This window comes from Trichosurus vulpecula, chromosome 3, assembly GCF_011100635.1.
Source record: "Trichosurus vulpecula isolate mTriVul1 chromosome 3, mTriVul1.pri, whole genome shotgun sequence".
Taxonomy (NCBI): domain Eukaryota; kingdom Metazoa; phylum Chordata; class Mammalia; order Diprotodontia; family Phalangeridae; genus Trichosurus; species Trichosurus vulpecula.
Window position 1 is genome coordinate 133,007,788 of NC_050575.1, and position 131,454 is coordinate 133,139,241.

Consider the following 131,454-nt stretch of genomic DNA (forward strand, 5'->3'; position numbering starts at 1 on the left):
AGTAACATTAAATGCAATTTTATTGACCAAAATCCAATAAAAATTATATTAAATAATGAGTCATTGAAGAAAACATTAAAAATCAGCTGGAACTAAACAATTTAATCCTAAATAATTAGTGGGTCAAAACTTAAATTTCATTAAAGATAACTACATCAATGAGACAACATACCAAAATTTTGGGGATATACCCAAATTATTAATTAACAATCTTGATTATTAATTAACATAGTTCTTAGGGGGAAATTATACTTCTAAACACTTTCATCAACAAAAGAGGGAAAGAACAGATCAATGAACTGGGCATTCAACTTTAAAAAAAAAAACCCTAGGAAACAAACAATTTACAAAACCACAATTAAACACCAAAATAGAAATCCTGAAAATCAAGGGAGAGTTCAACAAAAATTGAAAATAAAACAACCATTTAAATACATAAAATTAGGAGCTGTAAAAAAAATTAACAAACCATTAGCTAATTTGATTGAAAAGAAGAGAAAAATAATATTATCAGCATCAAAAATGAAAAAAGGAGAATTCTCAAATGGAGAAGAAATCAAGGATATTTATTATTAGAAACTATTTTGTCCAACTATTTACCAATAAAGCCAAAACCTTAAATAAAAAAAATGAATATTTGCAAAGATACAAAATATTGAGATTAATAGAATAAGAAATAGAGAACTAAACAACCCAATCTCAGAAAAAGAAATTAAAGAAGCCATAAATGAACTCCCAAAAGAAAAATAAAACAACTTCAGGACCAGATGGATTCACAAGTGGATTCTGTGAAACATTCAAAGAAAATTAATTCTAAAATACACAAATTGTTTATAAAAATAGCAAAAGAAAGGATCCTACTAAATTCCTTCTATGACACACAAAAAAATGGTCTCGATGGCTAAACCAGGAAGTCAAAACAAAGAAATAAAAGTATAGACCAGAGTCTCAAACATTTTGGTCTCAGGACTCTTTTATACTCTCAAAAATTACTGAGGATCATAAAAAGGTTTTTTTTCTTTTTTAATGTGGGCTATATCTATATTTACCATGTTATAAATTAAAGCTGATAATTTCTTTTAAAATATTTATTTATTATCAAAACTATCTGGTACTGCCTAAGGCAGAGAGTGGTGGATCAATGGAATAGATTAGGTACAAAGTACATTAAAGTAAATGACCATAGTGATCTAGTTACTATATGATAAACCCAAGTATCCAAGTTTTTGGAACAAAAACTCATTATTTGATTAAAAAAAAACCTGCTGGGAAAACTGGAAAACTGTATGGCAGAAACTAGATATAGATCAACATTTCACACCATATACCAAGATAAGGTCAAAATGGGTACATGATTTACATATAAAGGATGATACCATAAGCAAATTAAGATAGCATGGAATAGTTTATCTGTCAGGTTTATAAAGGAAGAATTTAGGAGCAAAGAAGATACAGAGAGCATTACAAAATATTAAATCGATAATTTTTATTATATGAAATTAAAAAGGTTTTGCACAAACAAAACCAATGCAGCCAAAATTACAAGGAAAGTAGAAAAGTGGAGGAAAATTTTTGCAACAAGAATCTCTGATAAAGGCTTCATTTTTCAAATATATAGAGAACTGAGCCACATTTCTAAAAATACAAGTCATTCTACAATTGATAAATGGTCTAAGGATATAAACGGGCAGTTTTCAGGAAAAGAAATAGCTATTTATAGACATATGAAAAAATGCTCTAAATAACTATTAATCAGAGAAATGCAAATTAAAACAACTCTGAGGTACCACTTCACACCTATCAGATTGACTAATATGACAAAAAAGGAAAAATGTTGGATTTGAAGGGGGTGTGGGAAAACTGGGACACTAATGCACCATTGATAGAGTTTTGAGCTGATCCAACCATTCTGGAGAACAATTGGGAACCATTCCTAAAGGACTATAAAACTGCATACCCTTTGATCCAGCAATACCACTGCTCTATGTCCCAAAGACATCCAAAAAAAAGGGGAAAGAACCTATTTGTACAAAAATATTTATAGCAGCTTTTTTTGTGGTGGCTAGGAATTGGAAATCAAAGGGATCTTCATCAATTGAGAAATGGCTAAACAAGCTGTGGTATATGATTATAATGGAATATTATTGTGCTATTATAAATGACAAGCAGGATGATTTCAGAAAAAAAAAACCTGGAAAGACTTACATGAACTGATGCATAGCAAAGTGAACAGAACCAGAACACTGTACACAGTAACAGCAATATTGTTTGACGAAGAACTACGAATGACTTAGCTATTCTCAGCAATACAATAATCTAAGACAATCCCAGAGGACTAACAATGAAGCATACTATCTGCTTCCAGAGAAAGAACTGATACTGTTTGAATACAGACTGAAACATGCTATTTTTCCACTTTCTTTCTTTCATTTTTGCTTACTGTGTCAGGGAGGGGGGTGAACAGGAAGGGAGAGATAAAATTTGGAACTCTCATTTTTAAATAAAAAAATTTTTGGAGGGGGGAAGGCAGGGCATTTGGGGTTAAGTGACTTGCCCAATGTCACACAACTAGTAAGTGTCAAGGCTGGATTTGAACTCAGGTCCTCCTGACTCCAGGGCTGGTACTCTACTCACTGCACCACCTAGCTGCTCCTAAATAAAAATATTTTTTAAAAAAGAAAAGAATTTAAGCTCCTTGAAGGCAGAGACACTCTCACTCTGGTCTCTGTATTTTTAGTGCCTAGCATGGGATCAGACATATAGCAGGTATTTAAATCCTTTTTCTTTGTTCATTTATTCATAAACTAAAAGATGGCTCAGGAGATTAGGGAAAAGACAATAATACTTCACCTTGGATTATCAATTCCTAAGTGTAGGGAACAATTTCTATATTTCTCACTGAATCACAGTATGTTGGTGTTTTGTTTTTAACTGTTAATACATGGTCAGCTTTTGTAAAAATTCTATGTAGTGCTGAGAAACATGTATATTCCTTTGCTGTCTCATTTAGAAGATGCAATAAGTCTTATAACTCTAGTTTCTCCTATGTAAATAATTATTCATTTTTTTAAAAACAAAAAATAAGGAGATTAGCACTATTTTGCATACTTGTGCAAATCTCTTCATTGTCTAGCTTATTAAAAGGAAGCAGGATTCTCATATTTGCTTTTGTATTCAGTCTATTGTGACATGTTATTTTAGTTGAAGTTCATAAAGAAAATCTGGCCGCACGGATGTGTAGTTAGAAAACAAAGGAATATTTTAAAAGGCAAATTATGTCTTAGCATTATTATAAAAAATAATTTTGACTCTGCAGACCCCTAAAATGTGAGAACCACTGCTATTCCTAATATTCCTAATGAACATTCATGCAAAAATTTTAAATGAAATATTAATAAAGAGCCTACAGAAACATTTCACAAAGATTATACAATATCACTAGGTTGGATTTCTGCCAGGATTGCCAGGTTAATTTACTATCAGAAAAACTATTAACATAATTGACCATGTTGATAACAAGAACAATAAAAATCATACGGTTATATCAAGTTATGGAAAAAGCTTTAAACAAAAAACAACACTCAATTATTTTGAAAACACTAGAAAACAAAGGAATAAGTAGACTTTTCCTCAACATAGTAAATAGTATGTATCTAAAACCAAGAGACACAAATATGTGTATTAAGGATAAACTATATTCTTTTCCAATAAGATCAGGAGTGAAGCAAGGATGACCATTGTCCCCACTTCTATTTGACACAGTGCTAGAAAAGCTAACTCTAGCAATAAGACAAGAAAAAGTAAATAAGGGAATAAGCATAGGTATAAGGAAGAAACAAAAATTTCTTTCTTTTTTTTCAGATGACATAATGGTGTACTTTAGAAAACCTAGAAAGTTGATTAAAAATTAATTGAAAGAACTTCATCAAAGTTGCAGGATAAAAAATAAATCTAAGCAAATCACCAGCCTTTCTGTATAATACCAATAAAACCCAACACAAAGAAATAGAGATATTCCATTTAAAATAACTATATAATGTATAAGATACTTGGAAGTCTATCTATCAAGATAAACAAAAAAAGCTATACGCATACAACTACAAAATGCCTTATAGAAATAAAGACACACCTAAGTAACTAGAGAAATATTATCTGTTCTTGGATTAACTGAGTCAATATAATGACAGTACTACCAAAATTAATTTACTTATTCAGTACCATTTTAATCAAACTATCAAAGGATTACTTTGAAGAATTAGGAAAAAATAATAACCAAATTCATCTGGAGGCATTAAAATCCAGAATTCAAGGGAAATTTCAGAAAGTGAGAATGAAAGGGACCTTGCAGTACCAGATCTCAAAGCAAAGCAGTAATTCTTGAATCAATTTGGTAAAGGTTAAAAAATAGATCAATTAGTGACCAGATTAAGAAGAGGATAGAATTCACTTCACAGAAATTTCTTTCAGCTCTTTTCTATTCTTTCTCATTCATTTTTCATATCACAAGTCTGATTTTGAAAACTGTCATGTACTCTGAGTATACATTCATCTACATTTAGTTATTGTTTTCCCACCAAAGCAATTTCCTTTCTCCTATAAGGTTATTGCTCCACACTTTTGGGGAAGCAGCATAGCATGGTGGATAGAATACTGAACTTGGAGGAAAGAAAACCTGAGTGCAAATCCTGCCTCTAGCTGTATTTTTGTTGTGTCTGATTCTTTGTGCCCCATTTGGGGTTTTCTTGGCAGAGATGCTGGAGTGGTTTGCCAGTTCCTTCTACAATATGCATTTTACAGGTGAAGAAACTGAGGCAAACAGGATTAAGTGATTTGCCCAGGCTCACACTGCCACTAAATGTCAGAGGGCAAATTTGAACTCAGGAAGATGAGTCTTCCTGACTCCAGGCCCAGTTCTATTCACTGCGCCACCTTTAGGCAAGTCACAGAACGTCTCTGAGTTTCCACTTTTTAAAAATGGAGATAATAATATCTGTGTACCTACGTGACAAGATAGTTCTGAAGAGAGTGCTTTGCAAATCTAGAGCACCACATAAGTGTCAGTTATTATTATTTTTATCCCAGAATAGAGAACAGATGACATTTACATTTTTAATTTTTTAGTCTTCTACACTTGGACTAAAATCAAGTATTCATCTTCGATTTGGGATATTTCCAGAAAGGCAGACTTACTTGAATCAATAACAGAAAGACTCACAAATGTAATCAATTTAGGACAAGTTTTAGTCTGCATCCAAACCTTATTATACAATAGTTCCTTCTGGAGAAAGATGAAACATTTGATACCTATAAAGAAAGTCCTATCCAGTATTTAGACCTAATTAAACATGAGAACCTTCATACAAAACAAACGGAAACCCTTTAGGTGTGCTGAATGTGGAAAAGTCTTGGAATTGCTTGTCCCTCATTTACCATCAAGGAACCTATACTGGAGAGAAACTCTATGAATTCAGTAAGTGGGGGAAAGCCTTTAACAGATGCACAAATGTTAAGCAACATCAGAGAATTCATAGTGGACAGAAGCATTGTGAGTGGATGATTGTGAGACAAAAAAATAAATCATTTATCCAAAGTTCAAATTTTAGGCAACACCAAAGAATTCATCCTGGCAAGAAACACCATTATTACAAGGAGTATAGCAAAGCCATTACTTGGAGTTTATCCCTTATTTGACATCAACAACTTCACAAAGTAAAGGAAGTAGTCTTTGAAATGCAGCAAATGAAGTGAGAGCTTAAATACCTAATAGTTATGGTGGGATGAGATCCCACAAATATTGAATTTACAACCCCCCAAAACCGCTCTGTACTCTCCTTTACTTTTTCACTTGTAGTTCTGCTATCTACGTTCCCATCTTTGCCAGTTCACCACACCTGCTTCCCCATTTCACCCTTTTGTCCTACCTCCCTTTGATAGCCTTCTTTTCTTACATTCTTCCTTGAGAAATTACTACCTCTCATAATGTTACCAGTCGCTGATCTTTGCTCCCTTGATATTTTTTCCCCTAAGATTCTCCAAGCTTTGAGTTTAGGGGAGAAAGACCCTTCTTACAGGGCCACTGCTGCCTCCAGGACATGGTAATATATGTGTAACCACTCCCACATCAAACTGGCTTACAGAAATCTGCCTCAAAATAATTACCATAATTGATCCCCCTCACCCCACCCCCCCAATCTCCCTAATGCACTCCTGAATCAATGATGTTCAACAGGTGTTCATTATCTACTACTCGATAGGTATAGTGGAAGATAACAAAGAAGTGTGTGAGACCTCTTTGCAAAGTATAAAGCACACTGCAGATACACTGTAATCTGAAATTACAGTCTAATCTTCAAGGCTTACACACACATCCAATGGGACAAACATTTTACTAAAATGTGCAAGGCACTATGCTGAGGCCTCGAGATAAAAAAAATGAGGCGGTCCCTGGCCTCACAGGGTTAACATTGGACATGTGTAGATAAGTAAATACAAGTTAAGATCAGAAAACTATCAAAGAGAAGCTGAGGAGGCTTCGTGGAAAAGGTATGGAGCTGAGGGATGGATTGGAGAAGGGAGATCAGAAGCAGTTTGACCAATGAGAAAGTTGTTTTCTGAGTAACTCTCAAAGGCACATAAAGATTCAGAGAGGTAGGAATGAAGAAGAGGCACATTCTAAGTAGGAGAAATAGCTTGGACAGATGAATGGAATTATGAGTTCTTGAAGTGTGAAGTAATAAGAGCCAAGTCTGGAAACATAAATTGGAGCCAGGAGGGCTGCAAGCACAGTTCACTCTTGATCCGGTCAGACAGAAAAGACAGCTTTGAAGGGGTTAATAATCTTACACAAGGGTTGCTGATAATGGGAGCACAACTCCTATAGCATTCCCTAATCAGCGAGAAGGGGATGGGGGACAACTGCCCCTACTTCTCGAAGGTGTCAATCGAGACAAGTACAACTTGTGCACTCCTCCAAATCCCCTCAAGCCTCAATGGAGGCCAGTTGACACAAACACAGATTCCCTCCAAGCCTTGATGGGGGCCAGTCAAGGCACACACAGCATTCCAGTTGGTGCAGTCAACCCTAAGGATTCCCCACTCTTTGACCAGTGCCCACCTGCTTTATAGGGCAGCTGACAAAGAAGGCATATTGTCAGCCAACAGCCTCACAAGTTTACATTACCTCATCCCTATATCTCACTGCGCAGTTGCAGTGGATGTTTACAATTTAAGCATAAATATTTCTATTATTTATCATTATATAATGCGCAAGTGTGGTGGAGATGTTTTGAACCATAATCATGAAAACTCATATCTAATAGCTGGGGACAAGAGATTGTTATGGCTATGGATCCTGGGAAACTGAACTCTAAGAAATAATAACAAAGATCCACCTTACACTAAAATCCACCTTACTTGCATAGATCATGGCAATGTTTAAATGCCAGGCTGAGGGATTTTTATCCTAGAGGCAGTAGTGAACCACTTACGGTTTTCAGAGTAAGATGAGATATGGGGGATGGGTAGTGACGTGGTCAGATCTGTGCATCAGGAAAAGTGGAGAACTGTTCGGAGTATCATTTGGAGAGAGGAAGAAATTAGACCAGGAAACTAATTAGGAGGCTATTACAGTAGTTCTGCTGAGAGTGGATATAAGCCTGAACTAAGATGGAAGACAAAGTGAGAAAGAGGACAGAACTGACAGACATTATAGTGGTACACTGATTAGATGGGGGGCAGGGAGGAGTGTGGTGAGAGAGAGAAGAATCAAAGATAACTCCAAGGTTATGGACTTGGGAGCTATGGTGACTCAGAAATAGGGATGTTTAGAGAAGTGGGTCTAGAGTGGAAGATAATAAATTCCACATGAGGCAGAAAACAATGTGTGATGGTGATAGAATCCAGAACTATTGTGGAAGCACATTTTAAAACCTCCTCTTTCATAAAACTGAAAATATTGAGAAATAATATTTTCCTTTAAAGCTCTTTCTAGACTCCTGGGGAAAGCCCCTTGGAAAGGTGGGTTATAAGCTCAAACAAACAAACAAAAAGGCTTTGATGGAAATGGATTGAGTGGTTCCCAGAGTTTTTACTGGAGAACTTCATGGGAAAAGTGGGATTTGAGCTAGGTTTTGAAGAATGGATAGGATTAATACAAGCTCAAGAAGCTTTTATATACATCCATCATGATATTCATCTAATGCGACTAGCAGGAATCCCATGCCTTGACCTCCAAGGGCTGATGCTTCTCCTGGGGAACCATTTAAATATGATTCTACAAAAGAGATCTGTCTGATCCTTTTGCCTTAACTGTGTCTCCCAAGCTCCCTCATTCTGTGAACCATGTGGCCAACCTGCCCCAGTTTACTTAAAGTTTGCTCCTGTGGGACTTCTTGTCAGTAGGCACCCCACAGAACCAACTCCTCAATACTCAGAGAAAGATCAATTGTCATTACCCCATGCAGGTCATCTAGTCCAATCTCTTCATCTCTTAGATGTGGAAACTGATGCTCAGAAAGATTAAACAAGAAAAAAGTGACAGAACCATCATTTGAACCCAGATTCTCTGATCAAATCCAGCATTTTCCCCCATTGCACCACCCTAAGAGATGGTGTTTTGAGAATGACAGGTGTCAGTCAACAGTGTGACTAGTGGAGGAAGGAAAGAGGAGGACATATTTGGTGTGGGGAGGTACTAAAGGCTTTCAGGGGAATGAGAGAAGCATCACAGGTGAATGGGTAGGTATAGATAACTTCCAGATTCCATCAACCACAAACTCAAGGGGTGGGAGTTTTATCATGGAGGAAGTAAGTCCTGATCAGAAATTAGCAAGTTTGCCAGGGGCAGAGTCAATCTTTGGCAGGTCCCTGGGACCCCAGACTGGGCTAGAAATTCGATTCAGGCCCCAAATGTATATCTGCTCTAAAGAAGACTCGGAACTACAACTTCCAAAAGCCTCAGCTATTGGGGAAAGCAGCATTTCAAAGTTGCCAAGTGAAAGGAACAACAGGATTCTGGGAGATGAAGTCTGGACAGAGGCATTCTGGTGAATGAAATGCACCCAGGAGCAGATCCTAGGCTGCTTGCAAGAGTGAGCTTAGTAACTAGATGGAAAGGCTTGATAAACTTGGAATATACTACCCCACCCCCCCCCACCTCCTCCCTCAGCTTCTTAGAATGCCTGGTTTTTCTTCAAAGAAAGCCTGGCTCCAAGTCACCTCCCACATGGAATCTTTCTTGATTCCTTCTCTCCCACTCCCCCAGCAGCTATACAGCCCCTCCTTGTATTTTCTGTCAATATGTATATATACATGTGCAAATTATATATGCATATTATACCTAACGCACACTATGTTGTACATATGTGTATTGTGCATGTGTATGCATATATGTATGCATGTGTATACGGTGGGTATGTATTGTGAATATTATATAAATAAACACATGTATATATATATAAATTGTATGCATGTGTATGTGTGCAAATACATATATACATGAACATACATATTGTGTATATATAAATGTATATTAATGTATGTGTCCATGCATGTGTGTGTTGTATATATGCACATGTGTATAGATTCTACTTTTGCATGTGTGTATTGTGTATATATGCATATATTGTATAAATATGTGCATGTATCTATGCATGTGTATGTACCAATCTCAGATATGCAAATGATAACATTCTGATGGTAGAAAGTGAAGAGGAATTAAGAAGTCTTTTGATGAGAGTGAAAGAGGAGAGTGTAAAAGCTGGCTTGAAACTTCATATAAAAAAAAAAAAAACAAGATCTTGGCAATGGGTCCCATCACTTCCTGGCAAACCAGTAGGAGAAGAAATGGAAGCAGTGTCAGATTTTATATTCTTGGGCTCCAAGATCACGACAGACAGTGACTACAGCCATGAAATTAAAAGACCCTTGCTCCTTGGAAGGAAAGCTGTAGCACATCCAGACAGCACACTAAAAAAGCAGAGACATCGCCTTGCTGACATAGATTCATGTAGTCAAAGCTATGGTTTTTTCAGTAGCAATGTGTGACTGTGGGAGTTTCCACTTTTGGTACCAGAGAAGAGTTTTGGGAGTCTCTTGGACAGCAAGATCAAATCAGTCAATACTTAAACTGAAGCTGTTTGGAAGGTCAAATACTGAAGCTGAAGCTTAAACACTTTGACCACATAATGAGAAGACAGGACTCCACTGGAAAAGGCCCTGATGTTGGGAAAGACTGAAGGCAAAAAGAGGAAGGGCTTACAGAGGATGAGATAGATAGTGTCATGGAAGCAACAAACATGAGCTTGGACGGACTTCAAGAAATAGTGAAGGATAGAGGGCCAGGAGGTGCTATGGTCCGTGGGGTCCTGAAGAGTTGGACATGACTGAACATGTGTAGACATATGTATAAATGTACATATTACGCATGTGCATATTGTGTGTATATGTATACAGGTATACAGGTATATATGTATGTATGTGTGTGCATACAAGCATGCGGCTAGATGGCACAGTGGATACAGTGCTGGGCCTGGATTGTTCCTGAGTTCAAATCTGGCTTCAGACACTTACCAGCTGTGTGATCCTAGGCAAGTCACTTAACCCTGTCTGCCTCAGTTCTTCATCTGTAAAATGAGCTGGAGAAGGAAGTGGCAAACCACTGCAGTATCTTTGCTAAGAAAATCCTAAATGGGGTCAAGAAGAGTCAGACACTACTGAAAACAACAAAATATGCACATACGTGTGTATATGAATACGTGTGTATATGTATAGCTGTGTGTATGTATGCATGTATGGACGAATACATATCTATTGATCGACTGATGGACCGACTTGTACTGATTTGGGAGACAGAGCAAGCTGGCTGGGACGCCTGGAAAGCCGGCTGGGACGCCTGTAAAGCCAGCGGGAAAAGGGGGGCGGGCGAGGGGTTCTGCGCATGACCGGAAGTGCCCCCAGCGGGGTCCCGGTTCGGCTGCTGCTCTGGTCTCTCGCCCGCCTGCCCCGTGTTGGTGGGGGGCGTGCGGGCCGTGGGGGGAGCAGCGGCCTCACCGGGCTGGGCGGGGCGTCCCGGCCCCTCAGCACCCGGCGCCAGCTCGGCCCGCCCTCCCGCAGCCGTGGGCCGTGGGGTCTGCAGGGCCAAGGCCGGTGGGGGCCTCCCGCTCCCCGGAGCAGCCCCGCGGACACCCCGGAACCTGCATCCCCATGGGCCGGTGGAGGGGCAGAAGCAAAGCGCGCTACGTTTGCAAACTCAACTGACCCGGATTCTAGTCCTGTCCCTTCCCCCTTCTAGCCGTGTGACCTTGGGCTGGTCACTGGCCTAGTTTTGGCCCTCGGGTGACCCCGGGCATCCTTCGGGCGTCGGTATCCTTTGATCTCAGGGAGCTGACCAGAGCTCTCCCCACGGTTATTCGAGACCGAGGTGGGAGAATCACAGAAAAGGCCGTTTTCTGGCTTAGCTGCTAAACTCCTGTCCCGAGAAGTCAGGGCTTGAGGGAAGCCACCCAACTCCCCTCCGTCCCCGGGCGGTCCAGGAGGCAGCGACCCAGAGCATCCTACCCCAATGCTGGAAGAAGAAGGTGAGAGTTACCGGAGGGTTGGGTGTAGGGGGTCAGTGCCCAGGAGGGATGTGTTCCTGCCCCGCTGTGGCATTTGGGAAAACGGACCCCACCCCCGCCCCCCTCAGGTAAGGGGAAGAAGAAATCACATCCTTTTCTCTGATTTTTCTTGCCTTGGGGTGTGGTGGACTCTGGGAATGAGTGTCTGGGGCATAACTTGGGGCTACCTGGCATTACGTTCTTTCCTCTTGGCTTTGCTGTGTGCCGTGATGCAGCAAAGTTATGCAGAGACCATTCTTCCTTTGACTTACATGCAGCTGTGTGGTGATTTGCTGATAACACTGGATATTGTCAGTCTGATCTTTAGACTGTTTAAGGAACAAAGTTGTAAAATTCTCAGTTCCCCTGTCAGCTGTGTGCCCCTGGAATCATATGATCTCCCTGTGATCTTAACAGATCGGGCCATTTGCTAGCTGGCAAAATCTGTGACCTTTTATCTAGCCCTGAGAGACCCTGGCCACTTCTGTTTCTTGAATTCTTTCTTCGCAGTAAAAACATGAGAATTTCTAATCTGGTGAGACTGGGAACTGCAGCACTGGCCTCCTTCATGATTCCTTTCTGTTCTAGCTCTGTATTCTCAGGACTCTGACCATTCTGAAGAAGAGAGACTAGGAGATGAGGGTATGGTTGGTGTGCTCAGGTCCCAGGTATGTTGGAATATGTTTTCTCGTTTTGGACAGATTTCCTTCTCTGATCCTAGAGATTCTTTGCCTAGCTAAGTTTCACTTAGGTATCTGAGCTTGAAGCCCTCTCCTTCCAGGAGATTGAGTCAGTCCTGATAGGCAGTGAATTCCATAAGGAATATTACCATTTGCCCAGCATTCCTCTTCTCTCCACATAACATTCTTATTCTTCACATATTTATTCAGACTGACTTTATTTAGACTATGTTTAGATGACTTCTGTGAGGAATATAAGATTTATAAAATAATTTTTACCTCAAGCTTAAATAGAGGAATCAAGATATACATGAATAAAGCATTTAATAGGTGTGATGGAATTAAAAGATGTGAAATTGAATCCTAATTTTGTTTCTGAGTTAACACCCAAAACTCCACTCTCTTCATTTCCAAAACTGGGTGGTTAGACTCCATGCTCCTTCCGTTGCTATAGATCATATGAGCCTAAATGTTTAGATCATTGTGGAAGAGGCGTAGACCTGGTAGTCAGGAGACTTGGGTTTGAGTCCTGGCTTTATTACATCCATACCATGTGATCTTAGGCAAGTGATTTCACCTCTTAGGGCCTCTAGTTACTCATCTGTAAAAATGAAGGGATTGGATTAGGTGACCTCTAAGGTCCTACTCAAATCTTTTTTACTATAATTTATAATTCCAGTTAATATCATTGAGAGGCTTCATGGAAGAGAAGGGATTTGAGCCATGCCTTGAGAAGTGGGTAGGATTTTTTTTTTAATAAGGAGGTGAAAAGTGGTTAGGAATAGCCCAAGCAAAGACTTAGAGGCAAAAGAAAGTGTGTAGTCTCTGGAAAGCAGAGTATGCTTGACTGGAGCTGGTTTCCTTTTAGAGAATGCATGAGAAATAAGGTTGAGTGTTTGGAACACTGTAGAGTCTTCTGGAAGAGATCTGTAACCCCCTTGAAAGCATTGTCCAGACCATCCACATAAGAAGGACCAAATGGATAAAGAATGTCTTGTCCAGATTATGATACGCAGTTACTTTTTGTGTCAAAAACCTAAATAGTCCACAAGTATAATTAACAGTCAACATGAACTAGAAATATTAATGCATGGAGGTAAATTTGATCTCATAGATAATCACTGAGACTTGGTGGAATGAGACCCATGAATACAATATGGTTCTGAAAGATTTTGTCATATGTAAGAGAGCCAGGGAGCTGGCACAGTGCATGGAGAACTTGAACTGGAGTCAGGAAGACCCAAGTTCAAATCCATCCTCAAACACTTACTAGCTATGTGACCTGAGGCACGTAACTTACCTTCTCTCTGCCTCAGTTTTCTCCTCTGTAAAGTGAGGATAATAATAGCACCTACCTTCCAGGTTTGTTTTGAGAATAAAATGATAGTCAATAAACATTATGTGCCTGTTATATGCCTGGCACTATATTAAGTGCAGAAAGAGAGTGCCTGCCTTCAAGGAGCTTACAATCTAATGGTGAAAGACAACACACAAAAGGCTAAAAAGTGGTGGGGGAAGAGGAGGAAGGGACCCAAAACAGGGGTATGGTGGAGAGGTCAGAAGAGTCCCAGAATAGTGTAGCCAGGTAAGAAATGAGGAGATATCTGAGTTAAACTCCCACTTTAAATGGAAGTTTTGGAATTCATGGACCCACCCTCCAATCAGTGGGACAGGGTGAGTGATGAGAGGGTACCATGGCTAATGGGATCTTACAGGCTGTTGAGGTTATCCAGTAACGAGCTTCCTGGGGCATGGTGGAGTCAGAGAAGTTCCAAAGTAGTGTGGCCAGGTGAGAAATGAGGACATTTGTAAAATCGCCTTGCAAACCTTAAAGCACTATAAATGCTAGCTCTTAGTAAGATTATTTATTAATAATAAACTGTGTTACCCCAAACTGAATACAACACTCCAGGTGTTCGATTAAATAAAACCATTTACTCTTACTTCCCTCATTTTGGGTACTTTGCCTCTATTAATGTCACCTAAGATAAGATTGAAAGGAATCATGGTGTACAAACGGTTCTTGAATTGTGCAAATTTGCATTTTGAAATCATGTTGTTACTGTTGTTTAGTTGTTTTTAACAGTGTTCAACTCTAAAGGTACTGGAGTGATTTGCTGTTTCCTTCTCCAGCTTATTTTACAGATGAGAAAACTGAGGGAAATGGTTAAGTGACTCGCCCAGGGTCACGTAGCTAGTAAGTGTCATGAAGATGAGTCTAGTGCTGATTCCAAGTCTAGTGCTCTAGCCACTGCACCACCTAACTGAATTTTAAAGGAAATCTGTATTCCAAAAAAACAGCTATGTTAATTTTACTATACACTACTGTGCTCTCTACTCCTGCCTCTTGGCTCAGTGCTTGTGGCCTCCCACCCTCCACTCCCACCAAAAAACCCCCTAAAAAACCCAAAAACTCTCCAAGTGAAACAAAAGAAAGGACACACCCACTCACCTACATGTTGGGCCCAGCATGTCTGTCTTCTCTCTGTCGCCCTCAACTGCCACTTGTCTGTCACTGGCCCCTAAGTGCCACCTATCCTCTCCTTTCCTGTCTGTGTCCTGCCCACATGTCTGCCCCCTGCATATTCTTGCTCTTGTTTCTGGCCAGGCCCACATGTGGCTGGCCCTGGCACCCCAAATGTTCTTCCTCTTTCTCTCTCTTCTCTGTCCCATGCCCCCACATGTCACTGAACTGTGTGCCAGTCCCTCCTACCACAGGCACGAGGCCCCCTTCCTGCTTTTCTTCCTCTCTCTCTTCCCAACATCTGCAGGCAAATTCACATTACATAAAAATCTTTTTATGTAGAGCTCTGTGAAATGGTCCATTTAAGTAAAGCAGGAATTATCTGTATTTGATAGAGCTTAGAGACAGGAAAACCAGGATTCAAGTCCTGCTTCTGGCACGTAATATTTGTGTGATCATGGGCAAGTCATTTAACTTCCCATTATCCAGACAGTGCTCTAAGACTATAACTTAAAAATTAGTTGCTGATATTTTTTATTTGCTGTCTTTCATGCCTGGAATGCAATCCTACCTTACCTCAGCCTCTTAGGATCTATTTCCTTTAAACTCTGCTCAGACAGAATCTTTTCCATATCTACATGAAGCCGTTCCTGATCTCCTCAGTGTCCCCCTCTTCTCATCCCAAATTACCTTGCATTTATTTTAAATATTTTATATATACTTCCACATATATTATTTCCTCTGAAAGAATCTAAGCTCCTTGAGGGTAGGGACTGTTTCATTTCTGTTTTGTAGCTCTAGTACCTAGCACGATGTCTGGCAGATAATAGATGTTTAATTAGTGCTTGTTGATTGATTGGTAGAGGAAGCTTCCATACTGGATGTTCCCTACGCTGATCAAATTACAAGTATGGACCTCCTCCCCTCAAAAAAAGAAATTTTCTACCTTCAGTCAGGAGTAGAGATGAAAATACTACCAGTGCTTCCAAAGTATTTAGTTTTTTGCTCAGGTCTACGTAATCCTTAGCCATACTTTCTCAGTTCCTTTTGGTGTTGTAATTTGTTCCTGTGTTAATCGCCAGAAGTGTGTACTGCCCATCAAGTTGGAAATTTCTTGGGAGGCACATCCACATATCCTGGGAAGACAGCAGACCTCTCTATTATATCAGCTTGACAAATAGCTTACTTGATACCTTTCAACAGGGAGTCACCACCCATCACAAATTCTTCTCTACTTCCTCTGACCAGTATTAATCAACTTCTTATCTGATGTACTTGCAGATCTGTGCCATCATTTCTTGGAACACATGAAGCTCTTTCCTCCAGCAGTGGTCCAACTCTTCCTTAACTCTCATGCAATTCCAGATGTTCATGGGTTCTTCTTTCCTTTCTCTCTGTTGCATTCTTTCACCCTCTAACCTCCTAACAGCTCACCTCCTCTCCCTCTTTATATCCCGTTTCTTCTGTTTCTTTGAAGTACTTATTCTTTCAAGAAAAACTTCATTCTCCTTGATAACGAAGACGATAGAAATGCATTCCTCCAGCCCCTTTTCATTTCCTCATGTTGCCACATTGCATACCTTATTCCCTGTATTACTTTCAGATCTTTGTCCAGTTATTTTCTGATCTTATTTTTATTTTACTTTGAATACCTTTTCTTCTATTTTTTTTTGTTCCACTTCATCAGTACTGTTCATTGCTACTTTTTTTTTTTGAGGAGGGAAGGCAAGGCAATTGGGGTTAAGTGACTTGCCCAAGGTCACACAACTAGTATGTGTCAAGTGTCTGAGCCCGGAGTTGAACTCAGGTCCTCCTGACTCCAGGGCCGGTGCTCTATTCACTGCGCCACTCAGCTACCCCCATTGCTACTTTTAATTGGATTCCCCGATGAGGATGAGAAAAGAGGTGATGGAGAATTAGTTGAGCAGACACTGAAAGTAAGAGATCACCCACTAGTCCTAGAGAGACTGAGCCTAGATAGTACTGAGAAGCACTGAAGACCCAATTAGTGTTAGACACCATAAGTTTAAAATCAGTTAAAGCAGTTTGATTTCAAGACAGTGCAGAAGTTTAAAATCTAGCATGGGTTTACTAAGAACAACAATTGATGCCAAAGTTGCCTCTCATTTGCTCTTAACGTATATTTTGTATATATTTTTTGTATATATTTGAATGTATATTTTGTATAATAGGCATGGGCCTTTTACTTCATTAGCATAGGGCAGAGGAGTCTGTGGATAGATTTCAGGGGGCCTGTGCAGGATAAAAAAGTCTTTATTGGGGAAGAGAAAAAAATGGGAGAAAAAAATTTTTATTTTCACTAATTTCTAATTGAAATTTGGTATTTTCTTCAATTATGAACATTGGTAATAATATGTAGGGGTCTTCAGGCTTTACCATACTATCCAAGCCTTCTATGGCACACAAAAGATTAGGTAAGTTGTTGATGAAGTTGTCTGTTTTTCTATCAGCTGTCAGGTATGTTTGTGTACCTCAAACTTAACATGTCCAAGGATGAGCTTTTCATCTTTCCCTCAAAAATCTGCTTGTCCTCCAGACTTTATGATTTTTTTCAATGGTACCACCATTCTCCTGGGTCCATATCTTGGGGTTGTCTTTGACTCTTGCTCCTGCTTTATTTACTTCATCTCAGTGATGGCGGCACTTTGATCTTCCCTCTCCCTCCTTTCCTTAGAGTATTCCCACCCTCATGTAGGCCCGAACTCATGTCTTCCTGAATATTGTAGCTTCTCCTTGTTCTTCCTATTCCTGTTCATTTTTTCCCCCAACCATACTTCACACTGGTGTCCTCCATGTGTCAGTTTGGCTGTATTTCTTATTTTGTTGTCAAGTGTTTCCCGAATGAGGCTTAGGTTCCTCTACCTGGCACTCCAGGCCTTCTGCTTGGGACAAGGTGCTCCTTGTCTCTAGGGGAGTATCGCAAATGATTCCCTTCCATGTGCCCTGTGCTCAGCAAGACTATTCTCATTTTGTGTCCTTTGCCTTTCCTGCCCCTGTACCTTTGCTTACACTGTTCCTTCTGCCTGAAGCTCCTAAACTACCTATACTTTGGAGCCCAATTCGCATGTAAGAGCCTCTTGTTAAAATTTCTATCATCTCCCCTTTTCCCATTAGCAATGACCTTTCCCTCCTCTAGCTTCACACCTTTCTTATGTGCTATAGTTATATGTATGTGTGTTATAACCTCCTACTCAATAGTAAACCCCCTTTGACCCTCTTCTACCACCTAGCATAGTGTCCTACACACAATGGTTCCATAGCAGATATTTGTCAAATTGAGGATAGAGACCTTGCTTTAATTATCTCTTTCAGGGCCTAGCCCAGTGCTTTGTACATATTTCCTAGAACATGAAACATATGATTTCAGGCCTGGAAAGAACCTCAGAAGTCATCCAGTTCAACCCATGGCTGAATAGGAAATTCCTTTCTATAATCCCCCCCAAAATTAGTCTCTGCTAGAAGACCTCTAATGATAGGGAACTTGCTACTTTTTAAAGTCCTTATTCAACTCTTGGATAGCTCTAATTATTAAGAAGTTTTTTTCTATATCTAGCTAAAATCTGCATCTCTATAACATCAGTACATTGTGGAAGTTACAGAAATCATACAGACCATAAAATCTAGCAAGGTCTTTAGAATAATCTCATCATAGATGCCAACTGTTCAGTGGTTTCATTTTACAGAAGAAGAAGCTGAGATCTAGAGTGGTTACTGCCCAGATCCATACGGATCTCCAAGTATTCACTGCCCTTATTTCACAGGAATCTGAGGACAAGAGAGCTTAGTGATTGGCTAAAGGTGGCATCACTACTGAAAGAGGAAATGTAAGAGCCAGGCCTTGGACCCAGTTTGTATGAGTCCTGATGCAGTGCTCCCAACTAGTTCTGTCTTTGGCTAAATGAATGAACAAATGTAATGCGCTTTGTGAAACTTAAAGTGCTATATAAATGCTAACTACTCTTATTATTTTCTTCTTAGAAAAACTGTTAGCTCAAGAAGAGAGAAAATTGTTTCATAATTCTTTTTTATCACAGAGAAAGCCTAGCCGTCATAGGTAGATATAGTGCTCAATAAATGCTTGACCTTGAACACCCAAGACATAAACATCATTGGATACTATTTCTATAGTATATGATTTACCTCACTTAATTCTACCCACTTTAGCCCTTTTTCTAGGGCCATGTGGGAGTGGGGGAGCCTTGAGTGAATAGAAATACTTGGTGTTTCAGGAACCTGTGGCATTTAAAGATGTGGTTATGGACTTCACTCAGGAGGAGTGGGGGCAGCTAGACCTTCCTCAGAAAGACCTGTACAAGGACCTGATGTTGGAGAAGTACAGGAACCTGGTTTTGCTGGGTAAGAACGACTGCCTCTTAGTGCATCTTTGGCTCTCCAGTTCTTAAAACCTGAAGTATCATCTGAAGTGTATAATTAATTTTTGGCTTAGGGTTCATAGGTCGTAAATACCTAAACTTTCTGGGACCTGGGGGCAAATTGTTTCTATTCCCTGTTCCCAGGGAAACATCACTGTGATGGACTTGAGACCTGTACTTTTCCCTATCCATTGTCTTTCTATTCTTTTCTGTCACTCACCCCACCCCCACCCAAACACACACACACACACACACACACACACACACACACATTTTCCTTCTAGGCTTAATTCTCTTAAGATCCCAGGTAGGCAAATTGGATAATTTTCTTTGTAAACTAAGAATAATTTCCTGAATTGTCTCTTCCTCACAGCATGTTTCTAAGATCCTTCATATTCCATCCTCTTTCAAATATTCAAGTCCCATCTCTTCCCCTATGAGCAGGGCTTCCAGTTTCTAAACCTGATGTGAATTCTGAGTTGGAACAAGGAGAAGACTCATGGATACCCAGGAAAGAAGATCCAGGAAGCACCTGTTCAGGTGAGTAAGAGAATAAGGGAATCACTGAAAATGAACAGAGCCTATGTTTAGCTTGATTTCACATGTATAATTGACATCATATTGCTTGCCTTCTCAGTGGGTGGGGGAAAGGTGGGAGGGAGGGAAATAATTTGGAACTCAAAATTTAAAAAGAAAAGAATGTTTAAAATAAACAATTAAAAAGAAAGAGAATTAACAGAGCACTGAGTTTGATGTCAAAGAACTTGGCTTCTGTCCCCAGATCCAGCATTGGTTGATGTTGAGTAAGTGACTTAATGTTATATTACCTAACTTACCACAGGGTTGTTGTGAGGAAAGCATTTTTAAAGACACTATAAATCACTATATAAATGTGAGAGCTATTATTAATAGCAAAGTTTGCAGATGAAAGTGTAACACTTTTGAATTGAAGGGTATCTTGACATCTTTCCTCTTACACTTCCTTCCGCAATCAGAGGTGGTCTTCCATCTGTAGGTCAAATAGCAGCTCTTTCTACCTTCTCACATGTCTCACTCCCATATAACAACTCACTTTTATACAGTATTTTTTTGTTTCTCTCTTTAGCATCTTCATTTTCACCTTATTCATGGACTCTTGCAAGGGTTTCATCTATCTAATAAGAACTTTTCATAGCTCTTGTTGCCCCTTCTAGCTCTTGTCCACTGGCATTGCTTCATCCTGTTATCTGTATGATCTGAGGTCTTGAATCCATTTCCTTGCTCTCCGTTCCATTCATACCCTCTTGAACTGCTCATGGTGGAAGAAATGGGATTTGAATGTTTACTTTTTCCTAGCCAAATCCAATGGCAGTTTCTCAATCTCTGTTCCCCTTGAGCTTTTCATTGAAGTTGATGTCTGCCTCTGTGTCTTGAACTTGTATCTTCCTTGGTTCGTTTGACATCATACTGCATTGGTTCTTTTCATAGCTCTGTGACCACTGCTTTCTGTTTTCCTATACTTCCTTCTTAATCCTTCTGCTTTTTAACTGTAGGAGTCATTCAAGGCTGATTTTGTTTCTCTTCTTTTTCTCTTTCTAAATTCATTCCTTCAAAGAGTTTGTTCATTCTTAATTCAAGTCATTTGCACTTAAGTGTCTAATGTGTGCAAGATACCATGTTAGGTGTTGAGAATACAATGAAAAACAAAAGAGCCCCTGCCTTCAAAGAGCTTACTTTCCACAGGGAGAATCTGTCTCTACAGAAAAGTAAATGCAAAGTAATTTCAGGAAGGGGAGAGCGCTGAGAACTCATTGGGGGTGTGGGGCAGGAGATGAGATCAGGAAAGATAGCACCTGAGCTAAACCCTAAAGGAAACTAGGAATTCCAAGAGGCAAAGGTAAGAAGAAAGTGCCTTCTGGGCATGGGAGATGTCTTGTGTTAAGTTAGAGATTTGACAGGGAGTGTTTGTGGGACAGAGAACAGCAAGTGGGCCAGGTAGGCTGGAATAGACTGAGGGGAGAGTAATGTGAAATGATTCTGGAGAGGTAGGCTGGAGCCAGACTGTGAAGGACTTTAAATGTCAAACAAGTGTCTATTTTATTCTACAGAAACTCCCCTGCTTCTTAAGCAGGGGAGTGACATGGTCAGTCCTTTACTTTAGGAAGATTTATTTTGACAACTATGTGAAGATAGATTGGAGAGGGGAGAGACTGGAAGTAGGGAGGCCAATAGGAAACTATTAGAATATTTCAGGTAACAGATGATGAGAATCTTAACTAGAGGACTGCCATTTCAGCGGAGAAATGAGAACAAATTCAAGAGGCGCTAGCACAGCTGGAATTGGCAAGACTTGGCAGCTGCTTAGATGTGAAAAGTGAGAGAATGAAGTCAAGGCTGACTCCTAGGTTGCAAACTGGAATCGCTGGAAGGTTGGTGGTACCCTCAATCCAAACAGGGAAGTTAGGAGGAGGCACAAATTTAGGGGGAAAGAGAATGTGTTTCATTTTAGACTTGTTGATTTTTAGATGCAACATTGTGTCTCCTACATGTTTCCCCGGGGCTGGAATCCTCTCCCTCCTCATCTCTGCTTCTTGGAATCTCCAGATTCCTTAAAGGCTTAGTTTAACCACCACTTCTTCCCTAGAACCTTTGCTCTTACCTCAAGTTGTTAGTGCTTACCCTTACTTGAAGCTACTTTGTGTTTATTTTGTCCATACTTTATATTTGCTTATCAGTGTATATGCTGTATCCTGCCAATAAAATATAAACTTCTAGAAGTCAGAGACTGGTTTTGTATTTGTATCCTTAGTGCCTAGCATATTGTCTCGTATATAGTGGGTGCTTAATAAATGCTTGCTGAATTGAGTTGAATAGCTAATGTCAAAGGTCTCTTCCAGCTCTGGTTATCTATGGTCTATATTCTATGTTAAGATTCTTTCTGATTCTGCTTTAATGAACACCAAGAAAATTTCCATGCACAGTACAAAGTAAAACAAAAAGATTATATTTGAAAACACTGATCTCTATTATGTACAGCTTGCTTTTTTGAAACGTATATCATAAATTCAGTGTTAGTTTCAAACCTGTCTTGCTTATCTGTGTTTCCTTCTAAATTTCCTCTTTTCTCTTCTGTGCATTCAAAAATTCTTTCATGACTCTCCTTTCTTTTTTTCAAAATATTTTTTCTTAGTTTAATGAACAAAATAAAAAAAATTCTATTTTTGATACTTTTTCAGTTTGTTCCTTTTACAGATAGGGAAGCTAAAGCTCAGAACAGTAATGTGAATTGCTTAAAAGTAATCTCAATAGTACAGAGTCAGGAGAAGGACTACTGACTTTTCTTACTGCCAGTATGGTTTGACTAGTTTTGGCAGAAGTATCCAGGATGTATTGGAAAGTCAGGGGCAGCATTAGGGTCTCAAATGCCTGAGGAGCATTGCAAGGTAGAATAAGGGTGTAGAATGCTAAATAGGAGTGTACCAACAGCAGATTTCATTTATTTTGTGATTTTGCAATGGATCCTAGTAGTAACACCAATGTGTGCAACTGAGAATCATCTCAGTGCCTTTTTTGACATTGTGGCATAGGTTGCTAGCTTCTAGTGTACCCTGAGAAATTTTAAATTGTGTACTGTGAGCTGAAATATTGTTCACACTATTTAAAGTATGTATATAAAGCTTTATTAATTGTAGGGGTATGATATTACTGCCAATCAGCATTCCTATTGCCATAGTCTACTCTCTCCCAAGAGATATTTTTATTTTTTGTTTGTTTCTTTCAGACTGGGAGACTGTACCTAAGTCCAAAGAATCACCTCCAAATCCTGACTTTTTTGAAGATAACTTAACTGCATCCAAAGAAGCAATAATGGAAACACTACCAAGAGTTGGTCCAGAGGACCCCACATTTCAAGAGACCTGGGAATGTGATGGCAGACTAGAGAGGCAGCAGGAAAACCAAGAGAGAGATTTAAGGCAAGTAAAAATCACTCACAAGAAACCTTCCCCTGGAGAGAGAGGTCATGAAGGTAGTGAACTTGGGAGGAACTTTGGCCTGAGGTCAGTCCTTGTTACACAACAGAGAGTTCCTATAGGCAAAAGCCTCCTTAAATGTAACACACACAGAAAGAATTCAAACCTACTTAAACATCATAAAATACATACTGGAGAAAAACCCTATACTTGTAATGATTGTGGAAAAGGCTTCAGCTACTGTTCATCCCTTTCTCAGCATCAGAAAAGTCATACCGGAGAGAAACCATATGAATGTAACGAATGTGGGAAAGCCTTCAGCCAGAGCTCATCCCTTGTTCAGCATCAGAGAATTCATACTGGAGAGAAACCCTATAAATGTAATGAATGTGGAAAAGCTTTCAGTCAGAATGCAAATCTCACAAAACATCAGAGAACTCATACTGGAGAGAAACCCTATAAATGTAATGAATGTGAGAGAGCCTTCGGTGACTGCTCAGCCCTTATTCAACATCAGAGAATTCATACTGGAGAGAAACCTTATGAATGTAATGAATGTGGAAAAGCCTTCCGCCACAGTGCAAATCTCACAAACCATCAAAGAACTCACACTGGAGAAAAACCCTACAAATGTATTCAGTGTGGAAAATCCTTTGGTTATTGTGCAGCTTTTATTCAGCATCAGAGAATTCATACTGGAGAGAAACCCTATAAATGTAATGAATGTGGGAAAGCCTTCAGTCAGAGTGCAAATCTCACAAACCATCAGAGAATTCATACTGGAGAAAAACCCTATAAATGTAATGAATGTGGGAAAGACTTCAGCCAGAGTACAAACCTCATAATCCATCAGAAAATTCATACTGGAGAGAAACCTTATGAATGTAACGAATGTGGGAAAGCCTTCAGTGATAGCTCAGCCCTTATTAGACACCATGTCATTCATACTGGAGAGAAACCCTATGAATGTAATGAATGTGGAAAAGCTTTCAATCAGAGCTCATCACTTACTCAACATCAGAGAACTCATACTGGAGAGAAACCTTATAAATGTAAGGAGTGTGGAAAAGCTTTTAGGTGTAGTTCAGCCTTCATCAGACATCAAAGACTCCATACAGGAGAGTAAACACATAGAACTATAATGAATGGGAATTTCTTGGTCACTTTTTTTTTTTAAAGTGGTCAGTTGTTAAGACGAAGAGACTCCATAAGGGATTGAGGTCAGGCAGCTGTTGCAGATTTTTTTCCTTTTATAACACCTAGGCCAGGTCCACATACAGAGGCCTTTAATAAATGCTCATTGATTTAATAAGTGCTTGTTGATTCACTGATTGAGATGATTAATGTAAATCTTCCAAATTTAAGACCTTGCCTTATTTTTCTTAGAAAATTCTAATTGATTTGACAGCTAGTAATGTAAGAAGTGGAAATGGAACTTCATTTTGTTGTCAGAAGATTATTTTTTTTAGGCAGAGCAGCTCAAACTGCAGGCCTCATCCTGGAAGTCTGAGAATCCAGGCCGCTTCCATTTAGGTCTGTCTCAGAATGACAGGGACACGTTTTTCTTTTATTTTTTTTTAAACTGCTCATGCCAATGTAATTAATTGTTGAGAGCAGTTAAGTGGGAAAGAGATTCTAGGACTTCTTATTAAATGTCAGTGTCATATGTAAGCTTCTTAATCATTGATTATATTGATTATTCTTGAGTATTCATTTCATAAGGAAAGAGTCCAGACAGGAGGGAATAGAAGGGCATGCAAAAGCCAAATCTCAGAACCAGGTTTAGGCACAAGTTTTTTTTTGGTTTGGGATTTTTTTGGTAATCATTATTGATTCCCTTTAGCTATTTGGGGGTTTTTATTGGTTTTACCTGTATTTAAAAACTAAACTTACATAAAATTGAGCTTAATCCAATAATTTCATTCAGCAAAATAGGGGCTTACCACGTGTGAGCTGGGTAAACATTTTTAATCTTGCCATACTGTCTCATGCAAAATGGTCATCACTTTTTTGCATCTGATATCAGAACTAACGGTACTAAATAGTCTCCCTTTTTCTATGTTCTCAAAGTACTCTTTATACCTCAGGCTTTGCTAAACAGAAAAGGGGAGAGAGGGTCCAAGCCTTAGTCTCCTAAACCAATCAAATATCAAACACAGTTTCAATGTCCTAAGGAAAAACTATCTTGACTTGCATGAGAAGTGAGGGGTGGGAATATGAGAGGGGGCTTTAGGATATTGTTGCCTCTGCAACACCTACTCTTGGGGAAAATTTAGCATAAAAACAAGACTATGAATTCAGTAAATATCATGTAAACTAATATGCATTTCTTTGTGAGCCTCCCATACATGATGATATCTACCCCCAAAACTAGTTAGGGATACTTAAGTTGGCCAGACTGAGAGGAGACTCTTCCTGAATTTGTGTTTTGGTGAAGATGGTTCTTGGTTAGGCATGCCCATGGAGAGCTTCATTGTCCTCAGTCATCCGTGATTTCATTAGTCCTGGCTTATGACAAGCCCCCATAAGAAAGAGTAACCTTATGCCACTCTCATACTGGGCATCTCTGGGAACTTACAATACCTTCCTCTTCCCTCATTTTTGTAATTTTCCCAGAAGGGTAATCTCTCATTTTAAAGATCTGTCCTTGGCTCTGCTCTGCGCAACATACTTATCAGTGACTTGAATGAAAATACAGATTCATTCCATAAGCATTTATTAGTGCCAATATATGCTAGGAACTATAATAAATGCTGAGGATAGAAAAAGAAAAATGAAACTGCTCGCTTCAAGTGTACATTCTGTTATGTTCAACTAATGGTCTATATGGAAACTGCTTAGAGGAAGGGACTCACTCATACAGGGTGTTCTAGAAGTCTTAGTGCAGTTTAAACTGTTAGAGCTTAAGCTACACTAAGACTTGGGACACCCTGTATAGTATTCATATACCGAGCACAGTGCCCAGTACATAGTATGTGTTTTTAAAATGCTTGTAAATTTAGCACTTGGTCAACATTCATTCCATACTGAGGCATCGGAGTAGGAATTTTTTAAAAATGGGTGAAATTCACATTTAGGCTGCGTCAGTAATAATAATATCTGAAATGTTTGTAGCACTTTTAATATTTGCACAGTGCTTTATAAATATACAGTATTTCATTAGAAGTATGGTGTCCAGGTCTAGGGTACATCATTTGATTTCTCTATGTCTTTGCTCATCATCAGTGTGACTTCACTCTTCCCTAGCCACCTCTTCCCAATGCTGTGTTATTTTTCTCTACTAGAATGTAAACTGCTTGAGGGCAGGGGCTATCACTTGTATTTGCAATTCCAGCACTTTGCACTGTGCCTGGCACATAAATACTTTTTCATTCATTCCAGTTTACTCTGCTCTTAGACTGCATCAGGCGTGTTGTGTTCCAAACTGGGGTCCATTTTTAGGCAAAACATTGACAAATTGAAGTGCTTCCAGAACAGGGTGACCAGGATGGTAAAAAGACTAGAGATTATGCATAAGAAGATTGGCTAAAGGAATTAGGGTCTTCTTTTTTTTTAATAATATTTTCTTTTGGAACTGAGGTCTTCAGCCTACAGCTGAATATCTTAAAGGCTATCTTCAAGTATTTGAAGGCCTATAACCTTGAAGAAGTATTGAACTTGCTTTGATTGTCCCCAGAGGACAAAGATGGGTACAATAGGTAGAATTTCCAAGTTGACAAATTTTGTCTTGATAGGGCTTCCTAATCCTTAGAGTTGTCCCAAAGAGGAAGGGCCTGCTGAATGAAGTAGTTAGTGTGGAAATCTTCAAGCAGAAATTGGCTGACCATGTCGAGTATATGAGAAGAGATTGCCACACCAATTCTAGACAATCTCTGAGGTCCCTTCAGGCTCTGCATTCCTCACCTCTATCTCAAAGACTTCTGGATTATAATTTTTAGAGCTAGAAAGGATCTTACAACTCATTCAGTCCAGGCCTGTCATTTTACACATGTGGAAACTTGTGCTCAGATTTGCGATTTGCGCAAAGGTCATACAGAGAGTGAGTAGGTGAAGCCAAGATTTTGAAACACGGATTTTTTGACTCCAAAGATTACTTTTTGAGCTATGTTGCCTTTCTGTAGGGTTGACTTTTTAAAGTTCCATTGAAATAGGCATTGTGCTCCTGAATCATCTTAGATCAGTATTTACAGGGAGAGACTGTCCTGTTTCATTTTGTTTCTCCCCATAGGGTGTTTGATTTCCTCCTCATAATGTTGTTACTGAACAGGGTAGGAACTTCATTACATTTACATGAATTTCAGTAATTGGAGACTTTACAAAGTTTCCCATGGGTCTTCAGTCTAGTTTTATTCATCCGAGTTACATAAAGTTGGTCCTAGAATAGAACTCAGCCTATGGCATATGCACCAAAATTGACCTGGAAGAAAATTTTTGTTGTTGCCATCAGGGTAAAGGCAGAATTGCAAGAGGTGAAACTTGGGTCAATCCCTGTCCCACATCCCCTTCTTAACATCCAATATGGCAAATAGGTGAGAAGGAAGTGATTTTCAGTATTCTGGTCAGCAGTTTTGTACTTGCTAGTTTCATGACTGTTGTTTACTCAAAGGCACACCAAAGCCCTAGGATTTGGCTTACAGGCATCACCTACGTTTTTCATTGTTATTACCACTTCCTCTTCTCTGAACTGGATTCCCTACGGGTCCAGAGTAGGATTTGAGAGAGGTGGTCACTTTTTTTCCCTTTCTCCTTTGCCCTGTTTCTGGAAATAGCACCCAAACCTTCTGAAATACATTTTAAAAAAGGATGTCTTGTTACTACACCTAGGTACTGAAGACACACAATAATAAAAGGGAGGTTTACAGAAGTCTTAGAAACAAATAGCATTTTTATATGCCATCTGTAGAGACCTAGGCAATATTCTTGTTTTTTCTTTCTAGTAAGGCTTTCTTCTTCTAGGTCTTTTATTCATTTTGTGTTTCACTTCCTGTTCTATGTGGACCGAGAAAAACTGGCTTCAGACTCTGCCACTTAGTAGCTTTGTGATGTTGGATACCTCTCTGGCTCTTGGTTTCTTTTGTAAAGTTATAAAGTTGCATTAGATAATTTTTGAAGTTACTTCTAACCCTTGAATCTTGTGATCCTATAATTTTGTTTCCCAAAACTGTTGCTTAGGTTTCACCCTACTAAAATCTGCCCCTACCTCTCAGGTCTGTGTGTGTGGGAACCTAGTGCCTAGGACTGGCCCTTCTCTCATATAGTTTGCTATATGAAACTTGTTAAGTCTCTCTTTGTGGGCTCATGACTTCCTTACTCTAGACACACTGTCTAGGAACTTGGAGACATTTCTCCTTTACTCTTTCTTAGGTCCTAAAGGGAAAACTGACTTCCCTCTTACTGGGACTGGAGAGGATGGGAGGTTGGAGGGGTGATGTCAAGATCCTTGCTACATCTCCTTATCCCCAGAATAAGGACTATTTGGAATGTAGCTTCGTGGAATGGATGTTCCCGAGAAGGCCCTCATTTATTAATAAGCATGCTCTTCTTTCCCTCTAAATACATGTTTCCGTACCAGTCACAGGGTACATAGGCCTTTCTTAAGTTTAAGTTTTGGTCTCATTGGTCCTGGACCTTCACTGTGGGGATGGGGATAAAATAACAAACGTAGTTATCTCTAAATAATCTATGGGCTTTCATACCTAGCAGTTGTGAAGAACAGAGGTAAAAGCACAAGACAACTAAATGTTCCCCTTCTCTCAAGAGAAGTATCAGGCTGGAATTAGAGCCATCTACTACTCATCAAATATTTGCAGTCTAGGGAAATGATAGGTTCAAGATACTTTCCCTGATCATGAATAGCTAGTAAACTTCAACAAAGTAAGCAGTAAATAGAATAGACAGTAAGTCAAATTGTCATTCAGTAGTTTTTCAGTCACATCTGATTCTTCTTGACCCCATTTAGGTTTTTTGGGTTTTTTTTGGCAAGGGTATTAGAATGGTTTGCCTTTTCCTTCTCCTGCCCGTTTTATGGGTGAGGAAACTGAGGCAAACAAGTTAAGTGACTTACCCAGGGTCTCAACAGCTAGGAAGTATCTGAGGCCAGATTTGAACTCAGGAAAATGAGTCTTTTCTGACTCCAGGTTGGGCACTCTATCCACTGCTCCACCTACCTACCTGTTTGGCTGGGATTAAGATCAGATCTCTACTCGCCCCAAGAAAAGAGAATTATCTCACCAAAGAAGTCCACTCAGGAATTCTCTAGGGTTGCAGATACTGAGAATTTAAGGACATAGTAAGAATAGTTTACCCCAAGCTGATGGCTCAGGGGAGATTGGTCTGCATTTCAAAAGTCTGTGCTTGCCTCTCCTTCCTATCTGTTGAACTGCTTCCCTAAAATGTCTGCCACCCCATCCCCTCACAATCAGGCTCTTTGGTCTCAGCCATTCAATAGTCATACCACCTTTCTCCATACTCAGTGTCACTAGGCTGTCACTCAGGAAAACTGTACAGGCTTTCAAAAAAAGAGAGAGAAGATTGGAGTCTGCAAAGTATAGGCCAGTGAGTTTTGCATCAATTCTTAGCACGATTCTAGGAGCTGTTATTAAAGGATAGTTAGTGAAATCATAAAAAGGAATTTGTGATCAAAGAAAGCCAGGCAACAGATTATGTTGTTAGTAATCTTATTTCCTTTTTGGGGGGTGGGAGGGGTGGGGGAGGGTCAGGGTTTCTCAATTTTGGATCAAAGGAATGCTGTGGATATAGTTTAACTAGATTTAAGTAAAACATTTGACAGATTCTTATGCTATTTTTGTGGAAATAATCTGGACTAAAGAATAGCACAGTTAGGTTGATTTGGAACTAGTTAAATGTCCAGATGCAGAGAATAGTCTTTAATGCTTTGTTGTCATCTTGGAAGGCTGTCTCATGAGGAGTACCTCAGGGAATGCACTTATTTTTGTTTTCTTTAGTATTTTTATCAGTGATTTGGAGAAAAGTGACTAGATTACATGCTTATCAAATTCGCAGGTGACACAAAGCTGGGAGAGATAGTTAACAGACTGGATGGCAGAGTCAGGATCCAAAAATCTTTTTGACAGGCTAGAATATTAGGCTGAATCTAATAAGATGAAATTTAATATGACTAAATATAAAATTTATATTTCTTTCAAAAAAATCAGCTTTACACATAGAGGAAGCATGACTGTACAGCAGTTTGGCTTCTAGCGAGACCTCACTTTTCACTTACCCTGTTGAGAGGCCTCCCACACCTCATCTTGGGGTAGGTAGAGGACTAGTACCCAGCAAGGCCTGCTGCCCTCAGTCTCAACCCCAGAGCCCACCCCAACCTACCTGCCAGTGACTTCTTCCCCTTTTCCCCTCCTGATCATACATGAATCCCCATCCACATCCCTGTCAGATAGAACCCAGAATCCCTTCTCTAACCTGTAGGCTTCGTTTTCCCTTTCCCAAAGATGGTAGGCTGCTCCTGGAGGCCAAACACATCAGTTCATCTGGGTCCTCTGGGCCTTCCCAAAAGCCCTACAGCTACACATTTGGGACCTCCAGGTCTGAAGCTGCACTCTCATACAGGTGTTGTTTCCCAAATTAGAATGTGAGCTTCTTGAGGGAAAGGAATGTGTTGTTTTTCTGTTTATCTCCCCAGTACTTAATAGAGCCCTTGACGCATAGCTCTTAATAAATGCTTGTTCGGTCATTCATTCAAGTGAAGACCAGCTGGTTACTTGTCAGGTGTGTTGTAGAGTGGATTCTCTTTTAGATACAAGTTGTACCTGAGGTCTTTTCCAGTTCTGAGATTCAGTGATTCCCTAAGTATGGAAGCTCTCCACTGGGAGGTTAGTTACGTGAAAAACTTTTTTGACTACCATAACAGGAAGGTCATTTACTAAGGCACTGAATGAGTTGTGAAAGTATTATGTGTCCATGGAGAGAACATCTATACTGATGAAATCATCAGTCCTCGAAGTAAGCAGCTGGGTAGCATAGTAGATAGAGCTCTAGGCTGAGAATTAGGAGAACCTAAGTTTAAATTGAGTCTCAAACACCTAGTAGCTGTGTGACCCAGAGGAAGTCACAACCCCTATCAGCCTCAGTTTCTGCAGAATATACATGAGCATATGAAAGGCAATGAGCTCATCAAGTAAGAAAGTATAGAGGGAAAAGAGAAGGCAGCCCAGGAAAGAGCCTTAGGTATGCCCAAATTAGCGCTTGTGACATAGATGAGGATGAAGCAAAGGACACTTTGAAGGGGAGTGGGAGGAGAAAAGATAAGTTTCTAAGAATGCAAAGATTATCATACTGGAAAAGACGCTCTTTGAGCTCTTTGTTTCATTCCTGATGGGTAGGTAGGTCTAAAGCACAGCGTTTACAGGATAATAATAAAAGCAACAAATTAGATTTGTATATTGCTTCACAAAAACACTATGTGATATAGAGGATAGAGATTACTTCCTCCATTTGAGAGATGAAGAAAAGCCGTGTGGCCCAAGGGGAAAGCACAGCATCCTAAACCAAAGAGTAGCCAGTCACTCTGAACACGGAGAGCCTCCCAGAAAGCCAGTAGTGGCTGAGTCTAGCAGCAGTTTATTGAAACTCCCAAATAGAAACAAGCTGATAGACCAAAACCTGGGTCAGGAATTTGCATAACTCAGAACAGGAGAGGAGTGATCAGACCTTCCTCCAAATCACAGCACTTTGGGAGCACTGAAAACTTATAGGACCCCAGCCAGAGCTATGAAAGCAGCAGAAGGATGAAAGAGGACAGAAACTCAGACCAGACATCCCTCTTTCCCAGAAGCATGCAGAACCTAGCACTACCATAAAGTCCAAAGTTAAGAAATAGCAGAATGAGCAAACCATAAAGAATTATTATGGTAATGGGGAAATTCAAGACACAAACACAGAAAAAGAGAATAACCAAAAAAACTATGAGCAAAGCCTTAAAGATAAATGCAGCTCAGACCCAAATCCAATAAGAATTTCTAGAAGAGTTAAAGTAAGAGTTAAAGAAGCAGCTAAAAATCATTCTAAAAACCAAATGAGAGCAGTAAAAGAAAGGATGGGAAAGGATTCAAGACAACCATAAAAAGGCAAATACGAGTAAGAAATCATGAGGGACCAAACAGTTTAAATTCATATACAGGGAGATGACACATGCAAAAGCCCTCAGAATTTTATCATTACCATGGGTCACGAAGAGACTAATTAGAAAGCTCAAGTATGATTCTATTGTATTGGTTGATCTTAAGAATGGAATGAGTGGGAATAGGAATGCACTGGGAGAGGGAAGAAAGGAGAAAAAGAATGGGGGAAATTAGCTCACGTAAATGGGGTGTGTAAAGAGAAATTTATACAACAAGAAGGGGATAGTGTGGTTGAGAGTAAATGACACTTAAACTTCACTCTCATCTGATCTGGTTAAGAATGCACATAGAGTTGGGTACAGAAACACATTTTAACAAACAAAGAAACAGGGAAAGAGGTTAAGGGAAAAAGGTCAGTCAGAAGCAAAACAGACCCTTAAAGAGGGGACAGGGTTAAAAAGAGAAGGATAAGTATAAGAGAATAAGATGGAGGGAAATACACAATTAACAATCATGACTGAATGAACTCACCCAGTAAAATGGAAATGGGTAGCAAACATTAGAAACCAGAATGCAATAATATGTTGTTCATAAGAAATACACTTGAAACAGAAAGATACACACAGTTAAAATAAAGGGCTGGAGCAGAATCTATTGTGTTTCAGCTGAAGTAGGAAAAAAAGACAGGTAGTAATTATGATCTCAGATAAACTTAAAGCAAAAAACAGACCTAATCAAAGGAGATAAGCAGAGAAACTACATTGTACCATTAACAATGACAGTATCAATTCTGAACACATCTGTACCAAATGTAATAGCATCTAAATTCCTAAGAGAAAAGTTAAATGAGTTATAGGAAAACATGAAAACTATAATAGTGAGGGATTTCAATTTACCCCTCTCAGACCTAGTTAAATAGAACAACAATCACAAAAAAAAAAAAAGCTCTTCAATTAGAGCTCTTCAATTCCTTCCTTGAACATTCCCCTCAAGGACTGAGAGTCTCAGCTCTATGCTTAATATCCCTGAAATCCTTTTTGAATAAAATAAGGGGGCTTCTAAATGGAAAAGATGATATTTCTCTTGGGTGCTTGGTTTATAGGCCAATTACTTCAGGGGATGGAGAAAGCAAAGATTTAAAAAGACAAGAGCTGTTCTTTGTTCAAAGTTTGGTCTCCCTCCTTAATCCATTTCCTGGAACCTTAGTCTTGTTCTTGGCTTTTTACATACTTTGCTGAAAGGGAAAAAAAAAACCTGGAAAGGGTTTTTAAACTAGAGAAATATTTGTTTCTTAATATTTTCAGTTGAACTAAAAAGAAAAATGACCACTTCCACTTAGAATTTGTTATACAGAAGGATCGGAAATTCTAGCATAATCTGAAATGCTTTCATATTCAACCACCTTCTTTGTCTTCTGAGAATCTGTAGATTCTTTCAAAGATCAATCTGTATGTTTCCTCATATATAATATTTTTCCTGATCTTCCTAGCTGCTGATGCCCCACTCCAAATTGCTTTGTATTTTCTTTGTATGTAGTTTGTATTGCTTACATGTGTACATGTTACTTCCTCAACATAAACTCCTTGAAGGAAGGGATTGTTCCATTTTCATCTCTGTATTCTTAGAAATTAGTATGATGCCTGATACATAATAGGAACTTAATCAATGCTTGTTGATTGATTGTGACTGATACACTCTAAATTTTGGGAGAAGGAATTTCAAAAAGTAATGGTAGTTAGGATTTCCTACACTAAAATTCTTCAGGAGAAGTCATCAAAGGAGGGATGTGAAACTCTCAAGAATGTGTAACCTGTCACCATAGTGCTTATCTTCTTTAATTATTATTTTCCTTTGGCCCCAAAATGATGATGATACAAGCAGAGAGATAGAGGGAGTAGGAGAGACAGGAGGAGAGAGAGACAGAGACAGAGAGGAACAAATTCAGTTTTTCCCCTCTCTAGCACAGTCACTTCCTACCCCTCCTCCCAAGTTAACCCTCCCTTGACACAAACAAAAACAATCATGCAAAAACATCTGATATAGGCTATAGCTACCAATGTATACAATATTTAGTTCTTACAGCTCCCTCACTTCTGAGCAATGAGAGAGAAGGTATGTTTTGCTATCTCTTTTCTATCACCTTTCCTGGTTTTTTCTTTACTCAGTTACATTTTCTTTTAGTAGTGATCTTTTTATTTTTTTTTATTTTTTACTCCATAAAACATTAATAACATATTTTAATGAAAAAATCTTAGCCTTACGTTTCTATCCAAAGACACTCAAAGCTAGTGTTTCCCTGCCCTTTTTGCCCAACTGAACCTCAATTTTGGACCTCAATAAGGACCAGTTTGGAGAAATTTTTTTCTTTTTGTATTTCAAAGCTTTTTTTTAAAAAGATTAAACAACCAGGCTAGCAAAAAAGCAATCAATACATAACTCTCCTTATATCAAACAAGTTAGTCTTTTGGTACAATGGTACTATACAGAATATATACAGCACACAGAGGATCACAAAGCAAACACTACAGGCTCAGAACAGATTTGAAAAACATGATATTTACATTGATTACAATAACTCTGAAAATGACTGTAACGTTCAAACGGCACTTAGTGTGATCTTTTTATTTACATTACAATTGCTGCATATATCCTCCTCTTGGATCTGCTTTTTTCACTCTGAATCAGTTCATGCAACTTTTTTTCCACATGTGTCTGAATTCCTTGGCGTCTCAAATAGTTAAGGTATCCTCCCTTACATTGAGTTGAAATTTGCCTCCTTGGATCATTGAGTTAATTGGTCCTAAATTTGGAAAAAATAAGTTCCGATGATCTTGGCATAAATGAGAAGACAATTGCCCTTTTCCCCTCACTGAGAGTCTTAGAGAATACATGCTTACAGTGGGCATAAAGCCACATGATGGGATTGAAGGGCACAAGATCTGTAAGATCCAAGATTGGCTACCACTTCTTTCTTTAGCTATCCTTAAAAGACAGACTGGTTGTTTTTTGAAGCAGTCTGGGTTGCCAGAGTTGCACAGCTACTAAGTGTCTAAGGCTGGATTTGGACTCTGGTCCTCTTGACTCCAGAGCCAGTGCTGCTATATAACCATTGGGTCACCTAGTTGCCCCTAAGACTTCTTAATCCCTGAGTGGATGATGGGGCTCAAGCAGCCACTACCTGGACTTCTATGAAATAGGAGGACCCAGAATGTGGCTGTTTGAGATCAGCACTGTGAAGGTGATCTAATATTGGAACAAAGTTAGAGATCAGTGAGGAAATGGGATCTTTAGTCCTGAGACTAGCAGGCATTGGTGATTCCCATCTGGCTTATGGGCTGCAAGGGAAAACTGATTTTTCTGACTTTTTCCTGTTATAATCCATAATCTGGAGATGGGATTCTGAACACACTCTCTTCTGTTATTCATTTTCCATGAGTTGTGGGTGCATATGGTTCAGGGATTTCCCCTCCTCACCCAAACTTTAATATCTAGGAGAGCAAATGGGAGTCAGTTTAGGGGATGGCTATAGGCAAATGGCTCCATATTTGACCTTTTCCTTTCCATTGTTTATATAGAACATATAAATCTGTTTATGGATAACATATCTCTTTACCTGTATATATGTGTGTGTGTATATACATACATACATACATACACACACACATACATATATATGTTCTCTGTGATCATTGTTCAGTTGCATCTGACTCTGTGACCCCACTTGGGGATTTTCTTAGCAAAGATACTGGAGTGTTTGTCATTTCCTTCTCCAGCTCATTTTATAGATGAGAAGACTGAGGCAAGCAGGGTTAAGTGACTTGCCCAGGGTCATACAGCTAATAAGTGTCTGAGGCTGGATTTGATCTCTTGAAGATGAGTCTTCCTGATTCCAAGCCTAGTGCCATATTCACTGTGCCGCCTAGTTGCTTTTTCTGTGATCATAGTATGTTTAAAATCTGAGTCCTATGTTGTAGAAAATGGGAAGAGTTACAACCAGAAATAATAGAGCCCAAACACAAAGTGGGGACTTAGAACTGTGCATGTATTGTAAATTTTATTTTTAATAATATTTTGTTTCATCCACTGGATTAATTCCAGACCCAGGAAGAAGTCTGAATCTATGGCCTGGGAGTAAGGTAGCACTTTAGACTTCTGTGGGTTGAGCATCCTCTGGTGGCCAGTAAAGATACTGCATCCATTAACAAACTTAATTCTAAAATAATATTAATTTTTCTGCTACATCACATTCTAAAAAATTTCTAAAAAATTCCTTTCCCCTACCTAATAATCCATCCCTCCTAATAAATACTTAAAGAGATAGCAGAAGAAAAGTTAAGCAAAACAAACCAACACATGTGACAGTTTTATGCAGTATCTTATCCGTGGTCACCTCCCACATCTTTTATAAAGGAAGGGAATGCATTTTCTAGAGCCAAAATTGGTCATTATAATTATAATGGCATTGTTTCAGATTTTTAAAATTTGGTTGACATTGTGAAAACCACTTTGTGTATTATATTCCTGGTTCTGTTTACTTCGCATTGTATCAGTTTTTGTATATGTGTGTATATGTATACAGATATATATATATATATTGTACATATATATACGTACATACACAAATACATGTATACATACACATATACGCTTATATATGTGTATACATACACATATCCCCTGAATTCATATTTACAATTTCTTAAAGCATAGGAACAACGTTCAATTGTGTTTATGTATCACAATTTGTATAGCCATTCCCCAGTCAATGAACAAAACCTGTATTTCCTGTTCTCCGCTTCTACAAAAAGTATTGATGTGAATCCTTTGGTGTTTAACGAATCTTTTTTTCTATCTTTGACTTCCTTGGGATTTGTGCCTAACAGTAGGATCTGCATGCCAAAGGATACGGGCATTTAGTCACTTTTTAAAAATAGCGTAATTCTACATTGCTTTCAGAATGAATGGACCAATTCGTAGTTGTACTGATAGGGTATTAGTGTGCCCATCTTCTTCTACTATTGGCTATTTACATTTTTTCTGACATCTTTGTCAATTTGGTAGGTATGAGGTAAAACCTGATAGGTGTTTTGATTTATTTTTTGTTTTAGTGATTTAGTATAATTTTTCATAGTATTGTTAATGATTTGTAATTCTCTTGAGAACTGTTCTCTTTTGACCAATTATCCCCTGGGGAGTGGCTCCTTTGCTTTAATAAATGATAATTATGGTGATTCCAGAGAAGCATAGCAACATTAATATGATTTGAAAATGAAGTAAATAAAACTGGGAAAGTAATATACACAATGATTGCAACAACTTAAATTGAACAAATTTGATTTAAACAACAATAAAAAATAACAAACTGAAAATTGTTTACTTATAATGGCCAAGCTTAGTTCTAAGGGAAAGATAAGAAAATGAACCCCCTTCCTTACTTGGCAAGGCTGAGGGACTATGGGCATGAAACATTAGTTCAGGCTACATTGATATGTTGGTTAGTTTTGCTTAACTGCTTTTTTCTCTGTGTTTCATTCTTTGTTGCAAAGGATGGCTCTTTGGATAGGGAAGGGGAGAATAAAGGGGAAGGGCAAAGGAGACAAGCATTTATTAAGCATGTACTATGTGCCAGGTACTGTGCTGAGTAATTTTTACAAATATTATCTCATTCGTTGTCACAGCAACCCTAGGAGATAGGTGCTATTATTATCCCCATTTTGCAATTGAGAAAACTAAGGAAGATAGAGGGTAGTTAAGTGACTTGCCCAGCGTCAAGTCTGATACCAGACTTGAACACAGGTCTTCCTTACCCTGTGCCCAGCACTCTATTCACTGCACCACCTAGTTGCTCTTAGGGTGATTATATATACATATACCTGTATACACATATACGCATGTATTCATATATACATTATATGTATGTGTATGTTGTATATGTCTATATATACATATCCATATATGTACATATCTTAATACAACTTATGCCTTAAGAAATCTCTATTTCATGTTTTATTCATTTCAGTATTTTATATTTCTTTAGGTCATCCTCTATATATTTAAATTTTCAGTTTTGCTAGTGCCTAATTGTGTATAATATGCTACATCCTATAATAGGTTCCTAATGCTCTTTATTTTTGTTGATTTTTTTCTGTTTGTTGATATTTCACTGTGTTCAGTTTTTATTTTGGCAATTTAATATTCTTTCCTTTTTAACTGGTTAGCTAAAATTTTTACCAATTTTGTAAATCTTTTCAAAGAACTAGCTTTTAGATTTGCTTATCATTTTATAGTCCTTTGCTTTCTATTTTTGTCTCTGGTTTCCCTCCCTTTTTTCCATCTTCTCCTTCCACTGCTGCTTAGACCTTCATCCAGGGCAGGGCATTCTTCACCTCCTTGACTTGGATAGGGATTGTGGAAGCCTAGCTCCTGTTCTTGGCCAGAGTAAACTTTGGAGGACAAGAAATGTTCCCATCTGGGATCCCAGCTCCCTTTCTTTCCAGCATAGTGACTCTATTTTCTCTAGCTGGCTCTGCTTCCTAGCTAGCTGATTCTACCACAGTGTTGTACTATCCATGTCTACTGCTTTACCTTCCTGTTGCTTTCTCTTTACTGGATAGAAACGTCTGCTACTTCTTTTGGGGTGGAGGAGGTCAGGCTTATTCATTGCATAGGAGACCTGGCTGGTACACCTAATGCCAGACCCTGAAGCCCAAGCTTTTGAAGTTAGTTGTACCTACTAAGCTGAGCACATGGAAAGGTTTGAAGAGTGTGATAGGAACTTGAAATATTTAAATTCTTCCGTGTTATTTCACCTTGTGTAACATTTCAGTCTTCATATTCCATGAATTCAGCTTTGATTATTCTATGTCTGGCACATAATTCTTTTTTCTGAGGTTTTTTAGGTTTGAGAAGTTTATGGAAAACAACCACTCTACCATCTGACTAATAATATATCTTTTGTTTTTTAAAATATTTCATGGACAACACTTTAGTGCTTGGACCATCCATCTATAGTACTTCATTTTCACTACTTGACTGACCCACATGTTTTCCCAATCATTTATATCCTTCGTAGTATCTTTCATATTACTCCTGACATGCAAGTTATCAGTTAATATTCTGCCATTCATTTTCACCCATTATATCTCCATTGCTCTTTGGGTCACCTGCAATTTTGGTTTTTCTAAGATAGTAGTATGCCGTGATTCATAGCCATATGCTAGCATCACTAGTAAAATACTTCAATGATCTGGGATTTTGTTACTGTGTATTGTCTTTTAATCAGTTCATTTGTTCATTCATTTGTTTGAAAAGTTTTAATTAAGTGCCTATTGAGTATGAGGCGCTAAGGATATAAAATAAAACTTTCCCTGCCCTCAAGGAGCTTATATTCTATTGGTGGGAGATGACATGCACATGGCTAAATACATATATACAAAGTAATTTCTGGACTTCATTTTCCTCATCTATAAATAGTAGGGTTGGGTCACATGAGTTCTAAGGTTCCTTCCATCAGAAAGTATGGTCCTATGATCCTTTGGATATATAGAAAAAACGAAAGCACCACATATGAAGTTGAAGGGTAGGTCATTACTTACACGGGGGTCAGGAAACCTTCTTAGAGAAGGTAGTAGTTAAGTTGGGCTTTAAAGGATGTATTAGAATCTGCCACATGAAGAAGCAGAAATCTGAGTGAATTCTAGATACAGGAAATAACTTGAGCAAAGGCAAGGATGTGTGAGAGTTCACAGAGGGTTTAGGAACACAAAGTTGTCTGATTTGGCTGGACTGCAGTGTGCATAGAACTGAGTAGTGTAAGAAAAGCTTGGAAAGGTAATGCAGAACCAGATTGTGGAGCACAGTGCCTAGCACATAGTAGGCACTTAATAAAGGTTTGCTGATTGATTGAAGTACTTGAATGGCAAGCACATGAATTTAAAGTTTACTCAGTACTCGATATGGAAGCACTGAAAGGTTTTGAGCAGAGGAGTGCCATGACCAGATCTGTGGAACATTATTCAGGTACCATGAGAAGTAGGAATGGTAGGCATCGTTATCCTACTTTGAATATTTGCAAATTGAAGGTCAGAGAGGGGAGGGACAAGTTCAAAATCCCATGGGCAGTAACTGACAGACTTTGGAAACACACCCAGTGTTTTTTCTTCAGGTCCCAAGATGACAACCACCACCATTTATCAAGCATCTATGTGTAAAGCACTGTGCTAGGTACTAGGGGTGGGGGAGTGGGGGTGGGAATATAAAACCAAAAATAAAACAATCCCTGCTCCCTAAGAGCTGGCATTTTAAGACAAAACAACATGCACATAGATGAGTAAAAGACAAGGTAATTTGAATAAAGAATGACTCACCTAGACAGTTATGTCAAACTCAAATAGAAACAGATCCCTGGAGGCAGCACTTTGACTTAGAAAACCATAAATTAAGATTATGTTGTATTGTTGTTGTTGAGTTGTTGAGTTGTGACCCTATTTGGGATTTTCTTGGCAAGGGTAATGGACTAGTTTGCTATTTCCTTCTCCAGCTTATTTTACAGATGAGGGAGGCAAACAAAGTTAAGTGACTTGCCCAGGGTCACACAGCTAGTAAGTATCTGAAGCTGTGAATCTGTGAAGACTCATGAAGTCTTTCTGATTCCAAGCCCAGTGGTCTATCTACTTCACTGCCCCATGTTGTATTGTATTTTTGTTTATTTTGTTAAACATTTCCCAGTTACATTTTAATCTGGTTTAGGTTGCACTGGGAGTTTTGTAGGCCCCTGACAAGCACAGTTTGATACTTCTGATGTAGATGACACTTGAATGAACTTTCAAGGACACTAGGATTTCCAAAAGGCAGAGGTGAGTAGGGAAAGCATCCTATGTATGGAGGACAGTGTGTAAAGGCACAGACATGCAGAGAGACTAATGAGGAAGTTCTTAAGTGAGGACAGGTGTATCTGAGTGGAGAGAAAACGAAGGAGACATGGAGGAAGAAATGAGAAGACAACTAATTAGACTGATAGATAAAATCACTTACTACGTGCCAGGAACTATGCTAAGTGCTAGGGATTCAAATATAAGCAAATAAGACAGTCCCTCACCTTTAGAGGCTTGCATCCAAAGGGGGAAAGATAACACAAACAGAGGTTAGATTACATGGCTTTTATTGTATTTATACCCCTGCATTAAGCTCTTCCTCATACCCTGAACTACCAGTGTCTTTCCTTTCAAACTACTTTGTATTTAATTACTTTATATTTACTCTCTTTATATAGGGTGTCCCAAAAGTCTTAATGTAGTTTAAAGCTTCACTAATTTCAGAAGCTTAAATACTGCAAACTTGTAAAAACATCATTTTTGAAACTCACTTGTTTAAACTTATTTTACACTTATTTAGTTTTATGAATTTGGGATAATGTTTAAAATTGTCAATTTTAAGAAGTTGGGATACCCTGTCATCATGCATTGCCTGTGAAACAGTTTCCAGGTAGTACTGGTCTCAGAACCGTGGATCCATAGAAGAGGTCTTTTTGCTTGGCCCTTTCAGTCACTTGATTTATCCATTAGAAATCGATCTAATACTTTTCTTGTAGGGTCATATCAAAACTTGATCTTTGGGTGTATGCACTTGTTCTTTGGGTGACCCTATGTCTAGAGTTACAAATGAAACCCTTTTAGTCACAGAGCAGCAACTGCTAAAAGTTTTTTTTTTTATGAAATTCAAACCATCTTGAGTGATTGTATAGCACGTGACAGTGGCAATGTGGAATTTTGATAAGAAACATTAATATTTTGAATTGTACATAATCTTTCAAATGACTTTTTGCAAATTTGTAGCACTGATATTTCTTTTTTAATTCAATTTTTTTTAATTTATAGAATACAACAAGCATTTCCATAACATAGTACAATAAAAAAAGATGATCATACATGAAACTGCAAATTCACTATGCGGTATAGTGAGTAGAGCACCAGCCCTGGAGTCAGGAGGACCTGAATTCAAATCTGGCCTCAGACACTTGACACACTTACTAGCTATGTGACCTTGGGCAAGTCACTTAACCCCAATTGCCCTGCCCTCCTCCCTTAAAAAAATGCACATACAACAAAGTTATTATGTAAATTTCCTTCGCTGGCCCCTTCTACCCCCGCTTTTTTTCTTCCCTCCTACTCCTTGGAGATGACTACCATGAGACCGATTAGGTACATATGTAAAATTATTCTATATATACTTCTATTTATCAGTTTTCTCTGGTTGTAGATTTTATAGTTAATTGAGTATTTATAATAGTCAAAATGACTTATTTGCTCAAAGTCATTTTTAAAACAATATTGCTGTTACTACATACAATGTTCTCTTGGCCCTGCTTATTTCACTCTTCATTATTTAGTGCAAGTCTTTCCATGTTTTTCTAAGATCATTGATATTTCTAAATTTTCTAGAGGAAGCCTTTCCCAAATCCTTTCAATTCCAATGTTAAAATAATTAGCTACCCTCTAAGTATTTTCTATTTATCCTGTATATAGCTTATTTGTATATATTTATTTGTTTATTGTATCCTTCATTAGATTGTAAGCACCTTGATGGCAGTGACTGTCTGGCGTCTTTTTCTACCCCAGAGCTTAGCACAGTATCTGGTAGATAGTAGGCACTTAAATGTTTACAAATTGATTGACTGACTGAAGTTATTAAAGCTTAAAGCTAGACTGACTTTTGAGACACCTTTACATTTATTCTATATATACTATATATACACATACATATCCCTGCTCCCTTCGAATAGGGCCTGTTTCATTCATTATATTGTACCTCCTTACGGAGCCTGGCACACAGTAGGCATTTAATACCTGTAGACCGATTGTGACATTCTATGTCCTAGTAGGCACTTGGTAAACGTTTACTGAAGTCTCTTCCAGACCTAATATTGAATGCTTTGTTCTAAAGCTCCTTCCAGCTCTAACATTCTAATAGTTTAAAAAAAAAAAAGCCCCTTTTAGCTCCGTCTTTCCGTGACTCGGTGAAGGATTTGGCGGATCCCCAAGGATGATTCTGGCAGGTAGCTCGAGGCTGGGATTGCGTCTGCGCAGGCGCAGTTCCTGTCTGACTGGGAATGCGCGCGCAGCCTCGATGCGGTTTGTAGAGAGTTCTGTTCGGAGGCGCCTCCTTTGTCTGTGGTGAGTTTGTCCCCGGGGACCCCATACACCAGGTATTTAGTGGTCCAGGCATCTGACCGGCTTCTCCGCGGCCCCATCAGTCAGATCAGGACAGCTCTTCACCCTGAGGGCGGGGCCAGAGCCCAGGGGTGCAAGCAAAGCAGTGCATTAAAGGGACCTTGGGGGCGTCTGACAAGCTTTCCCTTCTGCGCATGTGCTGACGGCTGACCCCCGCCCACTCCCCGCCCCTCCTCTCTTTTCCCTTCCTCTCGAGTGAGTTTGACCCCGCCCACCTGTCACTGCCTTAGCCTCATTATCCAAGGGTGAGGATAACAGTCCCTGTGGACAGGCTGGGAGGAGAGATGGGTTGGGGAAGGCAGAAGCAAAAGGGGTCTTAGAGGCTTTTTTAAAGTCCTGTGTTTTGTTCCAGCCATTCTACAGCATTCAGAACTGGAGGTCATCAAGTGTAACTGGCCTTCAATTTTGTTGCCTCCCTGTTAGAGTGTAAGCTCCTTGAGGGCAAGGACTGTCTTTTGCCTCCTTTTTTATATCCCCAGTGCTTAGCACAGTGCCTGGCACATAGCAGGTGCCTAATAAATATTTATTGATTGATGGAAGAAATTAAAACACAGAGAAAGTGATTTAAGCTAAGTCACATGGTAAATCAGTGTTAGAGTTAAGATTTATTCATTCAACAAATATTTATTAAACCTCTGCCATGTTCCCAGATATTATGCTAGGCACTGGGGAATCCCAAGGTAAAAAAGAAAGAGTCCCTGACCTGTATTTTACATATATCTTTAGGTGCAAAGATGAGTAAATCAAAAATAATGGGGCAGGGAGGGTGGTGGTGGGGGCAGGACACTAAAAACTGGGAAGAAGCAGATCAGGAAAATTCTTTTGTAAGGGGTAACATTTGAACTAAACCTTGAAGGAAGTTAGAGTCTGAGGTGAGGAAATATGATCCAATTAACCAATGAACATTTATTAAGCACCTAGGATGTGCCAGGCCCTGTGCTAGGTGCTGGGGTACAAAGACAAAAGTGAATCTGTCTTTTTCTGCTTGGAAGAAAGCCTTTGCAAAAATAAAGTGATAGGAATTGAAATGGCAGTGATGGTTATGGGGAACTGAGGAAGTAGATTGGCTGGAATGTAGTCTGTAAATATGAACAATGTGTAATAAACTTGGAAAGTTGTGGTCAGATTGTAAATGGCAACAAGTGCCGAACAGAGTGGTTCATATTTTATCCTAGAGGCAAAAGAAATAGCTAGAGATTCCTGAGCTGGAAAGTGATAGTATTTGAACCCCAAAGCCTGATGACTATATCACAGCTTGGAATAACTAGATTCAGCAACTAATATGCTACAATTATTGGTCTCCTAGAGATCTCATTTTTTTTCTGTGCTTGTTTTACCCTGGGTAACTTTAAGATTCAGAGTATAAAATGCAGTTGTGTGGCTTTAAAAAAAGCTATTAAATAACTTTCTAGGAAAAAACCCACTCTTAGTTATTCGCATTCCTGCGTGACCTCAATTATACATTTGTACACAGTTAAAATTGATCCTACAGATATTAATATACTACAATGATTATTATTATTACCCATTGTTATTAGTGGTAGCATGGGAGTAGTCAATAGAAAGGCAGCCTTGGAGTCGGGAAGATGGGTTCAGGTCCTGCTTCTGGCTCACATTGGCTAAGTCAGCCTGGAAAAGCCAGTTAACTTCTCAGAGTGGTAGACTCTGAGTATAAGCATTGACAAACTTCCAAGTTAGAAAGGCTAGCTGAGGACTGACCCAACTAATGTAGAAACTCATTACCACCATGTAATTAATTTTTCTGTATGTAGCAAATACAAAATACTACAACTTTGGAGTCACGGATTCCAGAATGGCAATAGCACATATTTATATAGCAACGACCCTTTCAGGTAGGTAGGTATTATTGCTCCTATTTTACAGATACAGAAACTAAGTCCCTAAAAGGTAAAGTTACTTACCCAGGATTACACAGGTAGTAAATAGCACAACCAGAATTTAAACCCAGGTCTGTTCATTACAGAGCCAGTGCTCTTAATACTGTGCTGTGAGTTGGCTGATGTCTGTTAGCTAGAGGCATAGCCAGGACTCAAACCCAGGTCTTCAGACTCAAAGTCTAGTGCCCTCTTCTTTATTTCACATTGCTTATGTATTGATATAATGCATATGTTTGTCATTTTTCATAGCCATGAAATAAAATGCAGTTAGCTTGGTTATTCCCATCCTGTTGCTAGTTTTTTCATTTTTTTATCATTATAAAAATAGCTTCTCTGTGACTATTCTTGTATAAGTTGTTTCTAGCATAAAGACTTACACAATCTTACAATTCTTTGTAAATCGTTTTTCTCTTGATATATCAACTATCATTAGGAAATGTTGGTAAAGACTCTATTTTTAGCAAGGGAAGCAAATTCCCTTAGACCATGTGCCTATTGACTTAGGAATTAAAAATGTTTGTAGTTTGTCTCGGCTAAAGGAGAATTGTTTCAGAAACGGTGACTTTATTAATTGTAATTAAGAAAAATTTCACACACCTACAGCCTCTATAACACACAGTTTCTTAGTGAGGACACACACACACACACACACACACACACACACACACACACACACACACACATACATCCATATGTTTAAATAAAATGCATATCTATTTAGCCAGGTTCAAGGCTGGGGCAGGGAGGGAGAGCAGGAGAAAATTCAGTGTAACACTGAGAGTCCTATGCTGGAAACTGTACCAGATAACTTTATGAATTAGAAAAATGGCCCCTGCCTTCACTGAACCTACAGTCCAGTAGGGGGGTACAACTCATAATGAAGGGAATATGATAGTGCATAAGAGAAGTTGAAACTAATTACTATGATTGGATATGACTTCCTATGCAGTCCATTTGGCTGAGGAACCTATATTTGGTAGAAGTAATAATAATGACAACTGACATTTCTATGCCACTTTCCTCCAAAAACTGTATGTTAGATAAAGAAAATATCATTATCTTAACTTTGCAGATGAAGAAAATGAGGCTTCAAGAAGATGTCATACAACTAATAAGTGTCAGAGTTGGGATTTGAACCAATGTCTCCTGACTCCAGATCTGGTGTGATTGCCAGTGCATCATGTTGCCTTTCAGGTATTTATTGAACAAATTATCCAACTTTCGTTCTCTGTAGACCTCTTGGTCTGATAAGGGCAGTGACCTAATGGCTTAGAGAGGAGCCAGAGCCTCCTTTGTGTGGCTGGGGCTGTTACTGTTACGTGTTAATTTGGGAGGTAGAGTGGTGCTAGATTTTAAAGGGCCTTGAATGTCAAGATATTAGGAATTTGGACTTTCGCCTTTAAATAGTATAGAGCAGAGGAGTGACTCTACATGAATAAGGATAATCTGGCAGTGGTGGGGAAAGTGTGGAAATGGCAAAATTTGTTAGGCTGTTTCAGTAAAGCAGGTAGGTGGATAATGGTAAGGACCTATATGAGAGTGATAGAAGTAGGAATAGAGAGGATAGAATACAGAAAAGGGAATATGATGATGAAATTGACAGAATTTGGTAACTGATTAGATATGGGTGGTGACGACGAAGTTGAGGTTATATGTCTGAGGCAATTGAGTTCTTCCCATTGTCTCCAATTGATATCTTTGACCCACAGGGTTCCTCAATAGAATGTTCAAGCTTGCAGTCTGAGTGATTGAGACCAGCTTTCTGCTAGGGGTGCAGATTTGAATTGCAAAGTGAAGGTCTCATCTGGAGAGGATGCCCCTGAACAAGGTAATGAGAATGCCCCTGAGCTTAATGTGTAAGATGCAAAAATAGATACCAACATCCTCTTAGAAAGAGAATAGGGAAAATAAAGGATATTTAAATCCTCAGCATGTTCCTTGTGTATTACATTGTTATTATAATAACTACTAATAGTGGTAACAGTAATTATAGTTAAAAAGCAAAATTACAAAGTTCAAAGGGACTTTGGAAACAATCTAATCCACCCTGTGCTTGAATAGAACTACCTCTAGGCCATCCCCTATGAATAGTCATCCATCTTGTTCTTGAAAGACCTCTAGTGAAGAGCCATCCATTAATTCTCAAGGCTTCCTATTCCACTTTTGGACACTACTGGGTGTTAGGAAGTCCTTCATTACGTTGACCTAAAGTTGTCTCTTCTTTCAACTTCCACCCCTTCCTTCTAGTTCTCTTTTTGGGGCTAAACATAACAAGTCAAATCTGTCTTCCCCATAACAACTCTTCACGTATTTGAAGATACTTTTCATGTCCTCCAAGTATTCTCTCGTTTAGATTATACTGGTCTTCATATGGCATGATGTCTGGTCTCCTTATCATGAGCATTCTTTTTTGGATACTCCACCTTGTCAATGTGGTCACATTGTTAAAAGCCAAATGTTAAATAGTGGTAGGACCAAGAATAGATATCTGGGAAAACTTTACTAGAGATCTTCACCTAAGTTGATAGGGAGCCATTAATGACTACTCCATTTCGGTGATTCTGAATCCACTTAACTATAGTATCATGTAGCCCATATCTATCCGTCTTGTCTTCAAGGATAGCATGAGAAATTTTGTGAAATACTTTGCTGAAATCTGTAACTGTGGTATTTCCATGATCTACCAGTTTAATAACCCTGTTAAAAAAGAAAGTAAGGTCCGTATGTCTTGATATATTTTTTTAAAGTCATGATGCCTCTTGTTTATCACTGCTTTTATTTTAAAATGCTCAGAAACAATCCCTTTAATAATAGATATATTATTTTATATATCTCTTCACTGGCTACTCTTTGCTCCCTTCCCTTCTAAAGTCTTTGGTGAGTCAACTCAACTCTGCACTAGCTTCCATTCTGGAATCCCTTATCCCCTTGTCCTAACATTAATCATGCCTTGAGAAACCCAACTCTAGATTAAAAAATATATTTTTTTTGTTTTAATGAGCCAAAAATATCCTCTTTCTCAATCTCTCTTCTCTCCCTACCTCCAACTGAAAGCACAAGAAAAGCAAAACCCAATACAAATATGTATAGCCACTCAAAACCATGTCTACACTAGTCATGTCCTAAAAATATTTGTCTCATTCTACATTCTGAGTCTTTAACCTCTCTATCAGGAGATAGATGGCATGTTTCATTGTTAGTCCTCTGGACTCCTGGTTGGTCATTATGCTGATAAGAGTTCAACACGATAGTATCACATTTATATACCATAACTTGTTCATCCGTTCTGCATTTTATAGACACGCTCTCAGATTCCCATCCTTTGCCACTTCAGAAAGAGTTAGAAGTATTTTACATCTTTAGAATTTGTTTTGCTTCAGACTAATCCTTTTCTTTATCTATACTCCTTCTAATTTAACCATCTTTCCTTCTCCCCTTTTCCTCCTGCTTTCTTGTTGAGTGAAATATATTTCTGAACCCAATTTTGTGTGTGTGTGTGTGTGTGTGTGTGTGTATTCTTCCATTTTTTGACCAATTCAGATGGGAGCGTCAGCTGATTCTCTTCATCATGTGCAGCATGATTATGTGAGATAATTATCCTTTCCCTTCCCCATACCCCATTCCTAGTGTAGTCATCTTCCCCTCCCTTTCCATTCTTTTCTTAAGATCTTCCAGACATAATAGAACCATTCCCAGGCCTGGCCTAATTAGACTCTCTCTATGGATCTTGAGGATGATAAATTTAAAAGGATACACATGTGTCATTTCCCCATATTTAAATGTAAACAGTTCATCCTTGCTTAGTCTTTTATCATTGTTCATCCAGGTTTGCCTTTTTATGTTTCTCTTCTCTCCTATGTTTGAACCTCAAAGTTTCTCTGCAGCTCTGGTCTTTTTATCATGAATATTTGGAAGTCCTCTATTTCACTAAAAGTCCACTTTTCCCCCTCTAACATTATGCTCAGTTTTTCTGTACAAGTTCTTGGTTGTGAGACCATATTTTCGCTTTATGGAATATCATATTCTGAGTTCTCTCCTCCTGCTAAATTGTGTATAATCCTGATCCTTACTTGATCAGGATACTTGAATTCTTTCTTTCTGGGTGCTTTCTTCTTGTTGTTGTTTTTTTTAATTTGGAGGCAATTGGGGTCAAGTGACTTGCCCAGGGTCACACAGCTAGTAAGTGGCTTAGGCCCAATTTGAACTCAGGTCTTCCTAACTCCAGGGCCAGTGCTCTATCCACTGTGCCACCTAGCTGCCTCTTGATTGATTTTTGTTGTTGTTTTTTCCCTTTTCTGGCTGCTTTCAGTATTTTTCATTTATTTAGAAGCTTTGAATTTTGGCTATGATGTTCCAGGGAGTTTTCATTTTGAAGTTTCTTTCAAGGGGTGACTGGTGGATTCTTTTTATTTCTATTTTGCCTCTGGTCCTAAGAGATCTGGGTAGTTTTCTTTTAAGATTTCTTGAAATAGGTCCTCTTACTAGGATGTCTGAGCTCTTTTTTTTGGTCATGATGTTCAGGTAGTCCAGTGTTTCTTAAATTTTTTCTCCTAGATCTGTTTTCCAGGTTGGTTGTTTTTGCTATGAAATAACTTATATTTTCTTCTATTTTTTTAACCTTTTGATTCTGTTTTAATATTGCTTGTTGTCTGTGTTTAACCTGTATCAAATTTCCTGCCTTCTCAATGAGGGGGAAAGGGAGGGAGAAAGAGAATTTGGAACTCAAAATTTTAAAAAGTGAGAATGTTAAAAATAGTTTTTACATGTGATTGGAGAAAAACAAAATACTAAATAAATATAAATACATTGTTTGTTGTTTAATGGAATCATTGGCTTCTATTTAGTCCATCCTAATTTTCAGGGAATTTCTTGGGCCCTTGTACCTCTTATACCTTTCATGACAAGCTGATGATTCCCTTTCCATTCTTTCTTCCATAGTTCCCATTTTTCTTCTAATTTTTTCTCAGATCCTCTGATTTCATTTATAAAAACAGTTTTTAACTCTTGCTTCATCTATTCCAGGAATTCTGGTTGAATATATGCTTCAGCTGTGTTTTTCTTTGAGAATTTATTTGTAGATGTTTTGGCATTGTTTTCTTATTCTGTGTTTGTGTCTTGTGCTTCCCAGCCAACATAATAACTTGCTAGAGTGGAGTTCTTTTTTGTTTGCCCATTTATTCAGCCTAATTCCTGACTTCAGACTTGATATTAGGGCTGGGCTCTATGGCACTTCTGGAAAAAGCTCTGTTGTGTTGTTCAACAATCTGAGGGAGAGGTTGGTGATATGCAAGCTTTCAGTGCTCCCAGAATAATCTAATCCAGGGCAAAGTGTAACTGGTGCTTCTCTGATTTGAGCTCTGCAAATTTCTGACCTTGGTTTGGGTTTGTGTAAGAGTAGATTGCTTCTGGATTTCCCCCTATTAACCATCTGGAAAGCTCTGTTGGTTCAAAGTGGCAGAATTGTAGGTTTTGTTTTGTCTAGTCCTGCCCTGATTATTTCTCTGCAGTCTGGGCTAGATGCTGAAAGTGCTCTGAGCCTGGGGTCTGAGCAACACCGCTGCTGCTGCTGTTGGCTTCCTCCTTTCTTGGTACACTGTCCAGGGATTCCTTAATGAGGAATGCCAGTGTACAGGTCCCTTTCTCAGTCTGCCCTGGAGCTTGGTACACTGCCCAGCGATTCCTTAATGAGGAATGCCAGTATATAGGTCCTTTTCTCAGTCTGTCCTGGATCTGTGACCCGGAACTAGGTAGTAGGAGACAAAATTGCCAATTTGTACCTGTTCCCCATTGAATTACCCTGTTACAAGTCTGGTGGTGTCCTGGTATGAGTTTGAGACTTCCTCTTGCCCTAGTACATAGGCTCTTTCTGGCTACTGGAGTGTTTTGTATATAGCATGCTCCTGGCCAACCTGGTCTCCAGTGTCCAGAGAACTCTCTTTCTATCTCCCTATGCTAAGCTGGGCTGTACAAACGACTCACTGTGACTTTTCCTTACTTTCCCCATCAGGATTTTGTCTGATGCATTTCTTAGATATGTTTGGAAAACTTTGAGGTGGAGCTCACAACACTGTCCCCTACCACTGCACTATTTTGGGTCCCTCTCTTCCCAGTCCTTCCATTTGGGAGCAGAATAACCATACTGTGACTTCTCTTTGACTTGGCTAGATTTGACCTGGAGTAGCTGTATTTATTATTATGTTATTCTGAATTTAACAGATAACATTCTGTCATATCAGTCTTGATCTCAGGCAAAAGTAAAAATGGAAGAGATTAAGAGAGACAAGAAAGGAAACTATCATATGCTTAAAGGTATCAGAAATAATGAAATGATATCATTACGAACTACATATCTTCTAAATGGTATAGAACCTAAGTACTTAAAGGAAAAACTAACTGAAATTATACAAAGACCTAGGTAGTAAGACAGTAATTATATGGGACTTCAATGTGCCTTTCTTCAATGTAAAAAATATAATAAAAAAAAGTTAAGACTCAGAAAAATTAGATATAACTTATGACAATTATTGAATGCAATCTCAAGGAGTAAACCTAATTTTTTTTAGCATTGTACAACAGTTTAACAAAAAGAACTCATAAATAAATGTAGACAGAAAAAGTTAATATATTTTTACATACTACTATTCAATAAAATTGACTTTGAGATTTCAGGAATCCTTGACATTCAAAGATGTGGCAGTGGACTTCACCCAGGAGGAGTGGGGACAACTGGATACTGCTCAGAGGAACCTGTATAGGGAGGTGATGCTGGAGAACTATAGGAACCTGGTTTTTCTAGGTAAGGGCAGTTTCTTACCATGACATTGAACTTTCCTATTTGGATTTCTTTGATTTCTCCATTGTTAATAATTGTGGAGCCTCTGAATTGATTAGCTGAGGTTTGTTTTTTCTTTTGGTCCAGGAACTAAAGACTTGTGATCAATCTGCAATTAAGAGTCTAGAAGTTTCTGCTCCCTGTTCATAGGTCAAAGGATTTTGTTTTATGGGACTGGATGTGATTGATTCATTGTGTTGTACATAAACACTTTTACTGTACATATACATTTTTCCAGTCACCTACTTCCCTAGGTGAAGAATTCTCCCCAAAAGTCCCACTGAAAACATCTACAGCTGGGGGAGGCTTCCGTTCTTTTAACAAGGAGAGAGATTTATGAGCCAAATTATATTTCTGAGTTAAAATCATTTCTTCCCCTCTCTTTCTAGCAATACAATGGTGAGTCCTTTTGAAGAGTCTTTTGCATTACTCTGGGGCTTCCTAATATCATTACTTTTCTTTCCTGAAGAGGAAAGGGCCAGAATTGAATTCTGAGATGATTTTATCCCTTCACAAATAACTGTTTTCCATTTCTTTTCCCTTTCAGGGTATCCCTTTTCCAAACCCAATATGATCTCCCAGTTGGAACAAGGGGAGGAGCCATGGATCCTGGAAAGAGAAATCTCAAGGTACACCTGGGCAGGTGAGTAAGTAAAAACCAGCTCAGAGAGTCACCTGGGGGAAATGTATATTAGGAAACCTTCTTCAGAATACCCTCACCTACCCCCAAATCTCGGAAGCCAGTGGAAAAGGGCGGCTATCCAAACATCTGTCCTCTCTGGATCCCATCCTTTTCTACCTCTTTGGGGACTTTGATCCTATGAATATCTTTTCTTCTTTATATCCTATTCTCTTCCTCTTCACTGGCCCCTTCTATTCTCTCTTCAAATTTGGATAAATCTGCCCTATATCTTAAAAGAAAAGAAAACAAAAAAACTCTCTCTTTGCCCCGTTGCCCCTTACCTCCCTTTAGATTTCTCATTTTTACTCAGATTTCTCAAATGTATTGCCTACATCCACTGCTTCTGCCTGCCTTTACTAAAATCCTAAAACCCATCCCCACTGCTGTGTGAAGTCTGTTCTGGAAGGTTAACACTGACTGTCTTTTTTCAATCTTAATGATTCTTAATATCAGTGCCTCATTTGAAGGTATATTCTTACTGAAAGTACATCCTTCTTTGATTTTTTAAACCTTGTCCAGTCCAGATTTTCTCTTCTTACTGTTTTCAGGTCCCCAGTCGTGAGGTTCCTTAGTGCTCTGTCCCCTGCTCCATGCTCTTATCTTCCTAGAGCTAGTCACCTCTCAAGACTTTAACTATCCCTTCTATGCTGATGGTCCACAAAGCCATATCACATCATCTCTGATAAGTTACCTTTACTTCAGTTCCACATTTATGTCTGCCTACAGGTTTCCAATTGGATTACTTGTTGTAGTATCAAACATAGTCTCTCTCAAACCAGCCTATTATTTCTGTCTCCAGACTAGCCCTTCTTCTCAACTTGTCCTTTTCTGTTGGTGGGAACATTATTCTGTCTGTCTAGAAACTAGCTTGATACCCTATATCCAGTCAATCAATGAGTCATCTGTTCTTTCTGTGAAATACTTCTTGACTCCCCTCAACCTTATTTTCCATTCTCACTGCTACCATCCAGGATAGATCCTCATTTCTTTATACCTGAATTATTTCAAATCTCTTGGTTTTCTTGATTGTCGTCACTCATCTCTCCAAACCAATTTGTCAGTCAGTAATGCCTATTCCTTTCCTCATTTAATTTCTTTGCTTAAGAACTCCTGTTAGAGTTTTAAACTCTTCTGACCACCTTTTAAGTCCCTCTGTAATTTGCCTCACTCTCTCTAACCAAACCAAGTTGCTTGTACTCCCCGGAAAGTACCCTCTCTCTGTGCCAGTCCAGACAGTTTCTTTTATGTTCCCTACTTAGTGTCTTCCATGCACATGTGCCATTGATTATGTTGTCCCCCTACTTGGCTTCCATCTGTCCTCCTCTCTTCAAACACTACCCGTCTTTGAGAGCCCAGTTCTCTGTTCCCCTGCATCCTTGAAACATTTTTCGATTTATCCACCCTATATAATCCTCTCTCAGCTTTCCACCACTTAGAGTCCATATATCTTATTCTGTAATTGTTTATATTTATTCATCTCGTTTTGCCACCAAGATTCAAAGCTCACGAGGAAAGGCATTTTCTTTTTGACCCTTAAAAAATTGCCTGCACTGAAACATAGTTGGCACTGCGCCTCCCACTGATTGACTAATGTATTGCTTTTGAGTTAGGCTGGGGGTGGGGGGGTTGGGGGGGAAGAGCTATCTCTTTCATTATTGTTTGGGAGTCACTTTTTCCTTAGCTGTCATTTTCCTGCCTCATCTTCCATGCCCCGTTGATAAGTATGTGTCATTGTAGTAGTTCTTGAGGGAAACACTGTGCAAGAACAGTAAAAGACTTTCTCACTGAACTCTGGAACTTCAAAGTTTAGTTGGGAGAAACAATACCTAGAGAGCCTCCCATTTTTACTGCTTGTCCCCCATGCTTGAAACTCTCTCCCTCTTTACTTCCACTTCCTGGATTCCCTCATTTGCCTCACGTCTCAGCTAAAATCCCATCTTGTGCAAGAAGACTTTCCTAGTCCTCTTTAATGTTATGGCCTTCCATCCCCTGAGATTATATCCAATTTATCCTGTATATAGCTTGCTTGTACATAGCTGTTTGCATGTTTTCTACCCCCATTAGTTTGTGAGTGCCTTGACTTCAGGGACTGTTTTAGTATTATCTCTATTTTACAGATGAGGAAACTTAGGCAAGCAGGGGTTAAGTGACTTGCCCAAGGTCACACAGCTAGTAAATATCTGAGGCCACATTTGAACTCAGGTATTCCTGACTCCAGGCCTGTCGTTCTATTTCACTGCGCCACCTGGCTGCCCCAACATTGAACAATGAAGTAACATGACCACATTTATGTATGTAGAAGATCAATCTGGAAAGAGTATGAAGGATAGCTTGGAGGAGAGAAAAGACGAAAGTGGGAGGATCTAGAAGATTTTGTAATAGTCCAAGTTGTGGTCAGACAGGCCTGTACTAGAATGGTGGCAATGGAAATAGATAGAAGAGGATGAATATGGGAGCTATTCTACAGATGGGATTTACAAGACTTGTTAACAAATTGAAATTATAATTAAGGGAGAGGGGAAAGCAAAGTTCTATCTAGCATAGGGCCCCTGGGGATTTGTCTTATGATGTTGACATTGAGGGGGGGGGCACTTCCTCTCTGTTGCACCAGGTCACAGAGGGCAGGTATAGGACTGTGAAGTAGGAAGAACCACATTATGGAGGAAGCATCCTCCTCTGGAGATCTTTGCCCTGGGAAAGTGAAGCCTGTTATTCTACCCCCCAAGTTCTCATCCCAGACCAGGCCACCAACCCCCAAGGGTTCTGTTGCCATTGTGCCCCTTTACCATTATGCCTTCTCTCACCATTAACCAGCATAGCTGCACCTCACCAGACAATCTATGTGCTTCTTGAGCTGAGGACCTCACACCAGATAGGTCAGCCCCACAGTGGAGCACACACAAATGCTCCAGGATACCCAAAGGTGAAACTTTACCTCCCCAGTGCCCTGTAGACTTAACTTGGATCTAGTCTTCTCTCTAATAATAAGCCCATTTTCCCTAAAGGCAGCAGGGCTACAGGCAATAGTTATTATACTTCTCCTTAAATATTCCCAGCAAAACATGTCTGCAGACTGGAAAGGTGGCACAGTTACTCATAAATGCAGTTCTTCTAATCCCTTTGTTTTCCTGGTTTCCCTTAGTTACGTGCATTAATATCTGTGGGGAGGTGTACATGATTCAACCAGATCTGGTCTCTAAGTTCTAATAAGTAGAACTTTTATAAATTGTCACTCCTTTTTCCTGCGCCTGTCTCAGTGGTTGCAAAATGTCTCAGATTCCCATCTGCGGGTATTGTTACCAGTTCACCAAGATTGCTTTATTTACTGGGCAAATTTTTTGGAAGAAACAATTAATTCGATTCAACGAATGTTATTAAGCACCTATTTTAAGGCATTGTGCTAAGCTGGGTGTCATACAAAGACAAATATGACACAGTTCTTGCCCGCATGAAACTTCCATTTTGCAGGATGGTGCAATGTATGCACAGATAAGTAAATACAAAGTAACCACAAAGTAATTTGGGGGGTAGGGAAGCACTAACAACTGGGGTATCAGGAAAAGCCTTAAATGAGAGGTGGCATCTGCGTTGCACTGCAGAGCAAGTTGGGATTCCAGAAAGACAAAAGTGAAGCAGTGAGCCTTTGAAAGAGGGGATTAGAAAATGAAGTAGCATGTATGGAGTGCGGCAAGAAGGCCAGTTTTGCTGGAATATAATGAGGCTGGAATTTACGTGGTAGAATGATGTGAAATCAATCTGGAAATAGAGATTGGAGCCACACTGTAAAAGGCTTTAAATGCCGTAGGAGTGTGTGTTTTATCATTTGGCAGCTGGGACCCGCTGAAGGTTCTTGAGCAGAGGTGTGACATGATTACACCTTTGCCATAATAATATCAACTATGCGAACTGTGGAGGATAAATTGGAAAGGGGAGAGACTAGAAATAGAGAAATATAGTAATAATAATAGCTGATATAAACACACATACATACTGCTTTTAGGTCTGTAATTTTATTGTTGTTGCTGTGTCATTTCAGTCGCTGGGGGTAGTTTGCCTTTCCTTCTCCAGTTCATTTTATAGATGAGGAACTAAGGCAAGCAGGGTTAAGTGACTTGTCCTGGGTCCCACGGCTAGGAAGTGTCTGAGGCCAGATTTGAACTCTTGAAGAGGAGTCTTCCTGACTCCACGCCCAGTGCTCTATCCACTGCGCCACCTAGCTATAATTACCGTCATCTGTTTTGATCTTCACAACCTAATTAAAGGCTATTGCAATAGTCCAGGTTAAAAAACCAGAACAATCCATGTGAGATGTCATAAGGGCATGAACGAGAGCCGTGACCATGTGAGTAGGCTGGAAAGGACAGATGTGACAGATGATGTGGTGGTCTCCTTAATTTTTTCCTTCTGTAATGCATCCTCCACAGCCGTCAAAGCTATTTCTCTAAAGGGCATCTCTGGCCACATCACTGTCTTACTCAGTAAATTCCCCTGTCTCTCCGTTAACTCTGGGAGCAAATATAAACTCCTCTGTTTGGCATTTAAAACCCTTTAAAACTTGGACCTAACCTTCCTTTCTGGCCTTATTACACACCATACTCCTTTAATTTACTCTTTGATCTAGTCAAACTGGCTTCACATACCCATTTTCTATCCCTGTGCCTTCATGCAGACTGTATGTGTGGAATGCCCTTCGTTCTCACTTCCACCTCCCAGAATCCCTAGTTCCCTTCAAGACTTACCTCAAGCACTGTCTTTGGTGTGAGGCTTTTCCTGATTTCCTTAGTTGCTCCCGCCATTAACTTGTGTCTATATTTTGAATAAACATTAATGTTCACACGCCTGTCTCTCAACCCAGCTAGAATGTAAGCTTCTTGAGGGCAGGGACTAATTTGCTTTTGCCTTGTTATCCCCAGCATCAAGCATAGTGCCCAGTTCATAGTAGGCATTTGATAAATACTTATTGATTTATTGATTCAGCTGATACGAGTAATAAAGTCCCAGCAAGCCAACTGGGTTCTTGCTAATCTTCCTTTTCTGACAAGTTTTGTGTCCTCATTTCCCTTATAAAGCCACCTGAAAGGAGTCTGTCCCCACTCACATAAAAAAAGGATAGCTAGGTTTCCCATTTTACAGCAAAAACACAATAATGAATTTTCTCTTTAAGGCTAAAAATTCTCCCTTCCGTCTGAACTCCTCATTTATTCAGCGTCCTATTCCTCAACACTAGTAAGAGGTTTCTGTCAGTTTTGAGTAGCCTAGAATGAATTCACTATAGAAATTTCCCATTTCCAGAAAAATCTGCAAGGGCTTGAATCTGGCTCATAGAACTTGGCTTTGCACAGTGTGTACATTTGTTGTATCCTTTTGTAGTCTGTCTGGACCTAGCACAAATCCCAAGTCACTTGATTCTGATTAAAAATGAACTTCTTGGTTTTGCAACAGAAACCCTAGCAAAGGGCTTGGGTGAGTAAGTCACAGAGCAAATGACACGTGCCTGGACAGGCTGAGAGAAATCAGGGTGTTACTTAAATATGCCATGACATATTGGTTCAGTGGATTCTAATGATCAATTTCTTGAATGTTGCAGGTACATTGTATAACCCAAAGAACATGACCAGGTATACATATTGTATAGACTAGATCGGTAAGGCCTTCTTCCACTTATCCTCAAGCCTAATTCTAAGAAGGTTATGGGGAGAGAGCTTCAAGACATGTACCATTATACCCCTGCTATGCCTCCCTTCCTATTTGGTCCCTCTTGTATTCACTCTTTTCTCATTTCAACATTTCTTATAACAAAAGAATTTCCTACGATGTTACACTGCTCCTAGGCTGACTTCATATCCAACACCTTTTCATATATGCCAGTATTCTATCTACTCTCTTTCCTAGATAATTTGTATGGGTAAGTTGACAAGTATATATCTTGTTCACAATCTATTTCTCATTTGCTAGTACCCCCTGTTCCTCCTCACACCTAAACACATACAACATATACTGTTTAGAGCCATGATAAGAGCTGTAAGAATAGATTCTTCTTGTACAACTTAGCTGAACAGAAGACAGTGCCCCATGTATAGTCTGACCGGGGAGAGATCAGCTAGAATATTACTTCCCTTGTTCCGTAAAATCCTGTGAATAGAGATCATCTCATTCCATTTATATCTCTAGTAACTAGCACAGTGCCTGGCACGTAATAGACACTTAATAAATATTGTTGGTTGAGTGATTAATTTTGGGTGTTACCAGTCTCTTAATGCATCCTCCTCTCACCATAGCTTTTCTGGCTGCCACATTGCACTGTTGATTTATTTTGATCTGGGAGTCTATGAAAGCACCTATTTCTTTTCTTTCTTTTTTTCTTAAATTAAATTTTATTTTTAACAAAGATTGGCCTTCTCTCCCTCTTACTTCCCTCCCTTGCCTCATAGCAAGAAAAACAAAAGCCCTCTTATAATCATATATAGTCAAGCAAGACAAATTTTGGCATAGGCCATGTCTATGTCTCAGCATTCAGAGTCTTTCTCTTCACTCTTGTGTTTGAACTTCAGAGTTTCTCCACAGCTCTGCTTTTTTCATCAGGAATGCTTAGAATTCTTCTATTTTACTGAAAGTCCTTTTTTCCTCTTCTAGCATTATACTCATTTTTGCTGGGTAAGTTATTTTTGATTGGGAGCATATATCCTTTGCGTTCTCTTTTCCTTTATAGTGGTAGCTACTAAATTATGTGTTATCCTGACAGTGGCTTCTTGGTACTTGAATTTGTTCTTTCTGATTGCTTGCAGTATTTTTAATTTGACTTGGAAGCTCTGGAATTTAGCTATGATGTTGCTGGGAGTTTTCATTTTGGAGTTTCTTTGAGAGAGTAACAAGAAGATTCTTTTTGTTTCCACTTTGCCCTCTGATTCCAAGAAATCTGGGCAGTTTTCTTTTAATAATTTCATAATTAATGGGTACCCATCTTGTTTATAATTTTTTGCTACCAAAAAAGTGCTATGAATAATTAATTAGTCATTGATAAACCTTGTACATACACGCCCATTAATGGGATCATTGGATGAAAAGATATGAATAATTTATAGATCCACCAAACAACTATATTTATTAGTATTCCTGCCTTTCCATAGTTCTTCTACCTATTTCCATCATTTATGATCATTGCCAATCTGATGGAAGTGAAGTGAAGCCTTAGAGTTGTTTTTATTTGCATTTCTATGATTATTAGTGATTTGGAATGTTCCTCTGTATGTTTATTGATAGTTTTATTTCTTCTTTTGAGAACTATACATATCCTTTTACTCAGTACTTATTTCTTAGGAAATAGCCTTGGTCTTATATATTTGTGACAATTCCCTATATATTCTAGATATAATATGTTTCTCAGAGATATTTGATGCCACCGTTTATCCTAGTTATCCTTTCTCACTAGACAATTTTTCTTATTTTATCTCTATTGATAGTTTGTATTTCTTCCTTAAGAATAAAAGTTTGATTGATGTTTTTTTAAAAAAATACTTTTTATTGATGCCTTTTTGTCTTAATATCGTAGTCATTTCAGCCCTTTGTCTCATACCCCCGTAAATGAACCTTCTCTTGAGACAAAGAAAAACAATTAAGCAAAAACATCTAATGCAGTGATTGCATCTGACAGTGTATATACTATTGTGTCCTAATAGTCCTCTGTCTCTGCCATGAGGTGGGAGGTATTATTTGTCCTTTGAGGCCTTTGTTCACTTTCCTTTTTAGGAATATTTCCTTTGTTCCACCTCATGTCATATAAATCTTTCCATGTTTCTCTGAATTCCTTATATTCACCATTTCTTACTGCATAATATTTCATTACATTCATAAGCAGTTAATTTATATTAGCCCATTTCTTGATGCACTCTTTTACAATATTCACTTCCTAATGAGTCTTCACCTAAATAAAACTCTTCTTTACAACAAAGAAATAGAGTTAAGCAAAATAAAATCAACAAATTAGTCATGTTTGAAAACTCATTTTTCATTCCATATTCATAGTCAGCCTTTAAAACTCTCTGCTAAGCAATGCAAGGATCTAAGACAACTCCAAAAGACTCATGATGAAAAATACTATCTACATCCAGAGAAAGAAATATGGAGTCTGAATGCAGATCAAAGCATATTATTTGCTCTCCTTTTCTTTTGTTGTTTTGTTTTGTTTCTTTTTTCTTGTGGTTCCTCCCATTAGTTCTAATTCTTCTTTACATCATGACTAATGTGAAAATATGTTTAATATGAATGTATAAGGAGAGCCTGTATCAGATTGCATGCCATCATGGGGAGGGGGAGAAAATTTAAAACTCAAAATCTAATGGAAGGGAATGTTGAAAACTAAAAATAAATAAATTTTATGTTACATATATACATATACATATATATACATACACATACATACATACACACACACACATATATATAAAACTCTGCTGAGAGGAGGGAGGCATGCTTCATCAAAATTTCATTGACATGATTAGTCATGACTGCATTTATTTAAGTTTTTATGTCATTTAATGTTGTTTTCTTTAATATTATTGTGATTATCATGTAGATTTTTATCTTGGTTCTGCTCACTTTATTCTGCATTAGTACATTCAAGTCATTTAATCAGTTAAACATTTATTAAATGCTTACTATGAGCCAGACACTATTCTAAGATCTGAGATATATAGTAAGACAAAAACATCATCCCTGAATTCAAGAAGCTCACATTCTAATGGGGGATACAACGTGCAAATAATTCCTTACATGCAAAATTTATATATAATAAAGAAGCTAGGGAATCCTGGAGATAGAAGTGATAGAGGTGAACATTCTAGGCATGAGAAACATCCAGTGAAACAGTCTGGAATCAGGGAATGGAGTGTGGTGTTTGAGAAACAGCAAGAAGGCTGGTGTTGCTGGATTGTAAAGTACATGGTAGGAATGAAGTATAAGAAGTCTGGAAAGAGAGGAAAGAATTAGCAAGTACATAAAGGTCTTTAATGCCAAACAGAGGATTTTATATTTGATCTTGGAGGCGATAGAGAATGGCTGGAGTTTTTGGGTACTAGGATGACATGGTCAGACTTGCACTTTAGGAAAATCACTTTAGCAGCTGAATGGATGGTGGCTTGGAACGGGGAGAGACTTGAAGCAAGGGAATCAACCAGAAGACTATTATAAGTCTGAACTGAGGTGGGTGATGACATCCTGCACCAGTAAGGTAGCTGTGTGAGTGGAGAGAAGAGGATATAGAGCAGAGATGTTGTGAAGATAAAAATGATGAGGCTTGGAAATAGGTTGGATATATAGAATAGAGTTGTGTAGGTTGAGGTTGACACCTAGATCGCCAACCTGGGGGACTGGAATGATGGTGGTGCCCTTGAAAGTAATAGGGAGGTTTGGAAGGGGGGCAGATTTAAGCGGAAAGGTTCCTAAGTTTCCTAGAATTATTAATATTTATAATTTATTACAGCATAGTAATATTCTATTGTGAACCTAGGTCTTTTCCTTTGGGAATTCTCTTATGGCTTGTTCATACGTTTTGCTTTTCTGCAGTTTTGTTGTTTAAATGATCTAGCACTTGTTCAGTTAATCTAGGTATTTTATATTTTTGTAAACATTACTACATTTCACTTGAGTTATCACATTTGTTTGTACATAATGATAAGATATAATACTATATTTTATAATATATAATAGCCTCTGATAATTTTCTTTTTTTCCTCTCCAGTTTTATTGCCCTTTCTTGTCTTTGTGGTAATTTGGGTTTCTTCTTCCTTTTAAACAATTTAAATTGGCTAATGTCTATTTTATAGGTCTTTTGAAAAACCCAGCATTTACTTTTATTTATTACCTCACAAATATTTTTGTTTTCAATTTTGTTTATATATTCTTTTGTTTTCAGGATTTCCTTTTTTTTTTTGCTTCCTTGTTATCACTAACATAGCCCATAAAATTCTCTTACCCCTTTCCTCCTTCCCAGCAAATATGTATAGTCAAGTAAAATGTATCCACACAGAGACTGTGCCTGAAAAATGTGTGCTTCATTCTGTATTTCTAGTCCTTCACCTCTTAGTCAAAAGATGAAAAGCATACTTCATCATTAATCTTCTAAAGTTACGATTGGCCATTATATTTTTCAGACTTCTTAAGTCTTTTAAAGTTCTTTTCTCTAATGTTATTGTAGTCATTTTACAAATTATTCACCTGGCTTTGCTAACTTAAGTCTTTATCAGTTCATACAGACATTCACAGGTTTCTCAGAATCTTTGATTTTTGTTATTCTTTATGGTAAAATATATTTTATTATAATCATATACCATTATTATTCAATCATTTCCCAACTGATGGGCATCCATTTTGTTTCTAGTTCTTTGCTTCACCAAAAAGTGCTGCTATAGACATTTTCTTTGTTTTCATTTTGTTTTTTTATTTAATTTTTCAATGAACAAAAATACTTTCACTGCCCCCCATTTGAAAAAAGGAAAACAAAAACAAAATTTTCATAACAAATATACACATGCAAGCAAAACTAATTCCTATGTTCATGTCCAAAAAATGTATATATCAGTCTATACCCTGAGTTTACTTCTTTGTCAGGGGGCAGGTAGTATGCTTTATCATTGATCCTCTGGAATGATGGTTGGTCATGGTATTGATCACAGTTTTTAAATCTTACAAAGTCATTTGTTTTTGTAATATTGTTATTATATAAGTTGTTCTTTTCACTTTGCTCACTCACTTAACTCCATATCAATTCATACAATTATTCCCAGATTTCTCTGAAACCATCCCTTTTATAATTTACTATATCATAATAATATTCTATTTTATTCATATATGATAATTTGTTCAGCCATTCTCCACTTGATTGGTACCCCTTTAGTTTCCAGTTCTTTACTAATAAAGAAAAAATTGCCGCAAATATTTTTGTTTGAGTCCTTTACTATTTTCATTGATTTTTTTGGATAGACCTAATAGTGGTATCACTAGGTCAAAGGGAATGTACAATTTAGTGACTCTTGGGGTATAGTTCCAAATTATTTTCCCAAATGGCTAAACCAAAACACATCTCCAACAACAGTGCATTAGTGTGCCTGTCCTCCAACAATTTCTCCAATTGCCCCTTTCCTTTTTTGTCATCTTTGCCAACCTGATGGCTCTGAAATAGAACCTTAGAGTGGTTTTATTTTGTATTTGTCTTATAATTAATGATTTGAAACCCTTCTCATATGGTTATTGATAGCTTAAAGAGAAACAGACAAATTGACTCTAAAATAATGATTCTGACCTCACGCTTGTTTTCCTGATCTGTTTGACCTTCTTTATTGTATACCATGAATTTGTCACTGTTATTGCATTTAGTTACATGGTTGTAGTCAATACATGTATTGTTCTTTTAACTCTGCTTTCTTCATTCTGCATCAGTTCATATAAGTTTTCCTGTATTTCTTTTAATACTTCATATCCATAATTTTCATTCTAATATTTTTTTCACTCCAGTAATAATTCTTAATCATGCCCATATGCCATAATTTGCTCAGCCATTTACCAACCAATGAACACCTAATTTTTTCCAGTTTTTGCTATTATAAATAGTAATATGAGGAATATTTTTGTATAGATAGAACTTTCTTTTTTTCTCTGTCAGAAACCTACTTGGGAAGAGTGAACAAAATAGAACCAAAAGAAAAAATACATGATTACTATAACTTTGTAAATGAACACAACTTTAAATGATAACGAAGCCCAGATAAATACCATTGGACGTTTATACTAACTTATGAAGCACACACCCATTCTTTCTTTTAACAAGCAGAAAACTACAAAAGTGTAAAATTGCCAGTATTAGTATTTGCAATCATTCTTTTACACTGTTTTATTTAACTATTTTTAGGAAATGTATATAGTGAGTGATTCAATTTAAATTTCATGAGTGGTTTATATGATCTATTAGAACAAAATTAATCAGTTAAAGTTTAAAAAAAAAAAGCAGCAGTCCTTGGGGTCCAGTCCTCTTACTGGGACTACTTTTTTAAAAACCATTATTGTATACTTTGATGTTCTTTCGCTAAAAGTTTGAACCAACTCTACCAGCGGTATAATATTGTATCTGTTTTACCACAACTGAATTAGCAGTAAGGCAGTAGAGAGGGAGAGAAATAAACATTTGAAAAGGCAGAGGAAAACCTTACAGAATCAATTGGATCCATTAAAGAAGTGAGTATTATAGATGTGTATAATTGAACAAAAAAATTCAAATGGAAGAAAAAATAGTCAAGAATATCAAGGAATATTATGAATTAACAAAAAGAGAGGAGGAACTTTTACTCCTAGAATTCAGGCTATGCCATGCAATAGTACTTATCAAAATTCTAAAAAGTAGATCAATTTAATAGGTTAGACAACAATGAGCTCTCTAGTTGCATACAGTTGTGCTGCTCCATTAGTTAGTGAGTCAGACAGCATTTATTTAGCACCTGCTATGTGCCAGTCACTGTGCTAATTCCTGGTGATACAAAGAAAGACAAAAGACACTTTGTGCCCTTGAGGAGCTCTCAGTCTAATGGGGTAAACAACAAGCAAACAAATAGCTCTCTGTTACAGGTTGTTGTACAAAGAAGCTCTATACAGGATAAATAGGAAATACTAGAGGAAAGGCACTGGAGCTAAGAGGGATTGGAAGAGGCCTTCTTGTAGAAGATGGAATTTTAGTGGACTTGAAGGAAACCAGCAAAGCCAGAGTTGGAGATGAGGAGGGAGAGCATTCCAGGCATGAGGGAACAGCCAGAGAAAATGCCTGGAGCTGAGAGATAGTGTGTCTTGTTCATGGAATGTCAAGAAGGCCAGAGTCGCTGAAGTATGTGTGTGTTGGGGGAATATGTGAAAAGTATGTGGGAAGAGAGATGGGTTTTAAAGAATAAGAATACTGGAAAGAGGTGGGTGGGGGGACTAGGTTATGAGAGGGTTTCCATGCCAAACAGAGGATTTTGTATTTGAACCTGGAGGTGACATGGAGCCACTGGAGTTTGTTGAGTATGAGGCTGACATAGTCAGACCTGTGCTTTAGAAAAATCACTTTGGTGGTTTAATGGAGGATGGATTGGAGGAGGAAAAGACTTGATCCAGGGAGACTAAGTACAAGGCCTGCATGAGGGCGGTGGCAGTAGAGGAAAGAAGGGGCATATTTGAGAGAAATTGCAAGAGTGAAATTGATAGGCCTTGGCAATAGATTGGGTAGGGAGGAGAGGAGGGTAAGAGATAGTGAAGAGTCAAGGAGTAATACCAAGGTTCTGATCCCGGGGAATTGGGGGGCTGGTAGTAACAGGATAACAGTAACAGGGAAGTTTGGAATGGAGGACGGTTTGGGGGAAGGATAATGAATTCAGTTCTGGACGTTGCTTTTTGTTGACAAGCATTTGCTCTGATGGAACCTTTGAAACTAGAAGTCTTTGAGTATGGGACTAGCTTAGCCAAATTGAGAGGCACATTTCCAAATTACCTGCAAAATGATACATTTTTTTTCAGCCATAGTAAAGTAGAAGGACTATAGAGGCGTAGAGGGATTGCAAAAGTGGAGAAAGTATCACTACAGTGATGAAATCACATGTGTTTAAATTAAATATGCCATTCATTATCCATTTTCCAGGCATGAGCCCCATCCTACCAAGTCTCAGTGATTCAAAGAGACAAATTCTACTTCTTAGGAATCAATGAAACTTGGTGGGATTAGACTTATGCTTGGGTTATGGATAATAAAATCCAGGGTTTCAGATTATATGGAACTTTAAAATGCCTGATTAAGGATTTGGAACTTTATCCTTGGGACAAGTAGAGGGAAAAGGATAAGGATTAGAGTTTTTAAAGCCAGAAATGACATGATGAAATTAGTATCATAGGAAGATTAAGTTGTTAGCTATTTTCAGGATGTTATGGCAGAAGGTTAGAGGTTTATTTTAACAATTCAGACTTAAATAACCTTTTTGTACTCGGGGAATCCTTAACCTAATTCTTAATCATATGCTAGCAGGTTAGATTTCCAAGAGCAAGGTTGGCTAACTGTATCTTCCCTTCATGGTTCTAGGGCTACCCTCGTGGGATTGAGGATGTTTTTCCAGTGCAATAAGTTAAGTCTCCCATTTTTGTGCGCTCTTCAATTTCAGTCGCCAGATACAATTAGTATGTCCTTTTTATCATCAGTATCCTCCAGTGATTAGCATTGCAGTATCATTTACCAGTTAAAGTCAATTACCTTTTAGAGAGGGATATTTACTGAGAAGATATATTCAAATCACATCAACAATGGTATCCTATACATACAAGATATTTACTGGGTAAATTGAAGTTAATCTCAAAAGGAACGCACTAGCACTGAGGAGAGACTGAGAAAAGCCTTTTGTAGAAGGTGGGATTGGAGCCAGGGAAGCCAAGAGGCAAAAGTAATCAGAGAGACAGCATTCCGGGAATAGATGACAGCCAGTGAAAAGACACAGTCAGGAGATAAAGTGTCATGTGCAAGAGCAGCAAGAGAGCAATGTCACTGGATTATACAGTGTGTAGAGAGGAATAAAGTATAAGAATGCTGGAAAGGTAAGAAGGAGCCAGATTTTGAAGGACTTTAAAAGCCAAATATAGTATTTTATATTTGATGCTAGGGTATCAGGGAGTCACTGGAGTTCATTGAATAGGTAGATAGCATAGTCCCACCTGCACTTTAGAAAGATCACTTTGATAGCTGAGTGGAGAATGAGTGGAGTGGAGTGGGGAGAGAGCTGATTAAGGGAGACCAGCTAGAAGGCTATTGCAATAGTCTAGCATGAGATGGTGAGGGCCTGCCCTAGGGTAGAGGCTGTGTCAAAGGAGTCAAAAAGTAGAATCAACAATTTTGGCTACAGATTACATATGGAAGGTGAGTGAAGATGAAGGAGTTGAGGATGACACCCAGGTTGTGAGCTTGTGTGACTATAAGCATGCTAGTACCCTTGATAGCAGTAGGGAAGTTGGAAAGAGGGGGAGATTTTTAGGAAAAGACAATGAATTTGTTTTTGTAGGTATAAAAGAATTGTCTTGCTGCAATGAGTGCCCAGTTGAGGTTGTGCAACACATTTATAGTGGACCTGTTCTTCACAGTTTCACGATTTTTTCCAGTTTTGTTCAATAGCATGTGAAAAGAGTGAAGGCTGCAGATGGTGGAAATGATCCAAGGATGAATCTTGGAAAGGTATGATCAGAAATGGGATGTGGGAGCAAGGAACTTAAGTGTAGAGGATACTATAGAGTTGCACTGTTTCAACAAGGGGTCAAGATAAGAAAGAGACAACAGAAATGCAAAGCATTTCCCCCAACAAAAGGAGCACATTGCCCCTTTTACGACTGTGGTTCTTGGGAAGAATAGGCTCAAATTTAAAGTGCCTGTGAATATTCAACCCACAAATTCACTTTTTGAATTCAGCAAGGCCACGGGATGAGTTACTGTCTTCCACTAAGACAAGGCACAATGTCACTTGATCAATCCCCTCCTGGACAGGGACCCACAGATTGCTCTTAAGAGCCTCACAGGAGTTTCTCCAGGCTCTGCTGTTTGCAAAATCTGGCACACTCTCCAGCTCCTAGACAAGCAGCAGCTCTCTCTCCTGACCTTTCGAAGCTTGTGAGGTTGTAGCCTAGTCTGATTTTCCTTCAGCTAAAGGAACAAGAAAGAAAAAATTCAAAGATACCCAGAATACCATACTTATATTCCAAATGTCTCCCGACCTTCTTCTTCACTCGAGTTAGCCAGGCAGGAAAAAGCTGAATTGCTCTCCTGGCAGTCTTCTGTATGCAAATCCAGTTCCAGCTCTGCCACTAGTCAAAAAAGGCTTGTAGTAAGTACACTAGAAACAGTCATGTCACTAGAAATTAATGCTCTAAAGGGGAGAGAGGACCACTTCATTCTGCATCATCGCCACTTCCAGAAGCAGGCTTACCAACCAGGTGTGATCCCATGACTTATTGGCCAGGCCCTGTTACAAAAGGACAAGGGCTTAGATTTTGATGACAGCCTGCCTCTCTGAATCTCTGTTTATCTTTTCATATTTTCTCTTGTCCTTTTCCTCTATCCTTAGTTAATTTTCCTAATTTTTTTTTGTTTTTTGTTTCTTTACCATGGTAGATGAGCGCTTCAGTTTCTCTGTGTTCACTTTTCCCCCTTCACATCCTCTTTCCAGATTGTAAGATTGTATTTGATTAAAAAAAAAAAGATTGTATTTGATAGCTGTCAAAGTGATGAACATTTTTTCAGCTGTTGTTTTTAATTTCCTTATCTAAGTCACCATACAATATACTCTCAATATTTGTCACCTTAATGTTCTCCATTTTGCCATTATGTTTGGAAATAAAACCTTAACGCATATCCCTTTTAATGTGCCATCTGTCAGTAGAATGTAAGTTTCTTGAGAGAAGGGATAATTTTGGTTTTGCATTCATATATCAGGCACTTAGCATGATTTCCCTTCATGTAGTATGTAATTAATACATATTTGTTGAATTGAATTGTGCCCTTCCATAACATCTATTGAGTTATCTAACACAGACACAAAATATTGGGATCCTCCATAGGGCAGCAGAGAACACATTAGAGACATGAAAACAGACATGTCTCTGAGAAGATGAAAGCCATGAAGGAGGCTTCTTTAAGGGACTATTGCTCTCCTACACTACTCTGTAAACAGCTGTAAGAGCAAGAGTTGTAGATTTAAAATTTTCATTCTTTATTGTTGTTCATGAAGGGTAAGGATAGTAGTGGAAACATGAGTTTCTGAGTTGGTGGGAGTTTGGGAGAGTTAGAGGGACCAGATTAGGTGGTGAACATCTGAGCTTAAAAATTGCATGTGCTTGTGTAGCTGTGTAAATCTACAAATCACCAGCCTACACTTTATCTATCTCAACTTTCCAATTCTCTCTCAGAACCAAACTTTGCAAGCTGAAACTCAGACACCTACACTCCTCTGATATCCCTTCCTCAGACCTTATGGATCTCTGCTTATGCCCCCTTTCCCTTATATTATGAATCTGTCTTTCCTTCGGGGCTAGTGTCTTGGGCACCAGTTTGGGAGGGAAAGCCAGTATCTTTCATATTTTTTTTTATCTTTCATATTTTTAAGAGTATAGGATATTCTTGTAGGTGTCAACTTGTTTATTTGTAGTGGAATGCCCTGAGATGGCAGAATTATGGGAGTATTGAGGTGTCAGCAACTACTAAGAATTTATTTCAAATGAGTGTAATAGACTCATGTATGAGGGTCATTCTAATTTCCCATCACTATCTAGCAACAATGCAAGCAATTTGAGAAGACATAGGACAATCACAGATCTCATGGAAGACTAGTGTACTGACTGAAATCTTGATATAATACATAAAGTTTTTGCAAAAACAGAAAAAGACAAACTTCTTCTATGAGACAAATATGGTCCTGACACCCAAACTTAGGAGACGTAAAGTAGAAAAAGAAAATTATAGATCACTATCACTAATAATTACTAATGCAAAAATGTTAAAATAATAACAAAGAAGCTTCAGCAACATATTCAAAATATTCACTATGACCAGGTTTTCATTATACCAAGAATGTGAGAATGATTCACCATTAGAAAAATAGTAGGCATAGTTACCTTGACAAAAATAATGTAGATCATAATTATATCAAAAGATGCATACAAGATTTGACATGACATTTATAGTAATAACACTAAAAACGTTATAATAAAAATGCCTTTCCTTAATAAGATCAAAAGTGTTTTTCTCAAAGCTAAGAGGTAGTATAATTTAAAATGGAGGAACCTTTCCCAATAGGTCAGGGTAAAGTTGTCTGACACCTAACTATTATTTCATATAAAGTGAAACTCTAATTATAGCAAAAAAAACAAAAGAAATTAAGGCAACAAGTATAGACAAAGATGAGGTGAAATCACATCTACTTGCAAATAGTAAGATATTTTACTTATAGAACCCCAGAGATTCAATGAAAAAATTAAAATAATAGCTTCAATAAAGTAGGGTGTCCCAAAAGTCTTAATTTCTGTTACATAAAATACAGAAAACTACAAGTATTTTTCCGTTTTTAAAAGCTTAAAACTACACCAAGACTTTCCTAGTACCTTGCATAAAATAAACCCACAAAACTCCTTTTTTGTTTATTATTATTAATAGCAAAAATGAAAAGGAAGCAACAGAGAAATTCTATTCAAAATAACTGCATGATGCATGACATTTCTGATACTGGCACACACTCAAGACTTAAATAAGTAGAATTAGAAAAAATTCTTTATGGAAATAAAGGAAGACATAACAATTGGAGATAGTCATTATTCATGCCTGGACCATGACAGTACAATAAAATGGCAATATCACATAAATTACTTTGCAAATTTAGTGATATCATTTTAAATTCTTAAGGGGATACTTTACTGATCTAGACAAATAATAAAAATTTGAGGAACAAAAGGTTAAAAAAAAAGTAAGAATGAAGGAAGCCTAACATTAACTTCTTCCTACTTCCAACCTCTATAGGTGAATTTTGTATTGCAGAAGAGTCAAGAGAAAGATTTGAGTTAAATAAGAGGGAGAAGGATGTTGTAGGGGTGACTTAGAGTTATTTATCTGGTGAAGAAGCTTAGAGATTGAGTTTGGGGAGGAGAAATTTAGAAGAACTTGAGAAAAAGTTAAGAAATGCATGAACTAAAGGAGAAGGGCTAGATAAGAAAGATTCAATCTAAAGAAGGAAAAGGATTAAGGGGGAAGGACCTGCATAGCAAGACTAAAGAGGGAGATGATAGTTGATAAGGAAAGGTAAATAAGAAGAGGTAAGTAAAATAATGTTTAGAGAAAGGAAAGGTAGTTGGGAGGGGGCACTGTCAGGTTTTTAAAAGGTAATTAAAAAGGTGCAGAAGTAAAAGAGGCTAAATGTGTTAGCAAGGGGTTTAGAAGGTGAGTACAAACACCCATAAACAGGTTAAAAGACTGCTCAGGATCAAGCAGTGTGGAAAATATAAAAGATTTTCCACTTTACTCTTTCCATGTACGACTGTCTTCTTGGATCCACAACAACAAAAAATTGAGGCTTTTCTGAAAGAGGAGGGAACTGGAAATCTTTAAGCAGGAAATAGTCAGTTAAATCATTTGGTAAAGATAGAGGAAGAAGAAAAAGTAATGATGGTTGGTTGCCTCCTCTGTGGCACTGAGGTAGCCATTTGTCAGCTTGATAATAGTCATAAAGGAGTCTGTTGCTTCGGGCTTATATCCAAGAGAAAAACTCCCAACATTTGTCAAAATGGATGACTACTACTCACTATTAGTGATTCATCAGAGCACAAATGATACTTCCAGAAGCAACCTAGGGAGCATTGCCAAAGATTACAGTCTTAGGAAAAAAACTTCAGACCACAGAGTTATAAGTGGTGTTTTTGTCACCACTGTCCATTGAAAGCAAAGGATTCAGAAGAGAAAGCTAATTTAGGAATCGGCTAAAACAAGGAAGAAAAAAAGATCTTGGAAAGTCTTTTACTCATCAAATGGAGAGAGATGCAACACCAGCAGAAGAAATTTTGTAAAAATAAACAGAATCTTTTAGCTGGGTCAAAAAAACTCTATCTCACACCTACAAGATGAATGAGGCATAACTAGACAACAGTCCATCTGTGAAATATCTAAGGGTTTTAGTAGACTTGAAAGCTCAATGTCAGCCAATAGTATGATATGGCAGCCAAGAAAGCGAATGTGTTTTAGGCTACGTTAAGAGAGATACTATCTAGTACAAGGGATGTGACAATATCATTGTATTTTGCTATGATCAGACCACATCTAGAGTATCACATTCAGTTCTAGGTGCAACATTTTCATAAGGAAACAAGAAGGGCAACCAGAATGTTAAAGGGCATTGGTATTGTTCCATATGAGGATCACTTGAAGAAACTGAGTATATTTAACTTGGAAGAGAGAAGACTTGAGGGAGGGTATGATAACTCCCACCTGGAAAAGGGATTAGAGTTGTTCTGCTTGGCCTTACAGAGTAGAACTAGGATTGATGGATAAAAGTTCCAAAGAGGCAAGTTTAGACTTGATGTCAAGAAAAACTTCACAATAATTAGAACTATCCCCAAAGTGGAATGGGCTGTGTTGGGGGAGAGGGGTTAATTGGTACCCTCCCACTGGTGGTCTTTAAGCAAAGCATGTATGACAACTCTTGGTATATGCTGTAGAGGGAATTCTTGTTCAGGTGTGGGTTGTATTAGATATCCTCTCAGGCCCTTTGCAATTCTGAAATTTTGTTTCTGTGATTGTAAGCTCATGTGAGGAAATACAAGAACCAGAATAAGAAAGTATAACAGAGAATGTATGAGAGAAAGAAGCAGAAAACAATTTTGTCATTAGAATATACCACAGAACACTTGAACAGAAAGATGGTTTGTGTGAAAAGTATGGAAAATATCAGAGACATGACATAGTAGTGATGGAAAACTTTCTTTCAAATATATTTATTAAAGTAATTTTTTTGAAATTTTTTGGTTTTGAGTTCTCTCCCTCCTTCTAGTCCATCCCCACCCACTGAGATAGCAAGCAATATGATATCGGTTATACATATGAAATAATGGAAAACACATTTCAATTTTGGCCATATTGCAAAAAAAAACAAGAAAAATAAGGAAAGTAAAAATTATACTTTGATCTGCACTCATAGTTCATCAGTTCTTTCTATGGAGGTGGATAGCATTTTTCATCATGAGTCAGAATTGTCTTGGATCAGAGCAGCTAAGTCTTTCACAGTAACATTACGTCATTACAATGTCACTGTTACTCTGTACAATGTTCTCTTGGTTCTGCTCCCTTCACTTTGTATCAGTTCATATACATTTTCCTAGGTTTTTCTGAAACCATTCTCATCATTTCTTAGAGCATAATAGTATTCAGTGATGGAAAGCTTGAGTTATCTATCTGTTGGAATTCTCTACCAAAAATAGAGGAACTAAAAACTTCTTGACTTAACTTAATGATTATTTCATCCTTCAAAATAGAGGATCCAGCAAAGGGGAAATTCTGGATCTGATTCTCTCTAATAGAGAGGAATTGATTTCTGTGATGGGAATGACTGACCTCTTCGAATTTATGGTGGAGAAAGAGGGGCAGCATAGTATGATGGAAAGAGTCCTAGTTCTGCTAACATTATTCTGCATCAATTCATTCTTCCCAGGTTTTTCTGCTCATCATTTCTTATTGTGCAAGTGTTCCATTGCATTCATATACCACAACTTGTTTAACCATTCCCCAATTGATGGGCATCCTCTTAATTTCCAATTCTTTGCCACCCCAAAAAGCTGATGGAGATATTTTTGTACATATAGGTCTTTTTCTTTTTCCTTTGATCTCTTTGAGTTACAGTCCTAATGGTGGTATTGCTGCATCAAAGGTTTTATAGTTTTATAAGCCAGTTTTATAAGCCCTTTGGGCATAGTTCCAAATTGTTCTCCAGAATGGTTGGCCCAGTTCACAACTCTACCAACAATGCATTAGTGTCCCTACTTTTCCACATTAGAGTTATTTTAATTTGCCTTTCTCTGATCAACAGTGGTTTAGACCATTTTTATATGACTATAGATAGCCATGATTTCTTCTTCTGAAAGCTGCCTATTCATATCCTTTGATCATTTATCAATTGGGTAATGGCTCTTATTTTTATAAATTTGATTTAGTTTATTATATATTTAAGAAAAGAGGCCTTTATCAGAGAAACTTGTTGTAAATTTTCCCAGTTTCCCAACATGCATTTTTTAAAGCATTTATCATGTGCCAGACACTGTGTTAAATGGTGGAAATAGAAAGAAAAAAGCAAAAATAGTCTTTACCTCTAATGATGAGGGAAACAATATATTTAAATCAGTGTATACATAGATAGAAGGTAATGTTAGAGAGGATGGCACTAGTATTTGGGGGTTAGGGGGACTAAGCAGTAGGAGGTAGCACTTAGCTCTTTTTTTCCTTTTAAATAGCATTTTATTTTTTTACAATTACATATAAATTTTGAGTTCCAAATTATCTCCCTCTCTCCTTCCTAATATGGCAAGCAATTTGATATAGATTATATATGTGCAATCATGTAAAACATTTCCATATTAGTCATGTAGTATGAAAAGAAATAGAATAAAAGGGGAAAAACTACAAAAAATAAAGTAAAAATAGTATATTTTGATCTGCATTCAGAATCCATCAGTTCTTTCTCTGGATGTGGATAGCATTTTTCATCATGAGTTCTTTTGGAATTGTCTTGGATCATTGTAGTGCTAAGAAGAACTAAGTCGGTTATAGTTGATCATTGCACAACATTACTATTACTGTGTACAATTTTCTCCTGGTTCTGTTCACTTTGTATCAGTTCACGTAAGTCCAGGTTTTTCTGAATTCCACCTTCTCATCATTTCTTGTACTGCAATAGGATTTCATTACATTCATATACCACAGCTTGTTCAGCCATTCCTCAAGTGATAGACATCCCCTCAATTCCCAATTCTTCGCCACCCCAAAAAGAGCTGCTATAAATACTTTTGTACATGTGGGTCCTTTTCACTTTTCATGATACACACCTAGTAATGGTATACACTTAGCTCTGTCTTAAAGGAAACCAGGGATTCTAAATGTTTAAGGTGAGGAGGGAGAAGATTCTAAGCATAGGAACAGCTAGTACAAAGGCAAGGAAGTTGGAGATAGAATGTGATGTGTGAGAAATAGGGGATGGTCTAGTATAGCTAAATTGTAGAGTGTATGAAGTGGATTATAATGTAAGAAGACAGGAAGTGTAGGAAGGGGCAGTCGTGAAGAGCTTTAAATATCAAACAAAAGAGGTAATAGGGAACCATTGAAGTTTATTCAGCAGGGACATGATTTAAGTGGAGGATAGATTAGAGTAGGGAAAGATTTGAGGCAGGGAGACCATGTAGAAGGCTATTACATTAATCCAGATGAGAGATAACGAGGACCTGACTGGGGTGGTGGCTGTGTGAATGGAGTAAAGTGGATGTATATGAGAGATGTTGTGGGAAAAGAAATTATAAGATTTGGCAACTAATTGTACATGTAGGGTACCTTAGAGGATGACACTGAAGTTGTAAATCTGCATCACTGGGAGAATGGTGACCTCAAGAATAATAAGGAAATTCTTAAGAGAGGAGCACTTGAGGGGGAAAGATAGTGTATTTGGTTTGGGACATGTTAAGTTTGAGAAGCCTGAAGGGCATCCAATTATAAATGTCCAATGAGGAGGAAAAAGAAGAGTCATGTGAAGAGTCCTATGTTCACACACAAATAACTCAGCAACTAACTTAGATTTTTAAAAGATATGTTTGAGGCAAGTAGTAATGTATGAATACAAAGTGAGGCATTGTTCTGTAGGGAGGGTAAGATTGCTAAAACTTAGATGGAGTTGTGACTTGTGAAGAAAGCCAAAGACAACAAAAAGAATTTTTAGGTATGTATAGTGTGGAAAAGTGGAGGACCAAAGAATGTCCTTACTTGGCATGGATGGAACATTGACAACCAAGAAGAGAAGGCCAAACTGCTATACTGTTATTTTGCTTTCTTCCTGCCATGGAGAATGACCTTTGGATGGGAAAAGATAAAACAAAAATGACTAATAGAAAGTTCATATTCACTGTTGAAAAGGAGATAGTAAGAGGGCACCTAGCTGTCCTTAATAAATTCAGATCACTACATTATCTCCATTACAATGTATTATCTGTGCACTGCATTATGTGTATGATACCAAAAGAAGTGGGAAATATTATTGCTAATTTTCTGTCAGTGATATCTGAAAGATTATAAAAATAGAGAAAGTACTATAGGACTTAAAAAGCAAGTGTCCTGATTTTGTTTTTTTTTTTAAAAAAGGAAATAGAGTCTACAAACTATAGACTAATGAGTGTGAGACTTCGCCTCCTGGCAAAATTTTAGAATCTATTACTAAAGATATGGTTAGTGCACACCTAGTAAAGGAAGTGGTGGCTGCAAAGGGCTAACATGGTTTTAACACAAATAAAGTATCTCATGATATTACTGTGGAAAAGGTGGAGAGATGTAGACTGGATTATAGTATCATTAGATGGAGTCAGAATTGGCTGGATGACTGGACTCAGAAAGTATCCCTTAACAGTTGATGTCAACTTGGAAGGAAGTACCCCTTGACGACCCCCAGGGATCTATGCTTAGCTCTGTGCTATTTAACATTTCTATTTATGACTTGAATAAGGACATATAGATGGCATGCTTATCAAATTTGCCAATTACACAGAATTGAGAGAACTAACAGTGTCAGGAATGAGAAAAAAGATTCTGGCAGGCTAGAACTTTGGGCTGAATCTAGTATGATGAAATTTGAAAGTGATAAATATAAGGTCTAACATTAGAGTTTTAAAAATTGACTTCATAAGTAAAGATTGGGTGAAGATTAAACAGCATTTGTCATTTAAAAAAAAAATCTAGAGTTCTAGTGGATTGCAGCTCTATGAGCCAGCTCATATAACAGCCAAAAAAGATGGTGTGATTTTAGACTGCATTAAGAGACTTCTTAGGAAAAGAGGGAATAGTCCATACTCTGCCCTGGTCACACCACTTCTAAAATGTTGTGTTCATTTTGGGGTGTCACAATTTCTAAAGATAATTGATAAACTGGAAAATGTCCAGACAAGGGCAGCCATCTTGAGTTCATATCATAAGAAAATGTTTTGAAAGAACCAGGGATGTTTAGCCTGCACAAGAGAAGACTCTATCAGAATATAATAGCTGTCTTCAAATATTTGAAAGACTGTTACATGGAAGAGAGAGAGCAAATTTGATTTGTTTGGTCCTAGAATGCATAATTAGGAATGATAAGTAGGAGTCAGAAAGAAGCAAATTTAGTTTTGATGTCAAGAAGAAAACTTTCTAACAATTAGACTCATCTAAAAGTGAAACTAGAGCAGTTAGGTGGTGCAGTGGAGAGAGCACCAGGCATGGAGTTAGGAACTCCTCTTGCTGAGTTTAAATCTGGTCTCAGATACTTTCTAGCTGCATGACCCTGGGCAAGTCACTTAACCCTGTTTGCCTCAGTTTATTCATCTGTAATATTATCTGGAGAAGGAAATGGCAAACCACTTCAGGATCTTTGCCAAGAAAACCCCAAATTAGATCACAAAGAGTCAGGCATGACTGAAAAATTACTTTTAAAAAAGTGGAATTGGCTCTTTTGGAAAGTAGTAGGTTCCCACTCTTTTGAGAGACTTCCTGCAGAGACTGGCACAAATATTTGGTACATTATAATGGGGATTTGAGGTGGCAGTATGGATTGGACTAAATGGCTGCTGAGGTCCCTTCTAACTCTGAAATTCTGTGATGCCTTCCACGTGTCAACCTATATTAGTATCAAAACTATTTGGAATTTGTTTTTAAAAATAGAAAAGTAGGTCAGTGAAACAGACTAGACAAGTAAGACTTAGAAGCAAATGAACATGGTATTCCAGTGTATGCTAAAACCAAGAACAGAAATTATTGGGGAAATTAAATAAGAACTATCAATTAAGAACTGTTGGGAAAACTGGAAAAGTTTAGCAGAAAACAGGTTTAGAGTAGCACTTTATGTCAAAATAAACTCCAAATGAACACTTAACCTATATATAAATTTTTTTTATAAAATTAGAAAAGAACAATAGGTGGTACATTCCACAATTGTTGTTTATAAACAAAGGATAGAGATGAGGATAAAAAATAAAATAGGTAATTTCAATTACATGAAATTTCAAAGTTTTTGAGTTTAAAAAATCATTGAAGCTAGAATAAGAAGAAATCAGCCAAGTAGTTATTTAAAAGTCTTTGCATCAAACATTTTAAATAAAAGTCCAGTGCCAAGATGTGTGGGGAATTGACCCAAAAATATATAAAACCAAAACACATTCTTCAATAGATGAGTGGTCAAAAGATAACAGATTTCAAAAACTGCAAACAGTCAACTACCATATGGAAAAATGCACAATTTTCAGCCAAGATGGACTCTCTGAATATTAGAATAGACTAAATAGAAATCAGCAATTCCACAAGGTATTAAGAAATATTAGAAAAAAATTAAAAGGTTAGAAAAATAGAAGAAAATAATAATCATTCCAGTAAAAAAATAAAACAAACCATACAAAATAGGAAAAAAATAATGATTTAATACTTTTTAATTACATCGATATATTTTTTTTTAAAAAGGGGAAAATTATACCGATATAGTAGGTGGTTTGTTCAGTAATAATTTCTAGTTTTGAGCCTTAACTTCTTCAAATTTGTCAGTGATTGTCAAAATTGATCTTCTTTGAATATTCATGTTCGATAGATAGTGTAGCTACTTTAAATTTCTTTACAAAATTCAAAATAATCATGAACTCGTCACTGGTTTTATAACAGTACTGCAAATGACTATCGTTTGTTCTTCAAAAGTTCTTCCAACTTCTGCAGGACAAAATAAATCACAACTATTTATTCATTGGTTTTAATGTCTACCTAACAGTTTTGGTTACAGTCTGATATGATAATATTTTATGTAAATAATTCTTCTGTAACTAATAAGTGAATTTTAACAAAGCAAAATATCTGCAGAAGGTGCAATTTAGTCAACTATTAAATCAAACTACTGATGTAATATTTTATTTTCTTGATTCATTCTTTACTTTCAAAACAAAGAGATAGCAATTTAAAAAAGAACATGGACTTCAACTTTAAAGATATTAAAATTCAGTAAAATATTTCATATATAAACTAAAATTTGTACTTAACAAATAATATTACAAAAATCTTACAAACCTTGCAAGTTACACTTTCAGTATTTAAATTTTAAACACAAATTAAAAACTCCATGTAATCACATAGAATAACAGAACTGAAGTCACTCCAGTTCTCTTTCTTCATCTTTACTATCATTATGCTAGTATTGTTTATTTGCAAAAATACTATTTTAATGTAGGAATATGTAGCGCCACAGGAGCTATAGACACAAACTGCCCTCAAAGTGAGATCACAATTCTAAACCATTAATGAACTTTTAAAGAGAATCCAGTAAACTTTTTAAATCATACAAGAAGGAAAATGGTGCCTTTCTGATAAAATATAAATATTCAAAATAAGACATAAAATGCCAATATTGTGTTGAAATAGAAAAAGACAAAAGACCAGAAACTGCACTTAGAAATGAACATAATCTACTCCATAGACCCTTTATTTCAATCCTTAGTAGTTCTTTTCTAAAGTAAGAAAAAAAAACCCTTTTAGAAATTTAACTTTTTAATCATTTATGAGCTTACTCTTGAAATGAATGTTGTATCTGAGTCTGTGTGTGTCAAGGGTCAACAATAGAACTGAAGTTTTCTGATTAACATCTATGTAGAATACATTGTTTATTAAAGGATAAGTAATAAATTGTGCTAAAATGAAGCTTGCACATATTAAAACTTAAGTGACCATAGCAATTGTTTACAGTTTAGATGAACAAAAAATGTGTTTTAGGGAGGAGTATTTAATCGTTAAAATTGCTTAGAATTGCCAGTTCATGATGCTAATAAAAAACAGGCCAACTTTTAGTTGATTTTATTATTGTTTTCACATTCTCTACAGATGTTGCACCCTCTTATTGCTTGTACCTGAGGCAAACTGTTTCTACCACCCTACCCTTGGTATGCCAGAGGTCCCACAGAAGATCCAGTAATGTTATAGCCAAAATCGAGAGCTCCCACATCAAATAAAATATACTCAAAGAAAGAGTTCAAGTACCAAGGAACCACATGCAGGATCACATAAGACCTGGCAGCTTTTACTCTAAATAAGAGGAAATCTTAGAATACCATATTCCAAAAGGCAAAAGATTTGACTCAAAACCAAGAGTAACTTACCCTAAAAAGCTGAGTATAATACTACGGGGGGGGGGGGAGGGGAATGGACCATTAAGTAAATAAAGGACTTTTAAGCACTTTCTTCTGATAAAAATATCAGAGCTAAGTAGGAACTTTGAAATGAAAACATGAATAAATAAAAATGCAAATTTATTTGAACAATTAGAAATAGCATATGATGATGAAAAGCTAATATTTTAATAGCAAGAGAAAAAATAAATGTTACCTCAGAAACTTAGTGCCTTCAAATGGTACTGAGGCAGTTAAATAAGAAAAACAGAAGACCTGAGGTTGGATTGGTTCTGTTCTGAAGGTTCTTGAAGGGAAAAGAGAAAGTATCATGAATGGGATATACTATTGTAGAAGGGAAGAAGGGAAATTATTTCTTATAATTGAGGTGTATGAGAAGAATAGTATTTAAACATGGAGGAAGGGCTGGGGAATAGACATCAGATGAACCTCACTGTTTTCTGAAGTAGACAAAGGAGGAAGGAGTGTGGAACCCTGCCACTCCCTCCACCACTACCACCATATACAGGTGCCTGTGCTCACAAAAAGAGAAATGACTTTGGTGAAACCATATATCAAATGTAATGAGGATACAGGAGGAGATAGGGAAAAGTAGGAGTTAAGAGGGAGGATAATACTGGGAGGAAACAGTCTCAAGCAAAGTGAATTTCCTAATCCTGAAGTGGAGATTACAACAAAAACAAAACAAAACAGCAAAGAACTAGAAACTAAGGAGGTGCCCATCAAGTGGGAAATGATTGAATAAATTATGGTTTATTAATATAATGGGGTAATGTTGCATTGTAAGAAACGATGACACAATTTCAGAGAATCCTAGGGAATATAAACTGATACATAATGAAGTGAGCAGAACCAGTAGAACAATTGAAACAATGACAGCATCTGTATAAATGAAGCAACTTAAAGGACTTAAGAGCTCTAGTCAAAGCAACAACCAACTGCTTTTCCAAGGGACCTATGAAGCATAGTACCCCCCTCCTGGCAGAGAGGCAATGGACTCAAGGTACAGAAAAAGACATCCTTTTTGTGCATACGGCCACTGTGTGCATTTGTTTTGCTTGATATTGCTTGTTTGTAACAGGTTGTTTTATTTTGTTTTTCTGTTTTTAATGGCAAGAGGCCCAGAGGGAGAAAGAGGGAAATACTAATGGTGATGATTCCTAAAAAAAAAAAAAAAAGGAAAAAGAGGAAGTCTTTTGAAACATTTTTAAAATGCTGAGTATAGAAGAAATTCAGAAGAAAGTACAGATAAAAGTTTTGAAAGTTAACAGTTTAATTTATTATGTATATATTTTTAAAAAGCAGATAATATGGAATAGAGACTTACAGTTTAGCATATCATTCCCTTTGTGTTCTACTTTACATGAAAATACAAATTTCTATATAAATTACAAATATCGAAATGCTCATTTTTTGTTAAGTTCAAATTTTTTTAATTTAAAAGAGAATGCATATTAATACAACTTTGAGGTTTTAGTTCATACCAATCAAACTGGAAAATCTGATAAAGCAATAGTCAATATCTAAAAGATTGTGGGAACTCAGACATACTACAAACACTGTTGGTACAGTTGTTGGTAAACTCACTGTTGTGAGTTTGGTCTTACCATTCTGGAAAACAATTAGGAATCACATAGTTAAAGTTAATAAACTGTTCATATCCGTTGATATATCTTATATACCAACATGGTCGACAGTAGAAAGAAGGAGCCTATATGTACCCAAATATTCACAGAAATACTTTTTGTAGTAGCAAAAAATTGAAAACAAACTGGGGGCCCATCAAATGAAGAATGACTAAAGAAATTATAAATATACACATGAAGAAATAAGAGAAAAATGGGAAGGTGTACAAACTTATACAGAGCAAATTAATCAGAACCAATTGAACATATATGCCAATAACAATATAAATTAAAATAAGAATTGAAGACATAATTAAGATTGAACATAATGACCAGTCTGTGTTCTAGAGGGCTGATGATACAATATACTGCCCTCCTACTGGAAAGGATGTGTGGGACTATGAGTACAGATTATTGAACATTCTGTCAGTTAAATTTGCTGTGTTTTTTTTAACTGTTTCTTTATTATAAGAGAGGAATCTGTGGGTAGAATATATTGCTGGGAATTGATAGTAGTGTGAATACCAAAAAACAGAATGTTAGATTTTCAGAATCTAGCATTCTTCATATCTTATGGTTTTATTAATCAAGTAAGTGAGATTGTTTTGAACAGAATTATTCTGCATGACTCTTTACTGGCTCCACGAATTCACTTCATTTTCTAAGCATTTATAAATCTATTTAATCACCTATTCTAGAATTGTTCTGAAAGAAACCCCCAGACTACAGCCTGAAGAATCCTCCTTTACTCCATTTAGAAAAACAGAATATCTTCCTATCTCAAGTTTTCTTCACCTCTCTCATTCTACATGATTTCCCAAAGATTATGTATAGTCGTTCTTAGTTACCTCTACAAGTTATTTTTGTATTTTGACTTATTATTTGTTTGGGATTGCTTATGTACTTTATTTAAATTGGCTTTGTGCTCTATTATCTATTGTATTTAGTTTCATCTTAATGACTTTTGAGAGGCAATATTCTAGCGGAAATAGCACTGAACTGAATCTGAAGCCCTGCATTCTAGTACTTGTTCAGCTACCTATTAGTCATGTGAGATTGGCCAAGTGATGTGTTCTTCTTAAACCTCAGTTTTATTATTAAAATTTATTATTAAAATGATGCCCTTTGTACCTCTTAGATTCGTATTAAAGGTGGATGAATGTGAAAGCTCTTTGTAAACTATGTATTGCTATGCCCATGTAACATATTATACTATAGTACTTCAGAAGATCCATCACCCGGTAGCCAGACTCTTGATAATGAACCTCCTCAAATTTAGCTGTGCTTCTGATAGGGAAACAGATACGTTGAAGGTTATTCCCATAACTGAATTCTTTCCAGCTTGGTAGGACCTACCACAGTTTGCATCCTATTGGAAGGCATCTTCTTCAAGGGCAGAGATTGTTTTCCTTGATATTTTATTTTCCCAGGACAGAAAAAGGGTAAATTTGCATTTTTTTGTTTCTTACAGATTGGGAGACTAGGCCTCAAATAGAGGAGTCAACTACAAAGCAGGTCATTTCAAAAGAAGAATTATCCCAAGAAAAATGTAAAAGGGATGGTTGCCAGGACTTCAAGTTGCGAAAAGCTTGGGAATATGAAGTCATGTTAGAGAAACAACAGGGCAACCAGGAGAGACCTTCCAGGCAAATGGCAACAACTCATATGAAAACTAACAAGGTGACCAACCATGAAAGTAATAAATTTGTGAGAAAATTCAGACTGGGATCAGTATTTGCTTTACAACAAAGAATCCCTATAGAAAAGAATCTCCATAAATTTGATAAGCATGGAAAAAGTTTCAAACAGAATTCAAACCTGATTAAATGTAATAGGATCTCCTCAGGAAAGAAACTTTATAATTACAATGAATGTGGAAACTCGTTCAGGTACCACTTAGACTTTATTCAATATCATACTGGGAAAAAATCCTATAAATGCAATGAATGTTCAAAAGCATTCACTAAGCAGTCATCCCTCAGCAGGCACTGGAGAATTCACATTGGAGAAAAAACCTATGAATGTAATGAATGTGGGAAAAATTTCAATGAGAGGTCATGCTTAAATAAACACCAGCGAATCCATACAGGAGAGAAACCTTACAAATGTAATGAATGTGGAAAAGCCTTCACTGGCAGGTCATCCCTTAGTAGACATCAAAGAATTCACACTGGGGAAAAACCCTATGAATGTAATGAGTGTGGGAAAGCCTTCATTCAGAGTATACACCTTACTCGACATCAGAGAATTCATACAGGAGAGAAACCCTATAAATGTAATAAGTGTGGTAAGCCATTTAGATGGAATACACAACTCATTCTACATCAGAGGATCCATACAGGAGAGAAACCCTATGAATGTAATGAATGTGGAAAAGCCTTTAGCCGCAGCACACACCTTAATCAACATCAGCTAATTCATACTGGAAAGAAACCTTATGAATGTATTGTATGTGGGAAGGCCTTCAATGATAGGTCATCTGTTACTAAGCATCAGCGAATTCATACTGGAGAGAAACCCTATGAATGCAGTGTATGTGGGAAAGCCTTTCCTCACAGGTCATCCCTTACTGAACATCACAGAGTTCATACTAGAGAGAAACCCTATGCATGTGATGCATGTGGAAAAGCTTTCAGCCGTAACACATACCTTACTCAACATCAGAGAATTCATACAGGAGAGAAACCCTTTGAATGTAGTGAATGTGGGAAAGCCTTTGGCCGGAGCACAAACCTTGCTCAACATAAGAGAATTCATACTGGATTAAAACCCTATGAATGTAATGCATGTGGGAAAGCCTTCATTGACAGGTCATCTCTTTCTAAACATCAGAGAGTGCATACTGGGGAGAAACCCTATGAATGCAATGAATGTGGGAAAACTTTTAGCCACATATCTTCCCTTACTAAACACCAGAGAATTCATAATGGAGAGAAATTTTAGTTCATGTGGAAATTTTCTTTTAAATTCAACCATACTCAATATTAGAGAATTCATCCTAGAGAAGACTGAGGTAGTGTGATATAGTGAAAGGAATTGGATTTAGAATCAGAGAACCTGGCTCAAATCCCAGCTCTTTCAACATACCACCTGTAACCTTAGGCAAAATCACTTAAACTTTCTGGGTTTCAATTCTCTCATCTCTAAGGAAGTTGAACAAAACAAATGCTAAGATTTCCAGTTCCAAATTTATGGTCTTTCAAACAGAATTCATCCTTTCACCATTAAAGGAATCATACTGGTGAGCAGTAATATGTACACAAAGAATGTAGGAAAACTTTCATGCAAAGTATAGAACTTATTCAACAATCAACTGTGGAGAGTAACCATATGAATGTGACATGTAAGAAAGTCTTCAGATGTATTTCAACTCACATCAAACATCAGACATTTTAATGGATCTGTGATCTCATTAATGTGGATACTCTCTCCAATGATGCTCATTCTGATCAACTTTTGTCTTCCCATAAAGCTTCTACAGGGCAGTCTACCCAACTTGCTGGAAGTCTTCCTTTGATTCTTGTGAATCCTATGCATGCCTACAGATGAAGCATGTAGCCTGTCAATCGGTCATCACTCACTTTCACTACATGAACAACCTAACTTCTTTTCTGATCATATGGTACTTTGGTGACATCCTATATGCCAGTTCTCTGTGTATTTATTGGTTGGGAAGTGTGTTACACAGCCCACTCATGCCCACCACTTGAATTCTTTGGAGACTATGGTATTTCATGATTCATAGCTATACAGCATCACTGAAAGAATATTGTTTTTTAAAAGGTGAGCTATTGTTTCAGGAAGAAGCTTGCAGCCATCAAAAAGACTACACAGTTTCCCAAATTCAATACATCTTGAGATTGTTGCCTTCCTATTCAGTCTTAAACTTAGCTCTTTGTTAATGTGCAGTCTTTCTAAGATAAATGTACCAATAAACCAACTTTATAGGTTATCCAGCTAACTGCATATCATAGTCTGGACAATAGGCATTATTAAGCCACTTTTTTCCTCTGGTGTGGATAGTTAGGCAAACTAATATTAATTGGAATTCATATTAGAGAGTAACCATGTAAATGTGTCACATAAGAAAGTCTTTAAATTCAGGTCAGCCCACATAGAAAATCAGAGACTTCATTTTGATTCTATGATGAATCTGTAATCTTAATGATAAGAGTATTTCCTGCAGTGGAGCAGATCACAAATCACCCATGCTACTCCATTCTGAGCAAATCTTGTCCACATATTTTCCATAAATCTTCCACAGGAGTTCCAGGGTTTAATGCAATCCATATGATGTCAGCCACAAATAAGAACATCTGGAGAACCATAGTATTTATAGTAAATCTTCCATTTGGATTCTTTACTAACATCCTTCATGATGGTGGCAAATAACTCTGGGAAGTACACATCTCCTTCTTTTACACCTTCCTTAACATTAATCTTGCTCAACATAAGAGATTTCATACTGGATTAAAACCTTATGAATGTAATGCATGTGGGAAAGCCTTCATTGATAGGTTGAAATTTACCTCATATTTTTCAAAGGATCTTGTATTATTCCCATATGCATGGGAGTAATCTTATGAACATAAGGAATTAAGAGAAATTTTCTTTGACACCAATCCCATAAGTATTGGCTTTCCCCACATATTGCCTTTTAACAGAGGATTTCAATTACAGCATTCTTTCCTGTTCTCCCCCTCCTCCATTTTACTAGCCATTTGATACAGTTAAATATGCAGTGGAACTAAAATAATGAGACTGACATTGTATGGAAATTACTAGAACTAATGCATCCAATTGAGAAAATTCATTTTAAGGACAGATCTGCTCTTTGCTACCTCACCTTATATGTAACTTTAGTTTTAGTTTTAAGGAAAGAAAATTTTTTCTTTACATTCACCCTAAATTCAACATAATCTTAAAATGTCAGCAGCTTAAATTTTTTTTTTTAATTTCAATGTATTCTCTATTGTCTACTAAGTTCTCATTAAAATAATGTAGGAAACTATTCCCTGACTTTTGCTCTTGACACTTAATTTTTCAGTTTTTCTCACTCTTTGAGCTTCTCACTGGCACAGGGACTGTTGCAGATGGTGGGCATTTAATAAATGCTCATTGAATTGAATAAGTAACTACAAGGTATATTGAGGAAGGAAAAAGCATCAACATGACAATTTCATAAATTATGAACTGACAAAATTAGGGGAATATTTAGTAAGCTTATATAATCAGAACTATTTATGTTTTATAATTCTGTTCCATTGATGTATTTTTCTATTTCTTAAATCTAGAAATGGATAGTTTTGATTACTACTGTTTTTGAAATGCAATATGATAATATATACATCAGTAACTTTTTTTCATGGTTCCCCTTGAAAACCCTCTTTATTTTTGTGCTTCCATGTAAATTTTATTACTGTTTTTATCTCTTTCTAAAAAGTGACTAATTGATATTTAGTATTAGCATCATTGTTAGTATATTAGTGAGGGAACACCCTCTTCAATTGCAGCTCTATGGCAACCATCTATAATTTGCCATCCTAGCAACTTACGTGGGATTCAGGGAAGGTAAGTGACTTTCCCATGGTCACAGAGATGCGTACATGTCAAAGGTGGATTTCGGTTCCAGTTCTTCCTGATTCCAAGTGCAGCACTCTATCCATTATGCCATACTATCTTTCTTGATATTGTGTTGCAGCTGTTTACTATATATAAGAAATGGTGACATTTTTGCTATACTGTGTCATTCTAACTACTTCAGAGGACATCTCTCCGGTTATTATTTTCTCTTAACATAGGTCTTGTGTCTTAGTAGGTTAATGCCCAATAATTGATTTTTTTTATTATTATAGAGTATTTTTCTTCCTGTAATTTTCTTTCATTTTCTCAGTGATATGTAAAAATGCAGATGATTTTTGTTGGTTTATCTTTTACCCCCCCACACACTTAATAAAGTCATGTATGACTAATTAATTAGTCATGATTCTGATTAGCTTTTAAGACCAGATGAGATCAGGTACACTTCAATCTCTTGGATTTTCTAAATATATAACCATATTATTTTGAAATAAAGATAGCTTATTCATTACAAAGATATTTCTTTAATTTATTTTCATGCCTTATTGCTATAACTTGCATTTCTAAAACTATGGTGAATATTAATGTCGAAAGTGATTGTTTTGAGTGGGAATGTTTATAATGTTTCTCTATTGCATATGATGTGGTTTTAAATAAATACTATATAAAATCATATTTTGATACGCCAATGAACCCATGATCTCATCATTCAATAAGCATATGTTAAGCACCTACAATGTACACAGCACTGGAGAGAAACAAAGTTTAAGTAAGACACAATAACAAGCTTTCATGGACATTCCAGTCCAGTAAAAGGTTGACAGAAATATAGACAACTATAATATACAACATTATATGATAAATACTTTTAAAAATTGCAAATAAAGTCCTATGTGAGGTCTGAGATAAGTCATTATTAGTTGGGGAGTATGAGAAAAAATTTCAAGGAAGCCTTGGAGTTGAGTTTTAAAGGATGAGTGGGAGTTCAGCAGGTAAACAGAGGGATGGCACTGAAGGCAGAGAAAACACAGGGAACAAAGACATGGAAGTAGGGTGTATTTGTGACATTCTGAAGACAGAATAGTCCAGTTTTACTAGAGCATATAGAAGGTTGCTAAAGTAAGTCATTAAGAGTCAAATAAAAGGATTATCAAGTGGCATTTAAGGTCCAGTTGAAATTAACTTAAATTAGTAGGGTATAAAGTAAAATCCAGGGCAGTTAGGTAGCACAGTGGATAGAATGTGGGGCCTGGAATTAGGAAGACTCATCTTCCTGAGGCCAAATATGGCCTCAGATGCTAGCTGTATGACCCCAGGCAATTCACTTAACCTCATTAACCTCAGTTTCTCCACCTGTAAAATGAACTGGAGACAGAAATGGTGAAACACTACAGTATCTTTGCCAAAAAAAACAAACCTCAAATGGGGTTATGAAGAGTTAGACAGGAGTGAAAAACGACTGAACCACAAGAATAAAAGTAAAATCCATTTCATGACTTTTCCCATATTGGTCAGCAGTCAAGAAATGGTGCATTGGAGTTTACTGAGGGACTAGGTATCTTAGATAAGAAACAGCAAGAGATTATAAAGAAGTCAAGGCTGAGTAATGAGGTAAGAGAAGCCAGAGTGGGTGAAATAGGCTAAGCAAATAATGGGTAAAGGGGCCAGAGGTCAAAAAGAAGACTAGATTAGAGGTAGGAAGATAGGAGAGCTGAAGGTGTAGGTGGTTAGAAAGTGAAATTTCAAAGTACATCTCTTCTCCCTTAGATTATAACAACAGTGTCTTAATTGGTCTCTAGACTCCAATATGCCCTTTATACAGCAGAAGACACTCCTCCTATACTATTTGTTGAGCTAGCAGCCATGCATACTTTAGTGGCAACCACTGTCGACTAGAAAGTTTGGTTAAAGGAGACAAACAGGCTAGGTGATATAAAAATTCATAGTTTATTCCCTTGAAACTAGCAGATACATAATCATAGAATCAGAAGCAAATTTCTGATTGACTTAAAGAAGAAAGACAAGGTTTTAAGTAACAATCCCAACTGCAGTTTATGATCTCCATATCAAAGAAAGTTGAACAAGACAAGTGACAAGGTAGGGTCACTTAGAGATTAAGATCACAAGATGCAAATGTCTCTAGAATATCAAACTAAGAGAAATCCTACTGTTCTGGTTGCAGACATTCTGTCACTAACAGGAAAGATACCCCTTGGCAATCTTATCTGGTCTTTGAAGTTGCTGACACAGAAAGGGGCATTTTTAGAATACAGCAAAAGCAGTTTGGATGCTTTGGATATTACTGGGGTTCAAATAATCTGAAAGAATCGTCATTTCCTCCTTTTGGTCAAAGGTGAGCGAAAGTGACACCTACAGACCTAGAAAGCTATGACTCTTCTTCAGGGAATGGGAAAGGAAGTTCTAAAAAAATTTTTCCTTTGCTAACCAGGGAGATGAGCTAATCTCTGTATCTGGAGTGGGCCCCTCAAACAGAGGGAAAACAACCATGGACAGCATTATTTTGTTGACTAAGGCAGTGGAACATTTGTGGGCCAAAGTGAGCCGTAGTCAGACCCCTAGTAACAGGAGAAAACAATAATGCAATTGTCCCTTTAAGATTCAAAAGTCTTTTCCCATACAGCTGTCTGGCAGGGAACATCATCAATGAAGTCCTCTGGTCCTTGGTATTTGTTCCAGCCATCTCCAGCACAGCATCTCAGCATCTTCTTCTTCTTGTAGGAACCAGCTTTCTTTCCATTCTCCTACAAAAGTTACTTTAGCACAATTTTAACTTACCATTTCTAATCCTAATACCCTGATCATTTTTACAAATTCAAAACTGGAACCTGAACCAACTGTCATGTCACATCGGAACCCAGTTTCTTACACTTTATATTAACCCATTATTAATTTCTGCACCAGGAGTATGAGATTTCACTAAGGAATTAACAAAAGGCTCCAGTACATACATAAATACATTAAATAACCAATTTTTAACACAGTATATATAAAATCTTAACCTTTTAGTCATGCCATGTTTCTTTGATGGCATTTACAAAATAAACCACAAGCCATTCTTCTTTTAACATTATTAATTGTAACAAAGCTTTAGACAGGCATGATATTAATAAAATAATATTCCCACAAGTCCTTGACCTACTTGTCTCCATACCATTACCAAGAATTAAAGGACTCTAACTTATACATGACCCTATACAAGGCCCTTATAAACTGCCCTAACTTATACAGGAACACTAGTTCCAGTCCTATGGTAACCTAAGATGTTCCATAATCAATTATTTTAATAGATTTTTTTCCTGTACTTACAAAACCTTCTGATTATAGAAATTTGCCACTAAGAGATTAGGGACTTAGAGTAAGGGGACGATATTTCCCCAGCTTCCTGTCAACTACAGGCAGAAGTTATGTCAAACTGCATTGAGCCAGGCTTAAAGTCTGCCAGGTTTCAGTTAAGTCAAGAGAGTCCCATCTCAGCATATACAGAAGTTGCTCTCTCAACCCTCCCATGAAATCATACCGGCAGTTCATGCCTGCCCCTCACTCCACAGGGCTGCTGGCATCTTGGGTCAGCCTTCCTTGATATTCACACCTGGAGTTAGACTCAGAAAAACAGTCAGTTAACAGTCCCATTAAGTCTTTGAATAGCAAGTTCCAATAATCAGTTTATGCTATGACTATAATCTCACATTGCTTAAGGAACATCCTTAAATCTAGCTCTAAATGGCTTGTATGCATTTCCTCCCTTATCCATAAAATCTTCCCATTAAGATCATAAGTTATTGCTCTAACACATTTGCATCAGTTTCTCCTCTATTTTTCTATTCTTCTCTAACTATGCCTGATCTGAAAGAATGAGACATTCTTCAAGAATTGAACCCTATAAATATGATAGGTTAACTTTTAACTTTACGTTTTAGACCATGGAGTAAGTTCACATAAGTCACATTATTCAAGATAGTGTCTCAGGTTAAGGGTCTCATCCTTAATGACCACAGACAGAGGAAAGAATGCTCTTAAGTCAGCCTGATCTGGCCCTGTTGACACAGGAAGAGGCATTCTCTGAGTAAACTCAGAGAACAAAGAAGCTTAGGTCCAGGCTCTTCTTCTAGTTGAATATTAGTTCAGGATCTGGCCCTGATTGAAGTTACTAAATTAATAGTAAATGATTATCATCCCCAAACTGAAAATGTCTCTGATTTAATTCCAGCAATTAATTACACCATTTGTATTAGTACCCAATTGTTCTTATATCACTTTAAAACATTTAAGGACCTTATTCCACATAGATACAAAGTAACTTTAAATCCCAGCCTTAGTCCATGGGATAATGACTCAACCTTACATTTGTATCTTTATTTCACAGACTTTTTTTCCCTTTGTCTAAATTATTCCCATTAATATTTAGAAAGAATATTATCTTTCATATGACTATTCAAGAGTACCAATTTTTCCAATCATTTGATTATTCCCAGATAATTCTTACTTAATATAACATAGTACAATCACTTAAATTTGGTTTTCCATTTTTGAAACTTCAGAGAATTTCAGTTTATATATCATCTGCTGCTTATATCCTTACCTAAATCTTATACCTGGTACAAGAATCTTTTAAAATGTGAAGGTCCAACCATAAAACGAGATCATCTACCTTTTAAAATTATCAGACAGATACTTTAATAAAGGAGAAATAATTTTACTTTTACCACTATCTTATACAATTTTGTGCAAAAATCCAAATTTAAGATCTATTTACCAAAGCATAATAAATTTTGGAAACCAATCATATACATCTGTATATGATTCTCAGAGGAATCAATCTGATCCTGTTACTTTTCTCAAAATTTTGCTTTCCTATTAAATTAGGCATCTATCACATTACATCTTTGTCTTATTACTTTATCTAATCATTTCCTCCTTTTGGAGGATGTTATCTCAATATGATATTTATTTGGGGAATATAGGTCAAAATTGTAAGCTATTCATTCTTGCATCCCATCAGTAACGCAGAGATTTTCCAATATCCATCTATTACCGGATAGATTTAGCATTGTGCTTACAAATCTTCTTGATAATATAAATTTGTTATGAAAGAAAAGAGGGACAATGTCATATATCTTAACAGAAGGAAAGAATTTCCTTAGCTCTGTTTGATTCCGGGCATGAGTCATATCTGACAGCCAATCATATAGTCACTAGATGCTGAAAGCAGGGCTTAGGAGTAATCAGGTGGGGAATTTTCCTTTTCAGGAAGGAAATAGGACAATTGGGAAATAGAGTCAGGAACATCCTACCTAGGTTGTGTCCAAGGTTGTCTTCAAAACTCTTCCCAGGCACAGATATCCACCTTTAGAAGTTTTCAGCCTGTAGAGCATGCCATTCTACTATTGGCTTTATGATACCTATCCCTGTAATCAGAGCCTAAAACAATATTAAATTGTAGTCCCATAAAATCTTAAATAGCAATAAATGTGGGCTGTTATCCTTCAGGTAGGACCATCCGAAATTTGATGGAGCTAATAATTACCAAATCAAGTTACATAACTTTCTGTCTTCTAAAATACTTCCTCACACTTTCTCAACATAACAACTATGTAGGGGACAGGAGGATAACTCCCATTTGTCCCCAAACCATATCTACCTTAAACAAAAGAGGTTCCTGACTTTGATCTCACTACTGAATAGATACATATCTCTGTTTCACAACCTTTTTATTCTTCCCCAATTATACTCATTCTGGAAGAAAGAGACACTTCAGGAATTAAATCTTATATACATATGATAAGTTCAAACACCAATTTCAACTCTTACTTAGGCCATGGAATGATTACAAATTGAGAGTAGGCCTTCCAAAAATTGCATGAGAGATTTTTTTCAAACATCTCTTCTAGAAATATTTCTCCTTCTTTAAAAACAGTTTAAAATTTATCCTGATGTTAAGAGGAATAATCACTAAACTTTTCTGAAGAAAATTATTTGGAAAGTTTTAAAATGATAGAAATCTCTTTCTTCTTCCTTAAGGCAAAAATAAACCTTTAAACATTGCAATTCATTAAAACTAAGTTGATATAAAATATCCTTATTCCCAAAGTATTATGTAGAATTCCTAGATATCACAAAGTTCCTTAGTCAAAAAGGTGTTATAATGGAGAGGACACTTAGTTTTTATAAGTTAAGAAAAACATACCCAATTAAATTAGCCTTATCACAATAACAAAGTTTATCAGGACTTTAAAAACTTACTCCATAGGAATTCCTCTACACAGAAAACTTTACCCAAGATTGATAAGAATTCATGACTAGATGGTTCCAAAAATCCTTGTTTCAGCTACCAACCTCAATTTCTTAATTAAGTACAATTCTTAATCTAACAACATCTAGATTATAAGAGGAATTATTTTTCTAACAACATAGGCAACTCGATGTTAATCAAGTCGCATAACATAAGAAAATTTAGAAATATAAGCATACCACAAGCAATTATCATGTGTTTAAAACTTGAAGCAGAACCAATTAATTACCAATCAGGTGACCATAACTTAGTTGGATAAGCAAATCAAGTCTGGATTCATAAACACTAGTGGTAACATTTCAATTTCTAAGGCCCAATACTCTTAGCATGGTAAAAGAAAAGATTGTTATCTATAAAATCACATTTTTTAACAGTTTAAAATATATCCTGAATTGACAGAAATTACAAGAGGAGATCCTTGTTTGGACAGGGCCTTTGTATAAATACTTGATTTATAGCAAAAACAATTTTAACTGAACTTCCTTCTAAATAAAGACAAAACTTGGAAGTTTTTAATTTCTTAAGCTATCAGCTTCTTAACCAATTCATCATTTTCCTCAGACAACAAAATTCTAATAACATTTAGGTTACAGAAATGTAATAATACCCTAAACATTATTATGTATGTAAAATTTGAAACTATTCATTATCAGTTTAGGTAAATGCATTTCCAAATCACCTTGCACAGAGAACCATTCATCTCATTACTAATATGTTGAAGCTATAACTTTAAACTACCACATATATTCTCTTAAAAGACAAGATTTTAAATGAAAAAAAATATGCTTTCATAGTAATATCAGTATTAGTATTATTACTTGTTATAACCAAATAAAACAGTTTCAAATCATCAAATTTTCATCACATCCCTTTAAAAACCCAATTCACAAATATCAAAATCAGATTAAAATTGCTATAATATCATTTCTATCATACAATGGTCTTCTCAAATTTCACAATCTAAGACAATTTTAGAAATATAATACAATTTTAGAAATACAGAAACAATAAACTTCTCATGACATCAACTGCATTTCCAGATTATCATGTACAGAAATTATTCAATTCATTACTTTGGTATTTAAAAACCACTTCAAAAGTTAACAGTTACATTTAAGTTAAAGAGAGAGATAATAATAATATTATGTCTACCATATACCAGACATTACTTTAAGCATTTTACAATCATTATATCATTTTGATCCCATAACAACAACCATTATTATTTTCCTTTACAAATCAGGAAATGGGTCAAACAGAAATAAAATACAGTTTTGCAATTGGAACAGAGAAGTGTGGAGTTTACCAAGAGCAGTAGAAGAGTGGGCTACAATGCCCAGGGGCACAAAGCTACTGCCAGCCTGCAAATTGCTGAGCCTCCCCTCCTTTTGCCAGGTGGGGAAAGGTGATTTAAGTTTTCTCTACAATTCTCCAACATTCTCATTTCATAATCTGATCTGGGGGATGAGAAATTAACAAGAACCCTTATGGCTGTTAAAAAAATTCTTGCACTGAGATACCCTCTTAACTCTGAGGAGGGAGTGGGGAATGAGTGATAAGAATTGAGAGGAGGTGTTTTAGCATGAGTGAGCTCCTAGAGTGATCTACAGTCTCAGGAGTCCTCTGGTAATTCCAACTAATCAGTTTCCAAACTTTTTAATGATTAATCCCAGAATCTGCTAAAATGTTTTTAGCTTACATTTCCACTGTAATTCCAGGTTGGCCAGAACAGAAATTACAAGGAAAAGAGTCTTTGTTTCCCTAGCTTCAGCCTTTGAAATCTCTGGCTGCCTGCATTTCAAATTTTACAAAGTAATAGACTCATTCACAGCACACACACTCACACACAAAGTGAAAGACAAATTGACAACTAACAGAACTAATACACACTGAGCTCAGAATTTAACAACAGAGAGGGAATTAGAGGCTTTCTAGAAATCCTCATCATGAATTGGCTATTATTATTCCAAGGAAAGGGGGTTTTGGGGAATTTGCAAGGATCTAAGATGTGATGGGGATGGATCCTGCAACTTTTACTCGGAGCACCTCTTGGCATCTCTGATTTTTCTGACTTTTCATATCCTACATCCAGAGTGTAGCTGTCATTTTCAAAAACAGAGCCCTTAAGGGAAGCTGGGAAAGGGAGCAAGGGAGGACTAGGGGAGGTAAGGGAAGGCGAGGGAGTAAGGACAAAGTGCATTTATCCTCCCCATAATCAGAGCCCTTAAGGGAACGGAGGCAGGAAGGAGGCGAGGAACAGGGCAGAAAGAGTAGAGGAACAGCTAGGGCTGGAGTTGTTGGAAAACAGGGGAGAGTGAAGTGGAGAGAATTAGCCAATACTGGGGAAGATGCTGAAGCAGCTTTGCGAGCCTTAAGAGAAGAGGCTTCTGCCTTTTGTTCTCGCCCAGCCATCTCAGCAAACCCAAGGTGAAAAACATTCCCATCCCTGGCTAGATTCTTTGTTAGCCCTTAAACTTAATTTGCTAATTTTTCCTGAGATGGATCAGTATTTCCAGGGGATCTATACAGAGCATTCACCGCAGATTTGATCCCTGCCTCCAGAGCCTGCTTAAAGGGAATTCTGGACTTCAACCAAACTAGTGGGAGTCCTTTGGAAGCTGGGAATAGGGAGAACTTACCCCAACCCCATCAAGGTTAAGACTCCAGAAAAAATGAATCCTGAGGGGCCTGAGTATAGCGTTGGTGAGGTTGAGATGCGGTTCTGCCTTTCCATCAGTTCCATCCAAGTCACAGCACCATAACTGTCAACCAGAAAGTTTGGTTAAAGGGGGCAAACAGGCTAGGTGATATGAAAACTCATATATTATATTCCCTTGAAGCTAGCAGATACATGATCATGGAATCAGAAGCAAACTTCTGATTGACTTGAAGAAGAAAGACAAGGTTTAAGTAACAATCCCAACTGCAGTTTATGATCTCCATATCAAAGAAAGGAAGTTCTTGGTTGAACAAGACAATTGACAAGGTAGGGTCACTTAGAGATTACGATCACAAGATGCAAATGCCTCTAGAATATCAAACTAAGAGAAATCCCACTGTTCTGGTTGCAGACATTCTGTCACCGGTAGGAAAGATACCCCTTGTCAATCTTATCTGGTCTTTGAAGTTGCTGACACAGAAAGGGGCATTTTTAGAATACAGCAAAAGCAGTTTGGATGCTTTGGATATTATTGGGATTCAAATAATCTGAAAGGATTGTCACCATCGATCTAACCCTTCTTTAGATGGGATAATTTAAAATTTCAGATTTATTTTAAATACGATCATAGATATGACTGTGATATATTTTAAAAGAAATTTGAAGAAATAGTGGTTTATTGGGGGAATTATTAAAAATTTAGGTAAATCACCCAGAATGTTTAAGCAGCCAATGTGGAATGTTAGGAATTTTGAGAAGCAAATACAGGACACCAAAAGGAATTAACTGCTCAGAACACAGAGAGTATGCTACTAACATCAAAATTTAAAGATCAAAAAATTAATGTTTTAATGAGAGCTAAAAGATTTTGTACCATCAATAAATAAAATATTTCAAATTATTTTTCACCTTTATCTCCTTTTTAATGTTTTTGTTTCATAATATTTTATAATGTAATATGAATTCAGTATATTTCATAATTTAACATACTAGTGCTTACATATAAATTATAAATAAGCTTTTTTTTTTTTTTTTACTGCTAGGGGTGTATGTCGAAATAGTTTGGAAAATACTGGCCTAGAGAACAGAAAGTTTATGTGATTTGCCCAAGGCCACACAGTTAGCAAGAGTCAAAGGCTGGCCTGCTCTAAGCCAAGCTACCTTTAAATATCCTTACATTGAACTGAAATCTGCCTCCAGACAAATTATACTCACTACTTCTACTCCCTCCCCCAAAACAAAAGAAAATTTTAAAGTGGATTTCCAAATTCAAATTGACTATTTCTGAAGTTTAAAAGATAGTGATTGAATCTGGTCGTACAATGGAGAAAGAATTGCATTTGGAGTCTGGAAGACTTAGGTTCAAACCCTGCCTCAGAAACTTTTTTAAAAAATGTATTATTTATTTATGTTTAATATTTTTTCTTTTTAAATTTTGAGTTGCAAACTCTCTCCCTCTGTCCCATGCCCTCCTCCTACCCACCCAGAAGGCAAGCAATGTACCAATTTACATATAAAAGCATGCAAAACATAATTCCATATTAGCCACATTAGAAAAAAAAGGAAGTGAGAAAATTATACTTCAATTTGCCCTCAGAGTTCAGCAGTTCTCTCTAGAGGTGTATAGCATTTTTTCATCGTGAGTCCTTTGGAACTATCTTGGATCATTGTGTTGACCAGAGTAGCCAAGTCTTTCAGAATTGATCATCATTACAACATTGCTGTTACTGCGCACAATGATCTCTGAATTGTCTCACTTCACTTTGCATAAGTTCATATAGGTCTTGCCATGTTTTTCTGAAACCACCCCCTCATAATTTCTTATAGCACAGTAGGATTCCATCACAATCATATACTATAACTTGTTCAGTCATTCTCCCATTCATGAGTATCCCTTTGATTTCCAATTCATTGCCACCACAAAAAGAGCTAATATAAACATTTTTGTATATATGGGTCCTTTTCCTTTAATCTCTTTGGGATACAGACCTAATGCTAGTATTGCTGAGTCAAAGGATACACAGAGCTTTATAGCCCTTTGGGCATAGTTCCAAATTGTTTTCCAGAATCTTTGGGCTAGTTCACTACTCCACCAATTCATTAGCATACTTATTTTTTCCCTTATCCCCTCCAGCATTTGTCATTTCTGATAGGTGGGAGGCAGTACCTCAGAGTTGCTTTAATTTGCATTTCTCTAATCAATAGTGCTTTAGAGCATTTTTTTCATGACTATAAAAAGTTTTTATTTCTTTTTATGAAAATGGCTTGTCCATATCCTTTGACCATTATAAACTGGGGAATGGCTCTTATTTTTATAAATTTGACTCAATTTTCTATGTATTTAAGAAATGAAGCCTTTACCAGAGAAACTATAAAAATGTTTTTATATTACTTCACTGTCTATGGTACTTTCTAATAAAATGCAGTTTCCCTAATTATCTCTTTTAATAAGGTCTATTTTTGTTTTTGCTTTGTCTGAGATCATGATTGCTACCCCTCCCTTTTTTGCTTCAGTTGAAGCACATTAGATTCTGCTCCAGCCCTTTATTTTAACTCCATGTATGCCTTTCTGTTTCAAGTGTCTCTTGTAAACAACATATTGTAGGATTTTAGTTTCTAATCCATTCTGCTATGTGCTTCCATTTTATGGGTGAGCTCATTGCACTTTCACAGTTGTGTGTATTTCTGTGTTGTTCACTCCATCCCATTTTCTTCTGTCTCTTCTTAACACTTTTTTTTTATCCTGTCCCTTCTCAAAAGTTTATTTTGCTTCTAACCACGGCCTCCCTTAATCTGCCCTCCCTTTTATCATCCCTTTCCCTTTCCCTTATCCCATTCCCCTCCTATTTCCCTACTGGGTAAGATGGATTTCTATACCCAACTGAGTGTGTGTGTGTGTGTGTGTGTGTGTGTGTGTGTGTGTGTGTGTGTATATTCTTCTCTCTCTGAACCAATTCCGATGAGTGACGTTCGATCACTGCCTGCCATTGCCTCCTCCCATTTTCTCATCCACTGTAAAATCTCTTCCTTATGTGCCTCTTTTATGTGAGATAATTTACCCCATTCTACTTCTCCCTTCCTCCTTCTCCCAGTGCATCCCTCTTTCTCACCCCTTCACTTGTTTTTGGAGATCATTCCAACATAACTCACACCTATACCCTCTATGTAAACTCCTTTTAACTTCCCTTTTAACTACCTTTAAATGATAAAGTTCTTAGGAATTACATGAATCATCTTCCCATACAGGAATGTAAACAGTTTAAACTTATTGAGTCCTTTGTTATTCCTCTTTATTGTTTACTTTTTATGCTTCTCTTGAGTCTTGTATTTGAAAATAAAATTTTCTATTCAGCTTGGTCTTTTCATCAGGAGGAAAGTTCTCCATTTCATTGAAAGTTCATTTTTCCCAAGAAGGATTATACTCAATTTTCCTGGATAGGTTATTCACATTTGTAATTCTAGCTCCTTTGCCTCATACCAGAATACCACATTCCAAGTCCTCCACTCCTTTAACATGGAAGCCACTAAATTTTGTGTGATCCTGACTATGGCTCCATGATATTTGAATTCTCTCTTTCTGGCAACCTGCAATATTTTCTCCTTGATTGGGGAGTTCTGGAATTTGGCTATAATATTCCTGGGAGTTTTCATTTTGGGATCTCTTTCAGGAGGTGATCAATTCTCTGGTTCTAGAATACCAGGGGCAGCTTTTCTTGATAATTTCTTGAAAGATGAAATCACACTTTCAGGTAGTCCAATAATTCTTAAATTATCTCTCCTGGATCTATTTTCAAGCTCAGCTGTTTTTCCAATGAGATATTTCACATTTTCTTCTATTTTTTTCATTCTTTTGATTTTGTTTTATTGTTTCTTGATGTCTCATGGAGTTATTAGCTTTCACTTGCCCAGTTCTAATCTTTTGTTTTTTTCTTTTGATTTACTATTTTATTTTCCCCCAATTACTGGTTAAAAAAACAATTTAAACACTCTTTTAAAAAAATTTTAGAGTTTCAAATTCTCTCCCACCCTTTTTCTCCTTCTCCCCTCACTGAGAAGGCAAACAATTTGATATAGGTTATACATGTGCAATCATGCAAAACATATTTCCATGTTAGTTATGTTGTGAACGAAAACTCAAAAAAATAAAGAAAAATAAAGAAAAAGTATGCTTTGATTCATCAGTTCTTTCTCTGATAGCATTTTTTTTATCTTAAGTCCTTCAAAATTGTCTTGGTTCATTGTATTGCTAAGAATAGCTAAGTCATTCACAGTTGATCATAATATTGCTATACTGTATACAATGTTCTGGTTCTGCTCATTTCACCCTCCATCAGTTCATGTAGGTCATGTAGTTCAGTAGGTAAAAGCTATTTCAATTGTATCCATACAAAATGCTGATGTATGTAATGGCCATAAAAATCAAGAAAAAAAAAAACACAATTTTTTTGGCGATTCACAAATCTGAGCTTGAGTTCATAAGACTCTTGAAATTTGCCCTTCCTCAAAGTTCAAGGGAAAGTACAGTAAATCAACCTGTTGAGGGTGAGACAAATCCAGCAACCCCAAAACTGGAGTTCCCAGACAGGGTCATTGGTGGGGGGGGGGGTACCCCTCAAGGACCAAAGTACTGGGGAGTGTCAGGGTTGTCTGGAATGAATTCACAATCTTAAGCATTCTTTAAGTCAAGGTGGGAAAGATTTATTACACTTTTCAGTGATCTAGAGTTCTTAAAGAACCTGCAACTTTATAGGGGTACAGGTAAAGTTTATATAGGTTAAACTTTAGTAAAACATGTGCCAAATATGTTAATTAGGTAGTTCAGGGCAGGATTAGGGAGTGGTTAAGGGGTGGTCAGTTCTTAAAGGAACATGCATTTTTTGTATCTACTGAGCAGGTATCTTACCCAGAGTTCACTGGGAAACAGTCCAAGGCGGGGGGTGGGGGGGTGGGGAGGGGGTGGGGAGCGCTACATGGGGTGTGGGTAATTTAGGCCTGAAAAGTCACTAAATCAACCAATGGTCAGGGCTGACTGGGAAATACCCAGGCTGCTCCCATTAATGTCTTGTTAGACAAGATAAATGTAAGGGAGCATACATATGTCTAGGTCTAGCATGCATATGATAGGTCAGTGAGTAGTATATATCTCTATGACTCAGTACACAGCCAGTTCTGCCAGTACACAGCTGATTCCAACTAATAAATTCTATAGGTACAGCTGGCCTCTGTATCAAAAAGAGAGATAAACGTTTTGCTAGGGCATGCTGTCCTGTTTTGCTAGAGAGAAACTGCTAGGCACAGAATTTTGAGGCTAGGGAGAGATGTGATTTTGGAACTGGGGTCCAAGCATAGGCACCCAAGCACCCCATCAAACCCTTTCTACAGAACTATACAACCTAGGTCAAGGGATGACAAATACATGATAGATATCAATGAGTGGGTCATCTAGGAAGGAACTGAAACAATAAATGGACTGGCCAACTTAACAGGTAGGATCCAAAAGAACCATAAATGGTAAAGACTGGGAAGCCAAAAGCTCAGCAAGACAAGCCAATGGTCTAGTTACTTGAACAAATCTTCCTATCTCACCTGGCTACACTACTCTGGACCTTCTCTGACCTCACCAAGCCCTAGAAAACTCATGATTTTGAAAACCTCCTCATCTTACAAGATCCCATCAGCCTCAGTATTCCATCTCATTACTATGCTCTGTCCCTCTGACTGAAGTATGGGGCCACAAACTCTAAAACCTCTATTTAAGGAGGGAGCTTAGCTCAGACATCTCATTTCCTCACTTGGCTGCACTGTTGTGCAGTTGTTTTAGTGTTTCAGTCATGTCTGACTCTTCATGACCCCATTTCGTGTTTTCTTGGCAGTTACTGGAGTGGTTTGGCATTTCCTTCTCCAGCTCATTTTACAGATGAGGAAACTGATGCAAACAGGCTTAAGTGACTTAAGTGCCTAGGATCACACAGCTAGTTAAGTGTCTGAGGCCAGATCTGAACTCAAGAAGATGTCTTCCTGACTCCAGGCTCAACACCCTAACCGCTGTGCCACCTAGCTGCCCACCTGGCACATCACGGACACTTAATGTTTATTGACCATTGATTGACACAGAAAGAGCTGGAGAAGCAGATCTGGGGATTAGTGAATCTGTATTCACACCATAATCTTCAAGAGTAGATTTGAATGTAGAATAAAAAAGGAGACAGTCAATGCAAAGTTTTTAGACAAGCCAGAGGGGCAGCTAGGTGACATGGAGGACAGAACCAGCCCTGGAGTCAGGACGACCTGGGATAAGATGGGACATCTTGCTGCCCAACCTCCCCCTACCACCAATACACTTGCCCCTGTAGCCATCATCCAGAGGAACAAGCCCTATGGAGAAGGGGCTAGCCATACCCACCAAGTGTCAACCACAGCGTATACAAAGAAGCTTAGCTGAAAGAGCAAAGCACCCTGAGGGAAAAGACACAAAGCCAATGGGTCAGGCCACTGCAAACTACCTCCAGCATCTCTCCTCTGACCCTGATGGAGAAAAGCCCGGGATGCTAAGCCCAAGAACTGCAGAAAGAGTAGCACCATCACTCCCAGACCACCAACCCAGATCCCACAGCTGCCATCCTGCAAATCACCACTATGGAGAGGCGATTTGGTAACATAACTGCTTCTGCAGATGCTGCAGCCCCCACCTTCTTAGCAACTGCAGCTTTTAAATACCTAGAAATTTCTCATCACCAAAGTCCTTGGTTATCAAATAGTTCAATGTCAGAATTGGATATTATTTATTGGTAGAAACATTAAATAAGACGCATTACCAACTATACACTTTGCTGCTGCACCCTAAGACCATGGGGCCTTTCCAAATGACTGGAGCCTTCTGTGCTGTCTGTCTCCTATTGGAATGTGAGCTTCCTGAGAGCCGAGTCTTGCTTTTCTATTTAACCCTCCCTCCCTCCCTCCCCCCAACATCCTCCCCACACACTGAGCACAGTATTTCTGTACAGAAGTGCTTACTAAATGCTTTTTCAATCATTCGTTTATAGTTTGCCATTTGCTTTCCTTACGAAAGCAGTAGGAAGTAAAATAGAGTGATCCTCATGTTCAGATGGAGACTGAAGTTCTGAGAAGTGATTTATCCCCAGATGTGCTTCACTTGGGTCCACTGTTCCTGAAAGAGACAAGTGAATAACTGACACCCTCCTTTCTCAGACAGTACTTTCAGAAATTGAGGCACTAGATGCCAGGGCCCACAATGGGCATGAACCCCACTGAATAAAGAGGTAATTTTGTTTGAAAGGGGGAAAATTTAATGAGGAATCTGAAACAATATGGACTTTGAGGGAATTATCCAGCTCAACACAAACATGAAAAGCCATTAAAACTATAAATTCAAAGGATCACTTTGAACAACAACCTTCAAGAGACCAGATCACTCCAGCAAAAAGAATTCCATTCCCTCTCCTGGGCCCAGCTGAACCTCCTACCCTTAAACCAAGGAGAGGGAGGCAGGGGGTGGGAAGGATAGGAACAGTGGGTGAGAGAAAAGAAGGGAAGGGGAAAGAGTGAGCAAGTTGGTGCACAGCACTCCTAAGTGCTCCTCTGTGCGCCAGGGAGGGAGGAGAGGAAGAACCCCACTGCTGTCAGCTATTGTTCTACCCACAAGAAAGCAGCTCAGTATTCCCTTCTGTTGACCAAGAAGAGAAGGGCCAGAAAAGGCTGAGGGGAAATCCTATGGTCCTTCTGGGTATTCCACCTTAGTCAAGCAGCCATTCAACAAGCATTTATTAAGTGCTCACTATGTTTCAGGCACTATGCTAAAGGATAGGGATACAAAAACCAAAGTGAAACAGTTCCTGGCCCCAAGGAGCTTACATTCTAATGGGAGAGACAACATGCACACACATAAGTATCTACAACCTTTCTTCTTTCTTACTAGATCATCTCCAGCCTATTCACCAACTTTAACCCTGAGGGTTAAAAGTAACCCCCATACCCCCAGAAAAACAACATAAATAAAACCCCATACCTCCTGCAATTCAAATTCTACGTCAAATCTAATGTCCACAGAGGGAGAAAGCAGAGGGTTGACTGTTACTTATTAAGGGATCAGTCACCAGGGGGTTTGTGTGTGTTTGTATAATAAGATTCATTTTTCTGCAACAAGTTCATACTGCAGCGGGCAAACTGGAACCAGGATCCCTCCTGTTCCAATTTCCATCTTCTCGGTTGATGAGAAAGTGATATTCAAAGCTGGGTGGGATTATGGGGGAGGGGAGTAAGCAGGGAAGGAAGTTGGGGAGGGGTCTTGGTTTCTGTTTTCCCCTATTTTCTAAGCTCAGTCTTTCTGTTAGCTCTTCTTCATTGGGGGAAATGGGATGAGAGCTGTAGGGGTACTTGGGCCTGTGCCTACAGGACAGGAGTGGGTCAGGGAGAGGTGTCTCAGTGGGGCCCTGGTGGCCCAAAACGCTCCATGGTCTGCAGCACCAGAGCCAGATAGTCCAGGAAAGTGGTGATAGAGACTCGGAAGAATCGTGCTTCTTCTGCTCTCCAGTGGAGAACCAATTTGTTCCCAATGACAGTTAACTCCCGTTGGACACCATTCCGGCGAGGCTCAGGATCCGGGTCCAAAGAGCGGCATGCAATCTCTGCTTCCATAGGGGATGGAAAGGGGACTGACAGAGAGAAGTCATAGAAGTCACGGCCATGGTTGTCTGTGTTGCTGTCTCCTCCCGGGCCTGGATGGTGTAGTCTTTGGATGGTTGCCTCCATGCTTGAGAAGTCAATTTTAGATCAAAAAAGTCCAACCCTGTTGATGACAGAAAGTCACTTCCTCAATTAAGTAAAATGACCCAATGCAGACTGGTCAGACCAGGCCTTTTTCCCCAGAGAAAGGAAGGAGGACATGTAGTTAGAAAGAGAACGACTGATGAATCCAGGAATGTGGTATCTACAATCAAAGCAATTCTACCAACTGCTCTTTATTCTAATTTGATCTACTACTGACTGGTGAATTCAAAAGTACTAAGGTACTTTAGATTTCTGTATTTATAAAAGGTTCTATCTTCCTTTTTCAACCTAAGAATAAAAAAGTGGCCCCAATTACCAAGGGTCATCCCAATCAAACTAGAAGCTGCACAGAGATGACCACATGGGTTGCAGTTAGGTGAGTGACTTCATTTCCCAGAATGAGACAAGGTCTGGACCCCAGGGGTGGCCCACATCTGTTTTTATCCACTGATGGTTTGTATTCTATCAATAAACCTTGTATTTAGCTTAGAGGCAAGTATGATTATGCCTGTTCCTTGAAATACTGGACTAATGAATCTGGAATTAAAAGGACGATATCAAGAAATAATGATTGAAAGCTGACATGTATTCAGGGCTTTCAGGTTTGGAAAGTGCTTTACATACACTATCTTGTCTCAGCCTCACAACAGCTTTATGAGGGAGGTGCTAGCATTATCATCTCCATTTTATAGATGAGGAAACTAAGACTCAGGGAGGTTTAGTCACAGACACAAAGGAGCAAGACTGGAGCCTTGCTCTTGCTGATGCCAAGCCCGGTGTCTAGCCACTCTACTGTACTGCCTCAGACTCACCTCCACAAGCTGCCTCATTTAGACTGGGGATCTCTTAGGACCAGGAGTGTATGCACTGCTTTGGAATCTAGGAACAAAGCACTCTGACTCGTGGTTTCCTGTTGCCAAACAGTTTCTTAAACCATCTCCTGGGCTGGATGGATCAGAAAAGAATGACCGCTTAGGGTCAGTGAACTGGCAGAAACTACAACAGAAGTTGAGCTGATCTGAAAAACGTAAGACAGCATTGAGGTTACAGAGACTAACTGCTTTTGATGTTGGCTGTCAAGTTATTAGAGCTTAAAACTGCACTGAGACTTCTATGACACCTTAAATAGGTACATGTTGCCCCCCCTCCCGCCTTTAGAATGTAAGCTCCTTGAGGGCAGAGAGTGTTTCTTTTTTCCTGTGTAACTCCACTGCCTATCACAGAGCCTGGCACACAGGTGACTAATAAATATCTATTAGCTGACTGTGAAGCATTATGGACATTTTTATAAACTTATCACGAAGAGTCAGTTTATGCAAAGTTCTTCACAAACAGAGAACCAAAGAATGTTTGAATCCTGACTTTGTGCATTCCTCCCGTTTGCATTTTTGAGCTTTTAATATTATTTTACAGACACACAAAAAATATGTATTTGTGGAAAGGAGTCCCACCTCTGACACATCCTAGGCAAGATGCTTAACTGCTCAGTGCCTCAGAAAGCCAAGACTCTAAATTGCACAGCAGGTGTGATTTGCCCTGCAGAAGTTTCTGCACTGGAAGCTCCATAAAACCTCAGGTCCAGTTGAAAAATTGAATTGGGCATAAACTACAATGAATCCTCAAGTCATATATGTTGAGAGCTGAAAGAGAACCTAGAGACCATCTACTTGAAATGTCACTTCTGATCCTTTCCACCTGTTACTAAATCTCCTGTAGGGGGTTATGGGGAGACCTTTATTAACTGAGACAGAGTGAACTGCACCAGAACATTTTACATAATAACATTACAAACAAAAAAATTTGAAAGACTTGAACACTCTGATCTATGACCAACTGCTGAAAATGCTGCATGCTACCCACCTTCTGGAGGCAAAGTGGTGGTGGACTTGATGCAGAAGGAGATATACATTTTTCAGACACAGATGATGTGGGAATTTGTTTTGCCTGAGATGTCTGTTACAAGGCTTTGCTTATCTTTTGTTTCTCCCTACCCTTAAGCCCCTCCATGGAGGATATGAAGTAGGGAACAGGAAAGCAAAAAAAGGGAGGAAGGAAGGAAGAAAGAAAAAGGAGGAAGGAAGGGAGGGAGGAAGAAGGAAGGAAGGAAGGAAGGAAGGAAGGAAGGAAGGAAGGAAGGAAGGAAGGAAGGAAGGAAGGAAGGAAGAAAAGGAGCGAGGGAAATAGGGTCATTGAGGTATCTTTTTAAAAAATGCAAATAACTAAACAGAAGGCCAAAAAAGGGGATAGATAAGCAGGGGCAGCTTTGAAAGTTATAGTTTGAACTTATTATATACTTAAAAAGAATGGCAAGCTATATATAATAAAGATCTGTAATTTCATTTACATCCTCTTATTCTGTTCTATCGAATAAATGGAAATACCCATTTTATTCAATGTTAAGTTCAGAATAAAAGTAAAACTTCTTTTTTAATGTGAGGTGTTGGACTAGACAGTCTTCCCAGCCCCAGATTCACTCTTTTCTTCTCCAGGATAAACACGTCAGTTTCTTTAGCCCATTCTCATCCTGCATTATAGCTAGGCCTTTTCACCATCCTGGTTACCTTGTTTTGGATGCTGTTGAGATTAGCAATATCTTTTCTGAAACGTGACGCCTAGAACTGAGCAGAGTATTGCAGACATCGTGACCAAGGCTGAACACAGCAGGACCTTCTTTGTCTGGATGCTAAGATCTTCTAAATGAAGCCTAAGGTTGTGTTAGCTTTTTTTGGCTGACATAACATGCTGCTGAATTTCAGATAGAGGATGAAGTCTACCAAAACCGCAAGACCTTTTTCAAACAAACTACTATCTACTTTATTGTCTTCCCCCATCTTGTACTTGTGAAGCTGATTTTTTGAGCCCACGTCTGACTTCAAATTTATCCCTCTTCAATTCATATTTATCACCCAATCAAGATTCTGGTAGCTACTAATGTCCCCATCTGCCTCCGGGACACTCTTTCTTCCTCAATGAATTCAGTACCTTGCTCATGCTCTCTCCTCCCCAGCTCCTGCCCTCATCATACTAGGCAATGATGTCAACATACAAACTGATACTCCATTTCCCAAGACCTGCTCCTCTACCCTGCCCTAGCTACACAGAAAGGTAGTTATACTCTTCATCTTACCATCGCCCACAAATGTTCAACTCCTTCCATGTACTCTGACATCTCTTATCATTCCATCTTCCTCTCTGTCCTACAACCTTTAAGCCGGGTCTTCACCCTCACTGTGACCTGCAATCCTTCCCCGCTTCAGTTCTTTTCTAGGCCCTCACCCCTGCACTAACTCCCCATTCTTCCCTCACTGTCTTGACCACTTGCTGAAGCACCGCAACTCTAGGCCCTTGCACCCTTATCCTATTCCAGATCTTGCCCTGCCAATCCCCAGCCTTGGATCACTCCCACCATCTGCTGCTTTCATTCCTATTCAGGTGCAGCTGAACCAAAGAAACTTTGGGCTTCCGTCCTTTCTGCCACCACTCTGGCACAGGCCCTCGATCACCTCCTGTCTTAACTTTTGCCATAGCCTTCTGGTTAGTGTCCCTGCCTCAAGTTTCATCCCTCTTTAGCCCATCCTCTACTCAGCTGTCAAAGTGATCTTCCTAAAGCCCAGATCTGACCAGGTCACACACACCCTCCCCAAACTTGATAAACTCCAGTGGTTCCCTATGACCTTACACCTCCTTCCTCCACACCTACTTTGTAATTCAGTGACACTGCCCTTCTCTTTTGTTGTTTACTTGTTCCTGAAAAGAGTTCTTCAATTCTTCACAACCCCATTTGGGTTTTCTTGGCAGAGATACTGGAGTGGTTTGCTATTTCCTTCTCCAACTCATTTTACAGATGAGGAAAGTGAGGCAAACTGAGTTAAGCGACTTGCCCAGGGTCACATAGCCAAGTAAGTGACTGAAGCCCGGTTTGAACTCAGGAAGATGAGTCTTCCTGACCCCAGGCGCTGAAATCTATCCACTGCATCACCTAGCTGCCCCTTGCTATTGCTCAACAATACACTCCACATCTCATGACCATGTGTTTAACCACACCTGGAATTCTCTCTTCTCCATGACCCAGCTTCCTTCAAGTATCAGCTAAAATCCCCCCATCTACAGGAAGCCTTTCCTGGTCCTCCTTAATGCTAGTGCCTTTTCTTTGAGATTGTCTCCAACTTAACTTACATATATCTTGTTGGTATATATATTGCACACTCATCCCTCAGTTAAACTGTGAGCTCCTTAAGTACAGGGATTCCATCTGCCTTTCTTTGTATCCTCAGAACTTTGCATGCTGCCTGACACACAGCAGGTACAAGATAAATGTTTGCTGACTTGCCTGGACGTTTGCTAAAGGGGACTACCATACTGCCAGGCTAGATGCTTCCTCCAAACCTCTTCCCTTCTCTTCTTCACTTTTTACCCAGTTGGTTACCACTCTTGCATATAAAACAGTTTTGATGTCTCTTCTCCTTGTACCAACCCTATATGGTTCCTCTCTAACTCCAATACAAAGCTCAGCATCAACTCCCCTATAACCTAGCTCCCGTGTCAACTTCTACAGCCTGTTCCCATCTCACAGGTCCAATCTTATCTCCCACTATCCCCCAAGAGAAGTCCAACTTAACTCCAGGAAAGCCTGCACTGCACCCCTGGTTCCCTCAAACCCAAAACACTCCTTCCTCCTCCTACTCTCCAGAAGTTTGACTAGCCTCTACGATCTCTTCTCTAATTATCCAAACCCCTATCCATTACTCAGGGTAAGGTCCTCCTTGCCAGCCCAGGGGTCTCTAACCTTGTACCTATGAGGTCACAGAGGACTTCCTGTCAAGACCATCCATTTTGAATAAATGTGAGTAAATGACACAGAGGGAGGTGATGAGGCAAGGGATGAGAAGACCCTATGGAGCGTCTACGAGGACAGGCTCAGTCTCCAGGAGTTCAACTTGAACTAAAGTACCTAGATGGAACTTCACTACGTAAAGAAGCCAAGTGTCCAAACTCAAATCTACCTCTAGTCTTGGCTACGTAACTGACTGCTGTGAGATCCTAAGCAAATCATTTAGTCTCTTAGGAACAAGTTCTTTTTTTGCAAAATAAAATAAAAGTGCTTGTCTACCTGTCCAAGAGACTTTTGTGAAGACACAATAGGAATAAAAAAAAAATTAAAATGCTTGCCTACCTATCCAAGAGACTTTTGTGAAGACATAACAGGAATAAAGACGTGAAAGTACTTTGTGCAGTTAAAAGGTAAGTTCATACACTCAGATATTTCAGGGTAAGAAAGTCAAGGGCCTTCAGGGAGAAGGAAAAGGAATGGGGTAACTGGGCTGACAAGCAATGGGAAAAGGTCATCTCTGATCTCTAGAGCAGGGATTCTTAACCTTTTTTATGTAAATTATTCCTTCGGATTCCTTTCTCTGAACAATGTTTTTAAATGCATAAAACAAAACAGGAATCACAAATTAATACAACGATTATGTTGAAATATAATTACTAAAATACTTTTTTTTTAAAGTTCACCAGGTTAAGAACCTCTCTAAAGGATATCTTACAGCATTGGGAGGAATGGGATCAAGAATGTGATAAATCAGAAGCCCAAAATGACAGTCTCACTCATCATTTGGTAAATCTATTTATACCTTAAGGACAGGGAAGACTCCTTTCCTTCTTATTACCTACTCACTTTCCCTAAAGCAGCATGATTTAGGGGACTTCCTGGAATCAGCGAGGACCTGGATTTGATTATCTGCCCAGCTTTGTGACTTCACTGAAACTCTCTAGCCTTCAATTTTCACTAAATAAACCACTTCCAATAAAATCGGGATAATACCTAGGATACGAACTTCACAATGTGGTTAGGAGAATCAAACAATGTACTAAAGCACTTTATCACTCTAATGCGATGCTGTTCTCCCCCCTCCCCAAACACCTCGGTAACTTCTCACCTCTCCCCAAGCAGGTGAGGCTGATCCTCCAGGTTCACTCTCCTCACTGGTTGGATGACTTCCCTGATCTTCCCCAGGTAAGAGAGGCAGGTACTACTTTAGCAACAAGATGTGTCACTGCTTGTGATTCTCCGGGGCAACTCTTGACTAGAGACGTCAAATCACGGCTGTGTGGTCTCCTAGGACGGATTCAAGGTGCTGCTCCACTGAAGCCAAGACCTGGGGCTAAGGGGCAGAGTCACTTTAGTCAAGTCTTTCCCCCTGGGGCTCACATATGTCTTCCCAGCAAGGAACTCTCCCCCTTTTGCCTCGGCCTAGGATAAGTCTGGAGGCAGCTAGGTGGCTCAGTGGATACAGTGCTAGTTGGAAGACCGGAGCTGAAATCCAGTCTCGCTTGCTGTGTGACCCTAGGCCGGTCACTTAATCTCTCTTTACCTTTAAACATTGGAGAAGGAAAGGGCAAACCACTCCAGTATCTTTGCCAGTCAAAGCCCAACGAAGAGTTGGAAGAGACTGAAGGATTCAACCACAACAACACGAAAAACAAAACGAACGACAACACGAATAAGGCAATTTTATCAGTCTGGAGCAAAGGCCTTAAAGAAATATCAAGAGACAAAGACATACACACACATTCATCACAAGCCATGCTGGGAACACCACGCAGCCAGTGCGGGTAACAGGCGGAGCCGCACCGCGTGGGGCTCAGCAGCGCTGGGTTCCCCCCGGCACTGGCAGCCCCGGCCAGGCCTCAGTTATCCCTCCGCGGGGAACTCACGCCTGGCTCCCCGCCATTCTCACAATGTGGACATTATCCCACAAACACACACACCGACAGAACGTGATCACACAACTGAGATAAGACGTAACTCGGGCACCAGCCCACTCACGCACAGGAAACTAGGAAACCGCACACGACAGGACCGTTCACACTCACAACACGCGCACGCGCATACGCTCGCACAAGCTCACCATCTCCCCCACCATACAGCTCACACTCTTAGCTTACCGTCCGGGCCGGGGCCGCACCGCGGATCCGCCAGAGCCGCCTCAGTACCAACCCGCTCCCCACGTGTCCGCACAAACGCGAGATCAAAGTCGGTCAGTGCTCTCAAGAAACCGGCTGAGCCGCGAAGGTCGCTGGGAAACCGCCTTTGGGAGCGGGTCGGGCCACAGCCCGTGGGATTCTGGGAATTGTAGTTCTGCGGGTCGCACCGGCCAAGCGTGGTTTCCGTGAGGACCGGGATCCCTTCCCCTTTCTACTTTGTTATTGGTGGTCTCTGCCTTTCCCGGGGCTGATGGGCATTCGTGAACTTCCCTGACCGTGATCGATGAGGATAATAATAACAAATCATATTTATATAGCTCTTTAAAGTTTGAAAAGCTGTTTTCATCCATTAGCTCACATGAGAAAAAGCTGGTAACACATTCTCTCTCCTAGACACCCATTGTTAAATTTTCCGTCAGTCAATAAACAATCAACATTTATTAAAAGCCTACCAGGTGCCAGCCGCTGTGCTGAGCGCTGGGGATACAAAAAGAGGTAAAAGACACTAACCCCGCCCTCAAGAAGCTTACAACCTAATGGGAGAGACAATAAACAAACAAGTGTGTACAAACAAGCTATATACGGCACAAAAAGGAAATAATCTATAGAGGGAAGGCCCCAAGATTGAGGAAGGTCTAGAAAGGCTTTCTGCAGAAAATGGGATTTTAGTGGGACTTGATATGTATTGATATATGTATTGATTGTCTCTCCGTTCTCTAAGACGACCAAAATGACATCACCGTGGTGGTATCGTGGTGTGTTGTGATGGAACCGGCTCAAAGAATTCAGTCAGACCACCTCAAATCCAAGCATAGGCATTTATCGAGATTGATGCCTCTCAAAAAGCAGGGCTAGGTTCCAAGAGGAACCAGCAACTTCAGAGAAAGCAAGGATTTTTATACCGTAAAGATGCTAATTACACAATCAAAATTTACATAGACTATAAGAATATGATTAATATTAAAAAGGCAGGAGGAGTTTGTTAAGGGATTAGGTAATGGAGGAAGGGGCCCAGCCACAGTGGAACTGCGCATGTGATTACCCACAACACATACAGAAAAACCCATTTGGGAGGGATATGTATGTATGATAATGATATAACAAGTCTCTGTACGGTCATAAATTCACTCTAGGTCAGTTCTTCACTATTACTGCAAAGGTACCTACTTAGGGAAAGTCCTTTCCATTATTTTGGGGTCCACATCCTGCTCTGGCATCCTGGTTTTGCTGCTTTCTGATTGTTTGACTATTGTGGTCCTGTCTGAGACTAGGTGGATGTAGCTGTGGTTGAGTGCATGGACACGCCTGCTGTTTCTGTGGGAAATATGAGGAATGGATCTGCCTTGCTAGAGGCAGTGGCTGGGATCCCATCACATAGACACACTACTGTTTCTGTGAGAGAGATGAGTTCGTGGACACACCTGTTGTTCTAGTGAGCAATGGATATATGAAGCATATATGAATATATACTTCGGAAGAAAATATGAAGAAATTAGGATATTGAGGTGGGGCGGGGAGAGGGCAGTGGTAGGGGCAGTGAGCGGGCAGTGGTAGGGGCAGTGAGCCTGCTGTTCAGTGGGGCCTATAAGGAAATTAGAATATTGGGCCTGGGGGCAGCTTTATTAGGATTCCATCAATCGCTATGTTAGAATCAAGTTACAGAGTGTCTGACTGTGGCTGATTAGACCAATAGAAGCTCAGAATGTACTACTACTGATCTGGCACAAATAGTCCATATGAACATTTGGGGTGGTTTCTCTAAATTAGTGCATCTTGCATTTCTTTTGAGCTACTACAGTTCTGCTTTGCTCATAGAGCACAGCATCTTCTCTGATAAGGGCACGCTGTACTGAGTAGTCCTGTGCCAATGTCCCCCATGTCGCGTAATCATTTCCAAAGTTCTTAAGAGAGACCGTGAGAGTGTCCTATAGCTTTTTCTGACCACCGTGTGAATGCTTGCTCTGTGTGAGTCCTCCATAAAATAGTCTTTTATGCAGGCATACTTTTGGCGTTCAAACAATGTGGCCAGCCCATCGAAGCTGTACTCACTGCAGTAGAATTTGCAAGAGTGGGGACTTGAAGAAAGCCAGGGATGCCAGCAGGTAGAGGTGAGGAGGGAGAAAAATTCTAGGCATGGGAGACAGCCAGAGAAAGTACCTGGAGGGGAGAGATGCTGTTGAGGGTGTTGTTCCAGGATCATCCAGGAGGCCAATGTCACTGGATGGAAGGGTACCAGTTGGGGAGTCATTTTTCAGTGTGAGTAAATTCTCAACAAGCAATTTTACACCTCAGAAACCCGGAATTACTACAAATCAGTATTTGATTATTTTTTGTTGATTTTCTAGATTTGAGAAAATGTTAACAATTCAGATTCAATTTAAAAATGTGTGTCTATCTCCCCCCACCATGGAGCCCAGTTCTTAAATATTTACCAGCACACTCCCATATTGCTCTGTAAACACTATTTAAGCTCAAATAGGAGTGTAGTAAAAGGCTCAGACACTGAAGATATCGCCAGACTGGAGGCCTTGTGGCTATAGGTTAATAATAATAAAAACTGGCATTTATATAGTGCTGTAAGGTTGGCAAAGCATCCATTATTCACCTCTGCCTTCATGGATACATTTTCATCCTCTTCTCTAAAGGGAGATGTCCTTCATGACCCTGTCATTGAATCTTTTATCTCACTTCACTTTCTCTCTTAGTGGGCTCATCTCTCTTGAAGTTTCAACTGTCAGTGTTATAAAATTGACTATTCAAACTCATTCTCTCCCCCTGAGTTTCAGTCTCACATTTGCAATTACCTAATGACTCTGTCCCTCAAGATGTTCATTCAACATCTCAGAGTCAACATACTCAAAACCGAACTCTGTTGATTGTTTATCCTGCATGTATATCATATATTTATTCTGTATATAAATAGTTGTTTGCATGTCGTCTTCTCCTTTAGACTGTGAGCTCCTCAAGAGCAGGGACTATTTTCCCCCTTTTTTGTATCCCCAGAACTTAGCAAAATTTCTGGTACATAGTGGGTGCTTAATAAATGTTTATGGACTGATCGACTGGACTCATCTTTCTTCCCAAACCTCTCTGTCCTTCCAACTTGTCTATATCTATTGCTTTGACCAGAAGTTTCAAAAAGCAATATTTTGACTGCAACAGTCTAGTCTGAATCAGATTAAAATGTGATTGGGCAATATTTAACAAAGTAAACACTCAGTAGAACATAGATAATAGGTTTTTTAAATGTCAATATGCATCCACAGGGACAGGGTTAATGACCCTCTGTTTCTATTTGACTTTGACACCACTGGTTTAGACCATGGCTTCTTAAACTTTTTCCACTCATGACCCCTTTCCTGTTTTGGCAGCATAGGTGCTGTGTGGTCATAATGGTATTCGCAGTGCAAAGTGTGCATGCTTTGTGTTCAGAAGCAAGGCTGCAGTGAAGTCAAGTCCAAAGAAAATATATGTCTTGTTCTATACTCTGAGTCCATCTCTCTATCAGAGATGGGTAACATGTTTCATCATTAGTCCTCTGGAATCATGGTTGGTCATTATGCTGACCAGAGTCTCTAATTCTTTCAATTTTGTTTGTCTTTAACATATTGTTATAATTGTATAAATTGTTCTTCTGGTTTGGTTCACTTCACTCTGCATCAGTTCATATAAGTCTTCTCAGGATTCTCTAAGACCATTCCTTCATTATTTCTTACAGCACAATAACATTCCATCACATTTATATACCATAACTTCTCCTAATCCCCATTTATGGGCACCCCTTCAGATTCCCATTCTTTGTTCCTCAAAAAGAGCCGTAAATGTTTTTGTACATCTTTAGTTAGAGTTTCTTTTGCTTAGGACTAATTCCTCCCTTAACTTACCCTCATGCTGATTCTCCTTCCCTTTCTCCTCCCTTTCCTCCTAGTTCCCTATTGAATGAAATGCATTTCTGCATGTTTGTATGTGTGTATTGTTCCCTCCTTTGACCAGTTCACATGATAATGAGGTTCAAGTGTCAGCCACTCCCCTCCTCCATGTAAAGGGCAAGGGTTTTGTACTTCTTCTGCCAAGCTGTTAATCCAGTTATTTCTTCCATGGCTCTCATTTCATTTTTAATTTTTTTTCCCTCTAGAGTTCTTATTTCATCTATGAAAGCATCTCAAAACTTCTTAAAACTCTGACTTCATCTCTTCTAGGAATTCTAATAGAATATTTAAGCAATCTGTGTTTTACTTTGAGGCTTTGATTATAAATATTTTGGAATCATTATCTAAGTTTCTGTCTTGAATGTCTCTGTCACTGCAATAGCTTTTTATGGTGGGATTCTTTTTTTGTTTGCTCATTTTTCCAGCCTTCTTCCTGATTTTGGATTTGAAGTTAGAACCAGGCTCTGTATATTTCTGGGAGGAAAGTTTAGGTTCTGCTGCTACTTTCTTGGGGTATTGAGTGTTGCATTATTCCAGGATTTCTGGGACAGGCTTGGGATCTGCAAGCTTTTGATGCTCTCAAAGTGGTGTGATCAGAGCGAAGTCCGATTGCTGCCCATTGGCCTGAGCTCTGCAGCTCCCGATCTGGTTTTGCATCTGAACAATAGAAGATGCTGCTGGATTCAGCCACCATCACCAGCTAGGAAGCTCTGCTGGTTCAGAGTAAGAGACCTACAGGTACCCCTTTGGTCAGAGATTCCTGACCTAGTTATTCTTCTTCAGGCTTCAGATTGGGATAGAAGTGGTACCAAGACCCCACTTTGCTCTTGTGGCCTGAGCCTATGACTGCTCCTTGCTTCTAATCTTCTTCACTACATACACAGCCCAAGACCCAAGGCCTGCTCCTGCCCCCTATTCCAGAATGCCACCCCTGGACACAGGTCTCCTCAATCCACCCTAGATCTGTGACTTGGAACTGCATAATGGGAGACAAAGCTGCCAACTGGCACCCACACCCTGCAGTGCTCCAGTATGGGTCTGAGCCCTCTTCTCGCCCTGCTGCATAGCCTCTCCATGGGTGCTGGAGTGCTTCTTATGACCTTAGTCATAAGACCCTATTTCCAGTGTCCACAGACATCTCTATGTTAACCTAAGCTGGAAAAGTGACCTACTGTTGTTTCTTTCTTGGATTTCCCTATTAGGGTTAAGTCTAGTGAAATTTCTAGATTTGCCTAGAAGAGTTTGGGCAGAGGTGGGAGCTCATTGGGCTGCTTCCTGCTACTCTGCCATTTTGGCTCCATCTCAAGTCTATTCCTTTGAGGGGCTCATTGGTTTTTCTCTTTTCTTCCTCTTTTTGTTTATCCTCCTCATTTTTATCTCTTTGAGGACCTAGGCTCTCACTTGGCCATCTTGCCAGAAGTCCTTGCCTTTTCTCCAAGATCTGCTCACTTCAATGGCTACACTAATTATTCCCTCTGTTTCCTTATGCTTTTGTATTTCTACTTGGAGAATCAGACATCTGGCTTTGGTATCTTCCCTTCCATTCTTTGGTTTCCTAGCTTCAGGCAATAGCTTGAATTTAAAAGCTCCATCTTCTTGGTACTTCTTTTCATTCTTGTAAACAAGGTCACTTGGACTCCATCCTCCTCCCTGTACCTTACATAACTAGGCAAGAATCCTTTGTATACCCTCAGGTTGTGAGGAGCAAATGAGCTAATGTTTGGAAAGTGTTTAGCACAGTGCTGGGCTCATAGTAAGTGCTCTGTAAATGCTAGCTATAATTAGCACTATGCTTCTGACATATATTGTTAACATATAGTAACAGAATTACTATGTAAAGGGACACCTTTCCCCAACACTCAGGTGACAAGGGAATGCTTTATGATTCCAGTAGCTTTGGGTCTTCTTCTCCCTGGTGCCCTTGGCAGTATGTCCAATAGCATGACACCAGCTACTCCTCCCCAGACCCATGGCTGAGGCAACGATGTTGCTTGTCTTGTGACTGTAGATCTGCATGATGCAGGATGGGTCTCTGAGAGATATGTCCCATCCTCAGGGACTGCCTGAGACTCTGCAAACTACAAGGCTCACCATCTTGGACTGGGAAAACCCAAGAGAATAGCAGTAGCAGATGTAGCAACTTCAGACCATAGGGAGAACCTGACCTCATTATGAACTTTCCTTCTTGGCCACTATGGTTAAATGAGAAGAAGTGAGGCTACACATAGCAAAAGGATGTGAAAAAACCACTATTCTATAAAAAGTATATCTACACAAACACTTGGAACCCACCATGATTGCTAGGGTCTTGACCAGCAAGTTGCCCTATCTCAGTACACAATGATGAGGCGGGAACAATGATGGTTATAACTCCGATTTATTGGAAGCCATTATCCACATTTATAGGGTTTTGCACTACATAAGCAGAAGCAGGTGTTCAAGGGGTAAAGGGATGAGAGCATGGGAAGACCGATATCTGGTGGGAAGAATCTGGATTATTGTAAACTATGTTGCCTACAAGCGTATGGGAAAACTAGGGTTGTGGTGTGATACCTGAGTAGCCAGCTATTGCTAAAAACCCTGCCCCCAGCCCCTAATCGCAAACTCCAGAGTGCTATAAAAGAACAGGCTGAGTTCCTGCCTTTGGCGAGTTCCCACGGCCCCTGAGATATTCCCATGGAATGTAAGCTAGTTACCAGGAAAGCCTAACGATCTTCCTTTACCTAACTAAGTTGACTGAATTACAACTTTATCTCTTGTCTCAACAAAACCCAGCTGGACTATTTGTCCCGGTCTGCCTATGGCCTTGAAGGATGAAAGCCTCAGCCCCGGATATTCCTTTTCTTATGTGATTGCTCCTAGCTCTTATCTCATGCTCCCGTGGGATGTATGGCAGATTGGACGAAGAGATACTGGGTTGTAATTCAGTCAACGCTTAAGTCAGCTATCTGATATATTGTATTTACAATCTATTTAGGGGGTTCCTTTCTTTCTGTAAAGTTAACAAAGGCTTATTGAGCCTGCTAAAAATAACATGTGAGTTTCAAGAGATAACTAACATCTGTACTTAGATTTTTGTATAAATACTGCTTCTTCACTGGCATCGTGGCCGTTTTGATTTGGGAGACTCTATTTCCCCGAACGGTCGCTGGCTAATAAACTTCTCCATTTAAAACTTAAACTCTCATCGTGTGTCTCACTCGCTTCTGGTATAACATTGGTAAGGTGGTTTCCATAGGAGTATGGGAACAGGAGGGGAGTGCTATTCTACAACAATGACAGGGAAGGCTGGGAACAGGAGGGGAGTGCTGTTCTACAGTATCTAAGGAGGCCTGGGAAGGCTCGGGCAGGATACAAACTGATTATCAGAACTGTATGAGCTACGTGAGGCACGGGGCAGGATGCCCTTGTAAAGTATCAAAGAAGTTCCCATTAATTAAAGCATGTTTGTGTTAGGCACTGGTTCAAGAGCATTAGGTAGTGGCCAGCTGTGTTCCTCCTACTGGGCTTGTGAGTCCTTGGTGGATGGACTCTGCCTGCATGAGAAAGGATGGCTATCAGAGCAAGTGGGGTGCTGTTAGGGGGGCTGCTACGGACGGAAGTCTTTCCTCCGGGCGCCTACCGTTCCAACTCCTACTAAACCTATCTGGCTTTACCCAGAAAACAGGCCAAGCGCTAGGGTCCGAGCAGCCCCGGGGTCGGCACTAACTCCCTTCTAGACTTGCATGTTGCACTTGGCAGCATCCCCTGGGTTCCATTGAATTCTGAAATCCTGACTTCTAGGGAGTAATGCCACCAAAGTTTGAAGGGATGTTTGCTCCTAACTTCTCTGACTCTTTCCTTTGGGTCCAAAGAGGAAGAACTTCCCAGAAACAAGGCATCTAAAGCTGCCAGGAAAGGGACCAATTGCCATCCCCTTCCTGCAAGAGACACAAAGGCCACTTCATTTATACCAGGGTTTTAAACCAGGGGTCCATGGATAGATTTCAATTTCAATATAATTGGTATCCTCTATCATCCTATGAATCTTGTGTACTTTAAAACATTGTTCTGAGAAGGGGTACATAGATATCACCAGATTGCCAAAGGGGTCCATGACACAAAAAAGGTAAGAACCTCTATTCTAAACCTTTCCCAGGAAAACAAACACTAGCTCCTCTACAGAAGGGCCCAAGGAATGAAGAGGCAAAGTTTACTTGTTACCATAATGCCACATAAGACTCTCCAGGAAGCCCTAACCTCACTCATTAGATATCTTCTAGGCACTACACAAAGAAGGAAAGGAGAATGAAATGTAACAGATGTCTTAGACTGAATATATCCCCAGAAAATGAAGTGCTTTTTAATCTTTCTTCCCTTTTCTCTTTCAAATTTTTCTTTGCCAAACCCTTCATATTGGAAGAAAGGAATGTAATGGGAGAGGAAAGAAGGGGATCAGAGAGAGAAAGAAACCATTTTGGAATATAAAGAGGCTTAGAGGGCAAAGGAGTTGAAGGGAAGACCACATGGGGGAGAGGAAGAGGATAAGCAGGAAGGGCATTGAACATTAACATTTATGCCACTCTCATCTCTATTAAATAAGATCATACATGACACTTTCCCATTCTAAAACAACATTCATTCACTGAAAAGGTGGAAAATAACAGAAGACTGAGGAAGCAGGGCCTGCAGCAATGGAAATGCATTGCAGTGAGGGGCCAGGGGCCAAGAGTGCTGCTCTTTCACTGAGCTAAAGTTTGGCCTGGACAAGATGGGGTTTTGGTTGGTGGATCAAAAGTGCTGTTTTCCCTGTTCAAGACAGATATCCAGAAATTAGGAGCTAGGTAACCTTTTATTTGGAACGGTACTCCTTAGTCCTCTTGACCTAATGGCCATTACCTGGAGATAATAGAACCATCTGTATTTGGGGTTATCAGTCATTCTGCTCTGTTTCTTGAAGAGCCCAGTTGATCAAAGTAAAATAGTTGTTTTCCAGAGAGTCTTTTCTTCTGATAAAGAAGCTCTCCAGGGTCAGAGAGAAGAAATAGCTCTTTGCCAAATTGGACCTGCAGACATGAGTCTCATCCCTAATACCTCAGCCTCATCTTACTTGCTTTCAAGCAGAGTGGCCTGGGCTTCTTAAATAGGAGCCTGTAGTACCTTCATCTGCACGTACATTTCTCAACTCAAGAGTAAAGAGATGCACAATAGACTCAATCCTCAGACACAAAGAGGCACTGTAATCATTTTTATTAGCAAATTCCTCTACTCCTTAACTCAGGCATACCTGAGCGAGCAAAGGTAAAAGACTGCAAGGAGCTGGCATATATTTTAAAGATTGTAACATATATCAGTGTTCCATCACAAGCCGGCACTTCTGCTTTCCTATGGCAAGGATGTGTAAGCACTCTTTGTTCTTCTGTTTTTGTCAGTTCTTCTAATCTTGTATGCATTTGCCTGGGTTCTTGCTTGGTTTTAGAAAACATCACTCTGTTACTCACAAGGGCATTTATTCAGTTTTCTTTTTTTATTAATTCTTTCACAAAGGCATTCATTCAATTTTCTTTATTAATTCATTTGATCATATGGTATATTACAGGAATATTATTTTTATACATAAGCAAATAAGCTGTTTGCACAAATTGTTACTATAGTACTACTATATATTTATTATATATAGATATATATCTATTTCATATATACATATATATTACTACAGAACTACTATATATCTAGTCAAGGACCTCTGTTTGGGTCTTTCCCTGTAAACAGGCTGTCCTTGTAATGCTTGCTGGCATTGGCTCTTTTAGGTCTGATTTAAATACTGGATAAAATTCCATCAAGCTTATAAAATGGATGCCTACATGCTCTTATAACTTACATCCCTCTCTAGCCAGGAGGAAGAAGGGCAAAAACAGGCCTTTCAAATAAGATCCATCCTCTCTACATTGGTGATTATCATATGGTTCCACACAAGGAAGATTATGACAAATAAAACCATAGATACAATAAAGACTCACTCTCTTTCCCTTTGTAATCCCATACCCCAAATAAGAATTGGAAACTGTCCTGGGGTTCAACTTTTATATTCCTTTACAAATTCTCATCTGGCTCCCCAAAGTCTGGGCTTCATAGAGCTATGAAGGTCACATCTCATGAGGCACTGGTATTTACTCTGGGAAGATGCTTCCTACACTTGCTAAAATTCTCTCCATCCTTTTGTGGGGGGAGGGGCATGAACTGAGTGTCCCTATCTCACACATATGCTGGAAGTACAGCCACTCATGAACCTGAGCTCACTGCTGATCCGAACAGAACCTTTGACCTATTCTTGTTTCCAGCCTGGGCCTGTTCATCCTACCCTTAGGTGGCCTGGTGGCTCCCTGCTTCTGGGGAATCATCATGACAGACCAAGTATGGACACCTAATCCACTTCTGCCATACTGAAATTGCAAACTTCCAAGTTCAATCTACCAGCCTCAGCCCCAATAGCAAAGATTTCAGGCATTGAAATATTCACCATACCCAGTTCTCCATCCTTTAAGGCTCACTTCAAAGTCTCTCATTCCCCTGAAGCCCTCCATGATACCCCCAGTCAGAAATCATCTTTATCTCTCAAAAATGATGATTATGGTGAAGATAATTGCATCAATAAGATACTTACTATTGACGATGATGATAAGTGAATTAACAGAGACCTTCATAGTTTACAAAGCCCTATGCTTTACCCAAACCCTATGAGGTAGGTACTGCAGGTATTTTCATTCTCATTTTGACAGATGATAATACTGACTTTCAGAGATGATAAGAGAACTTGTTCATGGTCATCTAATTGGGAACTGTCAGAGCTGAGACTAGAACTCGGGTCTCTGATTACAAATTCTGCATTCTTTTCATTACCACACATCATCTCTCATGGCACCCTCCTGGGGCACATAAAAATTTAGATAAAACATGCTTCTCTTACTTAGGGAACTTCAAAGTTTTGCAGGGAAAAACAGAACTCATCCCAAGATACTTAAGTTTTTAGAACCTCAGAAGCTCAGAGTTGGAAGGTACCCCAGAGGCCATCTAGTCCAAGATCTGTTGGAAGAAGGATGGCATTCATTTGGATGTACAAGTTTTGATATGTTTATTTAAAATAAACTTGCTCTACTTTAAAGATATATTTAATAGTCAATCCTTAAAATAGAAAACTGATGGTTACACAAATGGATCAGCAAAATAAACATCATTGGATCAATTTCTCAAAAAGTTATTAAGGGCCCTCAAATCTCCCCCAAAGCCTTCTCAAAGGTCTCTCTGAAATCTTAATGTATCCAAACTTACTCAACAAAGTTGAGTGTTATTTCTCTTTTCCAATTTTGTATACTATAATAAATATTCCAATTTGGCATACTATAAATAAGATAGGAATTATAAAGCCATATAGCAATACAGTAATTATAAAAAATCATTTTGTAATTATTACACTTTTGCTCTGTTCAACTGATTTGTACAAATTTTAGGAAACTATATATTAAGCAGCTTACAGTGGATAAGATATAAAGTTTGTTTTCATTTTTATTAAAAATTGAACATGAATTTGTTGTTTGGAAATGATCCCCTATCACATGTCGATCCTGTTGGACATCATTTCAACTTACAGAACCTTACGAGGAATATAGCCTGCTATAGCGGTGTAAAGACTACCGGTTTTTTTTTCCAATTTATTTGCTTTAAAATGTTATTTTCTTTAAAGCACACTGCTTTTTTTATCTAAAAAGATTTTAAAGGTCCAATAATTTGATTTTTATTATAAACATTTTAAAACTTATTTGAAGTTTGCTGTTTTTTGAAAACCAAGTTCAACATATTTCCTACTGAGACTTGTAGACCTTTGTAGAACATTATTGCTACATGGTAAAAGCCAGTACATTTAGAGGGGAAAGAGAAATAAAGGGAGGGGGTACCCTTATATGTCTCAACTACCACTACACTATCACAAATTGGGATTAGTAACAAATTGAGACATTTTGATTGGAGAGTAATTAAGCAAAGAACCAGACTGAAATAAACCTTGCCTTTATTCACTACATTCCCAAGGTTCCATTGTACCTATGAGACAGGTATATACATGAGGGGTTTGTCTTATAAATTATATGCATAATAGGGTTGCCCTGTAGTATGAATTTTCTAATGCTGAGTGAAATCTATGCTTCACCTGACAACTTTTTTTATAGTCATTCAGCTAACATTTCTTTCCAATATGGATCCTCTGATGTCAAGTAAGGTTTGTGCTCTGACTGAAAGCTTTCCCACAGTCATCACATTCATAGGGCTCCTCACCAGTATGACTTTTTTGATTTTGAAGAAGATCTATATGCCACCTGAAGGCTTTCCCACATTGACTACATTCATATGATTTCTCTCCAGTATGTATTCTTTGATGTTGAGTAAAGTATGTACTCTGGCTGAAGGCTTTCCCACATCTCCTACATCTATAAAGTTTTTCTCCAGTGTGAGTTTTTTGTTGTTGGGAAAAGGGCTGTAGTCCACCTGAAGGATTTTCCACATTGTTTACACTCATATGGTTTCTCTCCTGCATGAATTCTCTGATGCCAAATGAGGTGTATATTCTGATTAAAGGCTTTCCCACATTCATTGCATTCATAGGGTTTCTCTCCAGTATGTATTCTCTGATGTTGAATAAGGTATATATTCCGGCTGAAAGATTTCCCACATTTAGTGCATTTAAAGGGTTTTTCTCCAGTATGCATTCTCTGATGTCTAGTAAGATTTGTACTTTGACTAAAGGATTTGCCACATTCATTACATATGTAGGGTTTTTCTCCAGTATGGACTCTCTGATGTTGAGTGAAGTCTGTACACCATCTGAAGGCTTTTGCACAAACCTTACATTCACAGGGTTTCTCACCAGTATGAATTTTTTGATGTTGAGTGAATTCTGCACACCATCTGAAGGCTTTCCCACATTCCTTACATTCATATGGTTCTTCTCTGAACGGATTTTCTTTAATTGTGATTTAATGGGATCTGAATGATATTTGAGCCTCTTTCTACTTGGGTAACATTTATCATTACTCATTTCTTTAGGAACATTTTGCTGTATAACAAAGCCTGAACTCTGACTCATACTTATTCCTAATTCATTACATTCAGGACCTCTATTTCTAGTGAGGATTTTATTTTTGGTGAATGTCTTCTGAGTCAAATTTCTCTCCTGGACCTTCTGAAGATTCCCTTTTGCTTTTCATTGCTTTTCACCAGTATGAATTTTTGATTTTCAATTGCTTTTCACTTTTTTACCTCTTGTGAGTCTTGTCCTTATCACTTCCTGGGATGAGATTTCTTCAGAAATGCTGTGATTTTGAGTTGATTTCTTATTTTCAGGCTTAGTCTCTCACACTGAAAGAAATAAAAAATGTACATTTTTCCTGTTCTCTGGACTAGGAATAAGGAAATTACTGTAGAGTGAATAGGAGGATTAAACTGGTAATATTGAGTACAAGGTGGAGAGTCAGTATGGCCCAGTAGATGGAAGGGTAGCCTTCAGGTCAGGAAGAACTCTGGGCTCAGGTCCTGTTTCTAACATACTAGTCATGTGGCCCTTAGGACACTGCATCTGTGGAGGGATTTTCCACACTAAGAATTTTCTATAAAGGTACAATCATAGGTGCAAACCAAAAAAGGAGTACAGGTTATTATATGGGATATGATTTATGACTTTGACAGGTCTTGAACAAGGCCGTGCAATCTGGAGAGTGAATAGTGCTTTATAAAGTGCTTTGTATACATCCCCTCAGAATAGCTAGGTGGCTCAGTGCATAGAGTGTCAGGCCTGGAGTCAGAAGGACTCGTTTCAAATCTGGCCTCAGACACTTACTAGCCGTGTCACCCTGGACATATCACTTAGCCCTGTTTGCCTCAGTTTCCTCATCTGTAAAATGAGCTGGAAAAGGAAATAGCAAACTACTCCAGTATTTTTGTGAGGAAAACTCCAAAGCAGTCACGAAGAGTCAGACATGACTGAGCAACAACAACAAAAACAATGCATCATCCCCTTGGAGCCTCACAACAACCCTATGAAGAAGGCACTACAAATAGCTATTCCTTCCATTTCACAGATGAGGAAACTGATGCAGAAAGGTTAAGTGGTTACACAGAGACTAAGAAGAAGAGGAGAAGACCAGTGATAAGGGGGCAGAATGGTTGTCAGGGGATTGGCGCAACATACAAAGTGATCACAGGATGAGAAAGGGATCATCGAGGTATATGGAAAGTTGAGAATGGTGATGAGTGGAACAGGATGGGGGCGGCAAGGAGGGTGACTAACTGGACAAAGAGCAGAATTGTGGGAGATAGCTTAGGTTCATGTCTGTATTCTTGCATCGTATTGAGAGGCAGTGTGGCTTAGTAGTTTATGCTGGACTTGGAGTCAGGATGATTTAGGTTTAACTCTCACCTTTATACTTGTTAGCTGTGTGGCCATGGACAAGTCCCTTGACCTCTCTGAGTCAATTTCATCATCTATAAAATGGAGATAATAGAGTTGTCCATAGTACCTAGTATACCTAGTTGTTGTGAGGCTCAAATGATATGATGTATATATAGCACTTTGTTTATAGCACTTTATTGCTATTGTGATAGGGATCTGACAAGTCTTAATTCCTTGCTTCTTCCTATCAGCTCTGGATATTATTTACAGGTGGATGAGCAAGAACTGCAGGTATGTGAGCATATGCCGTCACGCCCCACCTCTTCTATACCCATTGACTGTAATTAGGCCTAACTATGATCATGGCACCTCTCCCCATCCATCCGTTTGTTTTAACAACCCAGCTAGCAGCTTTGGTGGGGGCATAAGATCCCTCCCCCACAGCCGGCACCCAGGGGGCTGCCGGGACCCAGGAGGCTGCCGGGGGAAAAAGCACAGGTTCTTTTTATCTGCTTAAAGAAGGAAAGCACGGTGAAGGGGTTGACCAGCTTACTTTAATCCAACATTCAGTTAGCATACAGACAACACCGTTATCACTGCCTCCCTTCAGATCGGTGTTGTACGTACTCAGCAGGACCTATGGGTGGCCAGGGGCCAAGGCATTCTTGCTTAAGGATCAAGTAGAGTCGTATCCTGATCAATACTTCTGCTTTCTTGTTCTCTTGGATTTCCTGGCTTGTGGGTCTTCCCCTACCCAAACTACTGGGGCTCATCTTTGTCTGATGTCAGATGTCAGACTTTCTATACTCAACTCTGACTACTTGATTCCCAGGTCACTGGCTGCATGGGAGTTTGAAATTGAAATTAAATGTCTGAATCCTAGCCCCTCTTTTGATCATCATCACGCTGTTTCTACGTGTCCCCATGTGACAGTGTTATTCACTAGGTGAGCAATCAGGGGCTAGGGAATACCTCTGGAACTTTAGTGAAGATATCAAAGGACCAAAGATTTAGACCTGGAAGGGACCTTATTCTATTTAATCTAAACCTCTCCTTTTATAGATGATGAAACTGAGGCCCAAAGTGATTAATTAACAAGTGTTGGGGGCGGAACGGGAGATGTTGGGGGCGGGAACACTTAGAGCTAGCTTGCTGTAATTGCCATATTAGGATATAAAGTAGGGCTCAGCCTGTGATTGGACGATAGAGCTCGCATAGGGAGGGGTAAAGCTATAAGAGCACTCGCTTCGGAGAAGTGCGGCGTTCCGGGATGTAGTCGCAACAGAATAAAGAGCTCCCTGATTACCTCAGGTGTTCTGTCTGGTTCTTCCTCCACGAGGGTCGTGGAGGCCGGTGGCGCCCCGAAGACTCATCATGCTGCGACTTGGTGAGTGAGAGGACGGGCTAGCAGTGGTGGGGACAGTAGTGTGAGTGCTGGAGATAGAGCACTTCGCAGGTGGCGCCCAAACGTGGGGCCAGGCCTTCTGCTAGGGACCGTCTGAGTCCGCTGGTCGGACTCTCCAGACAGCTCCAACCTTGAAAGGTTGGAAAGATGGGAGGGAAGAGTAGCATTCCCGCATTTTTGCCTGAGGAGAAGGGAGTCGTGGCCGCGCAGTTATACAAGCTCTGAGCTGACTCCGATAGCCAGGAGGAGGAGGGGGCCGAACCACCCCCAGTGTATCCGTGGGAGGACCTTAGACGGGCAAGGCAATTTCAGGAGGGATCTGATGGGGAAGAGACCAGAGCCAGTACCACCTTGTCATTGAAGACAAAGAACAGGAAGGGAGGCGGCTATGGCGCAGTAGAAAACTCACGGGAGGAAGCGATAGGCCCTGCAGGGGGCGGGGGTCGAGACGCCTTCGCAAACGGTACGGAAGAAGCCGGAACTGGGTGGTACCGGAAACACCGTGGGGGTGGTTGTGGCGCAGTCAGAAATTCGATAGAGGAAGTAAGAGAGGCAGGAAGGGAGGGGCGGAGTGCGACCAGCCCCACGCCTCCACAAACTTGGCTGGCTTATCAGGAGCCGAGAGCAGAAAAACCCGTTTGTAGCCTGGCGGCTTTTCAAAGGGGTCCAAAGAAACCTTGCACATCTGGGTTACTTGCCGCCAGTGCATCCCATGCTATGGAAAAGGGAGAGGAGATTGATTGGGGCGAATGGGGGCTTTATCCCTTATTTACTGACCCCCTTACAGGTACCCAGCGATATGGCCCCGTTCCCTTTAAAATGCTAAAAGAGTTGAAGGAAGCTATAGCTAAATATGGTCCGGCTTCCCCATATGTGAAAAGATTGATGCAAAACCTGTTTGTCACTCACCCCTGGACACCGGCGGATTTTGATGAAGTTGCGGCCGCTTGCCTTGACCCATCTACTTACATGGCATTTGAGGCTCAGGCCCGTAGAGAGGCTACGAAATTGGCCAAAGCTAGAGGGTACCACCCCCTGGATCAGGTAATTAACCTTCCATGTGGCACAGGGGATCATGCAGATGTCACTATTCAAGCTCAATATGGACAACTAGAACTGGAGGCAGTGAAAGAAATTCATGTAAGTGCTTGGGATAAAGTAGGAGCTATGAAAGGGGGAAAGGTCACGCAGAAGCTAGTGGGGTTACGGCAGCGTGTCGACCAATCGCCGCTGTCCTTTATAAATGAGGTTAAAGAGACGGTCGCACGTATTATGGGAGAGACCCCGGGTACGGATCTTTTAATGCCACAGCTAGTGAGGGAAGGGCTCCGCCCTCGAGCGGCTTCTGCTATCAGCAGCCTCCCCTCTGATGCCTCCATGGAAGAGATGGTTGACAAATTGATGGATTTACCCCGGGAGGACTCTGTCCAGGCACTGGTCACAGCCATGGAGGATAGGGAGGATAAACTCATAGCCGCCCTTCAGAGAATGCAGGTTTCCTCCAAAGGAAAATCAGTCTGCTTTAACTGCGGTAAGCCTGGCCACTTTAAAGCTCAGTGTAGAGTCGGAGCCAGTCCCTCAGTCCCCACGTGTTTTTGTTGTGGTAAACCCGGCCACGTAGCTAAATTTTGCAGGAGCAAAGCGAAGCAGGGAAAAGGGAAGGGGGGGAGCCCGGTCGCAGGACTCCCCCAAGGCCAGTGAGCGGCAAGGACCATTACCTGACAACCCCTGTAACAGCATGGGCAGTCAGCGAGGAAGCAGCTTTCAGAGTGGGTCCCTGGGAAACTATGGCCATTCCTTCCCACATAACTAACTTCCCTGCATTGATTACTGGCCCAGAGGGTTATACAGACTTTATAACCCATACCCAGGTGGTTGAGGATCCTGAAGAGGACCCGGCCTCCATCACAATAACTAACCCGCACCCCTATCCCATATCCATCAGGAAGAATCAGGAAATTGGGAAGGCCTTTTCTTTACAAACTGTCTCCCCTACCCTCCCCGGGATATCCCACCATGTAAATTGGGTGAGCCCTGTGACCCTAGATAGACCCCTACTGTCCATCGCGGTGGAAGGCCACCCGATAGAAGGACTCATGGACACTGGCGCAGACTGCTCAGTTGTTAATAGGGCTCAATGGACGTCCGACTGGCCTCTTTTAAAAGGGGAGCAGACGGTTATGGGTGTAGGAGGTAAGAAGGCCGCTCCTAAGGCCGCGAGGGCTCTTCGATGGGCTGCTATGGGAGAAGCAGGCCTTTTTACACCCTTGTGCCTTGCTGATCTCCCATACGCCCTTTGGGGGAGAGATGTCCTAAGTCAATTACATCTGTCCCTTGCAACACCTGACAGCCTGCGAGGAAATTTGTAGGGGCCACTCTGGAGATGAGCTATTCCCCCCAGATAACTTGGATGCATGATAAACCGATATGGGTGGAGCAGTGGCCCCTAACTAAAGAAAAGCTCATCGCTCTTACAGACATAGTGCATCCAGATGATAAGACTGAGGAGCCTGAAAAATGGCTGCCGCTCCATAGAATCAGAGATCTTGACTAAGAACCCAACCCGGTTCTCCGGGATGAGGAGTATTTCCTTTTGTTTTTCAGGAATTTTGATCATCGTGGGGATCGTCGGAGCTGCTCCAATCGAGCCAGGTCCCACTTGGGGAATACTACGGGTTGTCCCATCACCCCTCCCCGTTACCTTGGGGGCCTCGGTTTATCCTCGACTGTTGGTGCCCTTCAGCATTTGTGGACCCTGCAGAAGCCCCGATCCAGGATTCGTTCCAATGGGACTTAAACAACACCCTCTGCTTTGTCCTGGGTCGGGTGAACAAGACCTGGACATTCGATGCTACAGGGACAGATTAGGTGCTTGCTTGCCTGGCGACCCCTAGTCAATCAGACTGGGTGGGACCCTGACGTGCCCGTTGGGCCCCCCCATGTGACGCCCGAGTGGACATTGATGACACCATACCTTGGCG

The 131,454-nt window shown here is 38.9% G+C and overlaps 3 protein-coding genes across 7 annotated transcripts in view; 1 reads left to right on the forward strand and 2 right to left on the reverse strand.

The window, feature by feature from the left end:
* The first annotated feature begins 11,035 nt into the window (after positions 1-11,035).
* Positions 11,036-88,660, forward strand: ZNF79 (zinc finger protein 79). 3 transcript variants are annotated; one of them, XM_036749539.1, is made up of 6 exons: positions 11,036-11,576; positions 12,183-12,262; positions 18,989-19,115; positions 19,577-19,672; positions 22,893-24,203; positions 84,324-88,660. In XM_036749539.1, exons 1-6 carry the CDS (start codon positions 11,561-11,563, stop codon positions 85,340-85,342), a joined length of 2,649 nt encoding a protein of 882 aa, XP_036605434.1. In that variant the 5' UTR covers positions 11,036-11,560; the 3' UTR covers positions 85,343-88,660. The 3 variants fall into 3 exon arrangements, with proteins under 3 accessions (XP_036605434.1, XP_036605432.1, XP_036605433.1); XM_036749537.1 differs by lacking the exon at positions 84,324-88,660 and having other exon boundaries at positions 12,105-12,262; positions 22,893-24,603; XM_036749538.1 differs by lacking the exons at positions 12,183-12,262; positions 84,324-88,660 and having other exon boundaries at positions 11,532-11,576; positions 22,893-24,603.
* Positions 88,661-104,232: 15,572 nt separating this feature from the next.
* On the reverse strand, positions 104,233-112,778 carry LOC118844553 (EKC/KEOPS complex subunit LAGE3-like). 3 transcript variants are annotated; one of them, XM_036752456.1, is made up of 3 exons: positions 112,684-112,778; positions 111,675-111,899; positions 104,233-105,754 (listed from the first exon to the last, which is right to left on the reverse strand). In XM_036752456.1, exon 3 carries the CDS (start codon positions 105,715-105,717, stop codon positions 105,388-105,390), a length of 330 nt encoding a protein of 109 aa, XP_036608351.1. In that variant the 5' UTR covers positions 105,718-105,754; positions 111,675-111,899; positions 112,684-112,778; the 3' UTR covers positions 104,233-105,387. The 3 variants fall into 3 exon arrangements, with proteins under 3 accessions (XP_036608351.1, XP_036608353.1, XP_036608354.1); XM_036752458.1 differs by lacking the exon at positions 112,684-112,778 and adding an exon at positions 112,569-112,594; XM_036752459.1 differs by lacking the exon at positions 111,675-111,899 and having other exon boundaries at positions 112,684-112,775.
* Positions 112,779-124,893: 12,115 nt separating this feature from the next.
* Positions 124,894-131,454, reverse strand: part of LOC118841589 (zinc finger protein 2 homolog) — a 250,524-nt gene continuing 243,963 nt past the window's right edge. The window contains exons 7-8 of the mRNA XM_036749134.1: positions 125,196-125,565; positions 124,894-125,110 (exon numbers count right to left, since the gene is read on the reverse strand). Of these exons, the coding sequence (XP_036605029.1) occupies positions 124,894-125,110; positions 125,196-125,565 (587 nt within the window). The remainder of the gene's footprint in view (positions 125,111-125,195; positions 125,566-131,454) is intronic.

Excerpts from the sequence above, each read along its gene's own strand:
- LOC118844553 (XM_036752456.1), bottom strand. The coding sequence starts at position 105,717 with ATGGAGGCAACCATCCAAAGACTACACCATCCAGGCCCGGGAGGAGAC.
- ZNF79 (XM_036749539.1), top strand. Across the intron at positions 19,673-22,892 it reads TCCAGGAAGCACCTGTTCAG|ACTGGGAGACTGTACCTAAG; the intron begins GTGAGTAAGAGA and ends TGTTTCTTTCAG. Across the intron at positions 24,204-84,323 it reads TCAAAGACTCCATACAGGAG|AAAAATCCTATAAATGCAAT; the intron begins AGTAAACACATA and ends ATCATACTGGGA.